Source organism: Tiliqua scincoides, chromosome 4 (assembly GCF_035046505.1).
Source record: "Tiliqua scincoides isolate rTilSci1 chromosome 4, rTilSci1.hap2, whole genome shotgun sequence".
Lineage (NCBI taxonomy): Eukaryota > Metazoa > Chordata > Lepidosauria > Squamata > Scincidae > Tiliqua > Tiliqua scincoides.
The window spans coordinates 118,699,797-118,843,975 of NC_089824.1; the positions used below are offsets into that span (position 1 = coordinate 118,699,797).

The 144,179-nt window shown below is 43.5% G+C and overlaps 1 protein-coding gene and 1 pseudogene across 2 annotated transcripts; both read left to right on the forward strand.

The window, feature by feature from the left end:
• Positions 1-33,033: 33,033 nt before the first annotated feature.
• Positions 33,034-113,397, forward strand: PLA2G4A (phospholipase A2 group IVA). 2 transcript variants are annotated; one of them, XM_066623972.1, is made up of 18 exons: positions 33,034-33,119; positions 33,670-33,813; positions 43,440-43,521; positions 53,385-53,533; positions 55,776-55,889; positions 57,966-58,003; positions 62,680-62,821; positions 63,367-63,503; positions 64,692-64,914; positions 66,275-66,389; positions 70,388-70,525; positions 71,207-71,299; positions 83,021-83,089; positions 86,070-86,312; positions 93,304-93,488; positions 97,809-98,004; positions 99,641-99,798; positions 110,832-113,397. In XM_066623972.1, the coding sequence occupies exons 2-18, from the start codon at positions 33,781-33,783 to the stop codon at positions 110,958-110,960; spliced, it is 2,244 nt and encodes a 747-aa protein (XP_066480069.1). In that variant the 5' UTR covers positions 33,034-33,119; positions 33,670-33,780; the 3' UTR covers positions 110,961-113,397. The 2 variants fall into 2 exon arrangements, with proteins under 2 accessions (XP_066480069.1, XP_066480070.1); XM_066623973.1 differs by lacking the exons at positions 97,809-98,004; positions 99,641-99,798.
• Positions 113,398-123,792: 10,395 nt separating this feature from the next.
• On the forward strand, positions 123,793-123,910 carry LOC136649916 (5S ribosomal RNA; annotated as a pseudogene).
• The last annotated feature ends 20,269 nt before the right edge of the window (positions 123,911-144,179 follow it).

The following is a 144,179-nucleotide window of genomic DNA, read 5'->3' on the forward strand; positions in this document are numbered from 1 at the left end:
CAGACCAGGCTTTGGGATGGAAACCGCCTTGGTCGCCTTGGTGGATGACCTAAGCCGGGGACTGGACGGGGGAGTGCATCCCTGTTGGTCCTGCTGGACCTCTCAGCGGCTTTCGATACCATCGACCATGGTATCCTTCTGGGCTGATTGGCCGAGTTGGAGGCACTGTTTTGCGATGGTTCCGCTTCTACTTGGAGGGTCGGTCCCAGATGGTGGTGCTGGGGGGTGCCTGTTCAACACCCTGGCTCTTGAGGTGCGGGGTGCCACAGGGTTCAATTCTGTCCCCCATGCTATTTAACATCTACATGAAACCACTGGGAGAGGTCATCCGGGGGTTTGGAGTGGGGTGTCATCAATATGCTGATGACACCCAGTTCTATCTCTCCTTTCCTCCAGACTCCAGGGTGGCAGTTGAGGGCCTGGAGCGCTGTCTGGAGGCAGTGAGGATCTGGATGGGGGCTAACAAGCTGAAATTAAATCTGGAGAAGACAGAGGCTCTCCTGGTTCGGAAATCCTCAATGCAGGTGCTGGACTATTGGCTTGCGCTGAATGGGGTTGCACTCCCCCTGAAGGAGCAGGTCTGCAGCTTGGGGGTCCACCTGGACTCGTAGCTGCTCCTGGATTCCCAGGTGGCGGCTGTGGCTGGGGGGGGGCCTTCACTCAGCTTCAGCTGGTGCGCCAGCTGCAGCCGTACTTGGATCATGCAGACCTGGCCATGGTGATCCATGCCACGGTGACATCGAGGCTAGATTATTGTAACGCACTCTATGTGGGGCAGTCCTTGAAGACGGTTCGGAAACTGCAACTAGTGCAGAATGTGGCAGCCCATGTAGTTACTGGAGGTAGGCGGTTTGACTCTGTCAGTCCGCTTCTCCAGCGGCTGCATTGGCTGCCCATTTGTTTCCGGGCCCAATTCAAGGTGCTGGTTTTGACCTTTAAAGCACTATACTGCTCTGGGCCAGGGTATCTTAGAGATCGCCTACTCCCATACAATCTGGCTCGTCCTCTTAGGTCATCAGAGAAGGCCTTTTTACAAGTGCCGCCACCTAGGGAGGTACGTGGGGCGGCGGCAAGAAATAGGGCCTTCTCAGTAGTGGCACCAACACTATGGAACTCCCTTCCCCTTGACTTAAGAATGGCTCCCTCTCTTGAGACTTTTCCGTGAGGCCTGAAGAACCTTCTGTTTAAACTAGCCTTCTGAGTTCTTGGCCTTTTTAACATCTTTTCAACATCGTTTAATATGTTTAAATACTTGGTTACAGGCCTGATTCTTTTATGACATGCTGATCTATGCTCTTTTTACCTGACTACTTTTTATCTGACTACCGTTTTTATGATATGTGTTAATATGCTTTTATCTGTTTTTTAAATTATGTTTTTAATCTATTTTAACCTGTTGTAAGCCGTCTTGAATCCCTTCTTGGAAGGGAATCCTGTCTTGAAAGGGAGAAAGTTGGGGTAAAAATAAAGTTATTATTATTGTTATTATTAAACCCCTTGAAAAATGTGTGGAAAAGCAGCATAGAAATACAATTAATAAACAACCAACCAGAAGCAGCAGCAGGACAGGGGAACATCCAGGTGCAGAGAGTTCCAAAGTTTAGGCAAAATGTTAGAAATAACCTTGTTCAGTGCTCCTTCCTGCCTAATCTGCATTAGGCAATTCCCTGCATAATTCATGGTTAGGAAAAACAGAAGTTGTTGTTAGATGGAAAGTCCATTTGCATTGGTAACAGCCTCAGTATGAGCTTAAAGGCTAACAGATGACCTGCAGTATAGCTTTTGTGGATTATGTTCCACTTTATGAGACGCATGATCCTCAGTAGGCAAGTGCATGTACATCCACACACAGACTCACACAAGGATATAATTTTTTTTGTTTGCTTTTTTAAAGGGCAGAGTGAATTTGCAAGAGGAAATGAAACAAGGCTGGTCTTGTAACAAGACTGTTGTTTTTCCAGCTACAAGCAACTGACCCTCTGGAAGCCTCATTTAGGGTGCCATTTGAGACAAATGCAGTTAACCTGAAGTACATGTTATGCCAGCCCTGTAATTCTGCAGTCCAGATCTTCCTTTTACCTCTTTGCAGCTGCCAAATGGAATGGGGTGCCAAACTGGATCTGGGATGGGGGCCACAGCCCCAAGGTAAAGGGCATTTAACCCATGGTAATTTCCTGCCAGAAATAATGCCCCAAGTGCCTAATTAACATTTAAGGTACCACTTGATACAATAGCATTTTAAGGGTTAACTACTTGCTTTGAAAAAGCTCAGAAGACAGGAAAATGGCACAGAGACTAGGGTTAGATATATTATTATTATTATTATTATTATTATTATTATTATTATTATTATTATTATTATTATTATTATTATTTATTACTAACTAGGTATTTATATACCACCTTTCTGGTCATCGGATTACTCCTCTGACTTTATTCAAGGTGGTTTACATAGACAGGCGTTTCTAAATCCCTCAAGGGGATTTTTACAATCATAGAGGTTCTCTCTTTCAAGAACCAACAACATTTCAGAATGGATCTTCCTGGTTTGGTCTCACTTCTGGCCTCCAGTTCTCCCATGCAGGCTGACAAGCAGCTCCATCTCTCACATGGAGGGCAGCCAAGACACTTCTTGCTCACACCAAGAGCAGGTGCAATCACTCAGCTTGGCTTGTCAGCTGCTTCAAGGTCTCACAATTCTCAGCCATTCAGGGAATTGCCAGTGTCCTTGAACTGGTGACCTTCTGATGTTATCTTCAAGCTAACGGAGGCTCTACTCTCTAGACCAGAACTGCCCAAGGTAGATATACTGTTCTACCTTGATGCTGTGGCCTTGATCCGAACAACAGCCCAGTGCAATGCTTCATGGAGGCGTCCTGGTAGCACTGGCCTGGCAACTCACAAAAAATCAGGTATTGATCTACTTGTGAGTCGCAACCCAGTTTGAGAACTGCTGCTGTAGTGTATATAATTATTCAGGAAATGTTACGTTTTTAGAGATTCAGCTCTCTTTCCAACTTCAAGAGCTATGTGGCCAGTGGCAGTGGCATAGCTAATGAACATGTAGCCTGGTGCAGAGCTCAAAATGACACCCCAGAAAGTGATGTCACAACCGGAAGTGATGTCACACTCGGGCTTTTTAAAAAGTGCAAATTGGGGGGAAACCTGCCTCCTCCCCCCAGAAGTTCACCACACACTTGATCTGCCACCTCTCCCCAGCCAGTGGCATAGCTAAAACATCTATATGCTACCTGGGATCCAAGAAGATTTTGTAGCCCACTCCATGACAAAATCAAATTTAAGTAAATAAATAAATAGTGTGCCCCTTATTGGTTAGAGACACTGTGTTGGGGTGAAGAGGGATGGTTATTCTTCCCCTGCTAAATATAAGAGGAGCACCACTTGAAAAAGTGCCTCTACCAGTTAGCAGGAGTAGCTGTGTTATGATACATGGAAATGAGAGCTGACTCATATTAACACCTTAGTGGTTCCATGCTGTATCATAACAACATCTCATTGGCTCTCAGAACATTCAGTCTCATGGGTCAGTTTTGAGTGAAGAAAATCCACTTTTTGTTCCATAAGGCAGTTGCGTTTGCTGGTTAATTGGCCATAACTTTTGATAGAATACAGATATTCCAATGGGGTTTGTTTCATTGCATTCCGCTTTACATTACCTTTCCAATGATATATAGCATGATGCTATTATTCATACATACCAAATTTTTTTCACAATTTTGGCCACTGGTGTCAAGCTTAGCTGGTTGCTCCCTAAAGCTTGTTGCCCGGTGCAACTGCTACTCCCTGTACCCTCTTAGCTACGCCACTGGCCAGTGGTGTAGCTAATGATCATGTAGCTCAGTGCCAAGCTCAAAATGATGACCCGGAAGTGATGTCACAGCTGGAAGTGATGTCATACCCAGGCTTTTTAAAAAGTGAAAATCACAGGAAAAACCCACCTCCTCTCCCCAACAGTTTGCCACCCACTTGCTCTACTGCCTGCCCCAGCCAGTGGCATAGCTAAGGCATCTATCTGACATTGGCATAAATTTGACAAAATCAAATTTAATGAAGTAACTAAGGGTGCAATCCTAACCCCTTATGTCAGTGTTTTCCAGCACTGGCATAGCGGTGCCAATGGGACATGTGCTGCATCCTGCAGTTGGGTGTCACTCACAGAGGCCTCCTCAAAGTAAGGGAATGTTTGTTCCCTTACCTCAGAGCTGCATTACCCTTATGTCAGTGCTGGAAAGCACTGACATAAGGGGTTAGGATTGTGCCCCAAGGGCGCAATCCTAACCAACTTTCTAGTACCAGCACAGCTGTGCTAGTGGGGCATGTGCTACATCCTATGGTTGTGGGGCAGTCATGGAGGCCTCCTCAAGGTAGGGCAATGTTCGTTCCCTTACCTCTGAGTTGCATTGCCCTTATGTCAGTGGTGGAAAATTGGTTAGGATTGCAGCCTAAATAAAAAGTGTGCCCCTTATTGGCTAGGGACAATGTGCTGGGGTGAAGAGGGACGGTTATTCTCCCTTCCTATATATAAAAGGAGCACCACTTGAAAAAGTGTCTCTTTATCCATTTAGCAGGGGTAAATGTATTATGATACATGGAAATGAGAGCTGACTTTTATCAACACCTCATTGGTTCCATGCTGTATCATAATAACATCTCATTGGGTTTCAGACCAATCAGTCTCATAGGTCAGTTCTAAGTTAAGAAAATCCATGTTTTGTTCCATAAGGAAGTTATGTTTTCATTTTCTGGTTAATTGGTCATAACTTTTGATAGAATACAGGTATTCCAATGCTGTTTGTTTCATTGCATTCTGCTTTAAATTACCTTTCCAATGATATATAACATGATGGTATTATTCATACATATCAAGGTTTTCACAATTTTGGCCACTAGTGTCAAGCTCAGCTTGTTGCCCCCCTAAAGCTTGTTGCCCAGTGCAGTTGCTATCCCCTGCCTTAACCTTTTTGCAGGAAAGTCAGTTTTGCTGGGAACAAGTTGGATCAGGCCAACCCCAACTATGTTTTCCTATCCCCCCTTGTGCTCATCTGCTTTCAACATAGGGTTGTCAACTCTGATGAAACTAATTTGTCCCCAATATACTTGTTGGCATCCTTCAGTCTCGGAAGACTATGGTGTCACGCTCTGAATGGTTCTGGAACAGAGTGTCCTCTCCAGTGCGTGAAGCCTGGGTAAAGTAGGTATGGAGGATAGGCTGTTACCCATGCAGCAAATCCCCCCTCTTCACGTCGCTGAAATGGTCCAATGGAAAGGCAGAGGCCAATACGGTTGGTTCCAGCGGCGTTGCAGGAGTTGCCAGAACGTGACTGTGGGGCCCTGGGGGCTGGGGATAAGAATAGGCCCTCAGTTTGGCTGTACTTGTCGTAAGAGGCGACTAAACAGCCACCGGGTAGATGGGACTCGTCAGCCTGGGAAGGCAGCTCATCTGAGAGAAGGAAAACTCTGATCCCAAACCTCCACTGCCTTGTGGCTACATCCAGTTATGGAAAAGGCTTCAGGAGTCAACCTCGAGGCAAAATCCGGAGCCGGAGTCCCTGAGGCAGTTCATGGCTGAACACAGTCCCCAAAATACAAAATTATTTAACCATTCCCCAACCTGTAAGTGGCACCATTTTCTGCCCTAATTGGTCACTAATCCACTTTCTACTTTTGGGAAATGAGCAGGGTCCTGCAATGAAATGTTGCTTCTTGCCAACCTGGAATTTTTCACCTCCAACTGTTAAAGGATCAAGATACCAGTTCCTTCTATTCCCTCTGTTTGGCTGTTGATCCCCCCCCCCCCATTCTGTACTCCTGGAAGCCACTGAGTATGCTCAGTCTGTAGCAGCCAATGTTGGCAATTTGACATATTTTTTTGGAGTCAGTTCCCTTGGATTCTAAGTAAGCATGCCCTGGATCACTTAAGTTGCAGCAGCTGTACAACTGTAATGCATTTTTACTCAAAAGTAAGTCCTATTCTATGGGACTTATTTCCAGATAAGCATGCATAGGATTGCAGCTTCAAAGCAAGATATTCCTCCAACCAGATCAAAATCTACAATCTCTGTTTAATTAATTCTGCCGAAATCACCGAAAACCTAACCTTCCTCACAGGATTGTAGTGGGGATAAAATAAGATCAGCAGTTCGAACTCATGTCTATTGATGACCACGAGCATATCTGTGAAATTCTTTTTCTTCAGAAATCTAATGTGGGTGCAACCTTGTGTTCCCCCCCACCCCCCACACATTTTGGCCTTTCTGGGTTCCCTCAGTATATGTGTATAATTTCTGTGTCACTATTGCATAAATCTGGATTAAATTTCTTTCTTATGGGGACCTCATTCCATTGAATAAACTCTGCAGCCAGAAGGCCTCATGCATGCAATGGGCTGTTGTGCAATCATGCTATCCTAATAGATTTTTCCCCTAAGAAACAAAACATTCCACAAAGGAAGAAAACACAGCCTTGAGACTGTCTTCAGACTTTCTTACTAGCCTTTAACTTTTGTTTCTTAAGGCGTACATTATTGTATCCCTGAACTGACTCTGTGTATAGCTTGATCCTACACATGCTCGTAGCTTCTTCCATAAGTGCATTAACAGAACGGCAGCCCTTTCGCCCGATCCTATGCACGCTTACTCAGAAGGAAGTCCCACTGAATTCAATGGGCCTGACTCCCAAGCAAGTAGGCACAGAATTTCATCCTTGCAGTGCAATCCTGAAAGGCTAAGCTAGAGCCTATACAGGATCTCTCACAGGTTCATCCCCCTCCAAAAAAGCAGCATGTTGGGGGTCTGTGGTCAGGATGACCAGATGTCCTTTTTCCAGGACATGTCCTCTTTTTTAGCCTCATGCTCTGGAAAAGAACTTAAATGCCCTCCTTTTCCCTGTGAGCAGGGAGTGGCTGTTCACACAACAAAGGCAGTAGATTGAACTGAATGTTCACTTAATGACCTAATCGCATAACAATGGGGATAGGAGAACGTTAAGTGGCGCACACCTGTACATGTAAAAATTATAATATATAATAATATTGTAATACAGTTTAAATTTAATAATCTAGTAATAGAATGTTTAAGTTAACCATATGAAATCAATCTATATTTTTAGCTTTTATTTTGTCATGTCCTACATTTTTCTTGGATATCCTACATTTTGGGGTGCCTTGTTCCGGGGACCTGCGGTGTGGGTGTGGCAGGTGAGGCAACCACCCCACGGTAGTCCATGGAGAAGCACCGCAGCTGCCCTGCCTGCTTACCCCCAAGGAGGCTCTCCTTTACACCTGAGAAAGCTGGTGTAAGGAGAGCCTCTTCGGGTGCAAGCAGGCAGGGCAGCTGCGGTGCTTCTCCATGGACTGAGACGCGATGGTTGTGTCTCACCTGCCACACTGCCTTGTCCTCTTGTGCACTGCCCGATCTTATGCAGGTCTACTCAGAGGTAAGTCCCATTCTAGTCAGTGGGGCTTACTCCCAGGAAAGCGTGCCTAGGCTTGCACCGCAGTGGTGACATCTGGTCACCCTGTGGCCGCGATCCTGCTGGTTGCCAAAGCCAAAGCGTCCGTATCTGCAAGGCTGGAGGCAGTGGGGTGGTTTACTTGTGAGTAAGCGGGCGAGGAGAGCTCCCGGTTGCCCAGCCGCCTGCCTCGCCACGTGGCTGTGGAGTCCCGAGCTCCCCGGCCCGCAGCAGGATGCGGGGAGCCTTCCTCCGCCAGCCTTCCGCGTGGGGGGAATCCCCGGGCAGCGGCTGTGCAGCGCCACCTTAAAAGCAAACGTGCAGCGGAGCAGAGCCGCCGGCTGGCCGCCCGCCCGGATCCACCCACCGCACTGGTGCGCCCCGGCGAGGCACTCGCAGCCAGAGAGCGCGCAGACAGCCCGGGCTCCACCGAGCAGCGCGGAGAGGGTAAGCGCTGCTGCTGCCGCCGGCAGCGGAGGGAGGGCTGTGGCTGCTTCGCCCCAAGGCGCTGGGGACTGGGGGGTCCCTTAGCGGGCGTGCGGAGGGTGAAGGGGGGAGAGAGAAAGACGCTGTTTTGCAACGCTGCAGCCCATGCGTTGGAACTCAGAAGTAAGTTCCATTAGAGTCAATGGGGCTTACTCCCAAGTAAGTGTGGCTAGACTTGGGCTGCAAGTGCGGTGCTATGTGCCTCCCGGGCGGTGCTGGGTGAAGGGTCCATCCATAGAAGGTGCATTTTAGACATGGGATGGTGGGAAAAAGCTGCAGCTAGCCCTGCTCATGGGCCAGGGTGACCAGGCGCCCTCTTTTTCCAGGACATGCCTTCTTTTTTTTAGCCCCCTGCCCTGGAAAAGAGCATAATCCTAACCAGGTCTCCTCAGAAGTAAGTCTTATTGTGTTCAATGTGGCTTATTCTCAGGAAAGTGTAGTTTGGATTGCAGCCTCAGTGTCCTCCTTTTCCTTGTGTGGGGCCCCCTGCAGGCAGTGCGTAGCCTTCTTGCAGTTAATGCAGTCTGTAGTAAATTCTATGTAATGTAGTTTAAAATTTGATAATAAGTAATATAGTGTTTAAACTGACCCCATGAAATCAATAGACAAGTGTTTTTAGCTTTTATTTAGTCATGTCCTGCATTTTTCCTGGATGTCCTACATTTTGGGGGCCTTGTCCTCATAGGCAGCTGGCCAACTCACTGCTTGCAGCTGTTTCCATGTACTACTTCAGTGGTTCTCAGATGTTTAGCACTGGGATGCACTCTTTCAGAATGAGAATCTGTCAGGACCCACTGGAAGTGACATCATCCAGCAGGAAAATTTTTAACCTCCGTAGGCTGCAATTCTACCCACACTTACCCAGGAGTAAGTCCCATTGACTATCATTGTTAAAAGAATATGCATAGTAGCTTGTTAAAAGTAAGGTCTGTAACTTTTCCCCAAATGCATATCATGGAAGCATCAAGTCTAATATATTAAAAATAAAATATTGAAATGAATAGGGACCCACCTGAAATTGCCTCACGACCCACCTAGTGGGTCCTGACCCACAGTTTGAGAAACACTACACTACTTGAATCTAATTGGGAACCTCTTGCAGTCAAGTGTTCCTCAAGAGTTCATCGCCTGCCTGTCGGGTATTCGGAGAGCTGGAATGCAAGTCTTTGTGCTCAGGGAAGAAGAAACTATTGCAGGAGGCTTGGAAGTATACTCAGGCAGGCAGTAGGCTCAAAGGATTGCTGAGGTGGTGCCAGCTTGGTTTTGGGAGCAGGAGGAGAAAAATGTCCTATTGGATCACAGTAGTTGTAGATATGCGTTGCATGGGATCAAATGAAGTAGTATGCTGCTCAGTCTCAGCTTCAAAATGCACAAATGCAAACCACAGTTTTAAGCCATTGGTTAGAAGGATCCTGTGCAAAGATGTATTTGTGGCCCTCATGCAATCTGCACATGTTGGTGTGTATCAACCGACATCTATTCAAGCATCAACATAATCTGTAGATTGCTTGTGGGTTTTTCTTCTCACAGTTACCTGTGCCTCACTTGGTTGATTGCCCCTTCTACTACTTGATAAAAGAACAGTGTGTAATCTGAATTAATATTTGCATTTCTGGGTACTGAATGGAACATTTAGCTTGTACATTAGGAATAATAAACACATTGAGGTGCATACCAAAAGCCTCAAGGTTGAAAAAGGCTAGTGACACATGTTCAGGACTTCATGACCTAGGGTGCAGTCCCAGGACCTGGTGTCTCTGCTAGGTCCAGAACATGTGAAATAAGATACTGATACATTCACAGTAGCGTTTGTTGCTACCAAACAAACAACCTTTAATTTCCACTAGTGCTTATTGTGGAGATACTGGAATAGCAAATAGAATTAATATGATGTGTTCTTATTTTTCCCCAATTTTTAACTGCTTCTCTATTTTTGTACAAATATTAGAGCACCATGCTTGCCCGCTTGATCTCAGAGGTTGGTAACACAGTAGTAAGGGCACTCTGTATGTGCTCGGGGGAGTTTTCCTATGGAGCAAAAACTGTCCTAATTAATGCAGTGCTGATGACAACAAGCTTAGATGGCTTTAAAAAAAAAAAAGGGAAAGGTTACATTTGTGCAGAATGGGGCAGCAAACCTCTCCAAAGCAGATGGTAGCCAGAAATGGAGGAAGGCTGTTGTCTACATCAGGGGTGCTCACACTTTTTTTTGGCTCGAGAGCTACTTTGAAACCCAGCAATGCCCGGAGATCTACCAGAGTTTTTTTTACAGTTTGCGCCATCATAACATATAACATTTATGTGTACAATGTATGTTGGTGTACCTTGAGCCCCACTGAGTATAACAGGACTTACTCCTGAGTAGACATGCCTAGGATTAGGCTGTGAGGCTGCAATCCTAGCCACACTTACCTGGGAGTAAGCCCCATTGAGTTTCCTCCCAGAGACACCTGAAGGGGGGGGTTGGCACTCCGCGATCTACTCATTTTGCCTCGCGATCTACCGGTAGATCACGATCCACCTATTGAGCACCCCTGGTCTACATGCTTGTGGGTTTCCTGGAGACAATCTGGGTGATCAGTGTTGCAAAGAGTATACTGGATTAGATGGCTCCTTGGATCCAGCAGTGCTCTTTTTTTCTTCTAATTAGCTGTATGGCAAAACCAAGGTCTGTATTGCATGGTATGGCAAAGTCAAGGTTGGAACCAGCTTATACAACAGGTAGTATTGGGGTTGGCCCAATGTTTCTTTGTGCCAAATGCTGCCTGCCTTACCTGGTCATATGCCAGCCTTGGCTCCCAACACTTCCTGGATTGGAGGAGGAGGTCAGCACTCTCTTCTACCCAATCCTTCTCTCCTTTTTCCAATCTTTGGAGTGGAAGTAGCAGCACTGAAGGCAAGTGGGTGACCAGAACCAATCTGCTGCCTGAGACAATTGCCTCATGCAGTGACTGGCCCTGGATACTGAAGTTTGATGTGGTAAATACTGGGCAAGGTTAGCATGAACATGTGGTTCTGATCAGTTATAACAATGACCAGATGGCATAAACACTAGTATATAGTATATGATGAGCATGGAGGAAAACAACCTGAAGGATTGGTGGATTCTGAGAACAGAAGCTGCAGATGGATCATACCTTATTTCAGAGAGTTAAAGATGTTATAATAAAGATATCATTTCCTATGGTGTTCAAGCTCATCCCACTGTTCTTGTTTGTGAGTTTTTTTTTCCAGGGCTTCCAAAAGATACATACCTGTTTCTCCAAAGAGGAGAGCAGGAGAAATGAGAGTGTACGGCTTGGACAATGATGCATCTATTCCCTTCCAATATTGGAGAGTTTGAAGATCCCAACTTCATTTGTCTCTTGTCATGCTTATATGGGGTGAAAGCAACAGAGAAGGGAGAGCTTAAGCCTTCCCCTTACCTGCATATTATCTCATGCAGTAGTGCACCAGTGTCTATTCTTAACATTTCTTCCCCTACCTGCTTTCTGAAATCAGGAGAGAAAATGACAGGGCAAGAGAGGAAGAACAGGAGTGCCAAGTGGAGGGCACTAGCAGGGCAAAATTTGAGAATTTAACTCCCTTTCCTCCTTGCAAGCAGTTTGCTTTCTGCACTTTGTCTATTGCAGGTCATTCTATATATTGGTAATAGAAAGGATCTGGGTCTTCAGGGAGGTAGCGCAAGTAGGACTATAGCATTCTTGTAAGCAAGCATGAACAAAACAACATTCCTGATCAGCAGAGGAAGTGATGGCACCAGTCTCATTGCTTTGTGATTAAAATCTGGTTGAATGTGCAAGGTTCCAGTTAAATGTATCCCTTTCTGGATATCCCTTAAACTGGATTAAAAATCTGGGACTGACAGAACCAGACTGGTCAAATGATACAAGGCAATTTCTTAATACTGTAAAAGACTCTTAAGGGCAAAATCCACAAAGCTTGACTAGAAACTGTTGATTGGGAAATGTAAAGAGAATAGCTAGCAGATTCTGTTAAGCAAGACTCTTACAAAATTTCCTGTTGTGGAAATTATTCCTGGGGAAAAAAAACTGCAAGGAGGGCAAGAACTCTGTCAGTAACAACTACTGGTGGTTTCTTGTGTACACTGAGTAGTATACAGTAATCTTTCAAAATATGAATTCTCTCCACCGAACTACACTGCCTTGTGGAACTTCCAATCACTGGTTTTGCATGGCTGTGTATGAGACAGCATATCTACATTATCAAATCTTACCAGTTTAACTATGATTGCATTCTTTTTTACCTAGGAAAAATACAGAAGTGACATTTCCAGCATGCTGCTAGCATGCTTCCAGCATGGTTATTTAAAAAAAAAAAAAGACAAAATGGCATCTCCTCATTGAAATCAATTGTATGAAAGTCACGTTGTTTCCATACACTGTGGGGGTCATCATGTTTTTGACAGTTTCATCTGTTCTTTAGATAGAAATAGGTGGAAGTGACATGTGCATGGACATGTCCATCTTTTCAAGCTCTGGGCTCACTTGGAGAAATTCTCTTGTGGCTAGCATGCTGGAACTTCAAAAAAGAACGTGACCCAAGCATGCTGGAACTTAAAAAGAAAAACTGTCTATCGATAGAAGCTGGAAAAAAAAACACAGCCGTCTTCTGTGTTCCTAGGGAATCCTGGGAGCTGTAGCTCTGTAAGAGGACCTAGGTATCTCTAATGCAGGGGCGTCCAAAGTTTTTGGCAGGAGGTCCACATTGTCTCTCTGACACTGTGTCGGGGGCCGGGGGGGAAGAATTAATTTACATTTAAAATTTGAATAAATTTACACAAGTTTACATAAATGAATATATTAAAGATGAATGAATGAAGGTCTTGCAATAGCTCAAGGCCTACAAAAGGCCTTGTGCAAAGCAAGGCTGGCCTTTCCTTTGCTGCTGCTACTGCATCACAGATGTGAAACAACAGGCAGTGGAAGGAGTCCTCATTCCACAGCTCACGCGAGTGGTCAAACAGTCGCCCTCATGCTGAGAGCAGTTGCGTCAGGCCAGTGTGGGCTCCAACAAATCTCTGGAGGGCCAGAGGTTCATTGGAGACTGGGGGCTCCCTGAGGGCCACATTGAGAAGCTTTGAGGGCCGCAAGTGGCCTCAGGGCCGGGGTTTGGGCACCCCTGCTCTAATGGATAATTCTTGCCACACTTCTGACTACAGGAAGACTTTGGGGAAAGCCATAGCTAAAATTGGTTAAAAGTTGATTGAAGTTAGTCATGTACGTACGTGAACCCAAAACCTCCTGTAATGACAAGCATATCATCTGAATGGGTCCATTGTTAAGAGCTGGATGTAAAGAACTGGGCCCTTATTGACTTGATCACACTGAGGACTTGGACTAGATTTAGAACTTCTGGAAATACGCCTGACAAGTAGCCGTGTATTTGGCTCCTGTAAGGTAGAAACATCTCTGCTATTATGGCTTTTATCCCTACTCATATTGCTAGATAGAAGCAGTGTTGTACCTAGTGTGCTTGACACATGCAAGTTGATAATTTTTAATGCCCCCTCCTCCCCGCCCTCAAACTCTCCCCCCACTTGCTTTCTCAACTAAGGGTGCATTCCTAAACCCTTATGTCAGTGCTTTCCAGCACTGGCATAGCAGTGCCAATGGGACGTGTGTTGCAGCCTGCAGTTGAGTGTCACTCACGGAGGCCTCCTCAAAGTAAGGGAATGTTTGTTCCCTTACCTCAGAGCTGCATTTCCCTTATGTCCGTTTATGTCGGTAGGATTACACCCTGACTTATCTTCCATATGGCTCTAACTGCTTGCCCAGCGTGCCTGGAGCAAATGACCGGGTTGCAAAGATACTACTGTTTGCTGAGCATGTTGTGGCTAGAAGTGGTGGGTCCATATGAGGGAGACAGGATCCAACTGCTAGAATCTACTGTATCTGAATATTTTACTCCAGTGAAGGAAGGACCAACAGGCAAGTGATGCCGGCAGCCCCTCTCCCTTTTTGCTGGCACCTTGGAAAGCACCAATTGGGTGCAACAATTTTCTTGCTAGCTAGCAGGGCACAAAACAAGCACACAGCCCTGTCACTCCCTTCATGGCTTCCCCCTCCCCCTTGGTATGCTACTGGAGAGAAGTCCACCTTCAGAAGTTGCCACTTATTTGATCATTTGTAGGACCACAGGAAGCTGCCTTTTACTAAATCCGATAAATGGTCCATGTTGGTCAATATCCTCCATGCAGACTGGCACCAGCTCTTCAGAGTTTTGAGAATGTTTCTCTACCATACCTGGAGATGACACCTTGTACCTTGGACCTTTGTCATGCAAAACAAGTTCTCTACAGCTGTGCCACAGTTCTTTTCCTGTAACATACTGTGGAATGAATGCTTTTGCCTCATTGTAGGTTACAAGAACTTGCTTGAACAGAGCTGTCTTATCTTCCTTAAAGTATCTGATCCTCCTCTGTCCCTGTCGACATTCATATTGTTGTATTGTTTAAAGAAATATTTGTATCCAAAGATAACTGTTAAGACTGCAATGCTCTCTACTCAGCCTGAGGAGCTAAATGCATCAGCTTAAGAAAGGGAGGTGTGGTAGACCAGTTCATGCCTGACATTTATCAAAATAACAGAGGTGAACTTGGTTACAGGAAAAACAAGGGTGAAAATGGTTCCCCTTGCTACAAATGCAGCTATGATTGGGTTTCCTCTCTTATATCTCCAAGCCTCATGAGGGAAATGTTTGTTTCCAAGAGGAGTGAAAGGGCACGTGCATAGTCTTTGTTCTTCCTCAGGCCACATTTACAAAGTTGCTTCATAAACTCCCATACAACCATTGTAGAGTTATGTTTTCTGATACAGCTGCAATTTTCACCTAGCCACTTATTTTAGAGAGAGTTTCTTCCATCCTGCAATAAATTTTCTGGCTGCAGTTTAAAGGCATCCGGAAAGAGAGGGGGAAACTTCAGATTCAGTCTGTGGTGGCTTCTCCTGAGAGGACAAAAAAGATTCTTGTCTGAAACTTTGAAGAGCTGGGGACCGGTCATTGTTGACAATAATGAGTGAGATGGACCAATGGTATAAGGCAGCTTTCTATGCTCCTTTGCATGTACATCCTATCCAACTTTCCAGCACTGGTGCAGCCACAGTGCGGTCCTGAGGTAAGGGAACAGATGTCCTCCCTCAGTGGAATTAAAGAGAACTCTGATGTTCTACCAAAGTTTTTATGTATACACATATACACATAAGATACACACTTTAGATCACAGCCCCTGAAGCATTTTGACTGTATCATTTATACAAATTAGAAATATTCATTTAAAAGATGAACTCTCCCAATATCCTTGGAAAAGCAGCTCTGACCTTTGTCCTTTGGGCTTCCTCTTAGCGTCTTTTTTCTGCAGTGCTCTCATCCTGCTCTTGCCATATTCATAAGTTTAGGAATGATGGTGAAGTACAGAACTGAGCAGTTAAAAATGAAAATCCTCCTAATTTTACCCTATCCTCAAAGTTTAAGGGTTGAGCAAAAGTTGCCTGACTCTATAAAGTCTGAATGGTATTCCTTGGGCCAGGAGCCCCTATCCTGAAGGAAAGGGAGCACGCACATTCTGCTTTGTTTCTGACGCTAAACAAGTTCATGAAGTAGATCGGTGGTTCTCACACTTTTAGCACCAGGACCCACTTTTTAGAATGAGAATCTGTCAGGACCTTACAGAAGTGATGCTATGACCGGAAGTGACATCATCAGGCAGGAACATTTTTCACAATCCTAGGCTGCAATCCTACCCACACTTACCCAGGAGTAAGTCCCATTTTACTATCTTTGTTAAAAGCATACACAGACTAGCCTGTTCAAAGTCCAGGTCTGTAACAGATCCCCAAATGCAGTCACATACAATGGTAGCATCAAGTCTAATATATTAAGTATTAAAATGAATGGGGACCCACCTGAAATTGGCTTGCGACCCACCGTGTGAGTCCTGACCCACAGTTTGAGAAACACTGAAGTAGGTGATAAACACTTTTATAGGCAATCCTTGACTGCTCTGAAGATCCAATTCCCTTCTAACCCTGTAGGAAAGCGTGGACCTACTTTTTGTGTTTTTAAAAAATTACATTTTCAAAAGCAGCTCATTTCTTTCATTCATATAGTGAAGTGATGAAGCCATTGCAACACCTTTTCAAAATTTCTCCAGTTCTGTTATAATACTTGACCTATGTCTTTGAGATCCAGTGTGCTCAGATGAATTGTATGTTTGACTCAGGCCTGGGTTCAGGTTTTGCTTGTAGATAATTTCAACATAGCTTTGTTGCTCTGCATGTGCTGAACAGGGAGCTGTCACCGCTGCAAAGAAACTGGGTTGCTTTGCCTCTGTCACTGAGCTGGAAGTATGTGTCAAGGTCTTTGTTCACTGTTTGCAAATGTTTATATTCCACATGCAAAGTCAGTAGCTCTCGCTTATCAAAGATCTTACCATTTTCTTAATGGGAACTCTGTTTCATCCAGAGTGTAGGTTCTTTTTAGAAAGAAAATAAGCAATTACAGTGGTTCATTTTAATACTGTGTACTGGACAGCCTAGTGTTATGGTTGTAAAGAAGACCACGGTCAACAAATAGAAGTGGGTGAGCTCTCTACATCTGTTTTGCGTGAATTGCGTAGTATTTGCATAGTGAGATTGTGCTGTAACCACAAATATGAACATACTGAGGGCATGATAAGGCTCTTTCTGTGTGATAATGCTTGATATGTGACTCTCTTCTGTAACTAATGGCATGAGTCCTAGATAAGGGGTGGTTTTGCAAGGGACCTTTTCTTGTTTCGTGGCTTATCTGGGAGAGGGGGAGTGATGCATGCCAAGCTTTAGGAAGGGATACTGGTTATACTGTATTTGTCTTAAACAGAAAGCAGTGACTTGGTTCAATTATTGTTTCTTTTTTAAAAGATGCTTTAAAAAAAATCTTTTAAAAAGCATTCTTAATTGGCTTCCTAGTCAGCAACTGGGAGGTTGCTTTTTAGTTTCAGGTCCATTCCCCTGCCCCCAAGTTCTTGAGATACAGCAACAGATGTAACTTTACTAAACTTGACAATACCACTCATACAAGTGATAACTGAAACAGCAGTATGCACATGTAACAGCTAACCATGGATGACCTTTCCTCACAGAAATAGCCCCACACATTTGAAGAGGTTTGCTATCATGGTATGTACATGTCCTGGCCCCATTCCTTGTGAGAAGCTCCCCCACCCCCACATGTGATGATAAATGCATTTTAACCTATATAATTAGGATTCCAGCGTAAGTACGACTTGGTTTCACTCAGAAGAAGGGTCAGGGCTTGCATGCTCTGTATCTTGAAACATGTGAGGGGCAGTCAAGCAAAGTATCATTGGAATCAGACCATAGACAAAATATAGCAGATTATCAAGGAAGTAGGCAAAGCAGCTTCATTTGGGTATCAGTAAGTATATTAGGTGAATGGTTATATAATGAAATTGACCCAAGTCTGGGTGGACATTCACAAAGCACTTTAAATTGCCTCCTCAGCCTCAAAGCATTATGAAATAGTTTCTTAAATTTTTTTTGCTTGTAGAACATTTATGAATTTGAAGCAATCGGTAATCTCCCTTATCTCAATTTTCAAAGGCTGGCAGGTATTGGTACTGCCAGAGTGTGTGTGTAAAAAAGAAATTCAAGTCTGTAAAATCTCACTTTCTTGCCAAAATGCTGCAGGCTGGTCCTGGGATTTACTAACAAGTCTGGACCTATAATGGCATTGGATGTTTTGCCCTTTGGCTCCTTCATTCCTATTGCTGGAGTCAGCAATAAAGGCTTGATACTGCTGAGGGTACAGCAGCCATCAGCAAGTTTGGGCCAGCCCTTCTGTACTTTTTTGGAGGCAATATTAAGTGCTTTTTAATTTGTTTTTTCCCCAAATGAATGAAATTTTGGGCTGAAGGTGCCAGCCCTAATCCAGTCTCCTGGTGAGTGTCCTTCTGACCTGCTGGATGGATGACTGGTTTGGGTGCCTGGGTGTGTCATTTGGTTGGGGGATTACACAGTATAAACCCTTTCCCTGCAAAGTGTCATCATGAATCAACTGTGAGGTGGAGGGTGGGGAAATCCCTCTTCACTATTTCAGAATTGTTTTTCCATGCAGAATGTTTCTGAGCAGTGCGATTACTACGATGAATAACTAAAACCACACTAAATTATAGGTTTTTTAAAATCTGGTAGCAGATGACATCCTTTTATATTTATCTTAAAAATGAATAATTTCTCCTACTAGGGGTCTCAAGACTGCTTACAAAAATGATTAAACCATTTAAACAATCCAAGGAAAAAATGAAATCTAGTAGCAGCAACACACCTGTATAAAAGAGCACACAAATATCATCAAAAATAATCAGAAGAGATAAAGGAGATTTAAACTGAAGTCAGGAGAACCCAAAAATGCCTGTTGAAATAGCCAGGTCTTCAGTTTTTGGTAAAACACGGACATGGAGGGAAACAGTCTCACATTTAGTAGCAGGGAGTTCCACAGCATAGAAATCAGTACCCTCTTATCCATCCATGCTCACCTCACTGGGCAGTGAGATATTCAAGAGATCCCTTCTCCCACATCTTAACAGGTAGGTTGATTTTTCTGATGTCTTTGAGCTAAGCTGTGTGTGGCTTTAAAAGTAATAACCAGCTCTGTGAATAGCACTTCAGAACAGCTCAGCATTCCACATGACAGGGTGGAACTCTCCTTTAGCACAGTGTTCATCACTGTAGTCAAACAACTGGTGGGGGGTCGGGGAGAATTTAAAATCATGTTGATGCAACTATTCAAGCATGCTTTTGTGGATGCTGTACTTCGGTACAGGCTGGCAGGTTGCTACCCCCTGCCTCCCTTCTGGAGGCCCATGGAGGCGGTGCACACCTTCCACAACTCTTCAAAGGCCTTGGAGGGCCAAAAAACATCACTTCTGGTTTCATGGAGGAAACCAGAAGTGACAATTTACAGCTCTTAGAAGGGATTCTGAGAGCTGGGCCCTCAGAATGCCTTCTGAGGGCTTTAAAATACTACTTTTCGACCCTTAGAGGCTTTTACAAGGCATTTGGAGGGTCGGGGAGGCAGCACATTGCTTTCCCCGCCCTCAAAATGCCTCTGGGCTCTGAAAGCCTGAGTGGCGTGGGAGGGGAGTGCCATGCAGAAGTGGATGGCAGCACAGTGCTGCCCCCCCCATCTGGCTCCCGGGGGCATTTGTCCCCCTTGCCCCCCAGACATGCCACTGCAGGCAGCCATCACAGCATGTTTGACGTCTCCCAAAATGAGCAGCATGGGGAACTTTATCACCATGTCCACTCTGGCCAGCTCAGGCAGGGAGACTCTTGACCCGCAGGGTAGGCAGTACACCAACAGAATCTCAAACTCAACATCACGATTGTTTGGCTTTTCAAAAAATGAATCATTTAAATACTTTCTCTTGTGTTCTTTTAGAGAACTGTGATGGGGATCTGACTCAGTTTTTTTGTATGCTTCCTAGGGTTGATGATTGTGCTATTAAGAAAACAGAACTTGTCCAGTCACCGTGAGTGGCATATCTTATCTGGGGTTCTATATTTCAACGACCAACCTCTGATGTGTTGGAGAAGAGAACTTTAAAACCCCCAGGAAATACTCAGTTGGGCAACCTTCTGTCCAGCAGGATGTGAGAAATGTGGGCTTCTTCTTTGACCCTTCAACTTGTTATCATGCTCTTAAGTCATCAGTTGTGACTGTGTGAGCTGGTCAAGTTGGTTAGCTTACATTCCTGAAGGACAAGGAAGGTAGCCGTTTAGATAACCAGTATTTGTCTCTTACAAAGATGTAAACAGGCTTGTACAACTTGTGCCTCCCCAAACCAGTTGCAGCCCACTCTGTATTAATGGCCTGCCACTTCAACTGCCTTTGCAGTTCTGGGCAAACACAGCAGGTTGACTGAGCTTTGGTGGGCAGTATTTGGTTTGTTGGGCCACAGTTTGCTCAGGAACGTCACATACTGAGGAAAACTGAGAAGCCTGGAGTTCTCCGAACTGGGGCCCTTGAGAGCAATTAAAAGAAGTGCTATGTAAATATTAAAGAGTTGGAGTTCATGTTGCCCGCCCTAGATGCTGACTGAGTGGCAGTGTTGCTCTTTTGCAACAAGAAAAGTCACCAAGCCTGGATGTCCTCTTTCATGTGTAATTTTGGAGCATGGTTGCTATTGTCTCCATGGTTGCTCATATGCTGGTGCCAGACATGTCACATCTAGTGGCCATGTGGTCACCTCTGATATGATTAGCATGCGTGCAAGCAAGATGTCATCCTTTAGGAGGTGCATTGCATGCCCAAGAGTTAACCACAACATTTGAGGGCAATGTGTCAAGAGGTAATTGGAACCATATCTTTCAAGGTATGTGTAAAGGGAACTTAAACATCCACCTTTAGGGTGGAAATCTACCAAAACCCTTATGTTTGATCACTGCTCAATCAGGCATGGAGGCCACACCAGCTTTCTCTTATTTGGAATATGCTATGAATTTTGAAACATTCAGCTCTCTTTATTTAATCCTGAACTTTATTATTTAAAATGTTCAATATTACTTTTTGTTTAAAAAAAGTGCAAAACAGCTTTAAGGTAAAAAGTTTAATATACACAAGACTAATTAAAATAAATAAAAATAACACACGCTTTCTCTCTCTCACAGGGTTAGTCAGTCTCAGAGGCTTGTTGGAAAATAAGAGGTCTTACCTTTGAAAAGATAACCAGGAGAGGACCCTATGTATACCTTGGGAGGGCTTTTGAGAGAGCTTGGGCAACAATAGATGAGGCCTTGATTATTGTGGAGGCCAATGTGGCCTCCACGTGAAATGGTAATTCCCAGCAAGGCTTTGTTTGCAAACCTTACCTGCTCAAGAAGGCTTCTATATGATGACCTTCTCTAAGAGCCCATTCTCTCTAACTTGCTAGCACCAATGCAGGTCTGAGCCCTCTATGACTGCGCCTCCACTGCAGGATGCAGCGCACACCCTTTCGGCACAGCTGCATCTGTGCTGGAAAGTTGGATAGGATTGGACCCTAAGGGAATCTAAGCCCAGGCCCTTTAGGGTTTTAAATACCAAACCCAATATTTTGAATTAGCCCTGGAAACAAATTGGCAGCCAGTGCAGGTCTTTCTATATGTCTACAGCTGCTGTATGAGTGTGCTGACTTGAACCTGTCAATCGAGAAGCAGCATTTTGCATTATTTGGCTTTCTGAACTGTTTTTGAAGGCAGCCCTGCATAGAGCACGTTGTGGTAATCCAGCCTAGAAATCTCCACAGAGTGAATGTCAGCAATCAAATTTGTTCGAGAAGAGGAGTGGAACAAACAGATCAGTAAAAGCTCAATTCAATTCAATTTCAATGAGTAAAAGCTCATAAAAGAGACTCTGGCCAAAGTTACCACTTGGAATCCTGAGCAGTTCCCCATGCTGCAAGCTAATCAGAATGACAGAGATTACATCAAGATACCCTCACTGTTAAATCCAGCTCTCCAGTACCCAATAGTTGTCTTGGGGTTAAACGAAAGATTTTGACTGAGGCATCTGAGAAATCTAAAATAGTCTCATGGAACATAGTAGGATGGGCCTCTAAGCAAAATGATGTTAAGGTTTTGGAATACTTAAAAGCCCATGGTGTTATTTGTATTCAAGAATCTTGGGCTATTGAAAAAATCTATTTAAATGGGTTTCTAAGAATTTGCTGAGCCACCTAAAGGAAAAGGTAGACCTAAGGGAGGTCTGGCAATATTGATATCAACAGCCCTGCTATCAATTAAACAGGTTTCTCCTTGTGGGAAAATAGCAGTGGCCAGTCACATAGATATTAGAATTAAATCATTTTTGTTGATTAATGTATATATTCTCCCCTTTTCAACTTGAAATTCTATAAAGCAAGCCTGGGATGATTTAGAAAATTATATAACAGGATTAGAATCTAGGTTCCCTAAGGCCCAATTACTTGTAATGGGTGACTTTAATGTTAGACTGATGTTCGTTTTGAAGAAGACCTTGACATCTAACGGGTTAGTTGGGGGGGGGGATGTCAAGACTTGCGTGTGAATTGGATTACAGTGAGGGAGATGTGCGCATAGTCAGCCTCACTCTCTCTTCCCAGATTGCATCTTACTCCAATGGCAGGACAAAACTCAAGATGGTTGGAGATGGGCTGGGTGCAGTGGTCTTTGTGTTTTGCCGTGCTCTTAGCGTACCACGTCGCTTGCAGAAACCGCCTTCTTGACCGTTGGTCCTATTCTAGACTAGGCCCAAATAATAAGGTGCTCTTCTGCTTTATGGGGGACAGTTGAAAATGAGATTTTTATGTCCGCTTATGATAGGATTTCTAAAGACCCCAAGATGAATTATGGAGGCATTTGTCTGACTCAAATGGTGAGTCGTCTTGGCCTTATAATTTTAAATGGAAATTCTTATTATGATAAGCAAGCAAAATTTACCTTTTTATCTGGACAGGGAAGCAGTGTGGTGGTTTTTGTACTGATTTCTCACTGCTTATTTAGATGGCTATCTGAATTTTCTGTGGGATATAGGCTTGATAGTGATCATCTCCCTCTTACTGTTACCCTTTCTTTGATGCATGCTGTCCACATAAATATCAAATCTCAATTTCAAGATAAATTTTTTTAATTTCTAAACATAAAAGGATATATTGGACTGAGAAAAACAACATTAAGGTGAAAGATTTTTTTTGGCTCTTCTGTGGGAGAAGCTCTGAAAAATTCAATTATAGTAGCAACAACTGCTTCCTCTGTTTTAAAGAACTATGCTTCTTTAATTAATGCTCTGAATATAACTTTAACTTCAAAGCAATCTGATACAGGAGTAAAACCAGGAATAATAAGCCCAAAATGCTCAGTAAGGAGTAAAACCACGAATAATTAGCCCAAAATGCCCAAAATGGTTTGATGGGAACTGCCATGCACTCAAAAACAGTTGAGAGAGATCTATAATCTCTCTTATTCAATGAAGATTCTATCAGTATATTCCATTTCTTATGAATTTCTTGTCTCTTTTTAAAAGCCATCATCTGTTTATACTTCTTTTAAACTTCATAATATTCTCGTGGTAATACATCAAAATTTCCCTTTCTGTAATGATTATGAATATATGAATGTATATGGCAATGGCCTCTTTACTGCATTTATAGATCTAAAATATATGAATGTATATGGCAATGGCCTCTTTACTGCATTTATAGATCTAAAATCTGCTTTCGATTTTATCACAAGGGACAATTTATGGTTAAAGTTGTCTCAAACATGTATAGCAAGAGACTCCTCTCATTATGCTTCTCTGCCAGGGCACCACACTTAGAGTAAGATGTGGGATAGAAGGGAATTTGACAAAATCCATTTCTGCCACCAGAGGAGTTCGTCAAGGATGCATGCTCACCGCCACATTATTCAATCTTTATCTAAACGATTTGAATGAGTGTTGCCTTGCATCAGATTTCCATACACCTAAGTTGGGAGATACTAAATGCCCATTATTTTTGTATGCAGATGCTGCTGCTTTGTTGTCATTATCTGAAATAGGCCTTAAGCGCTTAATGCGCACATTCATGACATTGTAAGAACAACCTGCTGACCATAAATAATAGTAAAACAAAAATTTTGATCTTTCGCCAGCATGGAGTTTTTAAAAAGTGGATAATTAATGGCCAGTGTTTCGACCAAGTTAAACACTTTAGATATTTGGGAATTACATTTCAAAATAATCTCTCGTGGGTTGCCCATAGAAAGTCTGCTATACAGGCAGCTCAGAATTCTACCAAGGCATTCGCCCGTTTCTTTTTTACTAAAGGAGCTCAGTTTATACCGCTGCAATTCAAGTTTTTAAGGCCAAGGTTCTCTCTCAACTTTTATATGGGTTCCCAGTTTGGATTCTGGGATTTCATTTAAGTATTGAAAGTGTTCTTACTACATTTTAAAGATCTATTCTTGGTCTACCAACATGTGTCTCGGCGGCAGGATTACGACTTGAGGCAGGTGTTTCATCATTAGAGTATATTGCCTGGCTATATGCATTTAGGTATTGGATAAAAACGTTATATGCTGATGCTTGGGCAGGATATTTATATGTGTTACAGAATGATGTTTACACCAGCTCCTGGTTTAAAACTTTCTCTGTCAAATTGCATTTTCTGGGCCTATTTGGGGATTCTACCTATGGTTATGAGTTTAACACTAAAGTCCATTATGGAAAAATGGATTAAAGATATTGATTTTCAGCATGCCATGTCAAGCGCCCGCAAGACTTGCTCACCACTGCACTTTGGTTTGAATTTTGAATTTAATCAAAGTGCTAGATATCTGGACAACTTAACTATGGGGGCCTTCGCTCAGCTTCGGCTGGTGCACCAGCTGTGGCCGTACTTGGATCATGCAGACCTGGCCACGGTGATCCATGCCACGGTGACATCGAGATTAGATTACTGTAATGAGCTCTATGTGGGGATGCCCTTGAAGACGGTTTGGAAACTGCAACTAATGCAGAATGCAGCGGCCCATGTGGTTACTGGAGGTAGGCGGTTCGACCCTGTCAGTCTGCTTCTCAAGCGGCTGCATTGGCTGCCCATTCGTTTCCGGGCCCAATTCAAGGTGCTGGTTTTGACCTTTAAAGCCCTATACTGCTCTGGGTCAGGGTATCTTAAAGATCGCCTACTCCCGTACAATCCAGCTTGTCCTCTTAGGTAATCAGAGAAGGCCTTTTTACAAGTGCCGCTGCCTAGGGAGGTATGTGGGGGCGGCGGCAAGAAATAGGGCCTTCTCAGTAGTGGCACCAACGCTATGGAACTCCCTTCCCCTTGACTTAAGAATGGCTCCCTCTCTTGAGACCTTTCGGCGAGGCCTGAAGACCCTTCTGTTTAAACAAGGCTTCTGAGTTCTCGGCCTTTTAACATCTTTTTAACATCTTTTAATATTTTTTACAGGCCTGATTCTTTTATGACTTGCTGCTGCTCTATGCTCTTTTTACCTATTTTTACTCTGACTGCTGTTTTTTTTATGATGTGTTAATATGTTTTTATTTGTTTTTTAAATTATGTTTTTAATCTGTTTTAACCTGTTGTAAGCCGTTTTGAGTCCCTTCGGGGAGAAAGGCGGGGTAAAAATAAAGTTATTATTATTATTATATATTAACCCTTATTATGTGTAATCTCCCAGGTCGGACTCTTACATGGTATTTAAAATATATCTTAGCTGATAAGAATAAGTCCATAACCGAATCAGTGGCCAGGTTTCTTATTTCAGCACAAAGAACACCAAAAAAGATTCTTGCTTCTTCTTTTTTTTTAATAAAAGTTTTGTTTAAAATGTTTTTATGAATGTTTTTAAATGTTTTAAATGTTTTTATGAATATTGGGTCTGTGACTGTAAATAAAGGATGATGATGATGATACAACCTAATCCTTGCAGGAGAGTCCATCCTGTTCAGAACATTATTTCCCCATCTAACTAGCACACTGCCTGCCCAATCCTAAGGGGCAGCCCAATACTGAGCTTCCCGGGGAGCCCCCACTCGGCAGTACCATGAGGGCTGCTGCCGGATCCAGCGCCTCCCGCACTACTGCGGGAGGCACCTCGGGAGTAGGGGTAAGGGAGGCAGCCCTGTAATGGGCGCCGCTAAAGTAAAGGCGCTTGTGTAAGGCACGCAGCCTTCACAAGCGCCTAAGATCCTGCGGAGCGGAGCTCCACTGATCCTCCTCCTGCCCGCCCCCGGGCACACCTCTGGCACGCCCCCCCTCCCCACGTCACGCCGGCCACCCCGCCCCTCCCCACGTCACACCAGCCTCCCCGCCACCTCCCCGCGTCATGCTGGCCTCCCTGCCCCCCCAGAACGCCCCCATTCCCGCCCCATTACCTGTTCTGCAGCCCAGTGGTTGCAGGCACTGCTGAGCTGTGGAACGTGGGTGCCCGCCGGGTGGTGGGTCAGCGCCAGCCAGAGCTGAGCCACTTTGGCGGGAGCCCAGTGGTGAGCCCCGCAAACGTGCCTTACAGCACATTTGCGACTGTGGTCCATGCCGCGGAGACGTAGTGCGGACCACAGGATTGGGCTCCCAGTCTTTCTATTATCAATTCTAACTAATCTAGCTAGAGCTTCAATTTGCAGGCACTCATTCATAAGTACTTTTTATAAGCACTTAATGTGGCAAAGTGTTTTAGATGTATTTTGCTCTTCTAGCTGAGAGTTCTTCATGAGCAATCACATCTTGAAGTGCACCATTTGTAAATTAAGCATGAATATCCAGGGATCATAGAGAGGTAGTGTTGAGTGCTGTCCAGATTTAAGGAGCCTTTTCTCTTCCATGTTCAATATACCTCATTGGAACTCATGTTTCAAGTGATCAAATGACCAATATATGTTGCCTTTTGCAGCGTGGATGCTGTTCCCACAAACTTCCAAAGTGACTGGCTTCTACTGTACTTTGGTAACATGTGATAAGCTGTCCGAAAGGACCAATGCGGCACCTGTCTATTGATGTAACCATGCCATATGTGTTGCCAACACTGTACTGGCACACTCACTTGTTCACCACTACATGATTACTCACACAGTCTTGTATCCAGGATTGCCAGCCCAGAATTAAAGTGAGAGAATTTATACTAAGAGAGGCCAGAACACAATGTAGGACTGTTTGGGGGCAGTTTACTGGATAATGGAGTGAACTCAACTTGCCTCTAATTAAGCAAATAGTAATCATGAAACAGTAATCATTCCAAAAAAATGTAGATTTTATTAAGAGATACAGGATGCATGTAAAACCACTTGCACAGAAGTTTAAGTGGTTGTGGGTGAAAGAATACTTGTAAATAGCTCTGTTTAGACAAGTTATTAAGTTAAATTTACGTTATTATGCAGAAAGTCATTGCTTGCAAGGGAGAGTATGCCAAGTGGGGGCCCAAATTAGCAAGTATGGTGACATATAGATGCCTTGCAGTGCTGCAGCTTTGTGTTTTGATTAATGGCCCTTTATTGACATGATTCTGATTAAAAAGATTCATGCCTCACTCCCTCCAGGGTGAAGTCCTGGCTGACACTCAGGAATGCCAGCTAAGGAACTGAGATGGAATTAGGAGAGACGGTGCCCATGTACAAAGTGAGGTCATTGGCAGTATATGGTCTCAGCATGTGGGAAGTTGGTTGAGGGAGAGAGAAAGCATGTTGGAGCAGTTTGGCAGTAGCAACTTTACTGTGAAGGTAATATGTAGATCTACTGTTGGACTTCTCTGGTGTGAGTGGGGATGGAAGAAGGGTTTGCTTTGTGGTTGCAGTATTGTTGCTAGTTCTAGCATAGTTACCAGCACTCAATCTCTAGGGAGGGAAGTTCCAAATGATTATAAACAAATATTGCCATAGTTCCAATTTCTTATTGAGAGGGTGCCAAAAACCTTAGCAATATGTGATTACAGATTTATTACTAGAAGTGTGAGTGAATTTTCTTTGTTGCTGACCTACCCACATGAGGTTCCTTTTGGAAGATGTGGAGAAATAACAGTCTTTTTTTGTTATGAACCTATGCCAAAAACTTATGATAATTCTGACTAATGCTACAACCTCAGAAATAACGTCAGTGTTGAGTCACAATGAAAGGAAGTTCCCAATGATCAATACCATACAAAATCTTCCATTATCTTTGGTCAGGCTTCGCTGAGAGGAGAACATTAATTTATGTTTGTTATGGCTGGTTATCTCCGGTATGGCACTATTAATTTGTAGAGAGTTTTGGAACCTTTGTTCTTATAGCAACCCTGTGACATGAGTCATTGCAGTTCCCATAGGAGAAAAACAGAAGGTGAGAGGAAAAGACACTGAATCAAGACTACTGTGTTAGTCCTAAATGGGGACTTGTGCTTAGGACCTGCAGGTCCAACATGATTTCAGCTGTAGTTTTTTGTTTCTGCAAAATCTTTAGTTGAGAACTGCTTAATGTGCATCAAGTTTACTACAGCTACGTGGGTATAAGTTGATCTCACAGATAAGTCGAGGGCAGGTTTTGAGCCAAAAATCATGGAACAGTCTATGACTCTTAATTAAGTAAGGGACTATTTGGGGGGGGGGGGGATCTGACTATAATTTTGCCTGATTTTTACCCAAGGCCAAGTCCTGAAAAATAACCTACCAGTAATTTACCTAAGAACTGTACAGTCTCTGATTTATTAAAAATATAGTAAAAGATCATATTTATACATATTTATTCATTCATTTATTCCTCTTTTTAAATTCTGGTCTTCACAACCTTTTTGTAAATGATAGTGTTTACAAAAAGGTTGTGAAGACCAGAATTTAATAAGGTAATGGATAGTGTACTGTAAACAACAGACCAACATAACCATTAATCAAATCCTTCTTTAAGGTGCCTGGTGTGCTAAGCCAGAGGCTCTGCATATAACATACAGCATATAACACATAACTGGGAGTGCACAATTCAATTCACAGTGGAGAGACAAGCAACAAGGACTGAGCGTGAGCAAGCACAGCTACACATAATTTGAGAGATTTATATCCTGCCTTTCCCATACTGAAGCAAATGCCCAAGGCTGCTTACAAAGCTCCATAGTGGAGTACAAATGAGTTTTTCCTATAACTGTTATACGAGCAGCTTGTAGAACCTTTTTCTTCCAGATGGAATCTTTCATGGCATGGTCATCTGGGTACGCATGCTGCGCTTCCAGCAGTTGCAGCCCAGTGTACTCAGAAGTAGACCCATTGCTTTCCATGGGTACTATTTATGGTGCACTGAAATGTAGCTTTGGACTGCCGAGGGGCATCCGGTTCAGGACTCCTCATCCCTATGGGACGAAGATGGGGAGGTTAGAGAACAACAAGGTAAAGCCAGAGTAGGAAAAGAAATTGGGAATGGTAGCATGATGGGATGTGATAGACTGTTTGGCACAATGAGAGGAGGAGGGGACAAAGGGGCTAATAAGCAGCCCATCCTTAGGGATTCCATGTACAAATGCTTTTATGCAAATGCCCGAAGTCTCTGAGCAAAGATGGAAGAACTGGAATGTCTGGTGACTGGGGAAAACATTGACATAGTGGGCATAACGGAAACCTGGTGGAATGCGGAGAATCAGTGGGATACCACAATCCTGGGCTATAAACTCTACAGGAGGGACAGGGAGGGGCGTGTTGGAGGTACGGTGGCCGTTTATGTTAAAGAAGGAATAGAATCCAGCAAAGTAGAGGCTGAAGGCGGGTCCAACTCCACTGTAGAATCTCTGTGGGTTAAATTACCAGGCCTGTGGAGTGATGTAATACTGGGGGGCGTACTATTGTCCTCCAGATCAGAAACTGGAAGGGGACCCTGAAATGAGGAAACAGATCAGGGAGGTGACAAGGAGGGACAGGGTTGTAATCATGGGGCACTTCAGTTATCCTCATATTGACTGGGTCAATTTGTGTTCTGATCACGAAAAGGAGACCAGATTTCTTGACATGTTAAATGACTGTGCCTTAGAGCAGCTAGTCATGGAGCCCAGCAGAAGACAGGTGACTCTGGATTTAATATTGTGAGGTACTCAGGACCTGGTTAGAGGTGTCAATGTTACTGAGCCATTGGGGTACAGTGATCATGCTGCGATCCGTTTTGACATGCATGTCGGAGGAAGAATACCGGGTTAATCTCTCACAAAAACCCTTGACTTCTGACGAGCGGACTTCCCTCAAATGAGGAGGCTGGTTAGAAGGAGGTTGAAAGGGAAGGTAAAAAGAATCCAATCTCTCCAGAGTGCGTGGAGGCTGCTTAAAACAACAGTAATAGAGGCCCAGCGGAAGTGTATACTGCATAGGAAGAAGGGCTCAACTAAGTCCAGGAGGGTACCCGCATGGCTAACCAGCCAAGTCAGAGAGGATGTAAAGGGCAAGGAAGCTTCCTTCCATAAATGGAAGTCTTGCCCTAATGAGGAGAATAAAAAGGAACATAAACTGTGGCAAAAGAAATGTAAGGAGGTGATATGGGAGGCCAAGAAAGACTGTGAGGAACACATGGTCAGCAACAATAAGGGGAATAGTAAAAGCTTCTTTAAATATGTTAGAAGCAGGAAACCCACCTGAGAAGTGGTTGGTCCTCTGGATGGTGAGGGAGGGAAAGGGGAGATAAAAGGAGACTTAGAGATGGCAGAGAAATTAAATGAATTCTTTGCATCTGTCTTCATGGCAGAAGACCTCGGGCGGATACAGCTGCCTGAACGGCCCCTCCTGACCAAGGAATTAAGTCAGATAGAGGTTAAAAGAGAAGATGTTTCAGACTTTATTGATAAATTAAAGATCAATAAATCACCGGGCCCTGATGGCATCCAGCTAAGAGTTATTAAAGATTTGAAGAATGAAGTTGCTGATTTCTTGACTAAAATATGCAAGTTGTCCTTCAAAACGGCCACGGTGCCAGAGGATTGGAGGATAGCAAATGTCACACCGATCTTTAAAAAGGGAAAGGGGGGGGACCCGGGATACTATAGGCCGGTCAGCCTAACATCTATATTGGGTAAGATGGTGGAATGCCTCATCAAAGATAGAATCTCAAAACACATAGACGAACAAACCTTGCTGAGAGAGAATCAGCATGGCTTCTGTAAGGGTAAGTCTTGCCTCACAAATTAGAATTTGTGAATTCTTTTAGAATTTGTTGAAAAGGCTAACAGGCATGTGGATGTGGGAGAACGTAGACATTATATATCTGGACTTTTGGAAGGCATTCGACATGGTCCCTCACCAAAGGCTACTGAAAAAACTCCACAGTCAGGGAATTAGAGGGCATGTCCTCTCCTGGATTGAGACCTGGTTGAAGACCTGGTTGAAGACCAGGAAATAGATAGTGGATGTCAATGGGCAATTTTCACAATGGAGAGAGGTGAAAAGCGGTGTGCCCCAAGGATCTGCCCTGGGACTGGTGCTTTTCAACCTCTTCATAAATGACCTGGAGACAGGGTTGAGCAGTGAGGTGGCTAAGTTTGCTGACGACACCAAACTTTTCCGAGTGATGAAGACCAGAAGTGATTGTGAGGAGGTCCAGAAGGATCTCTCCAAACTGGGAGACTGGGCAGCAAAACGGCAGATGCGTTTCAATGTAAGTAAGTGTAAAGTCATGCACATTGGGGCAAAAAATCAAAACTTCACATATAGACTAATGGGTTCTGAGCTGTCTGTGACAGATCAGGAGAGAGATCTTGGGGTTATGGTGGACAGGTCAATGAAAGTGGCAACCCAATGTGCGGCTGCAGTAAAGAAGGCCAATTCTATGCTTGAGATCATTAGAAAAGGTATTGAGAACAAAACGGCTAATATTATAATACCATTGTACAAATCTATGGTAAGGCCACACCTGGAGTATTGTGTCCAGTTCTGGTCACCGCATCTCAAAAAGGATATAGTGGAAATGGAAAAGGTGCAAAAGAGAGTGACTAAGATGATTACTGGGCTGGGGCACCTTCCTTATGAGGAAAGGCTACGGCGTTTGGACCTCTTCAGCCTAGAAAAGAGACGCCTGAGGGGGGGGGCATGATTGAGACATACAAAATTATGCATGGGTAGGATAAAGTTGATAGAGAGATGCTCTTTACACTCTCACATAACACCAGAACCAGGGGACATCCACTAAAATTGAGTGTTGGTAGAGTTAGAACAGACAAAAGAAAATATTTCTTTACTCAGCGAGTGGTTGGTCTGTAGAACTCCCTACCACAGGATGTGGTGATGGCATCTGGCCTGGATGCCTTTAAAAGGGGATTGAACAAGTTTCTGGAGGAAAAATCCATTACGGGTTACAAGCCATTATGCGTATGTGCAACCTCCTGATTTTAGAAATGGGCTGTGTCAGAATGCCAGATGCAAGGGAGGGCACCAGGATGCAGGTCTGTTGTTATTTGGTGTGCTCCCTGAGGCATTTGGTGGGCCAGTGTGAGATACAGGAAGCTGAACTAGTTGGGTCTATGGCCTGATCCAGTGGGGCTGTTCTTATGGTCTTAAGGCCATCTGAATCGCCCTGATGCAATGAACATGGAGGTCAACAAAAGCTCCAGAAAGTGTCCCCAACCATAGTAAAAAGGATACCAGCTTGAGTGTCAATAAAGTGAAACCTTTTAAAAAGTCTTTTGTAAAGTGAGGTGGTGCTGCTAGAGTGTCATTTTAAAAAAGTGGGTCCCAGTGATAAAAGGTTTGGGAACCACTACTCTAAAGTACTTTGTATGTTGGCACTGTAGAAATATTATTTTGAGAATTATTGAGACAATAACTAAGGTCTAAATCCTAACCAGCTTTCCAGTACTGACATTGCTGTGCCAAAGGGTCATGTGCTGCATCCTGTAGTTGGGTAACAGTCATGGAGACCTCCGCAAGGTAAGGGAATATTTGTTCCCTTACCTCGGAACTGCACTGCCCTTACCTCAGTGCTGGAAAGTGGGTTAGGATTGCACCCTGTTGTCCCAGAGCAATAGCATTTGTCAATGGCATCAAAGCCGGGAGGCATTGTCAATACAGAATAACTTTAGGCCACTGATTCATTCATTTGTTTCGTTTGTTCTCTCTTGTGCCTTACTTTGAGCTTTCAGTTCCCTGTTACTATGGGTGCGTGCTGCACAGTCGGGGTAGGCATGCATCCTGAGAGTGCTCATGGATCTGGTCCTATTGCTGGGTAAACGGATCACAACAGGGTCCAGGAGCAGCTGTTAACAATTGATATGTATCCTTTCCTAGGCAATGGGAAACTTGCAACAGAAGGGTGGGTTAGAAATATGTTTCAAATGAAAATAAATACTTTGAGCCAGCAGCTTGATCCTATGCTTATGTACTTGAAATGAACCCCATTAGGGCTGGTATGACCTACTTCCTAATAAACATGCTTGGGTGTGCAAAAACTGCAAACAGGCTTCCGTAAACATTGAGGAGTTTGAGAGTATGACCAAAGGGTTATTTACGGTTAAGTTTAACTGACATTTGAACAGTGCAGACCTCCTTCCCATGAAGAGACAAAAATGGGTTATCAGAACTAGAGGCTCATGATGGCTCTTGAACTAGCCAAGCCCAAAGATATCAGGCAGGGATTCAGCCTGTAACCTCTCACACAGGTTGGAACTTCAGCGAGGATACCCTCTTTTTGCAAAGAAGCCTGATCTAACCAGGTAGCACTCCCTAATTTTGAAGTACCACCTTCACCTATATGATCCTATTCTATTATTGACACTACAGGCCCTACTCGATGGACTGCCTTTAATGAAGATTGGGCTGGTGTGGAACAGGATCAAGGAAGCACTGAAATTTTTTCCCTGGAAAGAGATTTGCCAAGCCCTTTCATGCTCTTAAAATTTTTTTTAAAAATCTTTTTAGATCTGCTGCTGCTGATTTTATTTGGATTTTATTGTCACTGTGATTGATTTGATGTATTTTAAAAAATTGTTAGCCGTCTTGTGAAGACTTTGTCCTCGAAGGTGGGGTGCAAATGAATAAAATAATCTTGATAAAAGTCTCTTGGGTTAAGTTAGCTGCTCCTCTTTGCTGGCTAGGGACTACCTTTGCTTAGCTCTCCCTCTGCCTTTGCTTTCCTCTTAACCCAACAGGAGCTTGGTCTGATGAAAGGTGGTTTGAGGGTGAAGGGGCCATGATTGTGGATTTGGAGATGTGCTACAGAATTGAAGATGAGCATGTAAACGTTTTTGTGGTTTTGCTATGCAGCCCTGAAAAGAGCAATTGAAAAGTTGAAGATTCCCCAGGCTGAAATAACATTACATCAGCGATTGATACTGTCATTCATCCCCTGTTGCAAGCTCACTTGCTGAAATCACAATGTCCTGTATAGACCCCTATCAGCAAATCATGGTGAGTAGATCTGACTTTTAAATTTTTGGAGTTCAAGATATACTGCAGTCAATTATTGTAATGAGATGTGCAATATTGGCATGCTACAATGTAAACAATAGACATTTTTAATAAATGGGGGAGTAATTTTGGGGCATTAAGTTAAGAGGAGAAATGAACCTCAGCACTCTGTGTGTCATCATTGGAATAATTCTAAAGATAAGAATGAAAAACTGTTTTAATTAAGAAAGCTGATTTATTTAGAACAACAAATTCTAGACCAGATGCCATCTGGATTTAGATCTGTAATTGTCACTTGGTTAAGCAGTGTGACAACTTGCCTAAAGTTTCAATTGCAAATTAAAGTAATGGGACTTGAAAGCTATCCTGCTTTGTGAGTTGCAAGGATGTATCTCATATGTTGGAAAATGCTTTAAGTAAGGGATTAAAGCAGGGGTGTCAAATATAAGGCCCGGGGGCTGGATGCGGCCCGTGGATACTTTTGATCCGGCCCTCAGGCTTTCAGCTGCTGATCAGTGCTGAGATGTTACTGCTGAAAGGGCAGCCCAAATGAAAATTGTGCTCTCCTATCTCTTGAAATATGATCAAGATTTGTGTAATTCCTTTTCTGTCATTTGAAGCTAATGATTTCCCAAGTGAGAAAAGGTTCTTATTTTTGGTTACGATCTGTTTAATGACATCACTTCCTGCCTGATGACATCACTTCCGGCCCTCAGCAGGCATCATGAATGCTATTTGGCCCTCTGTATGAAATGAGTTTAACACCCTGGATTAAAACTTTGTGAGAGCTATCTACAATTCTTTAAACTAGGAACTGAATAAGTAACAGCTCCTTACTTGTGGGGACATATGCCCATACCTGCTATTTCACAGGTCTAGCTTGGGAGCAGTATCTGTCCCCAGACATGACCACCATGGTAGATTGCCCTGCTTACATGCTGCTTAAAAGCACGTTCCCTTGGTAAAATTTTCTACAGAATTCCTCTTTGCAAGCACCTTCTTTCTAGCCTTGTCCATAACCTTGCAGGTTCCTGTTCACTTGTAAAGTATGCTACCCAGTCCATCTTTTATTTCTTTTTCTTCCAAGGCTTGCACTTATACACTTGCTGCTGACCTCTTGCCAGGAGAGCACGCACAAAACCAATAAACGTGACTGTTTCCTGGACTGATAGCCAGAGGCCTCTGAGCCACAGGTCAAGAAAGCCACACTATCAATAAATCCCCCCCCACTCTATCAGCGCAGGGGGTCAGATGCAACCTTTCTTGTTCTAAAATGCTAATGGAGCTTTATGCCAGCTCCGAAGTTCAAATGCAAGTGGCCTGCTTCAGATGTCTTGCTGGAGCAGCAGAGTTGTATGTTGTGACCATAGTGGCTTCCTAAGACCTCCTGACTTTGGGAAAAAGACTTGATATCCTGCCTTGCTGCTTTTTGTCTTGGGAAACCTGCTGGTGCAGCGGTAAGCCACCTCTGTTCTGGCTGCCATTCAAGGACCACCACATTAACTGGCACCCAGGATCGATAACACTCTGCTCCCCCTTTCCTTCCTACCCCCCTTTCTATCTTCTTGAGTGTAGCCAAAGCTGCTGAGCCAGTGCTGGTTGGCCAGCTAACCTTTCTGGGCCACGTCTTGATGTGCCCCTACGTTCTGGGAAAGCAGCATGGCTCCCTTGCCCTGCTTCCTTCTTTGAGTAGGACTACTGTCTGCCTGCATGTTACGGCTTGCTTTGTAGCACCTGAACTGTGCATGGTATATTTCAGAGTTGCACTGAGACATCTCGAATAAACACTGTGTGAGCACTTGTATTGGTATTTGGGCAGTACTGGTAGTTGGTATCTGAATGATGACAGCTCCTTGAATGACTGCACATGTGGTGAGTGGCTGAGTTTCTGAAAGGCTTCCTGTCGTTTTATGAGGTCACTTTTAGCACCTTGGTGCAATCATTGGTAAGAAGGCTTTGCATCATTTTCATATTGCAAAAAAAAATTCATCTAGATTTCCATCCTGTATCTGGCAGCTGAACCAGAAATGAGCTCCTGTTCTCATCAGAACTATGAAAAAAAGTCAGGTTTACTCAGATTCTCTGGAAAGAGCTTGGTGGAGGGAAAGCAGCCTGCTGTTTTCGGAAGCTGTTTACTGAAGGCGTTTGTCACAATGCTGATTTAGAATGCTGCTAAAAATAGTCTCTCTCTGCTTCCTCGAAGTGATCCTCTATCAGTTTTGTGGCTTAGGGTTTTCCTTTGCATAGTCACCCTTCTAAGTGCTGCATACTGTCTCGGCAGGCACCTCTTTTCACCACTTTCAGCCTTTATTAATGGCAATGTAATGTGTTTTGGAAGGCAGGGATGGTAACATTAGCAGTTTATCAATTTATCATCTCAGGTGATTATTGTTTGCAAGATAATTCCAAGATAATTTGCAGGATGACTAAGAGGCTGAAATAAGCTCGCACTGCCACCTCCTGGATGGAATCTCTGTCTTGCAATAGCTCTGCTGTAGCTGTTCACAAATATTTTGCAATCCTTGTAAACTATCTACATGATGTTTGCAGCAGGGGCAAAACGGAAGGCTTGCCTGTACAGTTCTGTCTTCTTAAAAAAGGCGAGGCTCTTTGACCCAGGCATAAGCATTTAGGCCTGATATCCACAAATCAGCATGAGCAAGTATATACATTTGATAAATAAAAGTCTCTTTTTTCATTATTCCACTTCAGACAGGTAGGTAGGGGTTGCTTGTCTGATTGCTCCCCTAAGTAATACATGTCCTGCATGCAGAAAGCTGGATAAAGGTTTAGCCTAAGGTACTGGTTTTCTTTATTCAGGGTGGTGTGTGCGTGTGCGCGCGCCTGTGTGTGTGTGTGTGTGCGCGCGCGTGTGTGTATTTTAGAAGAGGTCCTGGATCATAATGGATCACAATTCATTGTGGATCACATATGGATCACAATTCATTATGATTCACAAATCATAATGTATCACAGTTCAAATACGTTAGAAGCCCGAAACCCGTCAGAGAAGCAGTTGGCCCTCTCGATGGTGAGGGAGGGAAAGGTGAGTTAAAAGGAGACTTAGAGATGGCAGAGAAATTGAATGAGTTCTTTGCATCTGTCTTCATGGCAGAAGACCTCAGGCAGATACCAAGGAATTAAGTCGAATAGAGGTTAAAAGAGAAGATGTTTCAGACTTAACTGACAAATTAAAGATCAGTAAGTCACTGGGCCTTGATGGCATCAACCCAAGATTTATTAAGGAACTGAAGAATGATCTCTTGACTAAAATATGCAACTTGTCCCTTGAAACGACCACGGTGCCAGAAGATTGGAGGATAGCAAATGTCACACCAATTTTTAAAAAGGGAAGGAGAGGGGACCTGGGTAATTATAGGCCAGTCAGCCTAACTTCTGTTCCAGGTAAGATGGTGGAATGCCTCATCAAAGATAAAATCAAAAGACATAGAGGAACAAGCCTTGCTGAGGGAGAATCAGCATGGCTTCTGTAAGGGTAAGTCTTGCCTCACGAACCTTTTAGAATTCTTTGACATCAGGCATGTGGATGTGGGAGAACCCATGGACGTCAACAGGCATGTGGATGTGGGAGAACCCATGGACATTATCTATATGGACTTTCAGGAGGCGTTCAACACTGTCCTTCACCAAAGGCTGCTAAGAAAACTCCACAGTCAGGGAATTAGAGGACAGGTCCTCTCATGGATTGAGAACTGGTTGGAGGCCAGGAAGCAGAGAGTGGGTGTCAATGGGCAATTTTCTCAATGGAGAGAGGTGAAAAGCGGTGTGCCCCAAGGATCTGTCCTGGGACCGGTGCTTTTCAACCTATTCATAAATGACCTGGAGGCAGGGCTAAGCATCAAGGTGGCCAAATTTGCAGATGACACCAGACTTTTCCGAGAGGTTCCTGTGAAGAGACTGTGAGGAGCTCCAGAAGGATCTCTCCAAACTGGGAGACTGGGCAGCAAAACGGCAGATACGTTTCAATGTAAGTAAGTGTAAAGTCATGCACATTGGGGAAAGAATCAAAACTTTACATATAGGCTAATGGGTTCTGAGCTGTCTGAGAGGAGAGAGCTCTTCTGATCAGGAGAGAGATCATGGGGTCCTTGTGGACAGCTCGATGAATGTGTTGACCCAATGTGCGACGGCAGTGAAGAGGGCAAATTCCATGCTTGGGATCATTAGGAAAGGCATTGAGAATAAGACTGCTAATATTGTAATGCTGTTGTACAAATTGATGGTAAGGCCACACCTGGAGTATTGCGTCCAGTTCTGGTCGCCACATCTCAAAAAGGATATAGTGGAGATGGAAAAGGTGCAAAAGAGAGCAACCAAAATGATTACTGGGCTGGGGCACCTTCCCTATGAGAAAAGGCTACAGAGTTTGGGCCTCTTCAGTCTAGAAAGGAGGCACCTGAGGGGGGACATGATTGAGACATACAAAATCATGCAGGGTATGGACAGAGTAAATAGATGCTCTTTTCCCTCTCACATATCACCAGAACCAGGGGACATCCACGAAAGTTGAGTGTTGAGAGAGTTAGGATAGACCAGGGGTCGGCAACCTTAAACACTCAAAGAGCCATTTGGACGCGTTTTCCGGAGAAAAGAAAACCTCGGGAGCCACAAAACCCTTTTGACATCTAAAATTAAGATACATAACACTGCATATATAGTTTTTTTACCTTTATGCTATGTATAAAAAAACTTTTTAAGAAAGAGTTTTAAAATATTAATGAAAAAAATATTAAATACCTGACAAACTGTTATTGAAGATATTTCCATAATGCTGTTTGATTGGCGTCCTCATTTGCACTTGCATGTCCAGTAGCCCCCCCCCCCAGTATTCCATCAATTATCCAGACACCCATGGGTGCACGTGGGACGGGGTCAGGACTGCTTAGGGGAGGGGGGTCAGGGTTGCATGGGAGAGGGGGTCAGGGCTGCTTGTGGGAAGGGGGGGTCAGGGCTACTTGGGGGTCAGGGCTGCTTGTGGGAAGGGGGTCAGGCCTGCTTGTGGGAAGAGGGTCAGGGCTGCTTGGGGGTCAGGGCTGCTTGTGGGAAGGGGGGTCAGGGCTGCTTGGGGGTCAGGGCTGCTTGTGGGAAGGGGGGTCAGGGCTGCTTGGGGGTCAGGGCTGCTTGTGGGAAGGGGGTCAGGGCTGCTTGTGGGAAGGGGGTCAGGGCTGCTTATGGGAAGGGGTCAGGGCTGCTTGGGGGTCAGGGCTGCTTGTGGGAAGGGGGTCAGGGCTGCTTGTGGGAAGGGGTCAGGGTTGCTTGTGGGAAGGGGATCAGGGCTGCTTGAGGGTCAGGGCTGCTTGTGGGAAGGGATCAGGGCTGCTTGGGGGTCAGGGCTACTTGTGGGAAGGGGGTCAGGGCTGCTTGGGGGTCAGGACTGCTTGTGGGAAGTGGTCAGGGCTGCTTGTGGGAAGGGGGTTCAGGGCTGCTTGGGGGTCAGGGCTGCTTGTGGGAAGGGGGTTCAGGGCTGCTTGTGGGAAGCGGGATCAGGGTGTAAAACCCTGCCACACGGGCAGGCGGCTGGCGCTGTGGCTCGGGCGGGAGGGGACACGCAGCGGCGAGGGGGCTCGCCCTCAGGGGCGGCAGGGGCTCTTTGGGCGGGAGCTGCTCCGGCGCCGTCCCTCTCTGTCCTGCCTGCGCCGTCCCTCTCTGTAGACAGGCAGGGGGGAGGGAGACGTTGGAAGGGGAAAGGCGGGGAGGGGCGCATGCGAGATGTCTGAAGGCAGAGGGGAGACTGAGCCAAAGCAAACGGCGGGGGGAGGCTCCTGAAGGAGCCGTTTTATGAGGAGCTGTGAAGCGTGGCGCTACCAACACACAGCATGCAGCAGCCAACACTGCAGCTCCCGTCCAAGGCACGCTGGGGAGAGCTGTGGGGGGAGCGAGAGAGGGAGGTCAGCCGGGGTGCGTGGGAAGGCGGCCATGGCAGTTCACGCAGCGCCACTTTCCCTCGTGCTGCCTCGTCGGGAGGCATCCCCCTCTCGCCCCTGCGGTGTGGAGGGGGCTTCAAAGGCTATACTGTGCAGCACACGCCACGGGCAGGACACGACTCTGAGGGGGAAAGAGGTTGACTCAGGGAGGGGAGGGGAGGGGCAGGCAGGAGGTGTCTGAGCTGCACACGCGCGCGCTCGGGCTGGTGAGCGGCAGCTGCGTCGTGGGTGCGGGGCCAACCGGTTCGGAGGGGGAAAGGGGGTCGCTCCCCGCGGGTGCTGAGGCTGCCGGGGCGGGTTGGCCCTGCACGGAGCCGCAGCAGATGGGTGAAAGAACCGCTTGCGGCTCTGGAACCACAGGTTGCCGACCCCAGGGATAGACAGAAGAAAATATTTCTTTACCCAGTGTGCACTTAGTTTGTGGAACTCTTTACTGCAGGAAGTAGTGATGGCATCTTGCCTGAATGCCTTTAAGAGGGGATTGGACAAATTTCTGGAGTTCATTACAGGTTACAAGTCATAGTAGGTATGTGCAAGCTCTTGGTTTTAGAGGTAGGCTGCCTCTGATTGCCAGATGCAGGGGAGGGCACCGGGACGCAGATTGTGTCTGTTGTCTTGTGTACTCCCAGGGGCATTTGGTGGGCCACTGTGAGATACAGGAAGCTGGACTAGATGGACCTTTGGCCTGATCTAGTGGAGCTCTTGTTATGTTCTGATCATCCTAATATGTTATCCCTGGTTTAGTGGCTGAAGTTTTACAATCCAGGAAAAGCATTACCACTGCCGCTGTAACATGCTCCTAAGTTCATAGAACTTCAGGTGTGTTGCAGAAAGCCCAAGTTATCTATCTGCATATGGAGGGGGAATTGCTTGCCCCCCTTACCTTCAACTTATTGAGATCCTGCCTCAGATTCTTACTCTGAGATCCCCCTCTGTCTATGCAGCCAGAGCGGAACTGAGCTGAGCTCATCAGACTTGATGCCTTGTAGAACTGTGAGTGAGTAGGCCAAGAGATATGGAGACAAGGGGGCATATGGGAAGCAGGGCAGGTAGTGGTACAGGAAAGAGTGATGACTCCTGCAGGAATTCCTTTGTAGTGATCCCTGTTTGGCAAATATGCAGCAGTCTCTACCTGACCTAGCTGTGGACACCTATCCCGTGCTCTAATTTAAGGTATACACCCTCCTAGCTTTGTAACTCATGCCATTTAAATTCCAAATAGAATTTAGAATATTTATATCTGAAAGCAAACTAATGATGTAGCAAAGCAGTTTCCCAGGGATTGAAGCATAGGCTCATCTCTTAAGTTTCAGGACTATTTCATAACTGGAACAGTGGAGGCCGAAATACATAATTCATGGCATGCAATACAAAATGATGAAAGCCATCGGATGAAAAGACAAGTGTGATCAACTGCAGTCCTAATAAAACCAGTCACCACAGTCAAACTGTATCAAAAGCCAGCCATTCTAGCAGCTGTCTGTAGTCCTCTTTCCATTCATTTCAGTTGCAGCTCTTTTTTATCTTTTGCTAATTGGGTTCTTCGCTTTTGCTGCACAGGAAGCAAAAAACAAATATACTAGTAATATTGCTCATGCAAACATGCTGGGGATTTCTGTGTGTATGGTTCAGTGGTAGAATCTTTTAAACATGGGTTCAAAAATGTCATCCTCCCCTCTTCACACAACAGGGGCTGGCTGCCAATAGTGCCATTTAACCATACAGTCATGCCAACCTTTAGAAAGGTAGGTTGTTCTCTCTACTTCTCACCTTACTGTGGTCCATGACTAGGACTCTGGGATGGCTTTGTGAACTGTCCACTAGAAGGCAGTCTGAAGAAAGATGGGCCCTTTTTATCTGTGAGTTTGGAACCCACAGATTTGACTCACTGTGGGTTCCAAACCTGTGGTAGAGGGCCAAATCTGACCCTCCAATGTCACTGGAAGTGCCTTCCAGTGCCAGTTGAAGTGCCTTCCAGTCACATCTGAGAGGCTTTCTGAGGCCATGGAAGGCTGTGTATGACCTTTCCGGACCTTGGAACACCCCTCAGAGGTGTCAGAAAGGCTTCTGATACCTTGGGGGGGGGCTTTCCGGGGCCTGGAGAGGTAGCATGTACCCTCTCGGAGCCTTGGAATGCCTCCTGACGTGACTAGAAGGCGCTTCTGGTCACATCTGGAGGCCCAGTGAATGCCCAGCATGCTGATTTGGTTATCTATGGGTTTCAGCATCTGTGGGGGTTCCTGGAACTAGTTGACAAGGTTAGGAGATGCCTCCCACTTTTCCTATCCATGCAGAAGGATTAAGTGTAGAGTCTTGTTGGACACAGATGAGTCTGAATAGAGATCTTGGCAACTGCTGAACAAATGAATGCAAATGACAAGAGTGGTTTTGGCATGGATGGGGCCGTGGCTTGGCCAGCTTGGCCATTGTCCATGCCCTTCAGAGGGCCCAGTTGGCTAGGTCATGTCAGTCTCTGAACCCTCAGCCCAATTTGCCTAATGTGCATGGGGTCCCGTGAAGGGCCCACTGCAGGACTTAGCCACAGGACCCCCAGCACCCTGGTGCTGGGATTTGGGTATGTCTTGTAGCTTTTACACAATACTTATACACAGCTACAATTATACCTTCCTCTTAGTGAACAGCTGTTATCTGGAAAGGCCAGTGAGAAGCTATTTTCAACATAGGCAAAGCTAAAACCTCTGTAGTTTTCCTTTTCTAATTATAGCTGCAGGTTCTGCTGTAGCAGAACCTGAATTCTCCTTTGCAGAACTGCATTTGAACCTATGGCATGCCCCGATGATCCTTAACACAGATTCACTTTAATAACTCAGAACACCGACACCCTTTCTATATTTTTCACTAAGTGAACAGGTAAAAACACCACATTTTTCTTAGGCTTTGAATTCCTGTAGATGGGTGGAGGTACAATTTTCTCTCTCTTTTTGAAACGCTATTGTTGAGTTTCCTATTAAAATAAAAGATAAACTACAGCTACAGATGTAAACAGATGGAGACCAAAAGAAGTGACTGAAACTAAACAGGCTGAGGAAAAGGAAGCCAGTGAGAGAATAAAGAGGAAAAGTGATATGATCAAATGAATACAAGCTAGGCATTGAACGAAGGAAAAAGTTTGAATGTAGGAAACGGGATGTCTGAAATGAGGAGCATTATAATCTGAGAATCAGGACATGATCTTATACTAGCATCATGAATGTGGATCCATTTGTAGAACTGCACGCCCCCATCATACTGCAGTGTACGTATATGTTTATTTAGGTATGACTGAACCCTCTCCATGGGAGGGAATGGCAAGCAGACTGTGAAGATGAGCCTCCTGTACTCCCAGCCCTTGCTGACTCATGAAAAGTCTTGGCAGTGCAGTGTTCAGAGGGGAGGAGCGTTAATTTAAAATTTAAAACGAAGGTGTACAGGAGTGATTGCAGACAGCCAACTCCATGTAGTCCACTGGGTTGAATTTTCAGCCAGGCTGAAGCTGGAGGAGGACGCCTCAGATTCACTATGCTGTGTCTTCCTGTGCGTGTTTCATTGGCATCTGAGAAAATTGGGAGAAATCTTTGACTGATGGCAAAGTGACTGGAGAGATTTCTGTGTTTTTGTTTGATAATTGCTCTGTGGCTTTTGAGTACCCCACCCTCACCAAATGCTGTTCTTGGCTTTCAGGTGGAGCACCAGTATTCACACAAATTAACTGTGACAGTTAAGCAAGCCAAGAATGTCACCAAAGGGGCTTTTGGAGATATGCGTGAGTACTGCTCTGTTATTACTGTTGTCGTGTGTTCTGCTTGGGGACCTGCGTATAACAATACATGCTGCACTCTTGCCATAAGAGCGGGTTTTAATGTTAAGAAAGAAAGTCTTGCTATTTTTCTTTGGCTTTTAAATGTGAAGAAAACCCTTGATTTCTCCCCCCCCCCCAGCTTCTGAAATGCCTCATTATTCTAAAAAGACTGCTGAAACATCTTGTTGCAGTAATCATTGTCCCAGGATGCTTCCCTGAAGCCCTTTGAACCATGGCAGAAAGTCTGCAGGAGGTCAAGCAGACAGGTGGTTCTGTAGATTTGCTGGCTTCTCCTCTACTTTCTCAATGCAGGTGGGTGCATTGGTACCCGTGGAAATTCACAGGGTTCCCCAGGCCTCAGAAATTCTTATATGGCATAAAAACATCACTTCCAGTTTCCAAAGGGAAACCGAAACTTACGTTCTTTTGACCAAAATGGCCACTCTGAAGCCCACAGAGGCAGTGGATGAACGTGCGCTGCCTTTGTGGGCTTCAGATAGCCCTTGTAGGTGATCTGAGTGCAGCTCTGGTCACCTCCCGAGTGCTTATGTGGGGTTGAGTCTGGCTCCATGCGGGTCCGGGGAACCTGTTTTGAACCAGATCCCTAGATGCAGAATCCACAGATATGGAGGCCCCACCTATAAGAGATTCTATCCAGCCTATATGTTGGGAATTAGTCATCCAAGCCACCTGACCAGGTCAAAAGACAGGTAGGAATGGTCTCCATCTCATCAGAGAAACCATCTCATCAGATGAACCTATGGCCAGTGTTCCTGCTAAGCTGCATGGCTGCGCAGTTCTTGGTTGAGCTCCATGCAGTTTAAGGCTCCGTTGGAGCCAAAAATGGTGATAATGTCATCGCTGGATACTGGGAAGACACCACAGCATAGCCATGCGAGGTCTCTGTGCTGTGGCACCGCTTTTTCTGCCTGTGGCCCTTGTCAACCCTTGTTTTTTTAAGAACACATACAAGCAGGCTTCTTGCTCAGGGGTATGACCTGCTTAAAGTAGCTGTTTCTTTGCAGCAAACACCTCTGTTCCCATGTGAGTCCTAGCACCAGACCCTGGAACAACATGAGTAATTAGGACAGGAAAAGTACTCAGTTACCTGTATTACGGATTTGTTTTATTTTCAGCTCACCTTTTAACCTCTTGCCAGAGCTCCCCTTCACCTTTCGCCACATGATCAATGTCAGACTTTCCTTCCTTGCCTATTCCCATCCATTGCGTGGATTTCTCAACCTTTTAATAGATGTCTTGTATCTTTATTATTTTACCTTTCTGGTCCAAATTCTCTCTGGATGGAGTGAATTTGCCACACCTCTCAGATCATCACATTCTCCTACTTGCTAGTTTTAAAGGGGCTGCCCTTGATTTGGAGACTATCTTTGTCAATCAGGGAGAAGGACTTTCCCAAGGCAACCTCGTTCTGTGTGGGCTCTCTAGTCTTGGGTGTTGGCAGTGGAGAGACTGTCATTTTCCCAAACAGTCGCCATCTCCCTAGTAGAAGGGAGAGCAGAGCTAGCTGCTAACCTCTAGAAGCTGTGCTTGTTTTGCCCTCCATCGCTTTTTCTTCCCCTAAGCTGTAGCCAACCACTGAGGAATTACGTGTTTTCAGGGGTGGGAACTCAACTTGTAAAGACTTGACTCAAGTTGTGGAATCATGTGTGTTTTCATGATTCATGTTTAGTCATGGACATCACTGACTCAGACCCAACTCATGACTTGGGCCAATGACTTGGAAGATAGTCATGACTCTAATTGACTTGAGTCCCAACTCACTTTTGTGAGTACTTGTGATTTGTTTTGTGGGTGTGTGTGCATGCTTGCTTACATTTTTTTTGACTGAGCCTGACTTGTGCAGAGACTCATTTCTAGTAATGACTTGAACTTGAGTAAAAAGCAGCAGCTCTACAGCAGCTCAGGAGGAATCGCGAAGGCTGTCTGTTACAAATTGCAAGTCAACTCAAGTCGGGGTCAGACTCACAACCCAGCATGTGACTGGGCACTCTGGCACATCCCTGCCTGTTTTGTTCTTGGACTTCTTTTTTTTTGGGGGGGGGGAGCAGTTCAGCAATGGCAGGCTTTCCTTTGCTGCCACTTGAAAGGGGTGACTGAGTGTGTTTGCGACTGTTGGCTCCTAGTGTTAGTCAGCCCTCCTCTTAGGGGTCTAGCTCTTGGCCACTGAGAGTCTGTTTGGTTTTGGTTTAGCAAGAAGAAAATACAGACGTTCTGTTCAGTCAAGACAGCAGAGAGTAAATACCAGATAGAAAGTAAATACAGAGACCAAGTATGTAAAAACCATATGATAAGAGCCTTCTAATAGCCATGAACGATATTCCAGTACAGTGTTTCTCGAAGTGTGGTCTTAGGAGCCCTGAGACTCCCTGAGCCCTGTTGAGAGGCTCCACGAACACACCATAAGTGGCTGCCATCTGCCATACTATTCCATGCATGTGCTGGTGTTCTGGGGCTCCCTGAGACTCTGCACATGGTGTTCTGGGGCTCTTCAAGACTTTGTTTAGGAGTGTAAAGGGCTTCAGAGACCAAAAAGTTTGAGAACCGCTGCTCTAATAAAACAGCCTGTGGCTCCTTCCTTAGCTTTCCCATTCATGTTTGGAAGTATCTGGAATTAGTATAGAGAAATATTTCAATATTGATGCTTTTCTGGCACAGAATGCTGAATGTTGCAGTGCAGTTGTAGTATTGCAACCTTTTAACCATATTTAAGAAATTGTGCCAGACTTGGGAACGTGACTGCGGAAGGGCTGTAGTTCAGCAAAGGAACCCTTCTCATATAGAGGGCTGAGGGTGTTTTATGCATCTCTGGTGCCACACTGGTCTGGTGCCGCAGACCAGTTCCATAGCCCAAAGTTATCTCAAGAGAGCTAGTCACATAGCAGTCAGCTCTTATTTGCTTGGGTTAGTCCAAGTTGCTTCCTGCTTTATGAAACACGTGAGCTTAGAGCATCCTGTGGGGGAGGGGGGAGGGAGGAAGGGATAGGGCTCTAAATAAGCAGTGGGCATGTACCTGTAAGATGCAGGCAACCACTGGTCTTTGGTCTGTGTCCGCTGTGTACTTGTGGTCATGCATCCAAAAAGACATTTGCTTCATCAGACAAGTTGCACTCATCAGACACATTTGCTTCATCAGACACAGTCATTGCTGCTGGCATGGTTTAGTTGTTTCAGGGCATTCTATTGTCAAATTAGCGAGGCACTTCCCATGACATGTATGTCCAATGTATGATTATTGAACCAATCAATGATTCAATCAGTGTGTTGTGATTACCTGAGCACTTTTCCATTTGTTCAGTTCACTCTTGTGGATAGGATAAAGGAAGTGAAATCTTTGCTTATTGTGAGCTGAATCAGATGCTGAACCCATAGTGAAATGATCCTATGGCAGCTTCATGATGAGGAAATCGTTGATAATGATCTCTTTGGAATTCATTGCTTTTCACTCCAGGGTTCTGCCTGAATTGGTTCTTGGGAGTTACGTTACTAGCTGCTTTATTTATATACTGCTTTTCAAAGAAAAAGTTCACAAAGTGGTTTACAGACTGTGGCTGCAATCCTAACCACACTTTCCTGAGAGTAAGCCCCATTGAACAAAATATGACTTACTTCTGAGTAGACCTGGTTAGGATTGTGCCCAAAGTCAAATAACTAAATGGGCTCACATTCTAAAAAGATGCAGAAGAACCCCAGCAAACAGCCATTAGAAAAGACACTGTGCTGGGATGAAGAAGGCACAGTTTCTCTCGCCCTGCTAAATATAAGAGGAACAGCACTTGAAAAGGTGTCTCTTGCCCAGTTTGTAGGGGATATTACGCATGCAGCTGTATGGATAGTGGATCATCTTGGGGTGCTTTCCTCTCCAGACAACAAGGTTACCTCCACTACCCCCTTCCCAAGAATCAGTCTGTCTCCAGGCAAATGAAGTGCAACTAACTTTGGGGCAGACAGTATGCAGACAGTATGCAATTATGGAAAATTCTCTCTTAAGGAAAAATAAGCAATGGGGGTGGCAGCTAAAAAGGGCTTGTTGCCTGTGTAAAAATACAAAAGAACACCTGGTCTTTCTTCTCTTTTCTAAATTTACATTGCTTTCTTCCTGCTTCTTTGCTGGTTATGCCTGTGTACTCAAAAGTAAGTCCTACTGTATTCAAAAGAGATTACTCTGAGTTACATGGACATACACTGCAGGCTTTGTCTTGGGATCAAGAGGGAAGGGGAAGATTACCCAGTGGTGAAAAAGTGACAAATAAAAAGAAAACACTTGGGTCTTCTTCTTGCCCTTATCCAAGTTAATTAAACCAAGCGTGAATTAAACATCAATTTCTCTCCTTCCCTCTATCCTGTCCCTGTGTTACAAACTGTAGGGTTGTCTGTTCTTCTCCAGAAGTTCCCAAAATGTTGTAAACATGTAATAGGTTTTTACTTTTATATCTAACTGGCAGTTGTCATTTCTATTTCAGTGTCTCTGAACCCATGTAGCCTGGCAGCAGAGCTATATTTCTAAAAGGACTCTTAGTGATGTTTTCTCTTCTTCCTCCTTTAACCCAACAAAACTCAGAGTTTTATTCCCCCCCCCCAAGGTATTTTGGTGCATTAACCCATTTTTGTCTGACCCACAGGTATACATATTTGGTCCCTGTTGCGTATGTGCAGCGTTGAGCAGAAATGGCTTAATCAGATCTGGAGCATGCACATTAAAAACACACAATGACTTTTGCAGAGACTGTTGCCTATTTGTCTCAGGCAGCAATTTTCAACCACTGTGCCATGGCACATTGCTGTGCTGTGAATGGAGGTGTGTCACGGTGGTTTGTGGAAGGCTCATTTATTAGTAGGGTTATTGCAGCATGTGAGTCCCTGCTGGTAGTGCGGTGTGCCTTGTTTATTGTCCAAAAACCAATGGTGTGTCTTGACTATTTTAGCTCCTTGTCAGCGTACCATGAGATGGGAAAAGGTTGAAAATAGCTGGCCTAAGGGAATGGTGATATGCATTTTTCAGTGAAAAGGAAATTAGCTGCTGCTGCTTTTCACCTCCTTGCATGCCCTCCTCCCCCTTCATAAGGAAAGAATGAGGTTAAACTAAGGAGTGGTCCAGAGACAGATTATTTTATTTTTTTTGAAGAAATTTCTCCTTATTTTTTTTCACTGCTGTAGGTAGGAGAATGGCATCCCCCTAGTTTAAACAAGAGTGTTGAAGATTTGTGTGGCTTGTGCTATATTCTTATTCTGACTCAAGAATGTACGCCGGTGTGGTTAGCAAAGTTTTTCTTGGAAATGGTTTGCATTTTTGTAAAGGAAAAATTTGTCAAGGATTCAGAAAAGGAAACATGAGCTCTATTTTTCTCTAAAGGTGTGGTTAGGGAAAGGCACTGATGAGCCTTGAATTTTCTTGCACTGCATTGAGGGCTATGCCTGGTGTGTTGCAAAACTGCGTTTAGCAGCCTGGCTTCATAGATGTATGTTTTGGGCACAACCTTCAGTACTTTGAATGGGGGTGGGGTGGGCTGCCATCTTTCTTGAGCAAAATGTCTTGGACGTTTTGGACCAACCCCATGTCTGTGTTAAGCTTGGGCTTGCTTCCCTGGAACCTGCAAAATAAGGTCTAATGCCCCGCCATTAGACTCCATGTTTCCCCAGATCCCATAACCTTGCCCTTAACATATGGAAGCTGCAGCTCTTGCACTCCTATAAACTGACCACAACAATTTTTGCATTGGGATCTTGTGCCAAACTAAGGCACAAGATCTCAGGCTTTAGTACTCTGTTGTACTTCATTAGCTATTGGAGAGACAGTGCTTGTGAAAGCTAACATTGCTAACATCGTACAATTTGAGTGTTCTGCTCTGCCTTTCCCTATTCTGACTTCTAGGGGAAAATGAAAGTGAATGAGTGGATTTGACATTTGGAATTTGTTTCCATTTTTATGCGTTTCTATAATGGCTCATGCTGTGACCTAGCTGTAGGCCTGCTCTGCCCTGCATTGCTCTGAATGTGGAGTTTAAGCAAATTCCCAAAAAGTAGATTGTGTGGGCATTTTCATTAGCTTCTTAAAAACACCAAGCTGAAAGATAGCTTCACATACTACTGTTAAGCCTTAACAGTAAGTAGAGCTATTTTTGAACTTGATGTTTTTAAGAAGCTAATGAAAATTTCCACACAATTAAGGCAAGGCACCCCAAACCCATACTGCTCAGGTAATGAATTGATTTTATCAGGGGAACTGTATGAGTAAATTCTTCTCCAGCATTTCACATTTTTAGGTCTTCATGAGTGGTTGTGTGTAGTAGTCTGTTCTCTAGCAGGATATAAAGCATGACTTGTGCCTGTTACGAGGCTGGTGGAAAAGGGCAGACCTTGCTTGTAAACTTGCCTTTATTGTAAATTTAAAGCTGAGAACGTTAGAGAAGAGGGAGGAGCAGTTGGAGACATGACAGACACTTCAGATGGTACAAATGAAGACTATTATGTATGTTTAGAGCAGTTGTTTTCAGCCCTTATCATCGCATGGCTCACTGAGAAGGCATTAAAATGGCTAAGACATACCATCAGTTTTTGGACAGCTGACAAGGCACAGCTCTGGGGAGGAGCTTGCATTTCCCAGAGGCCCTACTAATAAATGACCATCCCCCAAGCTCCCATGGTACACCTGTGGCACAGTGGTTGAAGATAATTGATTTAGAGGTTTATTTCTCCATGTTTCTGGCAGAAGGTTTATATCCGCTTTAGATGGTTTCCCCCACACCCTCCTGTACATGTGCCAGAGTGCAGTGTGAGTATGCTAACATGCTCTGCTCCACTGTGCTTCTGTAGCTCTGCACCCCTCCCCCCTCTCTTCGTCTGTGGTGACAAATACTGGACACATGCAATCCTCATGATGGCCACACTGGAGCATTGATTAGCAAACACTCTTGACTGGTTAGCATCCCTTTGAGCGAGAAATGTACACGTCCTACATTGGCCAAACCATCTTTAAATTAACAGAGTTCAAAAGTCAAAAATCCTCCTTTTCCTATAGGCCCAATGGATCCTATATGTAGGAATGCCTTATGTTCAGTGGTTTCCTGAAGTTGTCTAGTAACTTCATTGCCTGTTTCCAGGACCACATCTTTTCCAAGAGCATACAATAATCCAACATTGATTTTGTTGTCAATGTAAGGCAGATTTTGATTGCGGCAGGCAACAGGCCTTTTTGGCTTGACAGAGACTTCTAGGATCTCGTAATTCTTTAGGAAAAAAGGCTAGAAACTTCTGAAGCTCAGAAGGTTGCAGGCTTTATATGGTATGAATATACGGCAAAGGGAGACAAGCCAGACATCCGCTCATAAAGAACTACCTGCTAGCAGATTAAATTAAGATGCAACCTTATACGTTACTTTCCTAGAAGTAAGCTCTGTTGAAAACAATGGACCTTACTTCTGAGTAGACATGCCTAGAATTGAATGGTTAGAGCTGAATATTCCCTGGTAATTTGGGTGTAGTTGAAGACTTTATGATAATAAGTTGCCTTGATTTACCCCTGAAACTTGAAATACTACGCAAGCAATTGGCAAGCAGTTGGCAGAACTTGTGCCCAGACAAGTTGTACCTTGTGATACCTTTATAGACCAAGAAACTTTTGTTTCATAGAAACATTTCAGTATCCCAAGACATTCCATTATTGAGCTGAAAGACACTTCCGCAGTAGACTACAGAATGCAACTATTGAATTGGAATGGATCAAGATGTTTGGTTTTCTCCACCCATTTCCTGCCCACAAGTGTTAAGACGTGATCAGGAAGGTTAGGAAGCAGCAATTCCCATAAGGAGCTAATGCTGCTGTGTGGACCCCTTTTCTTGCTGTACGGCAGGGTGGGGTGTCTTTCAGCATTCAGCAATGATGTTGCCCATCACTGCCAACTTCTGGTTCAACAGAGCTCTGAACTGCACAGACCTTGGCTTTGAACCGCATAGCCGTGTGGCTCAGCAGGAGCAATTCTGTGAAAATCTTACTATATGGTTGTGAGTTGTGGCTGTGCTGAACTCATTTGTTGCCTTCATTATTCTTTTTAATTTTAAAATATGTAATGTGCTTGAGAGGTCTTTGTAAGAATTTTGATACAATTTTTTTCAAATAAGTGTCACAGATGATAAATTGTGTGTTTCATGGCGGCTTCACCCTCTGTAATACGGTTTTGCACGCATGTGGGAAAAGAAAAAAGAAACATACTTGTTTTTCTGTAGAATTGTTGTAATATTGTTTTAAAGAAAGGAAATGAACAATACTTAATAGCTACAGCATGGTATGAGTAAACAACAGCCCAATCCTATGCATGTCTATTCAGAAAGAAGTCCCATTAGATTCAATGGGGCTTACTCCCAGGAAAGTGTGGATAGGATTGGGCTGTGAGTCATTAACAGCACACTTCTATATGTGTTTACTTGGAAGTAAGTCCCATTGTTTTCAATGGGACTTACTACTTACTCTTACACAAGTGTTTAGGATTGCAACCTAAATCATTGTAATGGGATCTAGTTTGGAATTAAACCATTTGACCCTAACAAAGTCTTCAACATTGGAAGTATAACTGATAAGAATGAGATTTGCCTTTCAGGAAAACTTTTAGCTAATGGCTTATTATTTGCAAATGAGATTAATAGATACCAAGTGCCCATTTACAAAAAACAAAAACTTGAAGGCAATCCTATGAATGTTTACACAGAAGTCAGTCCCATTGTGTTCAGTGGAAATTAGAAAAATGTATGTAGAATTCCATCCTGAGTAGTCTTGTTTCATATAGGCACAAAGACTTGTTTTTGATACACCAGACTAATATGGCTACCCCCCCCCCCCAGACTTGCATGTTATTAGAAATTACATGAAGATTGCAGAACTCTTACTTGCTTATTAAAGGCGGAGGAATAACTTTTTCACCCTCCCAGGGATTCAAGGGATGCTAAATCAATCTGGTGGGTGTGTAGTTTAGTCAATTAAGTTTTAGATATTGAATTATAAGAGACACAAGGATCAGCATGGAGATTTTTCATTTATTTTACATCTTTAGGGCTGTAATCCTATACGCACTTTCCTGGGAGTAAGGAAAGTGAGGACAGTGTAACTTTCTTGCTCAATGTAACTCACTGAGCACAATGTAACTTTCTTCTGAGTAGATGTCTATAGGCTTGAGCTATGAGGCTAATATTGGCTTCCTGTTATATGCAGTGGATAAATTTGCTAATGTCATCACTACCTGGCTTGTCTATCCTAGGCTGAGATGGACCAGTGACCAGAGAAAGCCCTTGAAAATGTCATGGTATTTACCAGTCTTGCATTATTCTGCCCTGGGTCTTTCTAGTGAGTTGTATGAAATAGAAGTATAATGTGTGTTTCTTTTCTCACATACCCAGTAACTTTTCCTGTGGCCGTCTTGTTAATCCTGAAACGAAAGCAAAGGCATAGTTTTGATGTTGTGGACTGGGATCTGGGTGTTGGCCATTGAATGTGGTTTGAGCTAAAGGATTATGGTTAAATTCTATTTTGGGTTGCTTTTGTATGTATTCCTGTGCTGTCTATGAACTGATGATAAACAGTTTTACTTTCCTTTTTTTTAGTTCTTGCATTTGTTATTTTGTTATGGCTTTCGACTAGAGGACAGATAGCTTGCTTGATTTGTCTGCTTCACCAGATTGCTCCAGGATACCTAGGCAGGAACAAATGCCCCAAACTATGCTGTGGTTTACTGAACAGTTGAGAGCAACTAGCTGTATGCCATCCAGGGTTTTGAAGAAGCAGGCTACATTGACACCTGCATGTCTTGATTTATTTACAGTTGACACTCCTGACCCTTACGTGGAGCTATTCATCCCAACGGCTCCAGACAGCAGGAAGAGAACGAAACACATCAATAACGACGTGAACCCTGAGTGGAACGAGACCTTTGAGTTTATTTTGGACCCCAACCAGGAAAATGTTCTGGAGGTAACAAAACAGGCTCTGTTGGCGTATGGACCATATGAGAAGCTAAACTGTAGCGATTAAGATATTGTCATCCGATGCATAGTGTAGGAACATTCTAGGTTTGCACATATGTTGACTTCCCCTATTTGAAAAGCAGCAGAAACTAATTATATCTTGGTGATTCTTCTTCTTGGAAATTGGGAATAAATTATAAGGGACTTTATCTCATTGATTTTCTTCTTAGAGCCTGGGTCAGCCATTATGCGTTAGAACTGAGTGATTCATTACTTACTAAAGTTAAGGTCAAATGATGTCATTTCCCACTAAAGCAAGCAGTTTGAATATTGGAAATCTGTTTTTATTTTACTTAATTTTATGAGGTGTTCCTCACTTTTGGGGATAGGTTCATAAATTCTTGAGGAAGAACACGATGAAGTCGTTAAAAAGTATGTTAGCTATCAATGCCTTGTGGCAAAAGTCCGTTTTCGAAACCAAAGCCAAGTCCCAACATTACAGAAGTGTCTGTTCCCGTAAGGAGAATGCATAAGGATAAAATATGATTGGTAACTTCATAAATTCTAGAGAAAAAAATATTCCACATGCAGCCAATTGTGGGAAAACGTGATGAAAATTCCAAAACACTGAAGAGGCAATAATAATCTTTAGTCAAGAGAGTATATTTGAAAATAAGACAGTAAATGCTTCTCTTTATCAGATTTTTTTAAAAACATATGCAATAGTTAACATACTTTCAGTGCAGTCTTAGGCATGTTTTACTGAGAAGTAAGTTCCATTGTGTTCTCATGCCCTACTGGCACAGTCGCACCGGCCCTGGAAAACTGGATAGGATTGGGCCCTTAGAGAGGATTGCAGCCTTAAGATGTTTAATGCCTAGGAAAGTATCCTTTTGCAGGCCTGCCTTCTTGCACTTAAATTCTCCTTTGCAAGTGCATTTGTGAAACAATTTTTTCTTTTTTCAGCTATATATGATGAGAAGTGAAAGTACAACAGAAGGGATGGAGGAAGTCAGAAGCAAAGAGGGTTTGCAAGAAACAGAAGTGAACTTCTCCTTGACAGAAAATAATGTTTCTGGGCACGCCCACAGAGAAGCATGGAATGTGTAGTTTCTTTTGCTTCCTGAATCAAATTTCTGCCTTTTTTCTCTAGTGCAGTGGTTCTCACATGTTTAGCACTGGGACCCACTTTTTAGAATGAGAATCTGTCAGGACCCTTCCAGAAGTGATGTCATAACTGGAAGTGACATCATCAAGCAGGAAAATTTTTAACAATCCTAGGCTGCAATCCTACCCACACTTACCCAGGAGTAAGTCCCATTTACTATCATTGTTAAAAGCATATACAGAGTAGCTGTACGTATATCTCCATGGTTAAGTAACGCACACCTGTAATTGTGGAATATTAACTAATCAACTGACAACAAATCAAGTGGTCTACTCTAGATGTATGTGTGAACTGGTCTTGAGCTACTGTTTTGATAGTGTATCTTTCTCTGCAGCTGATGCTTGGTTCTTGCATAGGCACAGTTTGACATTACAGTGGTGTGCATTTGGTTTTTTTTTTTCTTTTGAAAAATGCATTTTCAAAATGTGGATGGGCAATATTTTGTGTCCATTTATCTACTTCCTGTGGTTTTGGTGGTGAAGCACTGGTGAGCTTGCTTTCCCCCGAAGATTTTATTTCCTTCCATATTTGATATATTGTGTACTAATGTACCCAAGGACTTGAATTTTTGCTCGAATTTCTATTTTATATTAAAGATTTTAAAAGACTCTTTGGGATGGTGAGGGCAAATCTGTAGCTGTCCTAGCAAGGTATTTTGAAAATAAGGCTGTAGTCCTACACACATATTTACCTGGAAGTTAGTCCCTTTGCTCAGTCCCAGCAAAAATTACAGGGAACATTGATCATAATATCCTTAGCTGCATCTTATTTAAACTGTTAATGCACTTGTGTTGCTGTATCTGACCAAGATGTGCTAATGCCTTCCTTGACAAAGGTGGTGGTTGTTTTGATCCTGAGTTGAAGAGATTACATGTGATTCTCAGATCTCTGATATAGCCAATTCTTAAGTGGCTGTTGAGACATGAATTTTGTGAATGAAAGTTGGATTGACCAAGAGGCTAAGCCACAAACGTTTTCTGAGTGTTTAATGCTACGTTATTTAAATTTGTCCAAGACACAGTCAAAGAGGAACTGAAGGCAGAGAGATGATTAAAAAAAAATACGTGTATGTCTTTTGTAGGTCACTCTTATGGATGCCAATTATGTGATGGATGAGACTATAGGTACAGCAACATTTCAGATCTCATCTCTGAAAGTGGGAGAGAAGAAAGAAGTCCTGTTCATCATCAGTAAAGTAAGTTCAGGATTTTGTTGGTAGAATCTGAAATCATTGATCTTGGTGGCAACTCTCCCAACTATTGTGGAGGCATGGGAGAAATTACAGTAACTCATAGATTGTAGAAGCAGCTCTCCCTGGCCATGGATCCCATGTAATCCTGTCAAACAGGAATGTCACTTGTAACCATGCTGGGGTTAAGCATGATGTGGAGAGGGCTGATGAGCAGAGCACCACATACAGATCCAAATGACTGATGCAAGGTGATGTGTTCAGAACAGGACTTGCTCATCTCCTGGCTTAATCCACATTTTGAAGGTTTTTCAAGAGGTGGTGAACTTGTGCATTGGAAAGCATATGACCAGAATCGATTTCTGCTTAGTTGCTGAAACTGTCATCTCAAAGTAGCATTTACCTCGAGGACCAATTTGCACAACTGCTCATTGCGGTGATTGCAAACCCAGCAGCTAGAGAATTTGCAGGCTTGTGTCAAAAGGTGATCCGTTTTCTTTGCTGAATAGTGCCAATCTTTACATATATGGCTTGCCATGGGCTGAATGTGACATGGTGTGTGTGTTCTCACAGTCACTATCCTTGCTTTGATCAGTCATTGGAATACTTTCACGGCAAATTCAGTTTAATCTCTACCGCTCTCCACTCTTGGCATCTTTTAAGTGTTCCCTTGTTCAGGTCATTGTGTCCTTGCTTGTCCACTATTTCCCTGACAAGATTTTATTTATTATTTAAAATATTTATATCCCACCTTTCTTTTCTCACTCGTAAAGAACTCAAGGCAGCTCACAACCTATTTATGTATAGACAGTAATGGACCTGCCCCTTGTTGCGCCCCGGGACGAAGGTCTGCGATGCCGCCCTGCTGTGTAATGCTGCCCCCATACTTACCCAGTGCAGTGGAGCCACACGCGATGCTAGGAGCGATTGGAGAAGCCTTCTGAGGCTTCCCCGCTTTCTTAGACAGTACTTCCAGGAAACTGGAAGTATTGCTTAAGATTGCGTCAGAAACCTCAGAAGGCTTCCCACATGGTCTGGAGTGCTGTGCAAATGCAGTGTTCAGGGCATTTGCCCCTGTCCCCCTCCAGGTCCCCACTTGGTATAGATTTTTAGTCCATTTTGATCCGTTTTTTAAAATCAAAATTATCTCTGGGGGATAATAATAGAAAACAACCCACGAACCCTTTAATCCTCTGGGTGATGCTTCCAGTTTCTTCTCCGGACCTGGAATAGAGGTTTTTTTTTTTCAGGCAGAGAGGTGAGCACTCTGTGGCTGTTCCATTCTCTGGCCAATGGTGAGGGCCAGGTTGATCTTTCCCCTTGCCTATGGTCCATTGTTTGCTGGCAGAACCTAAAGAAACCCCCAAGATGAAATGTACAAACAACTAATTTATGAGCTTTAGTTTGATTCCTTATAGAAAACAGGTACTGTATGTTCTGCTTGCAGCCTTCTGAAAGGCATCTGCTTTCCTGAGAGAAAACAGGATCTGTACTACATGACCCTTGATCTGATACAATGTGACTCTGCTGATGTTTTTATCAGTTCTGAAATTTTCTGTTTCTCCTCTGCTTATACAGGCTTCAATTAATCATATTGCAAAGGCAGCTAACATTGTTGCAGTCAATTCTCATTACCTGCATGGACTAGGTTCCTGGAAAACCGAGCTGATACTGAATCAGCGGATAAGGAATCATTGAACCCATTGGAGGCAAGTTAGGAGGTTAGGCAGAGGTAGCTAATCAGGTCAGGACACTCATCGGCAGATAGCTTCAGAATACCATGGACAACATCAAATGGCCAAGGATAGCTTCAGGATGGCTGTGGAAAGCCTCCAAATGTTAGCAGGTTGCCTAAAAATGGCTACTATAGATGCACCGAACATCATCAGGATGGCTGCAGATAGCTGAGAGCAGGCATTAGGTGGTGCAACGTGAGTTACATTCTTGTTCCCATGGACAAGGAAATCTGTGGAACAGAGTGTGCAGATAGTAAGAACTGACTGTATTTTACTTGTTAGTTTGTGAAGAAAGGTCATGAACTTCTTGACAAAAAAATATGATAATGTAATATTTCTTGTTTAGGTCATAGAAATTATTTTGGAGTTATCTCTTGAAGTCTGGTAAGTAATCTTAATGAAAATCTTTGAAAGTAGAAGTACAGGAAATGATTATACAGGCAGCTGGCTTTGAGATGGTTTCACTTGAGAGGTTTTGTTTTAATAATGTATAAATTTAAATATAAATTTAAATGTGAAGTTATCCCTAACTGTATCCCCTGTAGGGATAACTTAGGGTTGTAGACATCAAGGAGGAAGTGAGTACAATCCACCCAAAGTCTCATTGATTTCAAGGGGAATTGTTTAAACATGTGCTTAAATGAATGACACTTGAACACCGGTTCAAGTGGATCTTGTCCAGTATTTGCAGTGGTTTAAAAGATTGCTTCTACAAGAATCAGTACTGCAGTTCTGTTGAATGTATAACCAGAAACATTGGAAATCTACTTTATTAGAATGCAGTGGGACACAGAATATGGCATTTAATGTGGAATCCAGAAGTTTGAGCCGAATGTGTTCTTTTTGTTAAAAGGGAAAATAGGAAGTTGAGTTAGAGACCATTTGGCCATCTAACTCAGTATTTTCTGTTTTGATGGGCAACTGCTCCGGGTCTTAGACATCCCAGTCTTACCTGGAAATTGAACTTGGAACCCTCTGCATACGTAGGATGTGTTCTGCCACTGTACTGTGGCCCCTCCCCTGGTTCATTTTTAGTTCTCACAAAAAAAGAAAACTGTGCCTTTTTCCCTACACAGAGAAAGTACAATCCAACACAGAATTAAGTATGCCTGTGCCCATTTTAATGAGCTTAATATTCTGAACTCTGAACTGAATTGTGTCCAGAAAATAGTCTAAATGAAGATTCCTTGATAGGGCATAACTCAACCACCTGTTACTTGCTATTTTCCACACCCATATTTCATTGCCATTACATTCCACAAATACATACTACCTTTTTTTGGTGGGTACCAGTCGTTTGCAAAAAGTCAGTTTATTTTACAGTTTTTTGTTACTAACAGACAATTCCAAATTCAATAAAATAAATTTCCAACAGCTAAATTGAAGTCCTAGAAAAGCAACCAAGTTTGCAGAACAGAGCAATTAATTCAAAGTATAGAATCTGGGCTTTTTCTTCTTGCATCATCTCCAGCATACAACCTATAACAAATATCATAACAGAGTAAAAATGACATGATGAAGTTCCAGTTTTCATTTTTTAATCTCTTTTCATTTTTAATTTTGTGTGTGTGTGTGTGTGTGTGTGTGTGTGTGTGTGTGTGTGTGTGTGTGTGAAGCTACTGTGATCTCCTTTGCTGTTTTACTACTTGCAGGCTAGAACCTACCAGTTGTCCCTGTCATTCTCCTGACCTACATATCTAGGAAATCTTGTTGTGTTGCCAGTTGCATTATGCAGTAGATTTATTATAACCATTACACCTATAACCTTAGGCATATGTTGTCCCATCTTTCTTTTCCTATTCATACCATCGTGATTATAGTGAATAGTCATTCAGAGTGCTTTTTTTCATTTTGTAATTTTTATTCAGCACCTCAGATAAATTTTGCCAAATATGACTGATAACACAATCTCCATTTAAATTCAGCTGCACCTGACTTTACTTTCCTTCAGGGCAAGTTTCTGACTTCCTTGCTCAATCTGCTAGTTTGATGGCCTGACTGTCCAGTCTCATTTTGTATTTGATCGGTCTTTACATGATTGAAGGTCCGTCTGCTTTTCCATAAAAGATTTTTAGAAGCCCTGATAATAACTCCTCTGTCAAATTCCCAAGACCTGTTTTTCTCATCATTTGTGATTAATTCAGTCATTTGAAGCAATAAAGGGCAAGGTTTTCTTTTTGCAAGAGCTGAGATCCATTGAAAAGCCATAGTACCGATTTGACAAGTTGCCTAACTGGTTCATTGAGCTTTTCAACATCCTTAACAAAGAGCCTCACATTTTTATTGCTTCCATGAATCTAAGTGTTCTGAAACTGTGTTATAATGAGACTTGTTAAGTCAAATGAAACTCTTCAAGAATAATTAAGATTGTGCAAAATCAGGTACCTTAGCTAAGTGTTCTTGTTCTTGGCCAGGGCTGGAGTGTGGATGGAAGGTAAGCAGAGTAGAAGGAAGAGTGGTGAATGATGTAGCCCATCATTATGGGCTACAGTGATGTAGAGGATGTGTTTTTAGGCTGTCAAGTAAAGGACTCCAAAGAAGCAAATATCTGTGAAGAGGTCTGGAGACCAAGTCCTTAGAGGAACAGATAAAAGTGCTTGGCATGTTTAGTCTATCTTTAGTTACCTGAAGAGCTGTCACCCAAAAGGAGGGGAGGACTTGCTTTCTGTGATCCTAAGGGCAGGACTAGAACCATTGTGTTGAGATTAGAGGTAAGTAGATTTAGGCTAGACATGAGGAAGCATTTCCTAACCTAGGAGTTCCCAATCTGTATTGTGACTCCCTGAGCATAGTGGACTGCCCGTGACTAGCAGCAAGACTGTGATGCAATGCTGCAAGGGACAGTAAGAGGCTTTGCCTGGCCAGCCGAGCTCCTGTGCATGGTTTTTGTGTGTTGGGAAAGGTCCTGCCCACCCTGAACCTCTTACTGTCCTTTGCAGCATTTCATCGAGGTGTTCAAATCCTGAACTAATGGGCAATGACATCATCACCAGTCACTTCCAAGAGTCATGCATGCATTTGCAGTGTGTGGGGGGGGGGGGCATCGTGGGCCCCGGAAGATTGGGAAGCTTTGTCCTAATCATACGAACTATCCAGCACTGAAACAGTGTGCCTGATGCAGTTGTGGGCTTCCCTTGTTGGAGGTTTTCAAGCAGAGGCTGGATCCCTAAAGACCTGTTAGGGATCTTTACCAGTTTCCTGCACTGAGCAGGGGTTTGGAGAAAAGAACCTCCATATGATAAATAGCACAGGTTTTTGACAACTTTCTAACTGCCAAGGAGTCAAGCACTTAGCCTTCCATTGGGAGGGAATGCCAAATGTATCCATGAAGGCACCAGATACTTCTGCCTTTGTGTGCACAGTGGAATGAAATCACGCAGTGCAATGTCTGCTTTGCAGATTGAAGAACTCGTGAAGGAACGTATGGGATGATGTGCTCCTTGAAATCACCTGAACCTGGCTCTTATTCACAATTAGCGTAAAAAAGTAAAAACAGCAGTTTGAATTGGCTTTGGAAACAACCTGGCAACTAGTGTAACTCGTCAAAGATAGATCCCTTTAGCTGTTCTCAGCAAAGAGTTTAGCTGCGGTGTTCTAGATCAGCTGTAGTAATACCATTAACACCTGTAATTATGCTTTTGAGTTTTAAAGCACTCACATATAATCTTGTAATCTGCACAACTACCACCTAACAAGTTCATGTCAGAGATGAGATTCAAATCAGGGTCTTTCTGCTTTGCATCTCCAGCCCTTAGGCATTGCATTGCATCAGCTGTAATTTCTGAGTACTCTTCAAAGCCATCTCACGTAGTTAGTATGCCTCCCATGTTAAAAATCGAGTCACAGTGCATATTTTAATTATCTTTTATCCAAGTCTAACCTTAATAAGTGTGAAAAATGAGGCTTGTGGCATCACTAGATTGTTCTCATGGTTATTGTTCTGTTTTGTTTGAGTGGGGTTTGATCAGTTGATCGATGAACTGCAACAGAGGCATTGAAATACAAAGGTTGTTATAGAATTGGCCTGTAGTTCTGTGTTGGTATGTTGCACCTAAACAAATAACTGTGGATTCTAACCAGAATTCTGTAGTTCTGCTCCAGACAAGGAGACTTTGTTTTTGTCTCTAGCCTAGGTGTGTCAACATAAGGCACATGGGCCAAATACTGCCCGTGGAAGCTCTTTATCCAGTCCACATGATAGTTGGGCTCTCCCTGAGCTGCCCTTTCAGCAGTGCTACTTCTGCCAAGGTGCTAGGAGGGAGAAATGGAAGGAGGCCGTAGATGGCAAGGAACGGTATGGGGGGAAAAGGCAGACCAAGAAGGATGAGAACTGGAGAAGCTGCAGGTGTGCAGGGAGAGCCGAATTATCATGTAGGCCACCCTTTCAACAGTGCTGCTGCTGCTGAAGTTTTACTTTGCAAATGATCTTTTAGCTGCTGAGCAGCAAAGTGACGCCTTGGCAGAAGGGCAGCCTTTGTGGTGATTGGGATATCTTGAAAGTAATATCAAGCTTTGCATATTATCTGTTCTGTCATTTTCAGCTAATGAGTTCCTGAGTGAGGAAAAAGTGCTTATTTCTGGTCATCACCTGCTTAATGACATCACTTTTGACCCTCAGTAGGTGCCATGAATGCTATTCGGCCCACTGTATGAGTTTGAGACCTCTTCTCTAGCCATAAGAAATGGTGTAGTGCAGTCCTTCAAAAATTTATCCTCCATAATCCTTATTAAAATGAGAGAGCATTGCATAGGAGCACCAGGTACCGCTCCTGTTCATTTCAGTGGGGTACTCACAGAAGAATTTTCCAGTGTGTGATGCCCAGCATAATTAAAATTGTATCACAGCAGCATCTATGTTTGAGCATCACACGTGGGAAATGTGTTGCAGATAAATTCTTCTGGTTTTTGAATCATGGCACATACAAATATTGTAGGATTTTGCCTATTCAGAGAGAGAATAATGATACATTTTGTGCGTATCAACATACAACATGGATGATACGCGTTGTTTGAACATCTGCTATTTCTTTTGAGGTGTAAAATTGCTTTTTGCTCCGCAGCTCTTCAACAGACCTTCGTTTCAGCATGGCTCTGTGTGATGAAGAAAAGGATTTCCGACAACAGCGGAAACATAGAATAATGCACCACCTGAACAATTTCCTGGGGTCCAACAAGGCTAACCATTTGACTGCCACTCGTGATGTAAGTTTCCTAAAATATACTTCTCAGTCAGGGTCAAACTTGGCATGACATTAAATATGTGATTGTTATTCTGTCTTTTAAATAGCAGCCGTGAGGGATCCTAATTAAGATCAGGACTGTGTTGATGGGGAGGGGGTGTTTAATCCTTTGTACCATTTTCCTGATGAACAACCTCCCCACCAATTGCAGCTTCCCTCTTGAGGTAAATGGGTGTTTTAGGGGAGGCATTTTGTAAAGACCATGGCATGCAGAGAAAGGGTTAAATCCCCCTTTCCCCACACAAAATGGTCCCAGTCTGGATCAGGGTCAGAGTCTCAAAGGCTGCTTTTAAGAAAACACGGATGATGACCTGTTTTAACATGATGTTTAAGTTGATCCTTAGTTGCCACTTTTTCTGCAGTCGACAGAATTTCAATCCTATCTTTCTGATCAAATAATATTAATTTCTGTTTTTGTTGTTCTTAGGGTGATATGCTATATTTCATACAGGGGTATGACACAATACTGACTATTTTAAAATTCGTCCTCTTTGCATGTTTGTCCAGGTCCCAGTGATTGCAATATTGGGATCTGGTGGGGGATTCCGTGCCATGGTGGGGTTTGCTGGAGTGATGAAAGCACTGTATGAATCTGGAATTTTTGACTGTGCAACGTATATTGCTGGCTTGTCTGGATCCACATGGTATGTCTACTTTTTTTAACTTTCTCACATTAATGGCCTAGAAAATAACACTTCTCAAATACATCTTTTTTATAGGTGTGCTTGTAGTTAAAAAAAAACCACAGGAATTTTTAAAAATGAAAACACTCTGACTTCCTTGTTTGTTGATTATATTATTTGAAACTTGGGTTGCAGGTATCTATACAAATGCATTTTTGGGTGAACGAAGCAAATCAACTTCCATTTAAGGGTTCACAGAGTTCACATGATGGCCCTGGCTGCTTCCAGTTTGTTCATTCTATGACTCTGACATGCTTCTGAACATTAATTATATCTTAACAGCATAGCACATTTTGATTATACCTTTTGATGAGAGGAATGAAAATCAGTTTTCCCCCTAAAGCATATGTGTTACAGCGTTGGCTTGGTTTGCTAGCTTGAATCATCCACAGTTAAGATATTATCTTTGCTCTGAAATGCCATAAGCCCATGTTGATGATGCTGTCTCGGTCTTCTCCGAAGCTGTAAATGTAATTGCAGTGCATGGAGATGATGTGAAGGATATGAACTATGTTTGCTCAGCCATTACAGAGAAGATTACAGGAGGCACTGGGGGGAATGGGGGTTAAAACATGTATCTATATAAATGTGCATCTCGCTTTTATAATCAAGAGATATGGCAGCCCATCCACTAAACAATCTAGCCCAGAAAGTGTTCGGAAGAATTATAGAGATGAGACTCCCCCTCCTCAATTACATGGTTCTTTAGATTTGTTCCTTGGATGGTCATGGTCCACGTTAGTGTGGAGAGAGATGGGGCTCTGTTTTCAGCAGCTGTGTTTCCAGTAAGACCTGCCCTGGTGATAGTCAGCAAAAAATAAAGCAATGGTCACCTGATTCAGACTTGTCTGACAGTCTTTGTTCCTCAGTAACGTCTGCTGATTGCAGACTTCTCTGTTATACCCATTGAATTTTCTCACTCCCTGAGTCATCTGGTGGGCTACTGTGTGATACAGGAAACTAGACTAGATGGGGCCTTTGGCCTGATCCAGCAGGACTCTTCTTATGACTTCAACAAGCTTCACCATGAAGTTTTGATACATTATCTGTTGTCCTTTCAGTCCCATCCTCCCCATATTGAGTGTCCTGTGAAAACTACTGCAATTCCTTGAGGTCTACTAGGAGGCTTCATGTTTGTTTCTTTTGTAGGTACATGTCAACATTGTACTCCCACCCAGATTTCCCGGTGAAAGGACCAAAGGAGATAAATGAAGAGCTGATGAACAGTGTCAGTCACAATCCACTGAAACTGCTTACTCCGCAGAAAGTCAAGCGATACATTGAAGCACTGTGGAAAAAGAAGAATTCTGGGCAACCTGTTACATTTACAGATATCTTTGGAATGTTGATTGGAGAAACACTGCTTCAGAATGTGAGTTCATATGACTGTCAGACTGATGTGTATCTTTAAAAGGCGGATGAGTAGTAATATTTTCTTCATCTCAGAGACCCCGTAGTACAGGGGTGCTCAGACTTTCAACCTTAGAGATCCTGGACCTTTAAAATTGTGTAGGAGAGATAATTTCAGCAGGTGCAGCTTGTCATCTGTGGGATGACAAGTTGCACATGCTGAAGTTCTCTCTTCTATACACTTGTTAAAGGTCCAGCATCCCTAAGAAAGTTTGAGCACCCCTGCCGTAGTATGACAGACCAGGTAGCTTTTGCTGTACACCAGTGAATCCATGCTTATAGATTTATGAATTCAGGTCACAGTGCCCATTTTTGTTTTTTTGTGTTCTTTCACATGAATGTGGATTGTGTAATGGGGTTTATCGGTGCTCATAAACTCATTCCAGCCATGTCAAGTGCACCTTCAGTTGTGCTAAATTAAGTGAACTTATTCTAGTTGAGGCAACTAGACTTAAAATAAGCTGAAACCCAAGTACTCTTGTCTAGGTGGCTTACCTATAATAGACTGTTTCATGTATGTAATGTAATTCACTGTCTTTTGTGAGTAGGGTTTTGAAATGTATGTATATTTTGAAGGTCACATTTCATAAGGAGAGCCATATAAATATCTTCAGATAAGGCCTTTTTCATTTGACAGGAAATAAATATTTATTAGGAAGCAGTGAGGTTGAGGTGTTGCATTTTTAAAATACAGTCTTTACTGGCCATCTTGTGCCTGCTTTTTAACAAGCAAAGGTAGGATAAAAATCATTAAAATAAATTAATACCTGGGGGGAGGGGAGAGAAGGAGAATTACTTGTAAACCTTTCCCTGATGTGTGTAGGGAATTTGATTGGCAACCTTCAGTCTCGAAAGACTATGGTATAAGCCTACGGCACCCAGTATTCCCAGGCAGTCTCCCATCCAAGTACTAACCAGGCCTGACCCTGCTTAGCTTCTGAGATCAGATGAGATCGGGCATGTGCAGGGTAACAGTTGCTGCGTAGGGAACGATGGTGTGAAAGAAAGTGTAATGTTTTGCACGTAAGGACAGTTTGCATAGCTTCACCTTTGCTTGAGGTGATCAGTTTTAACCCATTGTAAGCCGCCTTGGGTCCCTTTGGGGAGAAGGGAGGGGTATAAATAAAGTTATTATTATTATTATTATTATTATTATTATTATTATTATTATTATTATTATTATTATTTTCTCAGTTCACATTTTTCTATAAGTGCTGCTCTTAGTCTTTTGCTACTTTGGATGCTTTCATAAAAGCTACCTGGTACTAGCTGGAACTTCAACTCTGGTATTTTAAGTGCTTTCTGTTTCCTCTTTCTGGTAGAGGATGGACACTACACTGAATAATATGAAGGAAAAAGTCAACAAGGCACAGTCTGCTCTGCCACTCTTCACATGCCTCCATGTTAAACCTGATGTATCAGAACTTATGTTTGCAGGTAGGTAATCTACTTTAATTAGTAGAGACATTTTATGTATTATGGGCAGGAGGTCTGGTCTAGAGGGTAGAGCCTCTGTTTGCCTGAAGATAACATCCGAAGGTCCCCAGTTCAAGGCCACCAGCACCATGAATGGCAAGACCTTGGAGCAGCTGACAAGCCTAGCTGAGTTATGCCGAGTTATTCCACCTGCTCTTTGGCCGCTGTCAGCCTGTGTGGGAGGAAACTGAATGTGATACCAGATCATAAAAGACCCATCTGAAATGTTGTGGTTCTTGAAAGACAGAACCTTCTTCAATTGTAAAAATACCTACGGGGGTTTAGAACAGCCTGCCTATGTAAACCGCCTTGAATTAAAGTTTGAGGAGAAATCTAACGACCAAGAAAGGCCGTATATAAATAATAAATACCTGTATTATTATTATTATTATTTTCAATTCTGTTATGTTAAGCAGGCATGTTAGTATTCAAAGTTGCCTGGAAGCAGCTGGATACCCGGGGTGTGTATATGTGTTTTCTTTTGTATATCTTGGATCAAGTGAACCCACATGAATAGATTATCTAATACTATACTTGGATTACAAAAGTGCTTTTACACAGTTGGGATGCTTAATAAATTCTCCCACCTGAATTTTTGTCAGAGTTTGGGGATTTATGTTACTCAGCCACGCTTCTGCTCTCATTTTTGAACTTTGTTTAGATCACTGCACATGTGCAGTATGCCACGATTGACCAGTTTTTTTAAATGTGTACCAGCACTTATGTGCATTGTTATGTGAGATCAACACAGAAAGAAATCTTGATGTGGTGGTTGATGGTGGTCAGTTTTACTTCCACAGCTCTGTTGTTCCCCACTATAGTGCTTCATTTTCCTTCATATAATATGAATGAAGATCAGCCGTACAGTTTTATGGGACGAAGTAAAAAAGTGAACCTGAACATCTTCACATGGAGACTGAAGCTGACTTTAGTCTGAGTTTTTCTCTCCTGTACTGAAGGTTGCATCTAGTTTATTTTCTTCTGTAGAATTCCAGAGGAGTCATTAAGCCTACCCATCCCTGCTCTGCGTTTCATTTCTTGAAACGATTCTGTATGGAATTCACTTCTAAATGACTTTAGCATTGCATTTCAGATTTGTATTTAACATCATTCTGAGTTTTTATTTTTTTGAATTAATTCCTTCGTATGTCGTCGTGGCATATGATGCCATGAAATAATTTTGCAATTGGATATAGGCCATTTGAAGTACTAAATTGGATTCAATTCGGCTTTTTGCACCTTGGTTAGTTCTTTCCAAATGTCCTGTTGGAATGTTCAGTGTAACTGTTCCCTCTGTCCCTGTTAAACTAAATAGCTTGTCTTGAAAAGGAACAACTAGCTTTCTTTTCACACTCTGTGGATTCGCAGGAAAAGTCCGTTCTTATTGGTTTCATCAATGAGTTCAAGGAATGTTCCTTTGAAAAGCAGTGGTTTAAGATTTCAGCCAGCTGCTTAAGAGTGTTCACAGCTGAGACTCTTTTGAGTTCACGTATCTATTGTAATTTGTTTTTATTCAAGTGGGTGCCAGATATGCCTGCAACTGTAAGTAATTAGTATGTTCCAAACATAATTTAAGTGATTTATTTCTGTACGGCTTTTGAGTCACAGTATTTACAAAGAAACACATGAACTATTGTCTTGGATGAATTGTTCAGGGGCATCTGTTACACATCATGGGGATGCAGGCTAGAGCATGATTTAACTAGCATCCAGCCTGCCACTCTTTACAATGATTTGTAAATACCCTTTTCATTTCTTCTTGTGTAGGTGGCATGTTTTGGCATATACAGTTTGCTGCAGGGTTTCCCATAAAAGAAGCCTACAAAAAGGATGAAACAGGAGATGCAAGGGGGTGGGAACAGCCTGAGAAATTAGCAATACCTTTTTGTGTTGTGTAAGCAAAAACCAGTTTGAAAGTAGTAAAGAAAGAGGCACAGAGAGCAACAGTGGCATTGGTCATTCAAACATAAAATGTAAAACTTTGGTTTGTTTTCTTTAGCTATCTTTAAGCATTGCACTGAATACCTAAAACATGGATAAGGATTGGCTGCAAAGTCATGGTGTCAGTTGATTTGCCAACCATGTTCATTTTAACCATGGTTAAGTATTACATTTGTGCCAAGCAAACCATGGATAGGGCAGTTTCCCCACTCCTCCAGGTTTTACTATTATTATATTACAGGTGTCTCAAGTTAGGAGGGCCTAACTAACTAATATTACAGGTGTCTAGGTTAAGAGGGCCTAACTTAGAATACTAAATTATGGTTTTACTGTACATTTGGGATCTTAACCAGGATTAAGGCAACACTCTGTGTCTTTGTTGACTGTGGGACATGATGTTTGCTCCATAATTAGAAATAATTCACATTTTTATAGCCATTTAGTCCTACTATTTACCCCCCCCCCCAACCATGTGTATGAATAGATCTGTCTGTTCTGGATAATACTTTATGTAGCTGACACAGGGCCCAATCCTATCCAATTTTCCAGTACCGGTGCTACTGTTCCTATGGGGTATTCACTGCTTCCTGTGCTGAGGAGGCAGTCACAGAGGCCTTCTTAAGGTATGGGAACATTTGTCCCCTTACCTCAGGACTGCAATGAGGCTGCACTGGTGCTGGAAAGTTGGATAGGACTGGGCCCACAATTGGTTCTACAAAAACTTAAACCACAGTAAATCTGTTTATTTTTAAGATGCCACAAGACTTTTGGGTAACCTTTGCTTTGGCCCTCAGAGCTGTTAGAAAGTGACTACAGGCAACAGAATGTTGGCCAGAAAGTTGTTTTGTGCAAACATAACAATGAGAAAACACAGGGCCCAATCCTATCCAACTTTCCAGTGCCGGTGCAGCTGCAATGCAGTCCTGAGGAAAACGAACAAATGTTCCCTTACCTGGATGAGACCTCTGTGACTACTCCCCTACTACCCCAGCATGCCTCATTGGCATGGTTGCACCAGCACTGGAAAATTGGATAGGATTGGACCCATAATCATGTGACAATGCCATTAATTCCTTATCAAGAAAGCATTTCCTTCAGTCAACAGTTTTCTTAAGTTGGATTTTCTTTAACAGATGTCTCCTGAGCATCTTAATTGCAAGGGCATGATGTCCAGTCTTTTATTATTATATTATGTCACACGGCCTAGATGCCTTTAAAAGAGGATTGGACAAATTTCTGGAGGAAAAATCAATTACGGGTTACAAGACATGATGTTTATGTGCAACCTCCTGAGTTTAGAAACGGGCTATGTCAGATGCAAGGGAGGGCACCAGGATGCAGGTCTCTTGTTATCTGGTGTGCTCCCTGGGACATTTGGTGGGCCAGTATGAGATACAGGACCAGATGGGCCTGTGGCCTGATCCAGCTGGGCTGTTCTTATGTTATTATTATTGTTTATGGGTTTTTATATTGTTTGATATGCAACTGTACTTCTGAAAGTATGTGTGTTTCCCCCTTCTGCCCTCTTCTATGAAGATCCAGTTTATCTTTGTGAATGCTTTCTCATCAAGGGCACAGTGCAGTCCACTATAGGTGCAGCATCCATGCATGGAAAATTTCTATATACATCAGAGAACTCTGTTATTCCCACTGACCTTCTTTACCTGTGTATGTGCACAAGCACTGCAGGGAAAGGTATTGGGGAAATGTGTGTGTGTTGCTCCTATATTTCTATCCAGCCCTCCTTCTCTGTTTAGTGCACGTTACTTGTTACTGAAGCATGAGTAATTTGCATTGAAATGAAAAAGGAGGACAGATGTGGGAAGCCCACATAAACCTTTTATTTCCCCATTGGCCCCCTTCTGTTACCTGTGTAATTACCTGTGTATGTGGTTGGGCATGGGAAGAATGGTTCTGTTGAGCTTTGGATAACACTTCATGTGTGGACCCTGTGCCTGTGGCAATCATATTCAATGTTTTTCATTCTTTGTTAACCAGTATAATTGTGCTTTTTTCAGATTGGGTGGAATTCAGCCCCTATGAAATTGGAATGGCTAAATATGGAACCTTCATGACACCCAGTTTGTTTGGCAGCAAATTTTTTATGGGAACTGTAGTGAAACAATATAAAGAGAATCCCTTGCATTTCTTAATGGGTAAGTAATTCAGTATTGGAATGTGAATAATATCTGAGCATGGAAAGTGATATTTTCCACCCTTTGCTGTTCATGATTTAGGGCTGATTCCCTCCTCCCCCAGAAATGTTGTGGCAAAATGATATGGAATATCCATACTAACACTTAGAATTTATATGGTCCTTTCTATAAGTGCTGTAGCTTAATGACCCCCATAATAAATCCTGCAAATGAAATCGGTATTATTCCTGGTGGTGATGATGATGGTGGTAGTTTAGAGCCACCCAGTATGTCTTATTGCTATGACTTCAGTTGTAACTTTTTTTATAGACTGTCCAAACATATTGGAATTATTCTGCATGACCAGAAGTAGTTCCTCCTGGTGGGGATCTTGTATGGACAGTAGAGTCGTTTGAACAACTTTGTTAAGGCCCCACTTTCTATGTCTTATGCAATGTGTGAATTGCCTTTTGGCTGCCCTGATCCAATGGATCAAATCCTGCTTGATCAACAAGAAGTCTGTTCAGTGTAAGGCTTGAACTCGAATACTTCAAGAACACAGTCAAACTGCCTAGCTTCATGTCCATTGCTTCTCTTAGTCATACCATTGCTGAGATATGGTCTAGTGCAATTCTAGTTAGTTTAAATTCATAACTATTAATACCAATATAAAAACTGAATAGTTCTACATTTTTTTTCCAGGTATCTGGGGAAGTGCATTTGCTATATTATTCAACAGAGTACTTGGAGTTTCCAATTCTCAGAATAAAGGACCCACAATGGAAGAAGAACTAGGTATTGTAATAAAAGTAAATACAATCTCTCAAGAAATGCTGCTAATTCTTGAGAAAGCTACATTTTCGGTTTTGCTTTTTACTGTACAAGTTCATCCTCATCTGTGGATTTGGGATCCATGGATTTAATTCACTGTGAGTTCTGAACCTGCGGTGGAGGGTTGATCCTGAGCTCCTGGATGTGACTGGAATTGTTCTCCAGTTGCATCCAGGAGTGTTTCTGAGGCCTGCAGAGGCTGCGTGTGGCTTCTGAGGGCCACAAAAAGGTCTCTGGAGATGCTAGAAAAGTGCTTCCAGTTTTTACCTGTAAGCTATGGAGTTACAGAGCTCGGCAGCCCAAATGCTTGCCACATGTAATGTCTTCACAGAGTGCCCAGGGATGACATTGGGAAGCAGTCATGACACCACACAGAAGGGGTCCCCTTGATATATATCAAACTCAAACAGATCTTTATTGGCATATAATACAGATACAACAACAGCAGTTACAGACCTAAGGTAATTAATATTAATACAAAGGCTACATGATGATCAAGGATGTTCAGGGTGCTTACCTCCTAAAGATAAGTGTCTTTAGGAGTCAGTTAAGTGTAATCTCTTAACTCTTTTAACCACAATTTGCTGCAAATAAACCACCACCCTCTCAGTTACATTGCTGGAAACATCATTCAACAAATACTGTATTTTAATGTCATCAGGATATTCCTTCTTGTCTGCTAAAATCAGGTTTAAGTATTTGGCTCTGATATCATCATATATAGGGCATTGCAGTAGCATATGTTGGAGAGTTTTAATGTAGCCCTGATTACACGAGCAGCATCTAGTGGAGTAAGACCTCCCACTAAATCTACCAAACAGGACTTCTGATGGTAAAACTTTAAATGCAGTGAGTGAAAAAACATGATGTTCCTCGGAACTAGTTAGGAATGAGAAATATGCAGCCATCTTTCCAGGTTTCACCGTCACCATCAGTTTCAAGGGGGAGCAAACCTTATTTGCCATAGAGTATAGATTTTGATTTTTGATATCTAAAAATCTTTGTTTGATCTTCTGGAATGCTTTTATTTGAGATAGCAAGTGCAAGGAATCTAATCTATACCCATGGTTCTGATCTTATGTTCCACAATAGTCAGCCACTTCAGGACACTGCTTTCTACGAGCATTTGATGGAGAAGGCTCCGTAGATCCGAACAATAATGTACTCGGAGCCAATACTTAACTGTCCTCAGCCATGCTTTGTTTCAACTAACATTTGTCCAGTTTCCAGACGGATTGCAGCGTATGGCACACAGTTAGGAAGACCCAATATTTTCCTGAGGAATTTAGCCTGTACTCTCTCCAATAAATGATTAACAGCTCCGATCCAAATAGGAACACCAAATAATAGTTGGGAAACAAACTTGGCATTAAATATCCTTACTGCCACAGGGACAAAACAGTTTCCCTGGTTATATTAAAAGTGCGTGATAGAATGTGCAGTAAAGTTGGCTAGATTGATTGCTCTATCAAGTTGAGTAGTCCGTGCAGTGTTATGCTGAAAATGGACACCCAAATACTTGAAGCTGTTAACTTGTTCTATTATTTCCCCCTTAATTATCCAATTCTGAGGCTTCCATGTTTTAGAGAACACTAAAATTTTTGATTTTTCAAAGTTTAGTTTCAATTTATTAATAGCCAAATACTCAAGAATTCTATTCAGTGCTCGTCTTAGCCCAATACGGGAGTGAGAAAGCAGTACTGCATCATCTGCATACAAAAGTATTGGTAGACGTAAATAACCCAATCTGGGGTAATGTCCCTGTTTGGCTTACAAAAGGAGCAAGATCGTTTAAGAAAAGAGTAAACAAAGATGGGGCCAGGATACATCCTTGCTTAACACCTATATTGTTTGGTATTTTGGGAGTCAATTCACCAGATGACGTACATCTGATTTGGCATTTTGTCCCAGTATACAAATTGCTTGAGGCATAATAGCCTGGTATCAATGTTCATTTAATTAATTTGTTCCAAAGTAGATTCCTATCGATGGAGTCAAAAGCCCCTTTGAGGTCCAAGAATGCTGTATAGAATTTCCGAATTGGCTTGGCAGTATTTCTTAATCATGTGAACTAACACTAAAAAGTGATCTATGATAGACGCTTCCTGGCAGAAACCAATTTGTTCTGGTCCTAGAATCCTCTGCTCCTCCATCCAAACAGTAAGTTTGGACAGAAGATGTTTTGAATAAAGTTTACCCGGGATTGAGAGAAGACTTATTGGTCGATAATTCACCTTGTTTGATTGGTCTCCTTTTTTTATGCATTGGTACCACTGATGCTTTTTCCAATCTTCCGGGATTAGGCCTGTCTTATCAATTATTGTAAACAAGGAGGCAAATAAGGGGACCCACCGTTCTATATCAAATTTTAATACCTCTGCTGGAATCACATCCAGTACAGGGGCCTTCCCAGGCTTAAGAGAAGAAATCAGCTCTTTGATTTGATTTTCAACCTCTTCATAAATGACCTGGAGACAGGGTTGAGCAGTGAAGTGGCTAAGTTTGCAGACGACACCAAACTTTTCCGAGTGGTAAAGACCAGAAATGATTGTGAGGAGCTCCAGAAGGATCTCTCCAGACTGGCAGAATGGGCAGCAAAATGGCAGATGCGCTTCAATGTCAGTAAGTGTAAAGTCATGCACATTGGGGCAAAAAATCAAAACTTTAGATATAGGCTGATGGTTTCTGAGCTGTCTGTGACAGATCAGGAGAGAGATCTTGGGGTGGTGGTGGACAGGTCGATGAAAGTGTCGACCCAATGTGCGGCGGCAGTGAAGAAGGCCAATTCTATGCTTGGGATCATTAGGAAGGGTATTGAGAACAAAATGGCTAGTATTATAATGCCGTTGTACAAATCGATGGTAAGGCCACACCTGGAGTATTGTGTCCAGTTCTGGTCGCCGCATCTCAAAAAAGACATAGTGGAAATGGAAAAGGTGCAAAAGAGAGCGACTAAGATGATTATGGGGCTGGGGCACCTTCCTTATGAGGAAAGGCTATGGCGTTTGGGCCTCTTCAGCCTAGAAAAGAGACGCCTGAGGGGGGACATGATTGAGACATACAAAATTATGCAGGGAATGGACAGAGTGGATAGGGAGATGCTCTTTACACTCTCACATAATACCAGAACCAGGGGACATCCACTAAAATTGAGTGTTGGGTGGGTTAGGACAGACAAAAGAAAATATTTCTTTACTCAGCGCGTGGTCGGTCTGTGGAACTCCTTGCCACAGGATGTGGTGCTGGCGTCTAGCCTAGACGCCTTTAAAAGGGGATTGGACGAGTTTCTGGAGGAAAAATCCATTATGGGGTACAAGCCATGATGAGTATGCGCAACCTCCTGATTTTAGGAATGGGTTAAGTCAGAATGCCAGATGTAGGGGAGGGCACCAGGATGAGGTCTCTTGTTATCTGGTGTGCTCCCTGGGGCATTTGGTGGGCCGCTGTGAGATACAGGAAGCTGGACTAGATGGGCCTATGGCCTGATCCAGTGGGGCTGTTCTTATGTTCTTATGTTCTTATGAACATCTCTTTTGAAGAGACACTTTGCCAACAGTCTGAGGCTAAGAGGCAAAGAAGGAAGGCCCATAGCCAGGGAGACAGACCAGGGACAGACTGCACTTGCTCCCGGTGTGGAAGGGATTGTCACTCCCGGATTGGCCTTTTCAGCCACACTAGACGCTGTGCCAGAACCACCTTTCAGAGCGCGATACCATAGTCTTTCGAGACTGAAGGTTGCCAATACCAATGTTCTTATGATTTCTTCTGTATTTATAGGGGGCCAATTTGGGACATCGATCAAACCTATATCAGAGGTTCCTGTGCTAAGTTGGTCACCCTGATAAAATAGGTTTGAAAAATGTTGCTGCCACATCTGAGGAGGGATTACAGATGGATCCATCTCTGAGAGAATGCAAAGCAATAGCCCAAAATAATTTGCTATCATTATGAGTTACCACCACTAAAAGTCTCCTCCATTGAACCATGGCAAATTCCTGTCTTTTCCTTTTCAGGAGTAATTGGAAATGTTTTTTAGATCAAAGTAGCTAGCGGGGATGGATACTACTCCAGAATCTCTATATTGGCGGTAAATCTCACGAATACGCATTGTCATCTCTACACACTCCTCATCAAACCAGGGGTCATTAATGTAATTCTTTGTATTCCTAGTAATTCTGGGCTTGTGACTAAATTCAGCTATCAAATGGGTTATTAGTGCTTCATATGCTTTAAGCACTTCCATCGGTTCCCTCACTTTACTTATCGAAGATCTGTAATTGAGATACAACTCAGCGTAAAGTGTCTTGTGTAACTGCTGCCTAAGATCTGTGTTCCAGTTTATCCTTTCCAATTGGAAAAGTTCCCAATTTGTCAGTTCTTTCAAATGGAGGGTAGGATAAAGATCTTCCGCAGTCAGTCTCTAGCATTAGCGGAAAATTATCACTTAAAATATAGTCATCGACTCTGAAATCAACTACACAGGGTTGGAAAGATGTTGGGATCAATATGTAGTCCACTACACTAGACCCTCTGGAAGAGGCAAATGTGACTTCCCCTGCATTGTCAAACACAGTCAGGCCATTTAGCCAATATCTATTGGACTGCGTGCAGAACTTTGCCAGACATACGCCAGCCGTGTTTACATGTTTGTCTTTAGAAAATCTCCCTAGGGTTAAAAGGGGAGGGAGGGCAGCGTCTGAATCAATTCCCATTGCTTGATAAAATATCTGATAGTCACTGCCCATCTAGAATTAAAGTCACCAAAAAGAAGTATGTGTGCAGATGGATATCTACTCTCTGACTCTTCTATTAAACCAGTAAGTGAGCCTCAGTGACTAAACAGCTCTGATTTATTCATACCCAGGGGCATATATATATTGAGCATAATTACAATAGTTGCCTTAAGATCAAACTTAATTGCCTGTATTTTATTATTAGTTTTATTATTAGTTACCAAGTTGCTTATTAATTCAGCCTTAATATGTGGGGCCACTAATGTGGCTAGTCTCACTTAAGGACGACCTCTAGGATTAGTCTTATAGGCTGGGCAAGAGAATACCTGGAATCCTTGAACATGCAAAGGTTGTTGTGACCATGTTTCTTGTAAGAGAATGAGCTCAAAGTTGGCAAAGTATTTCAGTAGGTTCCTACCCTTAGCCTTATCCCGCCACCCTGCAATGTTCCATGATAAAATTTTAATTCCTCCCATATCTGTTGGGTGCAGGGATGGGCGTGAGGGGGGCACCATCAGTCATTCTCCTGGGGTGGTTTGTTCTATGACAGGATCAATCTCGTTGATATCACAGAGTGTAGGCTCCCTTGGAACAGAACTTGTGTCTAGAGCTGTCACCGTGGTTCCTGTGTTGTAGTCCAGTTCCTCTTCATTATGTTCAGGTGGGTGATAGTTGACTATGGCTTTTGATGTAACTCTTTTCGGCCTTGAAGGCTCATCCGATGGGGCTGGTGTAAGGGGAGCTGCTCTGTGGTGATCTCCTTGTTGTATCTCCTTATTGTAAGGTTTGTCTACAGATGGCTAGAGTCCAACCCTCCTGCTCATAAACTAAGAGTCATTTTGAGATGACCTTGAAGCTGGTACAGCAGGCTGCTGGCTGCTTCAGTTGTTGTTTTGCAGGGAGCAACGCCTTTAAACCGGTGTCGACAAAAACTCTTCTAGCTGTTATTTTAAAGGAGTTTAGAAAATTCTTGATCTGTAGTAGCATCAGTGGGATTGTTGAGCTGGCAAACTTGATAAGTAGCCTTGTGAGAAAAGGAGGGCCAGGGATTCATTCCAAATATTTCACATCTGATGATTTAACTTCTGAGCATAGCAGCGAGCTTGAAGAGATAAGCATGCTTTTTCGATCATGCCAGCATGCTCTGTTAAAGGGGAGGTTCCCAACCTCGAGAATAATTTGGTTTGAAAAGACCTTAAAACTGGTAAAGGTTTATGTGTTGCTTTATTCATCCTGTATTTTGGGTCCTTGGGCTCAGCCATGGCTCTCGCATGCATTTGTTTTGAGGTACTTTTTAATTATGTTGGCAATCAGCAGGACCGTCAGTGGTTCTTTTAATTAACTGCTCCTGGAGATCTTAAATTTGTTGAGAAGATATGTTTAAGTTTTTGGAAGATAGCCAGCACAGTTTTTGCACTAGTAATGCAATGCTCACCCATAAGATTTAACGTCTGCTCATTAGTTGATTCCATAATCTTATGAGCTTCTGGGTCTTTATCTTTATATGTAATTGTTCCTTCAGTTACAGGGGGCTGTTGAGAAAGAAGTTTAATTGTTTGAGCACAGCTTCCCTCAGAAATGGGGGAGCGCTTCTGTGATACACAGGTATCTGCATCTCTTTTTCCAACTCTATTTCATTCTACAAAAGGCTAAACTTATTAGAGGAAGCAAAATTAGTTTCACTCACAAGTCCAAGTTGTTAGTTGCTCTAATCGAAGTTGTTTGGCAGCTTTAACAGGAGAGCCGTGGCTTGAGGGAGTTCTCATTCTCTTCTTTTTTCCCCCCCCATGGTCTTAATCCAGATCAATCCTCCAAAATGTTCAGTCTCAAAATATTGTTAAAAGCAGTAAAATCTATCACTCATCACATCCAGCTGCTAGGCAAAGAATAAAACCCCCTAAAGCAGATATTCCAAAGATTATCTACATGCAGAGAGCTGCATGTAGAGCTGCTAACAGGCAACCATTTTCCCCAGCCACACCAACTAGGAAGTGCTTCGCACCTACTTTTTTCAAAGATCTAAGTAGATCTAAGTGTGCTTTATATCTTGGGCTGTGTTGGTGCTTGGAGAAATCCTGACATTTGAGCCCATTCATTCATTCATTCATCCAAGTTCCATCTCTAATGTATTTATTTACATTGTATATTTAATTTTTTTTTCCGGCCCTCAACACCATGCCAGATATTTGATGCGGCCCTTTGGCTGAAAAGTCTAGAGACCCCTGTCCGAGAGCCAGGGTGGGTAATGTAATTGATGGTACTGCTTTGGTTTGCTGGTTTGAAATGGCCCATTTCTACTTGATCCCAGTACCGTTTACCAGTAAACTTCAACATGGTTCTTTGGTTTGGTTGGTAATAGTTGTCCTGCTTAGATACTAGAAAACAATGGTAAAACAACTGTTTTAATCATGTGTCTGCATATGGGGTTTTATCCATCAAAGCCAGATTAAGTACGAGTAGCACTGTAGTGTAAAATGAAGATATGTAGGGCAGGAGGTCTGGTCTAGAGGGTAGAGCTTCCATTTGCCTGAAGATTAACATCCACAAGGTCGCCAGTTCGAGGCCACCGGCACCGTGCGACCTTGAAGCAGCTGGCAAGCTGCAGCTGAGCTGTTCCATCTGCTCGGAGCGTGGGAGGATGGAGGCCAGAATGTTAAACCAGATCGGAGTGTAACATCTTGAATGTGGTGGTTCTTGAAAGAGAGAACCTTCTTTCAATTTGTAAAAATCCCTGCGTGGATTTAATAAGCCTGCCTGTGTAAACCGCCTTGAATAAAGTCTTGAATAAAGACCAAGAAAGGCGGTATATAAATACTGTATATTATTATATTATTATATTATTATATTATTATTATATGTACCTAGATCCACCGAAGCTACTAGTACAGCCATTTTCAACACTGTGCCATGGCACACTAGTGTGCCACAAGTGGTCCACAGGTGTGCCACAGGAATTTGGGGGAAGATCATTTATTAGTGGGGCCAATGGGGATGTGAGTCCCCCACTGGCAGCATGGTGTACCATGTCAATTGCCAAAAACCTGATGGTGGGCCTTGACAATTTTAGTGCTTTGTCAGTGTGCCACGAGATGAGAAAAAGATTGAAAATCACTGTACTAGTATATAAAGAACATGAGATTGGCTCTTGCATAGGTAAAACCAGTTTCAAAAGCAGCCAAGCACACTGGTTTCAGAGGATTTAGGTGTGGTTGCCTTGGCTATAATCCAACACATTTAAACCTTGGACCTGTGACTTTGATTCCTTTTTAGGTTGTTCCTTTTGTCCTGTCTCGTACTCTGTCATCCTCCATAAATAACTGCTACTTTGTCTTTAGTTCATGCTGTTAGCATTTACAGCAGCTTGAGTAGTGTCTGAGTAACTGCAGAGTTGGGAAGATCACACAAAAAATCTGTAAAGTTGCCATGACATAGTCCTGATACCGATCTGCATAGTCGTGCATGCAGATGTATCTTGCATGAGGACATGACACTCATAAAAGTCATCAAGCCAAAGATGTTGTTGGGAAATGTTCATCTGTTAATTTTTTCTGAATGCAAATGTTTTCAAAGTAAACATTTATTGGTGAAATAGAAGAATTGTTGAAAAATCACACTGACCTGCACTGACCTAGTCTGAGACTCTTTCATAGTGAACTTTCATATTGAAAGTTCTGAATAATGAGTCATTGGGATGACTCTAGGCAACTTTCGCAAGGAAATAGGTTCCCGGTCATTGACTGTCATACAGCTCCTCTCAAATTAACTATGAAACACAAGTTCCTATTCACATTCTGTAATTTCAGATCCCCTCCCTTCAACAACATTTTTAACCAGTCTCTACTTCCAGATTCATTTTAAAGAGTCAAAATTTTGAATTGGCTGGAAAACTTGTGTCCTTCAAAATAAGATATGAGCCTTTGAGTCTATGGATAGAATGGAGACAAACGGAGTTGGTTCTGGTGTGAGTTGAAAGCGTGGTCTCAAAAGTCTCCAGGACACTTTATGATATAGCTTGGTTTTTGCTGGCTCACGGGGAACGAAAGCCTATGTACCCTTAATTATATATAGTACAGATTACTATCAGAATGATATAGTATAAATATACTATAGCTGTTGGAATATGGAGCATTGATGTATTGTTGTGCATGTACCAGCAGAGGACAATAAGGCTAGGTAGTGGTAGGGGGACAAGATGCTCTCTCTTCTCTGATAGTGCATGCTCTCTGGTTAACTCAGAGTGCTTGTGCCTTACTCTTGTGCTGTCCTTCCTTCTCTCTCACTACCCTTCCTCTTGAAGAACAGAAATGTAGCTAGACAGACTACCTGGAGGACCCACTTCCATCCTTTCCTACTTATGTATTAATTAAACTTTTCAGCACAAGCATCAAGCAAAGCTGCCTCTCTGAACTTTGTCGCACAAAATGCCTTTTAGTGTTTTATTTCTTCGAATAAAGGCCTGGAAGGTCAGTGCAGTGATCAGTATTTCAGTACTGATCCTCAGAGCATGCAGATAGTGAAGTCCTTCTTGCATTGGGTTTAATCACCCAGGATTTCTGTGGCACAAGAGGAAGAGAAAGGGATTAAGTAATAGTAAGAATTGATCTGCAGAATGAATTCAGAAGGGGAATTCCCCATTCAATTACAGTGTTTGAAAACTCAGAATGGAAATCCTTTTGGAGGAGGAAGGAAAATGCCCTGAAAGAGCCTTGAAAAATACCTTTCAAAGAGGCAGCAATTGCAGCTTGGGAGCAATAGGATCACAAAGGCAAGGCTCCGATCATTTTTGATGCTGATACATTGCATATTAAAAACGAAAGTACTGTTCAAAGAATAAGGAGACACCATAAATAAATATACTCTATCTTCCTCTATCAGTGATTACTGAGAAGTGCAAAGCTGTTGTTGGGAGGAAGGGACTCATGTGATGTGGCTTACCCACATATGAGGATGTTTTGACACGTTACCATGGCAATGTGGGAATGATTTCAGTGGCAGTAGCCACACCAGTGAAGTAACACAGAACTGGGCATTGATGTGGTTCGGGGGGGGGGGCTTTGTGGAGTTCAGCAAGACTGGGGAATCCTATCTCAGCCCAGTCTTGAACTCTTTAGTGCTGGCGGTACGAGTGCCCCGCTGGTGCTGGGTGTTGCAAATGTACTGTAAAGCACGCCTACGGCACCCCGCACTGAGTTAGAGCCAGCGCCAGTGATGCTGAGCTTGGCACTGGCTGGATGCTGCCCAGAGCTAGGTAAGAGGGGGAGGAGGGGGTGGGAGCTGTGGAGCCCTGCTCCACTGCATCCTGAACTCTGTGTCAGGCCGGAAGTCTCCTTGTCTGACACAGAGTCTCTCAAGTTTGTGCTGGCAAAACAGCCTGCACAGACTTGAGAAACCCCATTGTGGGACTTGGGGCTTTCCCCAACAGTAGGGGACAAAAGTTCCCTTCCCCTGAGGAGACCTCTTGCATCTGCTGTGTGGCTGTAAGACACAGCAGTGGTTGCTTCGATGCTGCTGCACCCGTCAGCACTGCCACCTTTAGGACTGAGCTGTCAGTCTCTTCCTTAGACTGAGATGGGAGTCTAAGGATGTAAAGTCCTTTGTAACTGCTGTGTCCATGGCTGTGTGGCTGGCAGTACAATGTTGAGACAGGATGGATCAGTAACTGCTTATCTTCCTACTGCCAAGTCTGCAAATGGAAAGTCCTCTGTGTGACAGGAGACCACAAACAGATGTTCCCCTTCACCCTGGAAGCATACAAATCAGTGTGATCTCAAGTTACCAAATTATTTGGATTAGCCTGGAAAGACAAAAGATGAAGGATTGAGTTGAATTGCTATGTTTTAAATTACAGTGGGTCTGCCATATCCGTAGGTCCCACATCCAAGGATTTAACCAACCACAGATCGGAAATGTATTTGGGGAAAAAAAATATTCCACGTACCCTGCAAATTTCACATACTGCTGTAACCTTCTGCCATTTTGTAGATAACTCTCCAGCATTTGTATCTCATTTGTGAGACAATTCACACTATTTATGCAATTTTACACCATTTTATCTGCAGACTTGAGCATCTGTAATTTTTGGTATCCACACAAGGTCTCGGAACCGACACCCCCTGCAGTTATGGCAGGCCCACTATATATTGGTAGCTGCCCTCGAGGTCCCCATGGGAATAGGAGGGTGGGATATAAATGTTTTAAATAAATAAAGGAATACTTGTTGGAATAAATAAAGGAATACTTGTTGGTTATGCTCTTCTGCAGATTAGAAAAAGATTACTGCTCTCATCTCATCTAGCATATTCCCTATAATAACTGCTTGAGGGCCCAATCCTATCCCATTTTCCAGTGTCAGTTTCCACAGTGTCATTTCCACAGTGCAGTTGTGCCAATGGGTAATGCACTGCCTCTTGTGATGGTGCAGCAGTCACAGAAGCCCCCTTAAGGTACAGGAACATTTGTTCCCTTACCCTGGGGCTGCATTGAGGCTGCACCAGTGCTGGAAAATTGGATAGGATTGGGTCCTAAGCCAATTAACTTAAGAACAGCTGAAACATTAAAAAAAACAAAAACTTTACAACTGAGTTTTCTTTGGTTTTGATAAACATAGTGTGGCTATTTAAACATTGTGGAACGAGAAAAAGGAAGCTGTTGAACAGAAAACAGCTTTATAACAGTAGTTATCTGTTTTATGATCTTTTGTCAGACAACATAATGTATTCAATATTTACAATTTCTTTAAGCTACTTAAGCTTTTATTTAGTGATCCGTTAAGTTTCATGGATATGGGAAATCCCTCAGAGTAAAATAATGAAAAATTTGACACTAACTTTCTGATAACATGGTTGTGACCGTGTTGTATCCTCTTCTCAAGCACTCTCCTCAACTTGCTGTTGTCTCCCTGGGTTTGTTCCTAAGTTCCCTACCAGAGAATTTCTTTCTCTTCTTCCTACAGAAAATATCAGGCTGCGGCATCTGGTGAGCAACGATTCGGACAGTGATGATGAGTCACAGGGACCAAAAGGTAATGATCAAACACAACGGTTTCCATATTACTACTTACTGCAAATGTTTTATTGGTTTGTCACGCCAGAGCAAGTCATAGCAGAAAGGAAGGAAAGGTCGCATGTTAATTGGAAAAAAGTAGAAAATGTTGGGAGTTTCCTGAGAGCTTATCAAGAATTAAAAAATAAAATAAAGGACCCAATCCTATCCCCTGTCATCCTATAGCATGTATTATGTGCCAAAAAGGTAAGCAGTATGTGCTATGGTGAGGGGGCAGCGGGAAGGCAAATGGGAGGTAAATTTAAAAAAAACTCATCCGCAAAAGTCTACAGGCTGCTTATAGATCTTCTAGGGCATACGCCAGCCTTTTTGATGGCATATCTCAGAGGAGAGAGAAGGCTGGGGAGGTAAGATCCAGCATGCTCAATAGCTGGCTTATCCACCCTTCCCTATCCTGAACGTGTCTCCTGGTTTCTCCCCTAATGTGCCTCAACACTTCCCCTTCGCCAACGAACCCCTTGCTTATACCGCCACCACTTTGCTCTATACAGGTTGTGTCTTGGCATCCTCGGAGGTTCTGTTACCAGAACCCTTGCGGGTGCTGAAAATCATGTTAAATGAAATCATTTTTTTTTAAAAAAAGTCCCTTTACTCAGAGGTTTAAAAATAGCCTTACCTACCATTGTAATGAGGGAGAGTGGCAGCAGGCAGGCAATCAACAGCTTAGTTTCAGTTCACTCCAGCGACCCCTCCCTTCCCCCTGGAGTGTGTGGAAAGAATGTAAAGCAGAAGTGACTATCACCTCTACTTTGCATTCTTTTGCATGCTCCAGGGGAAACTGAGAGGTCCGAGTGAACTGAATCTAAGCCCCTGGAAAGAGTTTGTTTGCACTCTCCCGCATTACAGTAGCAAGCAAGGCTGAGTAAAGGGATGGTTTTTCTTTAATTTAAAGGGCCCTTATCAAGTTGAGATAAAACCATGGGTGAAAAATTCATGAATAATTAGGTTATATCGGCACACTGTTGGCAACCAGTTTATGGCAACAGGACATTGTTGGCCGTAAATCCGATGTTAGAGTTGGACTGAAAAAGTATCTTAAATGTCCTGTTTTACATGAAATAAACCATATTTGTAGATGTGAATGAAAAATGCTATTGAGAAACATAACCATAATATCTTGGCTCACCTGGGCAGATATCTCCATTCTCAGAAAAATTGTCATTGTGCTTTTGCACTCATGCAAGTAACTTCCACTTCCCAAACCAGTTCTTGTGATGGAATATTTTGCTTCCTGCAAATTAGTAAAGCAAAGAGAAGGCAACTGTTCCATCTTCAGTCTATCATTTTTGAAAAAGAGAGGATTCCTTGATATGTATAATATGTTCAAATTGGTATTTTTCTCATTAAATTCCAAGTAACTTTTTTTCTTCATAGGTTACAGGCAGTGATCTTGTAGGGCTGCAAATATTTCATCTCTAGTAGTCATCTCTAGTTGGTAATCTACTAGATTACCAACTCTCACTTTAATTGATTAATTGGTGTGGCTCAGTTTTTATCAGTGGCCTGAAAACTCAAAGCTTGTTTGAGTTTTGTATTGTGGTTCTGGTGTCTTTGATGGGATAAAAAACAGTGAAGAAAATAAGAATGATTGCCTTTTCCTTCTAACAGAGTGTTAATTTGGTGTTTGGTTAACAAAAGCTATTTTACACTTTAGTCATTATGTCAGAATTTAAGGCTACTTTTTAGTAATATGCAAATTAATTTGCAGCAATGAATGACTTAAAAGCAGACAACAAAACATTCAGTTGGGATATATGCTTTTTTACAGCATGTGATTTCTGGTGTTTGGTTTGAAACTTGCAAACCACTCCAACACGTAGTATGCTTTTTAATGGGATAAGCTCAACCCTTTAAAGTGAACATTGGCTGAATCTGTATTTCTCATAGCAGAAATTACAGCATCAGATTTACCCCCAAATATTTTTTACACTGAAGAATTCATGAAAGCTTATGAGAATTTTATGAGTCTGAAGGTAGAGTCCTGTGCTTTAGAAATTATGGCTGGCTTTTTTTCCCCCCAAGGATTTGGCAAGTCTCTCCTTATGCTGGTATATCTATACACCTCTGCTATGACCAGTACTACTATTGCTACTACAAGTTTTCTACTCCAAATGGCGACCCTCCCCCCAAGGATAAGCATGTATTTGGAATCCCTGTTGGAAACATCTGGGGGAACATTTGGAGCTACAGAAGAGCTAGTGGAGACCTAGTTAAACATCCTTTCTCTTCTTAAAACAGCAGCCCTCAGAAGTGACTTTTCTTAATAAAAAAAAGTCTGATGAAACATCATTCCCTATGCTTCTGTGTCAGTTGAAGTTTGTCCATAAGATATTGCCTGAGTTTAGTGGCATTCATTCATTCTCTGTGATGGTGGAAGTCCTCATAAAACATAAATGGAAGAAGTGTTGTTTTAATATTGACAGCCTCTGGTGCATCTTGGAATATTTGTATTTAATTATATTTTATTTACAAATTTATACCCTGCTTAATCTCCCAAATGGGCATTCTAAGTGGCTTACAATAATACCAATATAAAGACAAATACAGTACAAATATAAAATATAAACATTAAATCAATACCAGTATAAAAATATAAGCATTAAAATTACCTAAAATCAATATGCAACCTAAAAATCTCATTAAAAACCAACAGCAGTCAGTAAAAATACAGCCCATAAAAACAATCAGCATAAAACTTTAACCATCAATATTAAAAGTCCAGACTCAGAAGGTGGGTATTAAAAGAAAAACCTTTTCTTTAAACAAATTTTTACGAAGGTGAATGAAACAGGGTTTTGTCATGTTGCACGTGCAAAGTGGTCTATCTCGCACTCAATGGTTTTAAATGGTTTGTCCCTGTATAAAATAAGCCAACAACTTTTAAAGTTATTTTTGCATGTTATACATTCTGACCGTTCCTGCTCATCCTTTGCATCTAGGCACAGAAAACCCTGATGTTGAAAAAGAGCATCTACAGAGCAGCCAGGAAAGCTGGGTGCAGCGCATGCTTATGGCCCTTGTGGGTGACAGCGCCCTTTTCACCACCAGAGAAGGGCGGGCAGGCAAAGTGCACAACTTCATGCTGGGTTTGAATCTCAGCACAAGCTATCCACTTTCGCCTCTGGCCGGTCTTTGTACTCAAGAATCTTTGGAGGAAGATGAAATGGATACTGCTGTGGCAGGTCAGTCCCCATGTACCTTCTTTATCCAGCTGCTCTTGTGAGGGGAGGGGAACCAAATGTGGGAACAGCAAATGTTCAAAGTAAGCAAATGTCCCACTGAGTTCACTGAGACTTGCTACTGAATAAGTGTGCTTTAGTCTGCTGGGCTGCCTGTAGCTGTATAGGTTTATTAACTTTACAGCCCTACATGGCTGTGGGTTCTGGATAACTGAAGGATCATACCCTCCGCATATTTCTGCACTGCCTTAGTCATCAGCCCGGACCTTGTTTTGTGATCTCAGTGAGGTTCTGTGCTCTCAGTGATTGGTGGGGTCATGCCTTTTCAGTAGTAGCACTCTGCTTGAGGAATTTCTTCAAGTCCAAATGACAGACATTGGGATGTCTTAAATGCCTAGTACATGCCTTTTTATTTTGACAGGTGCTTGATATATATTAGGTAGCTGTTCTTTTAGCTTTCATGGCCTGCTAAGGTTAGCCTCATCAATTTAAACTGTGTTTATTGCAGTGCTCTTTTAAATGGTTACTGTTTTAACATCTCATCTTAAACATGTCTTTTGTTTTAAGTTGCATTATGATTTAAACTCTTATGCCCTGGTAGCCTCTGCGGGGTTGGAGGGGCAGGATGAAAGTATCTTAAGGTTTCTATATCAGAACAGTACAGCAATACCTTGCTCTTGATCTTGTTGGGGACCAGAGCATGGATGAAAGTAAAAAAAATGGATAAATGTCAAAGCATAACCTTATTTAGTGTGCAAATTTATTTGCCACTGAAAAACAAATAATACATGTGAATGTGTGAAAACCTAAATAAGCAAAAATAAAAGAAAAATAAACATAAGAACATCAACAAACACTTTGGAAGTTTGGATGAAAATGAACAAAAGAGTAAAGCACCTGGATGAAATTTGCAGTGTTTTACTATTGCAACTGAAAATTGCTAAAAGAGCAAAACGATGAAAGTCAAGGTATTAATGTATATACTTGCTTTGGGTGCAAGAAATCCTGGGTTCAAATCCCATACATCACAATCAGCATGAGAAAGGAAGCTGCACCATTCTATCAGTAGGTACTAACTGTTGTAGAGAAATGAAACTTGCATGTATATAGAAAGACATGAGACCTCTGAATAAGAAGTACCAAGCAATCTGCAGGGGAAGCAATCTGCCCAGGGGTTGAATTATTGGGGAGGGAGCACTTGATGAAATCCCTGGCTCCGCCTCTTAATTCACATCAGTTTTAGACAAATCATGACCCCTGTTGCCTTCTAATGCTAGCTAGAGGGACCAGTGCAAAAGATAAAGAGAATGGACCCTTGTTTGACCCTCTTAACATCTGAGCATTACTCATTATATGGAGCTTCCTAGGTGCTTCTGGTTGACTGGGTTGGAAATATAAGGCTGAACCACATAGATCCTAATCCTGCAAGGCAGTTCTTAACATTCTTAGGACGCAATCCTACTCTGCGCTGGAATAAAACCAGGAGGCTTGCGCGGTATCCGGTGCAGGATATGAGCCAAAAGCAGCTCAGCCAGAGACAAGGGGAAACCTTTGCCCTTACCTCTGGGCAAGGCACTCTTGCCCCTATGGGTCTCCTCGGACTTGCACCAGCTCTTGAGGTGACGCAAGTCCAAGGAGAGCAGAGTGACTTTAAGCCGCTTTGATCCCCCTGGGAACGGGGGTTGGGATCGAGCATAACTGCCGGATTCCAGCCCTGCCTCCCACTCGTCGCCCACCCGCTTTTGGGGTCGCCCACCGCTCGCCCTCCCCCCGCTCGCCCTCCCCCTGCCCAGGAACACCTCCCTCCCACCCACCAAAGAGCCTTGTGTCGGCCCAGCCAGGCTGATGCAAGGCTCAGTGCCTCCTTGTTTCAGCCTCCGCAGGCCGGCCTAGCTGACTCTTGAGGAGCCGCAAACGTGCCTTATGGCACATTTGCAACCCTCCTGGGCTGATGCGCTGGCCCAAGTGAAGGGCAGGATTATGTCCTTAAGGATTTATTTTGTATAGTTACAGTCACAATCCCACACTTTGAAATCTTACAAAATAGAATATTTCTCTGCTTATGCCCTGTAGGCGTACTGAATTCCCAAGACTATTTTTCTCCATGAAGGTTGGGAAAGGATTATATATTTCTGGAAAAGAGACATTATGAGCTTACAGTTGAGGGACAAAATGTGTGTGTTAAAATTACAAAATTTTCAAAATGGTGATAATTTTTTTTCCCAAGAGGTCAATTCAGTATTGGATAACATAATAATAATAATGGTATTTATATACTGCCTTTCTGGTCATCGGATTACTCCTCTGACTTTATTCAAGGTGGTTTGCATAGGCAGTCTATCTCTAAACCCCCGAGGGGATTTTTATAATAACAGAAAGGCTCGGTCTTTCAAGAACCGCACAACATTTCAGATGCATCTTTCTGGTCTGGTATCACTTCTGGCCCCCAGTTGCCTCCCACGCTGGCTGACAAGCAGCTCCTTCATTTCTCACTTGAAGGGCAGCCAAGATGCTGCTTTGCTCACACCAAAGAGCAGGTGGAATAACTCAGCTCAGCTTGGCAGCTGCTTCAAGGTCTCGCTGTTCACTGAGCTGCCAGTTGTCTCGAACTGACAACCTGCAGATGTTATCTTTGGGCTAACGGAGGCTCTACCCTCTAGACCAGACCTCCTGCCCTCAATAAAATAAAATAAGATTTTTATCTGAAAGAACATTTCTGAATCACCTTAATTTGTATTCTAGAAGATCAGGATCCCAATATAATTATGTTGGCAAACATTTTTCTTATGTAAGAGAGAAGGTTATGTAAGATTACAATTTTTTAAAATTAAACACAAGTTTCACATTCTCAGACATTGAACAAATGTCTACAAATGATGAGAAATTGCATTCTTATATATGGGTTTCCTCAGACAGGGATTCCTCAGACAGTCTCCATAATCAACATTCATAGCTATCTGCTAATTTTATGTATACATTTTATTATCTGCAATGAAGATAGCATAGACCTCCTACACTGACCTATTAACAATCTGAACAATTGGTGAAAAGCTACCATTTTGAACATGGCGTTAAAACAAAAACAAAACCCATGTGCTTGCTCTGGTGTGGCGAATGGTGGATTTTGCCATGTTAAAAATTAACATAACACTGTTTTCAAATAAATGTTTAGGAGCCCTTTATCAGTGATTTGCATTTGCTGCATTACAGTTGTTGGAGGCTAGAATTTGAGTTTCTGTCAAACATGGGAATCCCAATTCACCAGTTTTTACTCCAGGCCTTTGTGCACCAAAACCACTGAAGTCTGAACAAAGGCAGAAGTTCAAATGTAGGTGTACAATTTATGAACTTACATGATGATGAACCTTGACATTATCCCATTAATGCTCAGAGCTGTGGCACTGAAAGGTTTCCTCATAATAACAATTATCCTTTTTGGGGGGAAAAGTGATTAGGGAAGATGGAACTACTTGTCATTGTGGAATTGTAAATTGCTCTTAAATGTTTAAAAGCTCAAATAACACCGGAACAACTAGAAGCACATTTGTTAATACAAAAACCTCTTGTAAGTAGCCATGTCATCATTTCCACCTGTCCTCTGCTAAATAGCTATAAACATATATGAGTAGAATAGTTTTTTTTTAAATTCTATCTACTCCTAACATTTACAATTAGTGTAAAGCTGGATGTTGAAAGATGCTTTTGAAGTTGGTAGGGAGAAGTCATTGGATGCCTATTTTAGGTGGGTCTTCCCAAAGCCTTTTTTCCTAACTACATATGATGTTCTTCAAGGAGGATGGATGCATTGGTGGGCCACTGATGGTTCAGTGCCAATCCATCACACACCTAGGCCTTATTCCTTTTTGTCCCCCTTCATCTTTATCTTTAAACCAGAATTAGCACATTAAGTAGGACAGGGAATTTAGACAAATAACTTTATTGGTGGTATCTCTTTGCCCATCTCTCTTATAAGACTACTTAACGCATGAGTGTATGTGACAGATGGATCTGTCATATCCCTTCTCATGACCTTGGTGCTGATGCTTTTTAATGGGGTCAGTTCACTCATCCAGTTGCCAGAACATCAAGAATCTCGTCATCAAGTATAGAGAAACTGAAAAATGTGCACACATGCATTTGAGGTGACAGTGTACTATACACAGGTTTTCTCTGGGAGGGTCAATGAAAGTCACTGTTTAATGTTGCAGTTGTCAAGTGATGGAACTCTGTTGTGAACTCTGGAAGAAGCCAAACTCCTTTCTCTTTGACAGCGTGGTTATAGAATATCTGGTTCAGAATAAGCTGTTCCCACTTTTCAAAGCTTGATCTCACTGGACTCTATTTCACTGGCACAACCCCGCATTAGTTTTTAATCCCTTGCTGCATAAAGTTTTCAAAAACATTTATTATTTAAACTTTGTTTGCTGAAAATGATGAAAGCCTTGTTCTGGAGTTAAGTGGGAGGGGAAAAATTTTCTCCTGAAACATTTTCTCCACAGCATTCAAACTTCTGCCATGTCTTCACTTAGTTGTTTTTTTATAAAGAAATCTCAGGTGCTTTAGCATTTCCTCACACAGCCATCCCAGTAGAGAGGTGAAGTTTACCTTTTTGAGATTTACTCCTCCATAGCTTGAAATTTGCCTTTGGTAGTTGTCATGCCCAGTTGAGGTTTTCAGTGAGCTGTACACACCACCCCACCATCTTTCCTGGATGGCCACAGACAATTTCGACTCTGTGAGTGCAAATGTGAAGCTAGAATTTTTTTTAACCCCAATGTTCATCACTGGACACTCCCCAACATCTCTGACAAGTACTTTAAAACAAAATTGGTTAAGACGCTTCTGAGAAGAAAGTCATGAGAAGAACAGTTCTCTCATAATCTTTGTTTCCATGGTTCAGTAGCCTTGGAAAATATTTGAAGGTAAAGAACGTTTTATTTATTTATTTCAGATATTTCCAGCCCTAAGGACCACTCAGAGTGGTTTACAACAAAAACATACAATTATACAACAGAACAAGGTTTTTTTCTTTATCAGTATGTTTTATCAGTATATTTTTCTACCCAAATATTCCACTCTTATGTGTGGTCCAGGAAGTGTTTCCTAGAGGCAACGCTTTACCAGTTTGATAGGAACCTCAGAGCTTGTTTTTGCCCTAAACCAGGAAAAGGACATTAAGCCTGAGAGAAGGAGCTTCATTTAATGGAGCTTTTCTGTCAAACAAAATGTTTCTTCTCTTTTTAACTGCTCTATGAAATATACCCTGTTTTGCTCTAGGGAGCTTTATGCTACCTGTTTGTGTATCCCATCTGTTGGAAATGAGTCTAAAACATGCATTTGGATGATAAAATATACAGTATGTAAATTGTTTAGCACACATTGTTTAGCACACATTAACTGCCAAATTCTATGGTTTCCAGCACACATGGCTTGGAAGTCTCCTAGTGTTTGCTCCCTTACTCAGGGTAGACACCAGCCAGCGGCAGTAGGTCTCTTCAACTCTGCACCTGCATTTTGAGCAGGTACAGAGGGAAGGAGACCTGTCTCAGGCTATCTGGGCAGGGAGAGAAGGTAGGATATGGTGACAGAGCCTGCCGCTGTCTCTCCCTCGCTCCCAGGCCTAATCCTTGCCTCCAGAGAGGGTGTGTGCAGGGGAGGCTCTGATCCATAGATAAGTCAATCTGTGGATATGGGGCCTCCCCCTGTACTTCAAAGTTCGGATTGCATAAAGAAATGCAGTTGCTCAAAGCAATATTTTTTTTAACCTTTTAAAAATTATCCATCATATTTTTATGCCACTCTTGTCCTGCCCCCATGGGAATTGAACCATTCTGGTAAGTGAGGCTGAGGGATAGAGGTTGGCCCAAGATTACTCAGCATGCTTCATGGCTGAGTGGGAATTAGAAGCCAGGTCTCCTTGGTCAAAGTTCAGCATTCTAAGTATTCTAGGCCTCCATGTGCACCTCACTGAAGCAAACATATCTTCCATGTTCTGTTTTGGTGAATTAAGATTCTATACATTGGGAAAAAAAAACCCAAGGGGAATGAAATTCATTGATCTTCCTTGAACCCAGTCTTATGTTGTGTAGTTTGGATAAATGGAGAAAATTGTTTTCAGTATGGGTATTGCTGCAAGTTTGGGATTTGATCTTATGAACATGTTTGGCACCAGAGCCATACACAGGTGTCGTGTTTAGCCACTTTGCCTGGAATGGACAAAAGAGGCTTAAAAAATGTTGATGACCCAAGAAACTCCTGGACTGGGGGTCTTCATCAGGACCCTCAATTAAGCCTACATGAGAAGAGGGGCCTAGGTGTACTAAGATAAAGAGGCAGCATGGGCTGAAAGAGCCAGTGAGGGTAAGCTGGGATTTGATCTGGCAGAGATTGCAGAGGAAACCAAGAAGAGCAGGCAGCTTCTGATTTGCTCACAGGAAAAATGTAGCTAATGATGTGTGCAGAATCATGCTACGTCCTCCATCCAGTGCTCAAACACGTTTTTAAATAAATATTACAGAGAGGCTATAAGCTTTCAGTAATTTAGGGCACAATCCTAACCCCTGACATAAGGGCTGACATAAGGGCAAAGCAGCTCTGAGGTAAGGGAACAAACATTCCTTTACTTTGAGGAGGCCTCCTACAGGAAGCAGCACACGTCCCATTGGCACCGCTCTACCAGTGCTGGAAAGCACTGACATAAGGAGTTAGGATTGCACCCTTAGCCTCTTAAGCATGATTGAACCCAGGTTGTACGGTAGCTCCTGGAACTTCTTGCAATTCAGGGGAGTGGGGCATATGTACATAATATCTAATGAATGTAGAGAGAATACATAGATAAACCATGTTGGGCTTATGGTAAATACACGAAAATTTGTTGTAATTGCTTAATACTAGGGTCTTTGCATTTCAGTTAGCTAAATTGGTTTTTCTAGCTTGTGAATCTGCTTTGAATACGTTCATTGGCAACTGACCCTATTTGTTTCGCTGCTACCAGATCCTGATGAATTTGAAAGGATCTACGAGCCACTGGATGTGAAAAGCAAAAAGATTCACGTTGTGGATAGTGGACTCACATTTAACCTGCCATACCCACTCATTTTAAGACCGCAGCGTGGGGTTGACCTTATCATCTCATTTGACTTTTCTGCACGTCCCAGTGATTCCAGTCCTCCTTTTAAGGTAAGTAATTCTGGCCAATGTGATGCAGAAACCTAAATTTAAGTAAACATAATTTCAGTTTCAAAGATACCTTTTGTGAGCATTAGAGATATCTATCAAACAAAATACATTCTGCCATATAAGAAGATGGTGAGGAATGATCACCTGCAAATGTTAAGTGGACATCTTTACCATGAATTGAACAGAAAATAGCTCTTAATGTACACATGTTCAGATGCTTTAGGTTTGTACTCTTGTAAATGCTATAGGTTTACTCATATATTAGACATGCTTCTAGCACAGTGGTCCCCAAACTTACCAGCATTGCAGCACCCTCTGTGCTGCCGACACAGAGCTTGTCACAGAACTCAGATATAATTGGTGATGATGCGGGACACAAGAATATAATGATGTCACCGCCACTTACTTCTGGGTTGCAAGACCTTGAAAACTGGTTAGAGCTTGGGGTGGGTGGGTGGACTTTTCATGCAGCAAAAACCTCTCACATGGAGCTCTGCCTACCGAGCCTCACCTCACCTCTGCTTCACCATCTTTGGTGTTATGGCAGAGAGACTATGGGCACAATCCTAACTCCTTCTGTCAGTGTTTTCCAGCACTTACATAAGCACTTTCCAGCACTGACATAAGGGCAATGCAGCTCTGAGCTAAGGGACCAAAACATTCCCTTATTTTGAGGAGGCCTCCATGAGTGACACCCAACTGCAGGATGCAGCACATGTCACATGGGCACTGCTATGCCAGTGCTGGAAAACACTGACATAAGGGGTTATTGCACCGTATGACACTTGGCTCAGGCAATGTGCCCTGGGATGCCCCTGAGCATTAACCGTAATGCCCCATGGAGCCAGGTCTCACAGTCTGGGAACCGCTGCTCTAGTAAATACCTCACAAGCGCATAAAGGTAAGGTGCATATGTCATTTGTTCAAACAGTAAAGCTTATTTCTCACCCAGCCTTTTGCTTGAGCTAGAGAAATTCTTTTAGGTATCTGTTATGTATTCCCTTCACCTTGAGTACTCATCTGTCATCTAAGGTACAAGGATGGTGTAATGAAAACAAAATGTAGGCCCAGTGCAAACATAATATTACTGACCATGACTAGGAGATCAGAGTTGTCTTCTCCCTTCTTGCACTCACATTCCCTCTTCCTTTTCTTTTCCTTCCTTCCTTCTGCACCAATGGTAATATCGGCAATTATTTTTACACCACAGAGCAAAAATTATGTCCGTTGATATTTGCTTCCTTTGTTCCTTCTACCCCCATATTGTTGAATCTCAACTGACTCTCTTCTTTACCATGGTTTGTATCCTTGTGCAAGAGGGACAGAGGAAGGTATTGGGTCATAGTGTTGTACAGTTCCTTCGTTTGTGGCAACTGAGATCATTCACTGAGTTCATGGTGCAGTGGAATCTTCAGCATCACCAGAGACGGCATTGGAAAGATCTAAGTTTATTGTTTTAAGATGGAGGTTGACACAAAGATGATACAACAGATTCTTGGGACTAAGCCAAAGCACTAAGTGGACATGGAAAGAATTTAAAAACTGGGACGCAAGCCGCAAACGCCAATGTAATTTCCAGAACTACAGAACAACTATTTTGATATAGGGGAGTTTCTCTTTTTGTTTTATAGAGATTCACTCGCCTTCAATTAATGACCCTCTCAGTTGCTTATCTTGGCAGTGAAATAAGTCTTTCAGAACTGCAGTCAAGCCAAGATCTCTAGTGGGCTCATACTAAATAAAGAGCAGGAGTTGTGGAATTCAAAGATAGCCCAGCTAATACTGCTAAATTTCAGGAGTCAGTCACTCCCCGTTTTGAAGCTACCTTGGGAATAGACTCAACCATTATTGCACCTCAAACTTTTTTATCCCTCCACCTATATAAGGACCATGGAAAATGAGGTATATTAGAACAAGTAAGAATTTGTCCAATAAGAATGTCATTGGACAAAAATCAAGTTTCTGTAGTAGCTGTTCAAGAGGGGGGAATGCAGAACATTACGATGAACAAGATGTTGCAGAATATGCTGCACCGGGATAGGCAACCTAGAGCCCATGGGCCGGATCTGGCCTGCTGCCCAAAATAATCTGACCCATAGTCGCAAAAAAGATATACTCACCCATCCAGTGGTGGTAAAAAATAATTCAAGCTTGTAATTCTATCTCTGGCTTACAGTGAAGAGAGACCAAGGGCAGAAGCTTGCTTCTAGTGTCATTCTCTGTCTGGGTATAGATCTCTCCATGCTGTGTCCATCACTTTTTTCTTAGCTTTATGGCTTAATTAGGAGGTCCACACATATGTATCAAATATGCATGTGTTCTTCCTATTGATGGACTCAATACCTGGAACCTATGCAGAAGAAGGTTGCTGACCCCTGTGCCCGACCCTGGGCTAATGTCTTTACCCTTCTTCATCCCTGTCTTTAGCCTTGGTTTTGCCTTGAGAAAACGTCCAGTTGACAGACAGCTTTAATTTCTGTGCTGCAGTAAAAAGCGATATTTGGGTGACAGACACGAAACAACTGGGGACATTTGCTCTGTTCCAGAACTCTTGTTCCTTAGTCATTACCCAAAAAGTCATGTTCCATTTGAACCCAGAAGTGTAAATCAAATGGCATTGCGCTTGGGCTCCTTGCCCAAGTATTGGCAAACATAATTTATCGCTGACATAAAATACAATACACATGCAATATAGCTCATTTAAACATCCTGAGAATTGTTTGCAGTTTGAAATGAAAAAAAAACTGCTTTTTTTTCTAGAGACTGAGAACAGCAGACAGTAACTGCCTTAATTCTCCATTATCTCACACCCTTTGCTTTTTGATCTTTTAGTCATCAGACTTGCAAAACATGAAGCTCCTGTCTCATAATGTTATGTAAATAATAGACTCCTACTGATAACCTGACCTTCTGTACTCTCCCACACAGAAGCCCTTGAGTTGTAAGCACTGGTGGGTTGTTCTGTTTATTAAGCTGTTGTCCAAGAGAATTGTTGTTTTGCTTTGCAATAGCAAGCGTGGCGAGTGTGAGATGTTGTTTTTCAACTCACAGGCTTTGCTCTTGCAAGTCAAAAGGTATTCCTTAGATTCCCCACATGAGCACACTTATGAACTTGGAGTTGCACGGAACTAGAGTTCCTCCCATGCATTTATGTGCCACAAATAGAAGGTGCCTGCAGGCACAATGAATTAAGGGCCTGATTATATGTAGTGTGGCAGATCTGTGATTAAAATGTTAATAGCAGCCATACCCATTTTGGATGAAGTGAGTAAGGTGAGGGGGTCCAGCACTCCCCTGGCAATGTTGGTATAAAAGGGGGTATCACATGTCCCTTGGTTGTGTTATCTTGGAATGGGAATTCAGCCCTTGGTTGGCATAGTTGGTGTCCTTTTATTTCCCACTCCCTTTTTTTCCTTTACATAGATACCAAGGATGAGTCAAATTTTCTCCAAGCTTGATTCTTACCTCAGAAATAGTGATTTTTGGGGACCCCAAAATCCTAAACTTTTTTGTTTTTATGAACCACCACTCTTTTCTACTTTGCTGCTGCTTGGGTGGCTTTTTTCTTTGTTTCATTCCCCCTTGAGTGATTGCTGCAAATCAGGATTCATGTACTTGCTGTGCTGTGGTTGGCTCCTCATAATACTGTGGAGACAACAAGTCAGTCTTGGCAATGAACTGATATGACCAAGGGTAAACCCAAACCATTGCAGTGAAGGCAGTGCTTCCTGACCTTGTCACAAGATTGATTCTAGCTAATCAGGGATTATTTTATGAATCAAACAATGCCTCAATTCTTCTGTAATGTTCTCCCAAAAAATGATCAAAGGGGGACATTTTAAATCCTAATAAAGTTTTAGATGAAACAAGTCCCCACAGTCTGGCTAAGCGTGACCACTAACCCTGTTCCTCTGTGCCTCTTTCTAGGTATCTTGGATCTTCATGAACCATTTGGCATTATTTCCTTCCAACACTATCATTGCTTTATCCGCTTGTGCAGTCAAACCCCTACTCTTTCCTATTAGAGGAACCATGGGGACCCATTTCCTTCCACCAAGAACACAAGAGAACTTGTGATATCTCCATTTGGAGGCCTGTAAACCTGAATGCATAGTGTTTTACCCATGATCCTGACAGGTTAGACTGTGGACTGGCCCATTATCTTGCTACAAGCATGTTCAATAGATTGTCATCTGTTGTTTTGCCTCCAACATGCAGAAACCAAGATGACCATATTTAATGCTATCTCTGTTCATCCCAAACATCCCTTTTCCTTACACCTGTTTTCTTTGAAAGTACAAACTTTTGCTTTCTTCCTAGGAAATTTTGCTTGCTGAAAAATGGGCCAAAATGAACAACCTTCCTTTCCCCAAAATAGACCCATACGTATTTGATCGTGAGGGCTTAAAAGAGTGTTATGTCTTCAGGCCCAAGAATCCTGCTTCAGATATAGATTGTCCAACAATTATCCACTTTGTTCTGGCCAATATCAACTTCAGAGATTACAAAAAGCCAGGTTAGTAGGCAAAAAAATACCACAAAAGAAATATAATTCTGCATTATCTGCATATTTTAATTGCATATAGTTAGACTTTTTTCTGTGTGTCTGTTTAATTATGGTTATACTTTTTGTCCAGTGCAGTGTACCCTTGTGGATTGTTTTGTCCTTTGGAGGATTGGGGGCGAGGGACTTCTTTGTAGCAACTGCTTTATTTGAAACATGTTGAAAAAACCTTTTGAATGGACAGTGAATTTTTGTTCTTCCATCTCTTTATGAATTTAAATTTCTAGCCTGTCTTGAAGTCATGAGGCAGATAGCAAATCTAAAACACGTATCAAAACAACATTTCAGCAAGTTCAGTGAAATTTCCCTGCTCTCATTTTGAATCCCAATGACTGGTCCAAGCACAAAGGCTTTGCTGTGCTTTTGAAAGAGACCAGACATGGACTGCATTTTATCTGCAGTAGGATTCAATCAATCAATCAATCAATCAATCAACAGTATTTATATACCGCTTTTCAACTAAAAGTTCACAAAGCGGTTTACAGAGAAAAATCAAATAACGTAAATGGCTCCCTGTCCCAAAAGGGCTCACAATCTAAAAAGATGCAAATGAATACCAGCAGACTGCCACTAGTCTTGTGTGTGTGTGAGAGTGTGTGTGAGAGTGTGTGTGTGTGTGTGAGAGAGAGAGAGAGAGAGAGAGAGAGAGCTTCTCTTTGCACCTGTTTATGTATTTAGTTGTAATCTTTCAGCTTGCCTTTGCACTTCCAAACGGAAGAGCTGAATTAATTATAACAATGGAAACTTTAGCAATATACAACGATAACATCCTATAGAATAATATATAAGATAACCAATCAGGAGCCAGAGCAACCAAAGAGAGTAGGCAGACTGACTGAAGAACATAAGAACAGCCCCACTGGATCAGGCCATAGGCCCATCTAGTCCAGCTTCCTGTATCTCACAGCGGCCGACCAAATGCCCCAGGGAGCACACCAGATAACAAGAGACCTCATCCTGGTGCCCTCCCTTGGTGCCCTCCCTTTGCTTGTCTTTTGTTGACAACTGAACTTCAGAAGGTGGCAGGGCACTCAAAAGGGTCTCAACAGATTATTTTAGCAAATGGGCTAAGAGACTGGGCATAATGATTGAAATGCAGGGAGGGCAGTCTGTCAGGTATTCTGATCTTAAACTATTGAGAACATAATCTCCACTTTGAGATGCACTTAGAAATGGACAAATATCCAGTGCATTTGATACAACTTATCCTGTGGAGTAATGTGTTCTAAGAAACCTGCACTTGTCAGAAGTGATGCAGCAGGGTTTTGTACCAGCTGGAGTTTCTGAACAGTCTTCAGAAGCAGCCACCATGTTAAAATGTGTTACAGAAGTTCAGTCTATATGCAACAATTGGCGTCATTTATTTATTCTTTCATTATTTCAAGCATTTATATCCTCTCTTTCTCATGTCAAAGCAAATGCCCAAGGAGGCTATCGGTACACATGAATTAAAAGCAAAAACAGATCCCTTTCTCCAATTCAATTTTCTGCTAAATTCAAATGACTGCTGCTAAATAGATACTAAGAACAAATATTTTTCTTCCAGCTACTAGACTGTTTTTGTCTTTAAACTTCTTTGGGCTTGTAGGTGTTCCAAGAGAAACTCAAGAAGAAAAGGACTTTGCTGACTTTGACATTTTTGATGATCCCAATACGCCATTCTCCACCTTCAACTTCCAATATTCAAATGAGGCTTTCAAGAGGCTGCATGATCTGATGGAGTTCAATACCCTGAACAACTTAGATGTAGGTATAATAGGCAACTTGCTTTGATTAACTCAAAAGGGCTTTAGATGCTTTGTCCTGGTGAAAGAGATCTTGAGGGGTATGGTATCTCAACTCCGAAACAAACAATAATGGATTTCAAAAGCTCCGCTTTTCATTTGTGGTTCACAAAGGAAATAGAATTAGTATAATGTCCAAATAGAAATGTCTCATTCAGTAATCCTGTTTTGTTAGGTTTAGTAAAAGTTGGTTATTAACTTGGAAAGTATTTGGCTACAGCTCTAAATTATACCTCTCAGGATGGTCTGGGGGACAGAAACATTAGTTTGTGAAACCGAAGCCACAGGGGAAGGCTAGAGGTCAAAACATGGTGGGCAGTGATTAAGCTTCTAAACTTCTCAGCTTTATTAATTATTTTCTGTTGTTGAACCGCCATCATTCAGCACTTGAAGCTGTTTATATGCCAGCCTAAAAATAGTGATGCATATAAACTGGGGCTTTGTCTTTGAGTGATATGTGTACTTCTGTTCAGTGCTGTGTCAGGTTGATGGGGACCCTGGAGCTCCACACTTCACTGGGTCACCTGTGGTGTTCCCTCATGTGCTCCCTGAAGATGCATTGGTACTACCACTGCCACCAGTACTGATAGTTCAGGAGTTAGCTTGGCCTTGTGTGACCTGCTGATGGTTGTGGCCTCTTGGCCAGTACCCTAACTGGTCTTCCTCTGTCGCCATCCCTGTTTATGAGAATGTTTGATTTAAGTCTTATATCCATGTTTTAGGTTTTGAAATACATCTTGTATTGTTCACTGTTTTATCTTGATCATTCTGTAGCTCAGTCATACATTTGAATCAAAGGTATTCTCTTTTTGTTGGTTTCTTTGGTTGTCAGGCTCAGGAATTGAGAGCTTCAGCAACTATGTTCATGTGTATTTCTTCCTGAATAAACTCCAGATAAACTGTTGAACATTATATTTGTTTTTCAAAGAAAAGGGAACTTTGCAGAGTGTTTTTGGAGCCACACAGATTAAGCAAATACATTTTTGCTCTCTTGCCAAAGGAAAACTATTTAGGCTCAAATGTCTTTGCTGTTGATTGCTTTTCAAGAGCTTCCTTCTAAAAAGGCTTTTAACATTTTTCCCCCCTACATCCATCATCCCAAAGTGTGAATGCCTTCCATCGGCTAGAGCAGAATCTGTATGAGGGACATTTGCACTGGGTGTTAGGAAATATAGGGCATAATCCATCCCTACATAAATCGACAGATATAAGTATATTGAATTTCTGCCCAACCTTGCGTATGTGCAACAGGGATCAAATGGGCTGGGCAACAGTGGGTTAAAGTTGTATCCCTCCTGTTTTCAGGCTTCAGGGTTGAAACAGTAGGATTAGGGTAAGACAAGTTTGTTTTTATGTTGTGGCTGGGTTAGTTGAATCATTAGAGCATCCTAGAGAGACCTAGCTTTCTCATACAGGTCTCTTGTGCTGTACTTGCACTGTTGCCTCTTTAGTTCACCATTGCTTCTGGCTCCTTGGGAAACCTTTTTGCTGAGCTCAGGATGTGAAGAAAAAATGCATTATACTTTAGGCCAGATAGACTAGGCCTTGATTTTCAAACTGGGTGCCCTGGGATCAGTGATGGGATTGAGCCGGTTTGCGGCAGTTCTATAGTACCGCTTCCTAGTTCACCTCTTGGTTCGGAGAACCGGTTGTTGGCTGGGGAGCGCACGCGCAGCTATGACCCTCCTGCGACTGCGCGGAGAATGCAGGAGAGGGTGCGAACGGCCAGCGTGCAGCCTCGCTGATGAGGAGCAGTTCAACTGCTCGCCACGTGCCTCTCCTCCCCGGCTAGGCTCAGCACTCCCGGTGAGTCGGGGGCACGGGAGGAAGAGGAGGGCACTGGAGCCCAAAGAGCCCCTGCTGCCCCCGAGGGCGAGCCCCCCCCCGCTGCCATGTGTCCCCACCCGCTAACGAGGGAAACAGGAGCAGCTGCCCGCCCCGCGCCTGTCCTCCCTGGCTGAGCTAGCTGGCTCAGCTTTCCCGGTGGGTCGGGGGCGCGGGAGGAAGAGGGGGCGCTGGAGCCGCTCCCGCTCAAAGAGCCCCCGCTGCCCCTGAGGGCGAGCCCCCCCTGCCGCCATGTGTCCCCTCCCGCTAACGAGGGCAACAGGAGCAGTCAGCATGCAGCCTTGCTGAGGAGGACTTCAGTTCAGTGCCAGCATGCTGCCTCGCTGACGAGGAGCAGTTCAGCTGCCCGTCCAGCGCCCTGAGGATTGCAGCCTCAGTGACGAAAATGAGATGCTTCCTTCTTCACATTCTGATTGACAGTGGCTGCAATCCTAACCACACTTTACTGAGAGTAAGCCCCATTGAACAAAATAGGAGTTACTTCTGAGTAGACCTGGTTAGGATTTTGCTCAGTGCCTACATAGAGGTAAGTTCCATTGTGTTCAATGGGGCTTACTCCCAGGAAAGTGTGGCAAACTCTGCCACACTTTCCTGGGAGTAAGCCCCATTGAATACAGTGGGACTTACCTCTGAGTAGACACTGTCAGTCAGAAGGCGAAGAAGGAAGCATCTCATCTTCGTCACTGAGGCTGTGATCCTATCCACACTTTCCTGGGAGTAGGCCCCATTGAACACAATGGGGCTTACTTCTGAGTAGACATGCCTAGCATTGCATTGTCAGTCTGGAGGAGAATGAAACGCAGCCCCAGGACCTCCAAGGGGCACCTCCTCCTTCCAGCTCCAGACTGCAGAAGTTTTTGGAGCTCCTCCTCCACCTTTGATCCAGGCAAGAGGGTCAGTCTCCCAGTGGCCTCCCAGTCTCTCTCACCCCACCAGTGGCTCTCCCCAGAAGACTTTTTGCCCCTAAGAGACATCAAACCCCCCCCCCCCCATCTCTCACACAGGAAGGGACTGAAGATCGCTTATGTCTCCCCGGCACACTTCTCCAACTTGGATGGGCTCAAGGTCCCCAGTGAGAGGAGCCAAGGGAAGACTTGCCTTCCCCTGTGAAGTGCAGGTGCAGCTCTGCAGCTGCGCGCCTCCTGCTGCTGCTGCCCAGAGCAGATGGGTTGCCAACTCCTGGACTAAGCTAATTACTGGGCTGGGGCACCTTCCTTATGAGGAAAGGCTAGGCATTTGGGCCTCTTCAGCCTAGAAAAGAGACGCCTGAGGGGGGACATGATTGAGACATACAAAATTACGCAGGGGATGGACAGAGTGGATAGAGAGATGCTCTTTACACTTGCACAAAACACCAGAACCAGGGGACATCCACTAAAATTGAGTGTTGGGAGAGTTAGAACCGACAAAAGAAAATATTTCTTTACTCAGAGTGTGGTTGGTCTGTGGAACTCCTTGCCACAGGATGTGGTGATGACGTCTGGTCTGGATGCCTTTAAAAGGGGATTGGACAAGTTTCTGGAGGAAAAATCCATTACGGGTTACAAGCCATGAGGTGTATGTGCAACCTCCTGATTTTAGAAATGGGCTATGTCAGAATGCCAGATGCAAGGGAGGGCACCAGGATGAGGTCTCTTGTTATCTGGTGTGCTCCCTGGGGCATTTGGTGGGCCGCTGTGAGATACAGGAACCTGGACTAGATGGGCCTATGGCCTGATCCAGTGGGGCTGCCTCACCTGCCTCCCCACCCACTGCAGGCCCCTGCTTTGCACTCCCTGGTCAGTAGCAGCCCTCAAACTTGTGGGAGAATCGCCACTAGAGTAGACCAAAGTGATGGGTATCTGCTGTTGCCTGTTGGAAAGCAACCTAGAAGAACAGTCTCCTCATAGTACTTTTTTGCTCATTAGTGAAACTGTCCTTCAAGGCTGCTTTTCTCTCTCAAACCCTGGAAGTCAACAACTCCCCTTGAACTTGTTGGGCTTCTGAGTAGATGTGCATTGGATTGCAGAGTTGGAAGTTAGAGGGGGAAGCTTTAGAGTTCACTGGAAGTCTTTTTGGGGCTGGGTGGTAAAAGCAATAGAGCAGCATTTCTCAACCAGTAGTACTCATACCACCAGTGGTACTTGAGGTGGTGCCCAGTGGTACTCATGGCAGGCCCCCCCCCCCAGACCTCCACTGCCTGGCAGTGAGACCAGCAATACGATGCAACAAACAGTGGTAGGAGGCTCAGTTCTGCTTTTCTTGCACTCAAAAAAGCCCTCCCATCTACCCTGGGAGCCCAATCCTATGCATGTCTACTCCGAAGTAAGTTCCATTATAGTCAATGGGACTTACTACCAGGAAAAAGTGGATAGGATTGTAGCCTGAGCCTCTTACCGTGGTTTTTTGCATCATGTCTGGCCTCTTAGTATGGAAATAACTGGTGATAGAGTCATTCCAGTTACTTCCAGTTGTACTTCCCAGAGGTGGGCCATGCAAAATGGTACAGCTGGCGAGAGGCAGATGCTGAGGAATGCTGTAATAGAACAAAAAAGAAGGGGAGATGTAAAGATGTTACTATGCTGTTGTTGCTTTTGGTTGATGATGAGGTGTCAGACTATGTGCTCAGTGCACTTTTGCTGACCAGATGTTCACCACTAAAAGTGAACCAGTTGACTGCATTGACTGCTGAGAGCATTGACTGCTCTGGTAAAAACCACCAAGTTCCCACTGAGAAGGAAGGTGGCCCAGCTCAAAGCCCAGTGCAGGGAGTTGGTTGTGCAGATGTGAAGGTGCTATGCTGCTGTGGTGTCTCCAGAGGTTGGTAACCTGGAGCCCTGGCAGTTCCCACCTCCTCTTCTTGATGCCTTCCTGATTTCATTATACAACTGCCTTGAGAATTCAAGAAAAAAATGTCCATTTCAGCTGCATGTTTATCCTCCTTGGAAACTAGTGGCCAGAGGCCTGTAAGTATGACTATAGAGGACAGAATTGCAGCCTTGCAATTTGGATTTAGACATTGGGTGCGTGTTAAAGTTACAGTGCAATCCTATCACTGTCTACTCAGAAGTACTCCCAGGAAAGTGTGCACTGTACAGTATAGGAGTGTAGCTGTAGTCTTTCAACTTCCTTTGCGGCAAACAATTGAAGCGGAGTTGCTCATTAGGACATAGAACCTGTTGTTAATTTATTTGAATCCCACCACTGCCTGGGATGTCACAGTGAACTCAAAGGGGTGTTACAGAAGAGTTTCAAGGTGCCACACAATATTTAAAGAGAAACGCAATGAGGGAAACTTGGAAAAGAGAAAGTTTGGAAACCACAAGACCGGTCTAATAAATCCAGTGATCAAACCAATATCCATAAAATCCTTTCCTGCCATGTGTAACTATTAGCTAATGAACGTTGGACAAAAAAATAAGGGGTCAATTGCCCCTGTAGAATGTGGAAATTAATTTGTTTAGGGAAAATTGCAATCGTATTAATTATAGTTCAGCAAAGAGAAGGGGTATATCCAATTGGTTATACTGTATTACTGATATACTGTAACCTCTTGAGTATTAATTGAACAGATTTATGGAAGAAAAGTCCATCACAGGTTACAAATCATGATATTGTATGCAACCTCCAGGTAGTAGAGGTAGGCCATCTCTGAAGTTCAGATGTAAGATATTGGCAACAGGATGCAGGTATCTTGTGGTCTGTGTGCTCCCAGAGGCAACTGGTGGGCCACTGTGAGATACAAGAAGATGGAATAGGTGGGTTCTTAGCCTAATCTAGCAGGGTAGTTCTTCTGTTTTTATTAATTATATTTCTGATATTATATCAAAGGGTCTGATTCCAGTGCATAGATTTTCAGTGCTATAGATCTGAGTGATATTATATTAAGAATGAATATGCAAATATGAGAACTAGTTATTAGATATTTGTTTTTGCTACCTATTTCCATAAAAATAGTGTTTTTCTGCTGGAATGACTTGGTGGCTGGTTAAATGTGATCCAGATATGCCACCTGCTGGCTTATTTTCTTTTTCCACTTTTAATTTTCAGTGTACGAAACAGAATAGAAATACAAATGCACATTAAATACCAAAAATAACAAGAGCTCTATTGCAAGTCTGTCAATTGGTAATATTTTTGAAAGAAAAGGTAAAGTTTGCCAGCTGGTGCCATTGTTAGAATGGAATCTACATCCTGTTGTTGGCATCCTTAAGTCTCGAAAGACTATGGTGTCACGCTCTGAATGGTGGTTCTGGAACAGTGTCCTCTCCAGAGCGCGAAGCCTGGGTAAAGTAGGCATGGAGGATAGGCTGTTACCCATGCAGCAAATCCCCCCTCTCCACGTTGCTGAAATGGTCCACTGGAAAGGCAGAGGCCAATACGGTTGGTTCTAGCGGCGTCGCAGGAGTTGCCAGAACGTGACTGTGTTCAGCCATGAACTGCCTCAGGGACTCCGGCTCTGGATTTTGCCTCGAGGTTGACTCCTGAAGCCTTTTCCATAACTGGATGTAGCCACAAGGCAGTGGAGGTTTGGGATCAGAGTTTTCCTTCTCTCAGATGAGCTGCCTTCCCAGGCTGACGAGTCCCATCTACCCGGTGGCTGTTTAGTCGCCTCTTACGACAAGTACAGCCAAACTGAGGGCCTATTCTTATCCCCAGCCCCCAGGGGTACATCTACATCCACCACCCCACATTTAAGAAAGGGCACCAATTTCTAAAAAGCAACTTCTTTGTATAACACCTTCTCGTTAATGAGAGCAGATTTCATAATCTATGATTAACAGATTCCAGAAGTTGTTAAGCCATGCGCCATTTGTGAGATTTCCTCCACCTTTCAAATGGCCAATAACAGGATAAATTTAGCACCAGTGCAGTGTATCTTATTTAAATCCCTTTAGTTACATTATCTCCATTGGTGATGACAATGTATTTGGTGCCTGGTTTTTAAATCCTCCTAACAGCTCTCACTATGACTTTCCTTCACATAGTAGGGATGACTATGCCAGGAGCCGCAGTGGGGGATATCATCTGTGAGTGAGGAATCTGTATGTGGATCACAGTAATCAAACCAAATTTAGAAGTGGATAGCCTCACAGTGGAGAGTCTCTGCAGAGACTGAAAGCGTCTGACTGCTGAGCATAAGCTTGGAAGACTATTTCAGCTGGAAGGGAGATAGTTCCCTGCGGTAATTTCTGCAGACCTAGTGAGGCAGCAACACCAACGAGAGGAATGGGAAGAGGTTTTATTCATCGCTGCCCCCCCCCAATGCTGTCAGAGCCATTGCCTCTGAGAATTTGAAGGGCAAGAGGCCACTGATTAACATCTGCTCTGAGCAGTAATAGCAGCAAAACCACCTGGGTGGGCTGGGGAGAGGATTCTGAAGAACATCTGTCCCCCTTTCTGGGAAGCCAGACTAGGAGCCATGTGATACCACAGTTGGATATCATCAACAAACATCTAGCATTCCAGATTTGCCATTGTGAGGATATTAACTTCTAAATCTGATTTTATTATTGTAACTCATTTAAAGAATCAGTATGATTGAAGCATAGTATATTAATATGGTGAGATAAATACACCCACCAAAGATTCTACTGCAAGAAAAAAAAAAAAAACGGGGGGGGGGGAGGCAGAACTTTTCACATTGCTACTGCTAGATGCAACTGATCATGGATAATCTTAGCAACCAGTGAGGATGGGTCAGTCGATACATGTTTCCCTTTGCATATAGCCAGGCAACTGCCAAAATAATCCTGATGTGGGCATGCATGGAATGGGTGCAGGAGGAGCCCAAGATCTTCCCATTGCTGAGGCAGGGTGTCAAATGCTGCCATTGCCTTTACCCCATAGTGCACTAGCAGAAATAAATGGCCACTGCTACTCCTCTTATTCCTTCCAGACTTCCTGGATTTGAAAAGGAAGAGATGAATGGAATGCAGGAAAAAAGAATGTTGGGCAAGATAATCTATTATAAGTCATATACCTTTGTTTAAATAAACACTGAAGGGGTAGAAATATTAGTTGGTACAACTGAAGCCATTGAAGAAGATGAGAAACATTTTGGCAGTGATTAAGCTTCAAACATAAGCCATTCTTAGTGGTTTGTTCATTAATTATTTACAGTTGTGTTACCTTTGTAGCGCCTCCATCCTAGCATTCAATGCTGTTTTTTTGATTCTACAACAGCCTAATAATGGTGCTGCATTTAAATTTCAACTATCAACCTCTGATGCATTTTGTGTGATATTTTGTAAACTGCAGCTTTGTTTTTCTATTCCTGCTTCATTTTAAGTGTGCAGAGCTTTGTAGTTGCGTCATCCATTTGCATTGATGAATGTTTGACTTGCGTTTGCAAATTATATTTTAGGTTAAAGAATAAATGATATACCTTTGATATATAGACTGTGATCATTATAGGTTTTAGTTTGATCCTCTGCTTTGTTTCTGGGGTCGGTTTGTGAATCAAAACACAATTCTGGCTCCTCCAGACTGGAGAAGCAATACAAAAATACAGATGTTGATCGTATCTGCCATAGGACAAGTTTTTGCGGTTAGCATTAAAGACTTGATAAGATGACTTTGTGGAACCTATTTAAAGGGTTGTAATAATATCAACAGTACTATATGAACATAAGAACAGCCCCACTGGATCAGACCATAGGCCCATCTAGTCCAGCTTCTTGTATCTCACAGCGGCCCACCAAATGCCCCAGGGAGCACACCTGATAACAAGAGACCTCATCCTGGTGCCCTCCATGACATAGCCCATCTGTAACCCGTAATGGATTTTTCCTCCAGAAACTTCTCCAATCCCCTTTTAAAGGCGTCCAGGCCAGATGCCATCACCACATCCTGTGGCAAGGAGTTCCACAGACCAACCACGTGCTGAGTAAAGAAATATTTTCTTTTGTCTGTCCTAACTCTCCCAACACTCAATTTTAGTTGATGTCCCCTGGTTCTGGTGTTATGTGAGAGTGTAAAGAGCATCTCTCTATCCACTCTGTCCATCCCCTGCATAACTGTATGTCTCAATCATGTCCCCCCCTCAGGCGCCTCTTTTCTAGGCTGAAGAGGCCCAAACACCATAGCCTTTCCTCATAAGGAAGGTGCCCCAGCCCAGAAATCATCTTAGTTGCCCTCTTTTGCACCTTTTCCATTTCTTTTTTGAGATGCAGTGACCAGAACTGGACACAATACTCCAGGTGTGGCCTTACCATCGATTTGTACAATGGCATTATAATATTAGCTGATTTGTTCTCAATACCTTTTCTAATGATCCCAAGCATAGAATTGGCCTTCTTCACTGCCGCCGCACATTGGGTCGACACTTTCATCGACCTGTCCACCACCACCCCATGATCTCTCTCCTGATCTGTCACAGACAGCTCAGAACCCATTAGCCTATATGTGAAGTTTTGATTTTTTGCCCCAACGTGCATGACTTTACACTGACTTAATTCCTTGGTCAGGAGGGGCCGTTCAGGCAGCGGTATCTGCCCGAGGTCTTCTGCCATGAAGACAGATGCAAAGAACTCATTTAATTTCTTTGCCCTCTCTAAGTCTTTTATTTCCCCTTTCCCTCCCTCACCATCCAGAGGGCCAACCGCTTCTCTCCCTGGTTTCCTGCTTCTAACATATTTGAAGAAGCTTTTATTATTCCCCTTAATGCTGCTGGCCATGTGTTCCTCATTGTCTCTCTTTGCCTCCCGTATCACCTTCTTACATTTCTTTTGCCACAGTTTATGTTCCTTTTAATTCTCCTCATTAGGGCAAGACTTCCATTTATGGAAGGAAGCTTTCTTGCCCTTTACGGCCTCTCTAACTTGGCTGGTTAGCCATGTGGGCACCCTCCTGGACTTAGTTGAGCTGTTCTTCCTTTGCGGTATACACTTTGGCTGGGCCTCTGTTAATGTTGATTTGAGCAACCTCCCTGCTCTCTGTGGAGACTGGACTCTTTTTACCTTCCCTTTCAACCTCCTTCTAACCAGCCTCCTCATTTGAGGGAAGTTCACTCGTCGGAAGTCAAGGGTTTTTGTGAGAGATTTGCCCGGTGTTCCTGATGTGCACGTCGAAACGGATCGCAGCATGATCACTGTTCCCCAATGGCTCAGTAACATTGACATCTCTAACCACGTCCTGAGTACTGCACAATATTAAATCCAGAGTCACCTGTCCTCTGGTGGGCTCCATGACTAGCTGCTCTAAGGCACAGTCATTTAGCATGTCAAGGAATTCGGTCTCCTTTTCGTGACCAGAACACAAATTGACCCAGTCAGTATGAGGATAATTGAAGTCCACCATGATTACAACCCTGTCCCTCCTTGTCATCTCCCTGATCTGTTTCCTCATTTCAAGGTCCCCTTCTGGTTTCTGGTCTGGAGGATGATAGTACGCCCCCAGTATTACATCGCTCCCCAGGTCCTTTAATTTAACCCACAGAGATTCTGTGGTGGAGTCTGACCCCCCTTCAATTTCTACCTTGCTGGATTCTATCCCTTCCTTAACATAAGTGGCCACCCCACCTCCAACACACCCCTCCCTGTCCCTCCTTTAGAGTTTATAGCCCGGGATTGTGGTATCCCACTGATTCTCCACATTCCACCAGGTTTCCATTATGCCCACTATGTCAATGTTTTCCCTAGTCACCAGACATTCCAGTTCTCCCATCTTTGCTCAGAGACTTTGGGCATTTGCATAAAAGCATTTGTACATGGAATGCCCCAGGATGGGCTGCTTATTAGCTCCTTTATCCCTGAATCCTCTCATTGTGCCAAACCGTCTATCACATCCCATCACGCTACCATTCCTAATTCCTTCTCTTACTCTGCCTTTACCTTGTTGTTCTCTAACCTCCCCATCCTCTTCCCATAGGAAATATAGTAACCCAGCTGTCATTTGAAGTAATTGAGAGTTCATGTTTACTATCCGATTTTCATGATAGTCTTAAAGAAACACCAAGCAATCGGATCTGCTCCTGAGGTCCTTCACCAGTTGTTTATTCTGCAATATATTTACAAGCTTGGGGAAATAGTCTTGAAACAGGCCATAAACAATCACTTAATATCCACTTAAAATGTAATGCCTACTGGAAGAAGGAACAGCTGGAGATGCATCTTCACTGATGTTCAATGTTAGTACTGAAGTCTACATTGTTTTGCTTCTGTTTTGCAGATTATCAAGCAAGCAATAATGGACAGTATTGAATACAGAAGGCAGAACCCATCTCGCTGCTCTGTATCCCTCAGCAGTGTTGAGGCAAGGAGATACTTCAACAAGCCTCAAAGCAACAACCATACATAGAGACCTCACAATTAAAGCTTCGTTCCACAGAGCAGAGTGCAACCGGATTGGTCAAACAGACTTTATTGTGAAGAAAAACACGTTTTAGGAACAGAATGTTGGTTATCTGTACTTCACTTAAAAAAAAAAAATCTACCATAGTTTGCAATAATACAACAATTGGGCAACTCTCCAAACAAACACCCATGCATTGTGTGCTAAGAATGTTGCAATTCATAAGACTGCATTTTCCCTAGACTGAAATCCTATTCACATTTACCTGTGACTCACAGCCCAATCCTATCCCTTGTGGTGCCACCGGGTGCAGTTTGCCAAAATGGCTGTCACTGCATCCAGCGGCGCCACTGGGGGTCTCTTTGGGGAATGCTACTTTTGTCCTTTTTCCCAGGGAAAACCCCAAGCCCCACAATGGGGTTTCTCAAGTCTGTGCCAACTATTTTGCTGGTGCAGACTTGAGAGCCTCCATGTCAGGCTTTGCAGCTCAACACAGAGGATAGGATATGGCAGATCAGGGCTCCACCAGTCCCACCCCAGCTGCTACTCTGGTTCTTCCCCCACCCTCTCCCCAAGGCCCTCACTGCTGCCTGGAGTTCTTATTGTATTCTGAGTGGTGTCCGCCTGGTTCTGGGCTCAGTGTCAACTTGCTCTGCTCCAGCGCTGGCTCTCACTCCTCTCTGGGTGTTGCAGACGTGCCTTATGGCACCTTTGCAATACCCAGCGCCAAAACCCATACCTTTGGATGGGGCCCTAAGGTCCACTGAACTCAATGTGGAGCTTACTTCTGAGTAGATGTACATCAGATTATGCTGTAGGGGGAGGCCTCATATTTTATAAGTACTTTCTAATAAAAGCATTTTATTTCTGCAGCCCCATTTTCCACTTTCTAGTTTTGTTGTCTTTTTAAATGTATGATAAATCCTTATGCCTATATATTGTAGATATAACTTAAATAATGTTGAGTTGTCTTACATTCATGACAATGTTACAACCCACTCTCCCCTGCCTTTCAATATGGGTGTGTGGGTGTGTATATGTATAGTGTGTCTCCATTCAATGTTAAAAAGCAGTAATGCCATTGCCCAATTGTGGATTCAGGGCTTATACTCAAAGCTCTGATCCACTCTGACATCATGGAGAATAAAATCAGCTTGTTCAATTGTTTTTTTCAATCACAGAGTTTAAAATCTATGACATCACATAATTAATATATAAACAAATGTGCAATTTGACTGTTCAGATGTTTACTACAATATATTCCTCTCTTATTCTGAACATTACAGCTCTTAAACTTGGAAGTTTTAACTGAGGTCATAATAGTGATTTTGCAAAGATACAGATACTATTCCCATTCTTTCTAGAAGTCTTCCACCTTTGCCCTTCCCTCCTCCTTAAAGAGAAGATTCTACATTATTATAGGTAGTTTTAGAATATCCCACATTTTGTCTATATGGGTAATTCAATATTTTGTCCAGCAGATCTTTAAACAATTCAGCCCTCCACTCATGTGGTGCATGAATTCCCACTACTAAAGTTCTAATTCCAGATAAAATCACTTGCACTGCTATCGACCTACCTTCCGCATCTGTGAAAATTAATTCAGGTTTCAAATGGGCCTTATGCACAACATTATACCATATTTCCAAGACCTAGTTAGCAGTATTTTTCCTATGGCTAGTAATTAGAAAATAAACTTCAGCTTTGTAGTGATCTCTAATAAGCTGTCATCAACTCTTTAGGTTAATCTTCCTTTTGGACCTCATTTTTCTTAAAAACACTTCTGTGCTGTTAGGTATCCCTGAGGATTTCTTCCTTAGATTTGCTCTATCAGAATCTTTAAAGTATCCAGTCTCTGAGATGTTTAGTTGTGGTCCTGTCTTACTTATCATGGGGTGCAACTTGGAATCGGGGGAAGGGGGAATGCCCTGTCTGTGGAAGAGGCAATCAGTTGCTCAGAGTCAGCCACCTACACTACAGACAAGGTTGCATATGATGCCTTTCTTGCTGCAGGTCTTCCCCTCCTTGTAACCACCTATTAATAAAAGTGGCCCGTTTCACCCATGTTACTGTCTCACAAGTGCATTGGGGAGTACATAGGCAATGAATGGTAGCACAATTTTAAGATGAAAAACCTATGGGAGAACTTTCTTAGTAGGTATTCCATCAGCCATCATTAAAATTTTTGTTCAATACCAGCAAATTAGCAAAAGCCCCATCTTATTTATTAATTAGATTTATCTTGGTTTGAGTTGGTACGAGATGAAACCAGGAGAGGAAAATAACTTGCCTTTATGTTAGAGAGAGAGAGAGAGAGAGAGAGAGAGAAAATATTTAGTATAATATTAATATAGTATACTATTAATTAATAATATTTAGTATACATTATATATATATAATATATATAGTAAAATTATTTGTTGAAAATGGGAATATAGGCTTCGGGTTTTTTAAAGCAACACAATCATTTTGCTTTTGGTTAATGTAGTTATTTTGTACATAAATAGATATATCTAATCTAGTTTTTGTATTGAATGAAATACAGTACAAAAAATGAAATGACTGCTTAGTTTTTGTATTGAATGAAATTTTATATACCCTTTTCTGATATTTGCAGTGTCTTATGGAGCTGTATTGTATTATCATATGCCAACATTTGTAACAGTAATATCTTACTACTACATACTTTAAAAGAATAAAATATGAAATACAATGTATTTCAATTTCTCTCATAATATCTCCACTTTATGGCTTGGTGCAGACATAATAAGTTGTTAAATGAGCTTAACAAACTCACAAAAAAACTCACAAAACAACTCATCTGTTCCACAAAAACTTCTTGTAAGGCACACTCTTTTTAGCAAAAAATGTTTTTCTCATAGGGTCCCATGTTATAATTTCCAATTAGTGAACCCCAAAATTCAACCTGAAAATTCAGATATCGTACAGTACAGAATAACGGAAATACAATTCCTGCTCTACTCTTTATCTGATTACCTAGTTAATGCTCACCAAACAATGAATACCTTGGTTGTCTATGAAGGTGTTGTGTCTGGTATTGGTGTCCAGCAATGTTGTGAAGACAATGGTGGTGATGGCCTTAGTGAGTCAGCTGGGTATCTTTCATCATCAAATAGGCAAATCAACCTCAGTACCGATTTCCATAGCTGCGGATTGAGAAGTGGACTGTTGATATCTGAGAATCTGCCAGAAGTTGATATCTGAGAATCTGAGGGAGATGTCTGTATACATTCCTTGAGACTGTGTGATGACGACGGACTTGTCTACTGTTTGTTTTGTTGATTTTTTTAAAAAATCCTCATTCTTGGTAATAGCCAAGAACATTGTGCAACATTGTGAATGTTGAGCTTCAAGTTACAATCCAATGTCTGAATTGCTGTCTTCCGCTCTCTTGTGCATCTGATTAGCCAGTGAACAATTCTGACAGTTTCTGTGTCAAATTACTTGGTTTCTGTGACATCCTCCTCCTCAAAATTTTCTTGCACGAATTCTTCGTTAATTCATTTCTGGGTGAAGCCAAAACCTCCTGAACATGGTTATTATCAAGCTCTTTGTAGCCTGCTTGGTTTGCAAGCTGTAGAATCATATTTTGAATGTCTGCAAGCACAGTGGTTCCGAAACTGTGGGTCAGGACCCACTCGTGGGTCGCAACCTGATTTTTGGAGGATTGCCCAAAGGTGATGACAAGATTAAAATGCCGCAAGCCCTGAACCTATTCAAAAATCAGATAGTGTAGCTGCTAACTGCCCTGCAAGGAGCTGTGCTCCTGCAGTTTGCAAGCATGTGTAAATACAGGGAGATAAATATTTGTGGGTCACTTTTTCTGGTTGTTATTATAAATAAATTGCATGTAATAGGCCTTGAGAGTAGTGAGGACGCCATAATACTATTGGGAGGCAGAGAAAACAACTCTTATGTTTGGTACTACATCTTCAATAATCCTAGGATGACCAGAGGATTATCCAAAGCCAAAATTTTCTTGTCATCGAGGTAGTACAGTGTTCAGCAATGAATGGTGAGATATTCTCTGATGTAATGTTGGAAATTCTGTGGTGAACCTTCTTGTTCCAATAGCAAAGGACAGGTATTTTTGGTTTCAAAAAGGTTTTGCAAAGGGTTGTATGAACAGTACATCAAGAGAAGTTTAAGCTTCCAGTCACCCTTGAGATTGGAGAGAGTGAGAAGGGAGATGTGTTCCATCAGTACTTTAACTCAGTTGTTCCCACACATTTAGCACCAAGACCCACTTTTTAGAATGAGAATCTGGACCCACCGGAAGTGATGTCACGACTGAAAGTTACATCATCAAGCAGGAACATTTTTAACAATCCTAGGCTGCAGTCCTACTCACACGTACCCAGGAGTAAGTTCCATTTACTATCATTGTTAAAAGAATATACATAGTAGTTTGTTAAAAGTAAAGATCTGTAACATTTTCTCAAATGAAGTCATATACCATGGTAGTATCAAGTCTAATATATTAAAAATAAAATATTGAAATGAATGGGGAGCCACCTGAAATTGGATCACGAACCACCTAGTGGGTCCTGACCCACAGTTTGAGAAACACTGCTTTAACCTATTTTTGCCCAGCCCACAAGATCTACACATTTGGTCCCTGTTGCATATATGCAATGTTGGCAGAAATGGCTTTAAACCCAAGAGCCTGTTTTTCATCACAAGAAGTAAAGTACAAACAAAGTCTGCTTTGGTGAATAATCTCGTTCACTGATAATTGTTTAAAGCACAGCAGGGAAAGGTGGTCACTGCTGTAGTATGGGCACCATCTTCTTTTCCACTTGACCAAATTTTCACTTAAGCTCTGACAAATTGGTGACATGCATGGAGGACCATGCAGTTCTAGAATAAAGAACTAGAATTTATTTGGGGTCTGGTACTTCTGAATGGAGACAATTTATAGCGGTTTGGGTTGAAATACAGCCATGTTTCACAAGGAGGGTGAGGTAGGACAACTTTCAATTGTCTTGGTCTGACCCATTAAGGAAGGAGCCATATTCAGTCCACCTGAAGACCATAAAATGAACACTGGCGGAATTAAAATACAATGCCAAACCATGGCTTGTTTAGCTCAGACATGGTTTTTGTTATGTCTGGAGGAGCATTTTTTTTATATGACTCCCCATCTACAGTCTGAAATGGTACAGCCCTGCTTCTAGTCGACCATTTCTGTAAGTAAGAACTGGACATTTATTACAAGAAAGAAAGGTCAGACGAAGACCTTGTTTGGGCAGATGTACAAGAACACATGATTTTCTACAGCTGTGCATTTCAGACAGATTTTTGTTTCCATTCCACATGGCCCTCTTTGATGCCCCCCCCCTCGCAGGGATTAATGAAAAAACTATTGCACTGGCCTGACTGAACATTAATATTTCTTCCCTGAGGCAGGACTTTGAGAGAAGAAAAAAACAAATCTGGGATTGATTCCTGTAAGTGTAGCCACACACTGGCTTCTGAAGAGTATGTCCTGCCTCCCTCCTCTAAGGAAACTAAGAGCCCAATCCTATGGGTTAACTCAGAAGTCCCATTATATTCAATGGGGCTGACTCCCAGGAATGTGTGGATAGGATTATAGCCTAAGGTCATACATTTCTTTTTTCTCCCTTCCTCTGCTGCCATAAGTATCAAACCATCTTTAGTAGTACTTGTGGCTCTCTTTCTTTCATACATACATGCATTTATTTTGATTCCTCTTATTATCAATAAATTGTGTATTGAAATTGTGTATTAAATTGAAAGAGCCTATTCCGTGGCGGTGGTAGCAGCGAAGAGATCGTTCTTCTCTGCTACCATTGCGTCTGGTGACAACCGTCCGGCAGAGCTGTTCCGTGTGGTGCGGGGCCTCCTCCATCAGGCCCCCCCAGTAGACCAGGAGGAATACACGGTCAGCCGCTGTGACGTGTTTGCGCAACATTTTGCAGATAAAATCGATCGTATTCGTCACAACTTGGATGCCACATTGACAGTGTCTGACGATGTCCCCTTGGCAACTGCTTGTCCTGTGTTGTGGGATTCTTTTCAGCTTGTACAGCCTGAGGATGTGGACAGACTCCTTTGGAGTGTGAGGCCATCTACCTGCCTGCTCGACCCTTGCCCAGCTTGGTTGATAAGAGCTGCCCGGGGTGGGCTGGCTGAGTGGACAGGGAGGGTGGTCAACTCTTCCTTGATGGAGGGGACGTTACCACTCACTTTGAAACGGGCAGTGGTTCGCCCCCTCCTGAAGAAGCCCTCCCTGGATTCCACTGTGTTGGATAACTACCGGCCAGTCTCCAACATCCCGTTTCTGGGCAAGGTAATTGAGCGGGTGGTGGCGTCCCAACTCCAGAGGGTCTTGGATGAAGCGGATTATCTGGATCCTCTTCAATCTGGCTTCTGGCCGGGCTTTGGGACGGAAACCGCCTTGGTGGATGACCTACGCCGGGGACTGGACAGGGGGAGTGCGTCCCTGTTGGTCCTGCTGGACCTCTCAGCGGCTTTCGATACCATCGACCATGGTATCCTACTGGGCCGATTGGCCGAGTTGGGAGCTGGAGGCACTGTTTTGCGGTGGTTCCACTTCTACTTGGAGGGTCGGTCCCAGATGGTGGTGCTGGGGGATGCCTGTTTGACACCCTGGCCCTTGAGATGCGGGGTGCCACAGGGCTCAATTCTGTCCCCCATGCTATTTAACATCTACATGAAACCGCTGGGAGAGGTCATCCGGGGGTTTGGAGTGGGGTGCCATCAATATGCCGATGACACCCAGCTCTCTCTCTCCTCCAGACTCCAGGGTGGCGGTTGAGGGCCTGGAGCGCTGTCTGGAGGCAGTGAGGATCTGGATGGGGGCTAACAAGCTGAAATTAAATCTGGAGAAGACAGAGGCTCTCCTGGTTCGGAAATCCTCGATGCAGGTGCTGGACTATCGGCTTGCGCTGAATGGGGTTGCACTCCCTCTGAAGGAGCAGGTCTGCAGCTTGGGGGTCCACCTGAACTCACAGCTGCTCCTGGATTCCCAGGTGGCGGCTGTGGCTAGGGGGGCCTTCACTCAGCTTCGGCTGGTGCGCCAGCTGTGGCCGTACTTGGATCGTGCAGACCTGGCCATGGTGATCCATGCCTCTGTGACATCGAGATTAGATTACTGTAACGCGCTTTATGTGGGGCTGCCCTTGAAGACGGTTCGGAAACTGCAACTAGTGCAGAATGCAGCGGCCCGTGTGGTTACTGGAGGTAGGCAGTTCGACTCTGTCAGTCCGCTTCTCCAGCGGCTGCATTGGCTGCCTATTCGTTTCCGTGCCCAATTCAAGGTGCTGGTATTGCCCTTTAAAGCCCTATACTGCTCTGGACCAGGGTATCTTAGAGATCGCCTGCTCCCGTACAATCCGGCTCGTCCTCTTAGGTCATCAGAGAAGGCCTTTTTACAAGTGCCGCCGCCTAGGGAGGTACGTGGGGCGGCTGCAAGAAATAGGGCCTTCTCAGTAGTGGCACTAACGCTATGGAACTCCCTTCCCCCTGACTTAAGAATGGCTCCCTCTCTTGAGACCTTTCGGCGAGGCCTGAAGACCCTTCTGTTTAAACAGGCCTTCTGAGTTCTCGGCCTTTTAACATCTTTTTAACATCTTTTAATATTTTTTACAGGCCTGATTCTTTTATGACTTGCTGCTACTCTATGCTCTTTTTACCTATTTTTTACTCTGACTGCTGTTTTTTATGATGTGTTAATATGTTTTTATTTGTTTTTAAATTATGTTTTTAATATGTTGTAAGCCGCCTTGAGTCCCTTTGGGGAGAAAGGCGGGATAAAAATAAAGTTTTATTATTATTATTATTATTATTATTATTATTATTATTATTATTATTATTATTAAATTCAAACTATGTTCTCTCTTTTCCTTGAATTCTCAGCTAATTGTGCCATGACCAATGGGCAAAGATCCTTTGGCTGCAATCCTAACCACACTTTCCTGAGAGTCTGCCCCATTGAACAAAATAGGAGTTACTTCTGAGTAGACCTGGTTAGGATTGTGCTGTGTGTGTGTTTGTTTTAGTACACATGTAGGTACCTTTCTATGTGTGCCCAAGAAAATGTGTCAACACAATGATCATACAATTGTAGTCCCTAAACACAAACCTCTTGAGACAATAATAATCATGTCTGAGTGGACCAAAGAGATGACAGCAGATGCTAATGCACCTATGGAGATAAAGTACTGTTCAGGCCAATAGCATACAGATATAGCAAAGTATATACACTCAGTGCCAGAGAAGAAGGTCCAGGTTATGTTGCATTATCTGCCAGACAGAACAACCAAGCTTCAGAAAATTAAGGAGTTGACTGAAAAAAGCATACAAAGTCAGTCAAGGAAGCAATAGTAAAAGGATGGCCTAGGGATGCACAAAATACATGCGTCACACTGGAGTGTCAACAGCAGCTTTAGGCAGGTTAGCTGTGTGTTGACTGGCCAAGAACAAACTCACAACTTTGATCCTTGTTAGAAAGATTATACTTGCCAGTCAAATGAGACGGTCAGCCAATGAGAATCGACAGAAAGCAATTCTTTTCCTACATGAGTCCTACACTCAGGGGCAGCCACCTGTGTGTGGCCCCCCCCCCCAAACTGTCTGCCAGCCCAGCAGGGAAGGGTGCCCGCTGGGCTGGGGAGCAAAATCAGGTGCCAGGAGAACACCCAGTAGGTGGGGTGCCAACGAGATCGGCTGGAATGGGAACCCAGGCCTATCCAGCTGGTAGATCTGGGCTCCAAATCCAGGTGGACCTGGGTTCCCATTCCACCCAGTGGCTCACAGTCCAGGCAGGAGCCCAGGTCTACCTGCCTGGTTGACCTGGGCTATGTAGTTGGTAGTGATCATGGCCTCCTCCATACATTGGATCCGCCCCTGCCTACACCAGGCCATGGGAAATGATTACCCATGATTACCATTTGGGCCATTACCTCACATGCACTTTTTAAGTACATAGTGTCTTCCATTCTACCATAGAGATAAAACCCTTTCAGTTGGGCCCCACAGCTCCTAAAGTGGACCCTGATGTGTTGAGGTTACTTCCAATGCCAATGTTACTGGTTCTCAGGACATCACATGAATCATGCCTTAGGAGAGTCTAATCTTCACCCACTACTGGTCCATTGGTACATGTTTAACTTTAATAGTGTGTGTGTGTGTGTGTGTGTGTGTGTGTGTGTGTTTTGCTTAATGTGGCCTGTTTAGCTTCTGGGAACTTTCTCATGTTAACTTGAGGCCCTCTCTATCATAATGAAGAAAAATTCCTAAATTGCCATGGCACTTGTAACAAAGCTGTGGGAAAGGAAGAGCAATTGGTATATAATGCAATTTCCCCTACCCCCCCAGGTCAAGAATCCTCATGTATATCTACTAAATCTCATGTGTCATAATTTGTATCTTTGCCACAATTCAATCCTAAGATTTGCAGGGTGACATCAAAGCAGCTGTGAAAACAGGGCTCTTGACGCTATGTTTGCCATGATGGAGGGAAATGGGATGTTAACTGTTTTTATTAAATGACTTGACAGACTTTTAAATACAGAGCAAGGACTTAAAGTGGTGAATCACAAAGAAGGAAAGTCAAAAAAGAAAGTAGTTTAGATGTTGATATTAAGTTGCGTGGTGATGAGGGCTTGGATCATTCCAAGTCAAGGGGTCACAGACTTGGAATGAATCCTGAAGGATATATCGCACAGTTCTACACTGCTATTGTGTTACAATAATATTTGCTTTATTCTTCTTCTCCCAACATCTCAGTTTTTTGAACTTTACAGAAAAATAATTAAGACTAAGAAGTAATGTGGGTGTCGGAATAAGATTGTATTTTTGCATGCCTGTGCATTTGTGCACATTTGGGGGGGGGGGTAAAGAGAAGGGATTGCAGGAACTAACTAAATAAATAAATTCCAAGACAGAATGGATCAGGCAGGGCCAGCCCATCCAAGAAACCAAGTGAAGGGGTTGCCTTAGGAAGCAGATTGGTGGTGAGGCACTCATCTCTGTTTGCCTGCTTGCCTCCACTATTCTTCCTTCCACTTCCTGGACTGGAAAAGGAAGAAGGGGACAGAGAGGAAGAGGAAACGGAGAGGACAGTGGTCAGCTAAAACATTGGAGAGTGGAAGGAACAGAGGATGGCATATCATCCAATAAGGGGACAGCATTTGGCATGGTGCTTCAGGCATCAGGAAGCCTTGGGCTAGCCCTTGGGATGAATGTGCAAAATCAGTTGATCTTATGCTGTGCCTGTTTTGGGAAGATAGAACAGTCACATAAGATGTGCAAATGTGGTGGTATCTAGGGAAAATTCAACCTCTTCAACCTCTCCAGACTGAGAGCAAAGTCCAAAGTCCAGCTGAAATGTCTGCATGACTTCCTCTTTGCCGACGATGCAGCTGTCACTACCCACTCTGCCAAAGAGCTCCAGCAGCTCATGGATCGTTTTAGCAAGGCCTGCCAAGATTTTGGACTGACGATCAGCCTGAAGAAAACACAGGTCATGGTTCAGGATGTGAACTCGCCTCCCTGCATTACAATCTCTGAGCATGAACTGGAGGTTGTCCATGACTTTGTGTACCTTGGCTCAATGATCTCCGACACTCTTTTTCTCGATACCGAGCTAAACAAACGCATCGGTAAAGCAGCTACCATGTTTTCCAGACTCACAAAGAGAGTCTGGTCCAACAAGAAGCTGATGGAACATACCAAGATCCAGGTCTACAGAGCTTGCGTCCTGAGTACACTTCTGTACTGCAGTGAGTCATGGACTCTTCACTCACAACAGGAGAGGAAACTGAGCGCTTTCCACATGCGCTGCCTCCAACGCATTCTCGGCATCACCTGGCAGGACAAAGTTCCAAACAACACAGTCCTGGAATGTGCTGGAATCCCTAGCATGTATGCACTGCTGAAACAGAGAAGCCTGCGTTGGCTCGGTCATGTTGTGAGAATGGATGATGGCCAGATCCCAAAGGATCTCCTCTATGGAGAACTCGTGCAAGGAAAGCGCCCTACAGGTAGACCACAGCTGTAATACAAGGACATCTGCAAGAGGGATCTGAAGGCCTTAGGGATGGACTTCAACAAGTGGGAAACCCTGGCCTCTGAGCGGCCTGCTTGGAGGCAGGCTGTGCAGCATGGCCTTTCCCACTTTGAAGAGACACTTGGCCAACAGACTGAGGCAAAGAGGCAAAGAAGGAAGGCCCATAGCCAGGGAGACAGACCAGGGACAGACTGCACTTGCTCCCGGTGTGGAAGGGATTGTCACTCCCGGATTGGCCTTTTCAGCCACACTAGACGCTGTGCCAGAACCACCATTCAGAGCGCGATACCATATCTTTCGAGACTGAAGGTTGCCAACTATTAGGGAAAACTGAACCCATGACAAGCACTAAAATTGCACTTCTGTCCAAAAAAAGAAGGGGTGAGTATGGGGTGGGAAGCCAGCACTGTTCATCCCATCAAATGAATGTATTTAGCAGGCTACAAAGAGAAGAGGAGATGGTGAAGAAGCCAGTTCCACAAAGGGATTTATGCAAAAAATCAGTTGATGCTAAGGCCCCTTAAAAAAGAAATGAAAAATAGTGTTCCGACGTGTGGTTGGCCTGTTGCAGTGCTGTGCGACAATGGCCAGTCCCGGAAGCTCCATCTTGCCTTTTTGGAGGTCCCCTGAAACTGGTGCAAAAATGCACCTTCATTAGAATACATAAGTTTGTGCCTGCTGCCCCCCAGGACAGATGTCCCTGCTTGCCACACCCTAGGTACACCACTGAGGAAAGGGCACCTTTCCATATCCTTTTGGTTCATTCAGCTAGGTGTTTCCTTAGTAGGGTTGTCAGGTCTCCTCTGGCTCATGTCCCAAGAATTAGGATTGGAGCCTAGGAGCACCTGGCAGGGGATGCCTGGTGGGGCACAGGAAAGAGGCTGATGATGTTCGGTGATTAAAGAGTAGAGGCTGAGAGACACAGGGAGAGAAATAGTGCTCATAAGCAGAAAAAAGCCCAACTCCCTTCATTTGGGCCTTTCACCCTAAAATTGCACCTCTTTTCCTGGAAATTAATCTGGAACAGGAAATGGAGCCCCTAAAAATTCCATCAAACTCAGACCTGGCAAAGATGTTCTACCACCTCAATGCAGTCATAGGTGAACAGAGCCCTGGCATGATTTTCTCCTGCAGTTTAAAATTCCAGTACAATTTCTGACTTTCCTAGACAAAGCAGAGAACTACAGGCATGTTTGTTTTGCCTCACACCAGAGACCACTTGTGGTCGTCTATGTTTAAATTCAAACAAACAAATTGGACAAACCTTCTAATGTAGTAATGCATGGGGCATTTGACCTTTTAAATAAGGCAACATTTGTTCATTAAGTAAAGAAGGCTTATAATTTCTCCTATCAGTCAATTGCTCACCAGTGCACAGTTTTTGTTTTTAGGAACCTGTGCTCAGCAGCAACAATTATCTCCACAATACCCTTCTCTGACTATTACATTCTGACTGGCAAATATCAACATTTTGCCTGGGTTCAGGGTACCTCAGCATCAAAGTGTGGGCAGATCAAATACTATCTGAGGGCCCGCAATGATCAGAGGCCTGCCTTGCTATGCCAGTCTCTGAGTCCTCCCCACAGTATTGGTGGCAGAAAGGGTGTCCCTTCTACAAATGGAAGAGTCCCCTATTAGCTCCTTTGTCACAATGCAACTTCCAGGGGATGCTCTCAATGTCCAAAGGAGAGGGTGGGAATTGTTATTGTCAATTGCTAGTAAGCTAGTGAAGAGCAGTGGGTCTGAGTCTCATCCGAATGTGCCTTCTAATACCTACCCTGCACATGCCTGATCTCATCTGATCTCAGAAGCTAAGCAGGGTCAGGCCTGGTTAGTACTTGGATGGGAGACCGCCTGGCAATACTGGGTGCTGTAGGCTTATACCATAGTCTTTTGAGACTGAAGGTTGCCAACCATTTTGGTTAGTTAACACCCTCCTTTTCCAAGAAAAACAGCTGTGGTGTGCAAAGAAATGAACATAACTCCTTATCAGTTGAGCAATTAACAAGAATTTATTGCTACCAACACAGACACTCCCTGCAAGTCCTCTTGTCCAGAGGCTTTACCTCCCCAAAACTCCACTTAACTCAGTGGGTAAAGGTGTGAAGCCTCCAGTCCAAGTCCAATCCAATCTCCAAAGCACAGTCCAGTCTTCCCAGTCCAGTCTTCTGCAGCAGTGTCCCTCCTCTCCAGCAGTGTCCTCTCCAGCAGGGTCCTGGCAGTCCTCTCTTCTGTGTCCGCCAGCCGAGTCCTGGCAGTCCCCTTCTCTCATAAGGTCTGGGTCAGGTAGCTTTGCTCCTTCTGAAGCTGCCTTTTATCCTTGTATGTCCCATTAAGTCCAAATTAGGCTCAGGTGAGCCATCTCTTCAGTCCCTGTCCATTCAAAGTCCCATCAAGGTCAAATGAAGCTCTGGTGTTCATCAGAGTCTCCATTGGCCTTGATTGATTACAGCTGTGGAGCCAGCCCTGCCCTTCCCAGAGCTGTCAAAATAGAATACAGCTGTCAACACCACATCATCCACCTGATGATCTTCTGATCTTCCATTACAGTCTGTAGTTGTCATTTTAACAATTCTGCCTCTGCCTGTTGTGCTAATTGCTCCTGAAGTTGTTTATTGTTCTCAGTGGGAGCTTCTGTTGTCTCCAACCCTATGGCATAAGCCAGCCTTAAGAAGGAACTGGGAGCTGCTTCTCTGAGAATCCATACTGGTCACAATATAACAGTGCTTTTTCTATGTCTGAAAGAGACGTATGTCCCAAATACACACAAATTCCATTTGTGCAGTGTGCTTTTCGGCAGTTGCAAATGGCAATGTGACATTCAACACATTGTGACATTCAACACAGCTGGGCCACTGCTGCATGCAGCACGTGATCACAGTGATGTCCCAGCAATTCATCCATGTCCCCTGATGCAGGTAAGTCAGTGTGTGTGGGGGGGGGAGAATTCCACTTCAGGGTCCTCCAAGGTGGCTTCCAACAAAGTTTAAAAATGATTTACAGTAAAACCAGAAACTCAAGTCTTGTGAGCAAGTCACACCAAATTGCATGGGACTTACTTCTAAATGAAACTACCTGATGAGATCATGTTGTTAGCTAGCTACCGGATGGCCCTTCACAATCCGCATCTTGCTTCTCTAATCAGCACTGTGCAGCTGATTAGACACTCCCTGATCCCAGCAATTGTGATTTTCCCAATAATAAACAAGTTCTCACCTCCCCAAAGCAAAAAGACTAAGGAGTGCTCCCACAGAAGTCCAGAACAAATAGACAGGTAGTTCTGACAAGCAAGTCTTTCTTAGTGGCTGTCAACAGGCAAACAAAGACAGCCAAACAAATCCTTGAGGCAATGGAAAACTCAGGTTTCCCTGACATTAGAGCAAGAACACAGGACGTGTTGTAAATAGAGGTGACAGCAATTCCCTGGCAGTAGCATAGGGGGGTGCAGGGGGTAGCAGGTGCACCGGGCTACAGGCTGGGTGGGGGCAACAACGTGGCTGAGGGGGTAACAACTTTTAGGCAACAGCACCTGTGCACAACAATTGGGCTGCTGCCGGCAACCCTGCCAGTGCCAGGCACTCCGGAGGGAGGAGGGGCAACAGTCACGAGAGGGGCAAAACTGCATGCTGCCCCTCCCTGCTGCCAAGATGGAAGGTAGGTCGCAGCAGGCAGGAGGAGCTGTCCCCCTCCCCCTCCAGCAGCTGAGATGCTGGCAACGGGCACAGACCTCCTCAGAGTCTTCCTTTTATGCACCTGCCAGTCCTCATTTCCTCCACCTGTCCTGCTCAACATGCTGGCCCCTGAAGCCCTATTTGGCTTAAATGGCAAGAGAGGCCCGTGGGGAGCGGAGCAGAGGGTGTCAGTGCTTGTTTGTGTTTAGAGAGGGAGGAAGAAGTGTGGTGGTGGGGGAGGGAGGACTGTTGGATGCTGACCAGGACACTGGGTGTGTGTGTGTGAGAGAGAGAGAGAGAGAGAGAGAGAGAGAGATGGAGCCCCGCATAGGCAGGCATAGCCCCCAGAGACTCTTGTGGAGCCCAGCCTGGACTGAGGAGGGGATTCCCCTTGTGCAGCGGGACCAGTTGCTCACCACTCCCCCACCACTCTCCTCTGCTGGTCACAGTCCTCTCTCTACTTGCCTGCCCCCTTATCCTCCTCTCTCCTCCTGGCAAGGCTGCAGCAGCCCAATTGTCTCAGCAATCTAAGCCAGTAGGGCTTGCTCCTGAGTAGACATGCAGGAGATTGGGCTCTGAGGCTGCAACCCTATCCACACTATCCTGGGAGTAAGCCCCATTGACTAGACTGGGCTTGCTTCCAGTAGACAGGCAGAGGATTGGGCTCCAAGGTTGCAATCCTCTCCCCACTTTCCTGGGAGTAAACCCCATTGACTAGACTGGGTTTGCTTCCAAGTAGACATGCAGAGGATTGAGATCCTAGTTGGCTGACTGTGAGAGGTTACCTGTGCATGTGCAGGAACCTGAAGAGGGTAGCAAGCAAGGCACAGCAACCTGGGAGGCAAGTTGCGGCAGGAGCCCTGAGCAGCAGGTGGTTTGGCCTCATCATTTATTCACATAATTCCACTTCCTGAAGGTCGGCTGCTGGCTCTTAGGATTCTCTCCAGTGCCCTCCTGCACTTCTCAAACTGTGTAAAGCTGCAATCCTACCTTACTTCACTTACCAGGGAGTAAGCCCCATTGAACACAATGGGACTTACTTTTAGGCAGACATGAGTAGATTGCACTGTAAAAGTGCAATAAGTACTTTCAACAAGTGTTTGCTATTTTAAAATATTAGCTAACATTTCTCACTCACTTTAACAAATAAAAAAACACAATGTAAATTTGATGTCATTGCTGGGAGGGGGGCTACAGAATTTTTTTTGCACTGGGCAGCAACTTGGTTAGCCACGCCACTGTTCCCTGGTGATACAGAATGAATAGTTAACTACAGTTTGTAATACTCTTTGACTTCTTTATAAATTTCAGTGCTGCTTCAGTACAGGGGTGCCCCTCTTATTGAACAAAATGGGATATTTGCTTCAGATGCCACCATCAGAAGTGATATGCAGCTGAATGCCTTCCTTGACCACCTCCATAAGTCCCTATTGGAGAAGATCTCTGGGGGTCATTATACTCCTCAGCTTGGAAGGAAGCATAACAAATCACCCAAGTTTTTATTCCAAGCCAGAGACTTATGAATGTTGACAACAGCACTATATTTCAGCTCCCAAGTCCCCTGGCACCTCTTTGCAATTGCCTGTGGAAATAGCACTTCAGACTGGCTTTAGGCATCCTCTAATGTGAGGAGGAGGAAGCAGCTGGCTTTGAAGAATTGCAACATGGGCAATCAAGAAGTGAGGGAAAGGAAAGGGCAATGGAATGGGAGGTCTCAGGGTGAAGCAATTCTGGTTTAGTAGCTAAAAGAAGAACTCAGCATAGCCTCTATTCTTGGGACTACACCTTCTTTTTAAAGATATTCAGAGATGAATTGGAGGGTGGAAAGTTATGGCTCAGGCTGCTGGCTCTGACTGAAGCTATTGCTGGAGATTTGATTCCCCCCCTCCCAAATACTGGAAATTCTTGAAAGCCCTGTAAAATCTCCAGGATTGCTTCCAGTAGTCCCCTGGACTTTGAAGCTGATTTCTAGTTTGAAATCCTAGTGATGACCCTCCCACAGAATCTGCTGCAAAAACCTTGCATCTTGTCATTAGTGAGATAGTGGTCAAGAGACGCTTGGCAATAGGCTTTCTAGCTCTCAGTGTATTCAGGAAGGAAGGGCCACAACTAAAGCGGGGGCAATTTCTGCTTGGTTTGAGAGCTTTTGCTTCTGTCCCTGAGGAAACAAATACAGCCAGGCTCTTGCCACGTCACACCAGGTGTTATCCGCTGCCCCCTCCCCATCACTAACCATCACTAACCTTTAGTTCTCAGGCTCTGTGTCTGGGAAGGTATTCGGAGATGGCTGCCTTCTATGCACCAAGGACTTCCTTTCAATGCTGACTAATTCAATTCCCTGTGAGGGAAGATGAAATTATTTTCCTTGTTGCTGGATTTTGTGCTTGATGCAAATGTTGTGGCCAAGCAGTTCAATTTAGCTTCCAAAGTTTTAAAACAGCTATAACAGGTGCAGGCGCTAAGCAATTGGCAAGTCTGGAAAGTGTGATGGGTGAAAAGGCTTTCAGGTAGGCCAGGTGATCAAATCTTGATTCTCTTGAGGCCAAAGATGGCGAAACCACAGTTCAAGGAAAGAGCAATGTCCAGTTCTTCCCAACAGGCTGTGAGTCGACAAGGGGTTTAGTCTCCTAACCTCCTTAAGGTCTCATTGTTTGACCCAATGAGTGACTGCTGAAGGATTGTCTAAAAAATTTCCAGTGTAATAATATAATAATAATAATATACAGTATTTATATACCGCCTTTCTTGGTCTTTATTCAAGATTTTATTCAAGGCGGTTTACATAGGCAGGCTTATTAAATCCACGCAGGGATTTTTACAAATTGAAAGAAGGTTCTTTCTTTCAAGAACCACTACATTCAAGGTGTTACACTCCGATCTGGTTTAACATTCTGGCCTCCATCCTCCCACACTCCGAGCAGATGGAACAGCTCAGCTGCAGCTTGCCAGCTGCTTCAAGGTCGCACGGTGCCGGTGGCCTCGAACTGGCGACCTTGTGGATGTTAATCTTCAGGCAAATGGAGGCTCTACCCTCTAGACCAGACCTCCTGCCCAACTACAAAACTACATCCCCTGAAGCAACCAGTGTGGTGAAGCAACAGGTGCAGCATGGCCAGAACTAGGCAGTGAGGTTCTTCAAACCACCCCACAACTCAGTGCTGGGTGGGCCCTTTTCCTCATCTTTTCTGTTTTCTTTTCTGTCCATCTAAGAGAATTATAGCACCTTCATAGGCTGCAAGGGATGACCAGTCCAAAACCCTATAATAAGCCTTATGATAGTGTCACCTGGGCCCAGCCCTGGTGGTGTGGGTCTCCTCAGGAGTAGAAGTCTCATCAGGAGCAAGCAGCACGTACCTCCTGGACCCAGCCCCCATGCCCAGGGCCTCTTCAAGAGTATGGCCCAAGATCTTGAAGGACCTCAAGCTGGTCACATGGAAGAGGTTGGGCCAGCTGCTGGGCTCATAAGAACATAAGAACAGCCCCACTGGATCAGGCCATAGGCCCATCTAGTCCAGCTTCCTGTATCTCACAGCGGCCCCACCAAATGCCCCAGGGAGCACACCAGACAACAAGAGACCTGCATCCTGGTGCCCTCCCTTTTATCTGGCATTCTGACATAACCCATTTCTAAAATCAGGAGGTTGCACATATACATCATGGCTTGTAACCCATAATGGATTTTTCCTTCAGAAACTTGTCCAATCCCCTTTTAAAGGCATCTAGACTAGACGCCAGCACCACATCCTGTGGCAAGGAGTTCCACAGACCAACCAAACGCTGAGTAAAGAAATATTTTCTTTTGTCTGTTCTAACTCTCCCAACACTCAATTTTAGTGGATGTCCTCTGGTTCTGGTGTTATGTGAGAGTGTAAAGAGCATCTCTCTATCCACTCTATTCATCCCCTGAATAATTGTGTATGTCTCAATCATGTCCCCCCTCAGGTGCCTCTTTTCTAGGCTGAAGAGGCCCAAACGCCTTTCCTCATAAGGAAGGTGCCTTAGCCCAGTAATCATTTTAGTCGCTCTCTTTTGCACCTTTTCCATTTCCACTATGTCGTTTTTGAGATGTGGCGACCAGAACTGAACACAATACTCCAGGTGTGGCCTTACCATCGATTTGTACAATGGCCCATGGCCAGGGAGACGGGCCAGGGACAGACTGCACTTGCTCCCAGTGTGGAAGGGATTGTCACTCCCGAATCGGCCTTTTCAGCCACACTGGACGCTGTTCCAGAACCACCTTTCAGAGCTCGATACCATAGTCTTTCGAGACTGAAGGTTGCCAACTAGCCATTATAATATTAGCCGTTTTGTTCTCAATACCTTTTCTAATGATCCCAAGCATAGAATTGACCTTCTTTACTGCCGCTGCACATTGGGTCGACACTTTCATCGACTTGTCCACCCCCCCAAGATCTCTCTCCTGATCTGTCACAGACAGCTCAGAACCCATCAGCCTATATCTAAAGTTTTGATTTTTTGCTCCAATGTGCAAGACTTTACACTTACTTACATTGAAACACATCTGCCATTTTGCTGCCCATTCTGCCAGTCTGGAGAGATCCTTCTGGAGCTCCTCACAATCACTTCTGGTCTTCACCACTCGGAAAAGTTTGGTGTCGTCTGCAAACTTAGCCACCTCACTGCTCAACCCTGTCTCCAGGTCATTTATGAAGAGGTTGAAAAGCACCGAACCCAGGACAGATCCTTGGGGCACACTGCTTTTCATTTCTCTCCATTGTGAAAATTGCCCATTGACACCCACTCTCTGTTTCCTGGTCTTCAACCAGTTCTCAATCCAGGAGAGAATCTGCCCTCTAATTCCCTGACTGTGGAGCTTTTTCAGTAGCCTTTGGTGAGGGACCGTGTCGAACACCTTCTGAAAGTCCAGATATATAATGTCCATGGGTTCTCCCGCATCCACATGCCTGTTGACCTTTTCAAAGAATTCTATAAGGTTTGTGAGGCAAAACTTACCCTTACAGAAGCCATGCTGATCCTTCCTCAGCAAGGCTTGTTCGTCTGTGTTTTGAGATTCTATCTTTGATGAGGCATTCCACCATCTTACCCGGTGTAGATGTTAGGCTGACCGGCCTATAGTTTCCCAGGTCCTCCCTCTTTCCCTTTTTAAAGATCGGTGTGACATTTGCTATCCTCCAATCTTCTGGCACCGTGGCCGTTTTGAGGGACAAGTTGCACATTTTAGTCAAGAGATCAGCAACTTCATTCTTCAATTCCTTAATAACTCTTGGGTAGATGCCATCTGAAAGGTTTGAAACATCTTCTCTTCTAACTTCTATCTGACTTAATTCCTTGGTCAGGAGGGGCCATTCAGGCAGCAGTATCTGCCCGAGGTCTCATTTAATTTCTCTGCCATCTCTAAGTCTCCTTTTATCTCCCCTTTCCCTCCCTCACCATCCAGAGGGCCAACCGCTTCTCTGGCGGGTTTCTGCTTCTAACATATTTGAAGAAGCTTTTATTATTCCCCTTAATGTTGCTGGCCATGCGTTCCTCATAGTCTCGCTTGGCCTCCCGTATCACCTTCTTACATTTCTTTTGCCACAGTTTATGTTCCTTTTTATTCTCCTCATGAGGGCAAGACTTCCATTTATGGAAGGAAGCTTCCTTGCCCTTTACAGCCTCTCTAACTTGGCTGGTTAGCCATGCGGGCACCCTCCTGGATTTAGTGGAACCCTTCTTTCTTTGCGGTATACACCTCTGCTGGACCTCTATTACTGTTGTTTTAAGCAGCCTCCATGCACTCTGGAGAGATTGGACTCTTTTTACCTTCCCTTTCAACCTCCTTCTAACCAGCCTCCTCATTTGAGGGAAGTCCGCTAGTCGGAAGTCAAGGGTTTTTGTGAGAGATTTGCCTGGTATTCTTCCCCCGATGTGCATTATAAGTGTCATAAGGGTCCCAGCAGCCAGAGGGACAGGATGCTCATCTTCTTGTGTCCGCAGCACAGGGAGGGGGTCCATATGAGGTGGATACCTCACCTGTCCTTGGCCTGGAAGGGGTACTTGAGATTGGCAACTAGACATTTAGAAGCTGCCTTCAGGGTTTAAGACAGGTTGGACCCCGTTTGCTGGGGTAGGGAGCACCACCTACCTGAGGCCAACTCAGATGCTCTGCAGCTGCCACAAGCGCACCCAGGCAGCAGGTACTCCCCTGGGAGCATCACGATCAGGCCACCAGCACATCGCGTAGGGTTGTGAGCTCCGGCCCAAGAACCACCTCAGACCCCTATGCAACTGATTGGCCCCAGCCCAGGCCTCAACACCTTGGATTCTCAGAGGTAGGTGGGTGGGTGTGAGGAGGAACAGGAGGCATTCATGTTAGGGGCACCCTATGATGTAACAGGGACCCCATGAATGTAAAGGCATTGACTGGAGTAAACTGTTTCTGCAAAGCTGTCCATCCACAGTCTCTTCTGTCCCCCGATGATTCAGACCATCTAATACCTGATTAAGCACCCTTCCACCCAGCATGCCTCCAGGCCCCACGCTGCATTGGACGTCACAGATAGGTTTCTCCAAATAACGTCACTCTAGTGTTGCAATTTTATTTTTTGCATTTTTTAATAACTGCTCTTCCTCCAATAAGCTCAGGGTCGTGTGCATAGCTCCTTTCTTCCTTTTGTCCTCACAGCAACCCTGTGAAGTGGGTGAGGCTGTGAGATAGTAACTGGCCCTGTGTCACCCAGGAAGCTTCATGGCTGAAGTGGGGATTTGAACCTGGATGTTCCAGGTCTCCTGAAGCACACCACCCTGGCTCTTATACTAAAGGTGAAATTCTAAGCTCCCTCAACATCATCTGAGGAGGACAAGGGCCCCTCATCATGTTGAAGGGCCATGTCTCAAAAATGTGGGGGACCATGGCACTAACAGGAATAGTACCCTTGATGCGGAGTAATTTTGGAACAAATCGTGGCCCAGACAGTCTGTTACAGTGCAGCTTCTAAATGTCTAGTTGCCAATCTCTGAGTTTCAATTCCACCTGCTCCTCCGCTCCAGCCACTGTTTCTGCCTTTGCTCTCATGGGGCTTGAAATAAACAAGTACAGGGTTGAATATGTGTAGGAAAGTTCATATCACTCGGCTGGCCCAAATCTTGAAAAAATGTCCTCTCAAATTTCTGCACTCATCTCAAGTGAGGTTCCCACGGGAAGCTGGCTGAACAAAATGGCTGAGCTAGTTCAACAGTAAAATGCCAGCAAGAAATTGCTACAGAAGACAAATGAGAAACCTGGCCCTTCCCATTTCTTCTTGCAGGACACTAACATTTGGTGAAGACACGTAAAGGCTGAAGCCATAATGAATTGAGGCATGTGAAACGAAAAGTAATCAAGGAGATGTCTGGAGGAGGCGGCGATATGAACTTGTAAATCTGACAAACACATTTAAAAACTGTGAATGTTTGCATGCTGAAAATGTTGTTCTGTATAGGTCTGAACTGAACACATTTCAAGTAATACTTTTCTGCTGACAAATATAATCATTACGTAGGCGGTACTACTGTATATCAATAACATGGTGACACATGCACTCCCTATTTCCCTATGCAGTGGGAAGGTCCCTGGGGCAGCACTGATCAGATTCTGGGACAGCACTGGGGCAGATTCTGGTTTCCTTTGGAGGAGAAACAAAGCACTGGAGGCTTATGGCACTCTTGCCATATTTGCTTTATTTACAAACACTCAGGTTGAACATTGGATGGAGGAGGAGAGTGGATCCCTGAATTCCTAGTTGCAGTGCCCAGTGAACCATCAGGAGGTCAATGGGGACACCATGGGGGGGGGGGTCCAGTGCAGGACATTGTCCCAGGTCTCCCAGTAACCTGGCATTAGTACTAACATTTGGGGCACCTTCTACATAGCCCCTTTCCACCCACCCATTTCCTGTTGTTAACCAGCCAACCTGATGAAGAGTTCTATAAGATAGAAAAGCCTTGATAGTTAGTTGTTGTAACTGGGTTCTGCATGGAATATTGCAGGTAGTTTCTCTTTTTGCTTTTAATACAAATGTGTTATGTACCACATGTATTATGTGAATCTGAAGAACTCAAGCTGAAACTGTGACTGGTCAAGCAGAAAAGGAGAGGGAAATCTACATTTTTGGTAAGGACTGCAGAATTTATTTTGTATTCTGTTCATTGTTAATCTAAGCGGAAACATTAAAAAAAGAGATGGTGGTTTTAAAGAGGAAGCCAAGGGAAACTTACAACTGCTACTGAATAATCTAATAAATGAAGAGCCGGTAGAGGATGTAAATTATGAACTCACTGGGTGGATGCAGGCGACATAATGATCATGCATAGTAGACTCTGAAGCTTTATTCTGTTCCAGCAGAAAGTGTCATCCATAAGGATGTGCTTCGAGGAGAATCCCAGGGCAAAAGCCTGTCCACCATTGCAAGCTACAAAATTTGTCCATGAGAATGATGATGATGATTCAAAATGGTGCAGTTCTTGGGCATTTTAAATTATCATGTTGCAGGCTGTCTATTCCATTCCTAAGCCACAAGAGTCTAACACAGAGATCCTTTAGCGAGCCATTTGCGCTTAATGGAGAGTGCATTGGAGATGCATCTTTCCATTTACAAATGTACAGGTGAATCAGGTATCATAGATTTGCATAGCAAGTGCAAGCTGTTAGACACAGGGTGCAATCCCAACCCACTTTTCAGCAACGACAAAAGGGCAATGCAGCTCTGAGGTGAGGGAACAAACATTGCCTTACTTTAAGGAGGTCTCCGTGAGCGCCACTCAACTGCAGAATGCAGCACACATCCCATAGGTACTGCTATGCTAGTGTTGGAAAATTGCTTAGGATTTGGGCCACAGGGTCACTGTTAGATCCAGAGAAACATCAAGCCTAAGGGTGCAATACTAACCCCTTATGTCAGTACTTTCCAGCACTGGTATAGCGGTGCCAATGGGATGTGTGCTGCTTCCTGCAGTTGGGTGTCACTCACGAAGGCCTCCTCAGAGTACGGGAATGTTTAATCCTTTACCTTGGAGTTGCACTGCCCTTATGTTAGTGCTGGAAAGTGTTAGGATTGCCTCCTAAGTGTCCAAACCAGAGGACAGGTGACTCTGGATTTAATATTGTGCGGTATGCAGGACCTGGTTAGAGATGTAAACATTACTGAGCCATTGGGGAACAGTGATCATGCTGCGATCCGTTTTGACGTGCACGTTGGGGGAAGAATACCAGGCAAATCTCTAACAAAAACCCTTGACTTCCGACGGGCAGACTTCTCCCAAATGAGGAGGCTGGTTAGGAGGAGGTTGAAAGGGAGGGTGAAAAGAGTCCAATCTCTCCAGAGTGCATGGAGGCTGCTTAAAACAACAGTAATAGAGGCCCAGCAGAGGTGTATACCGCAAAGAAAGAAGGGTTCCACTGAATCCAGGAGGGTGCCCGCATGGCTAACCAGCCAAGTTAGAGAGGCTGTGAAGGGCAAGGAAGCTTCCTTCCATAAATGGAAGTCTTACCCTAATGAGGAGAATAAAAAGGAACATAAACTGTGGCAAAAGAAATGTAAGAAGGTGATATGGGAGGCCAAGTGAGACTATGAGGAACGCATGGCCAGCAACATTAAGGGGAATAATAAAAGCTTCTTCAAATATGTTAGAAGCAGGAAACCCGCCAGAGAAGCGGTTGGCCCTCTGGATGGTGAGGGAGGGAAAGGGGAGATAAAAGGAGACTTAGAGATGGCAGAGAAATTAAATGAGTTCTTTGCATCTGTCTTCACGGCAGAAGACCTCGGGCAGATACCGCTGCCCGAATGTCCCCTCCTGACTGAGGAGTTAAGTCAGATAGAGGTTAAAAGAGAAGATGTTTCAGACCTCATTGATAAATTAAAGATCAATAAGTCACTGGGCCCTGATGGCATCTACCCAAGAGTTATTAAGGAATTGAAGAATGAAATTGCAGAACTCTTGACTAAGGTATGCAACTTGTCCCTCAAAACGGCCACGGTGCCAGAAGATTAGAGGATAGCAAATGTCACGCCTAATTTTAAAAAGTCAGGTCAGCCTAACATCCATACCGGGTAAGATGGTGGAATGCCTCATCAAAGATAGAATCTCAAAACACATAGACAAACAGGCCTTGCTGAGGGAGAGTCAGCATGGCTTCTGTAAGGGTAAGTCTTGCCTCACGAACCTTATAGAATTCTTTGAAAAGGTCAACAGGCATGTGGATGTGGGAGAACCCGTGGACATTATATATCTGGACTTTCAGAAGGCATTTGACATGGTCCCTCACCAAAGGCTACTGAAAAAACTCCAAAGTCAGGGAATTAGAGGACAGGTCCTCTCATGGATTGAGAACTGGTTGGAGGCCAGGAAGCAGAGAGTGGGTGTCAATGGGCAATTTTCACAATGGAGAGAGGTGAAAAGTGGTGTGCCCCAAGGATCTGTCCTGGGACCGATGCTTTTCAACCTCTTCATAAATGACCTGGAGACAGGGTTGAGCAGTGAAGTGGCTAAGTTTGCAGACGACACCAAACTTTTCCGAGTGGTGAAGACCAGAAGTGATTGTGAGGAGCTCCAGAAGGATCTCTCCAGACTGGCAGAATGGGCAGCAAAATGGCAGATGCGCTTCAATGTAAGTAAGTGTAAAGTCATGCACATTGGGGCAAAAAATCAAAACTTTAGATATAGGCTGATGGGTTCTGAGCTGTCTGTGACAGATCAGGAGAGAGATCTTGGGGTGGTGGTGGACAGGTCGATGAAAGTATCGACCCAATGTGTGGCAGCAGTGAAGAAGGCCAATTCTATGCTTGGAATCATTAGGAAGGGTATTGAGAACAAAACGGCTAGTATTATAATGCCATTGTACAAATCTATGGTAAGGCCACACCTGGAGTATTGTGTCCAGTTCTGGTTGCCGCATCTCAAAAAAGACATAGTGGAAATGGAAAAGGTGCAAAAGAGAGCGACTAAGATGATTACGGGGCTGGGGCACCTTCTTTATGAGGAAAGGCTAAGGCGTTTGGGCCTCTTCAGCCTAGAAAAGAGACGCCTGAGGGGGGACATGATTGAGACATACAAAATTATGCAGGGGATGGACAGAGTGGATAGGGAGATGCTCTTTACACTCTCACATAATACCAGAACCAGGGGACATCCACTAAAATTGAGTGTTGGGCGGGTTAGGACAGGCAAAAGAAAATATTTCTTTACTCAGCGTGTGGTTGGTCTGTGGAACTCCTTGCCACAGGATGTGGTGATGGCATCTAGCCTAGATGCCTTTAAAGGGGGATTGGACATGTTTCTGGAGGAAAAATCCATTATGGGGTACAAGCCATGATGTGTATGCACAACCTCCTGATTTTAGAAATGGGTTATGTCAGAATGCCAGATGCAAGGGAGGGCACCAGGATGAGGTCTATTGTTATCTGGTGTGCTCCCTGGGGCATTTGGTGGGCCGCTGTGAGATATAGGAAGCTGGACTAGATGGGCCTACGGCCTGATCCAGTGGGGCTGTTCTTATGTTCTAAACCACACATTTCAGAACAAGCCCAAACCCCTCTGCCAAATCTCTCTTGACAACCTGTTGGGTCAAAAGAAGTACATGCTCTAAGTCAGGGATGTCAAGCTTGTTTCATACAGAGGGTTGAATAGCATTCATGGTGCCTGTGATGGGTCAGGAATGTCATTAAGCAGGAAATGATGCCATTAAGCAGGTGATGACCAGAAATGAGCACTTTTTCTCATTTAGGAACACATTCACTGCAAATGACAGAAGAGAAAATATTGCAAATCTTGATCATATTTTCCAGATATTGGAGAGCCCAACTATCACTGAGAGGCTCTGTAAAGTACACCTCAGCAGAAGCAGTGATGCTGAAAGTGTGGCCCGTGTGATCATTGGGCTCTCCCAGTGCCTTGGCATCTTCTTCCTTTCTCATTCTTAGGCTGTCTTTTCTCCCATATCGTTCTTCCCCTTCCATCTCTCCCTTCCAGTGTCTCTGCAGAAACAGTGCTGCTGCAAGGGCAGTGCTGGGAGAACCCAATTATTATGCAGGCCATCCTTTCAGCAGTGATATCTCAGCAGAGGTGGCACTGCTGAAAGAGTGGCACACATAATAATTGGGCTGTCCCAGCTCCACCCTTTCAGCAGTGCTGCTTCTGCTGATGTGTCACTTCATAGTTCAGCAGGTGATGGTTATACTAGGAGAACTCAGTTACCATGTGGGCCATATAAAGAGCTCCCACAGGCCATATTTGGCCCACGGGGCTTATGTTTGACATCCTAAGTAGATGTAATTTTCCATTGGTTGGACCAAATTTGCTGCTGTGCTTGTGGAAACTCTGTCCATGAACAGAAGAGCTGTGTGTGTGTGTGCAAGGACCCCTTCCATGAGCACAATTGGTCAAGGGGCCATTAGAAGGGTCCACTTGACCAAGCGGACATCTGAACCCCCATTGGCAAAGCCGATGCACCATCAGGAGGTTCTGTTCCTAGAAAGAGTTTCTGCGAATGCAGTGGTAAATTTGGATCCAACCCCATGCCTTCACTGTATTTCTCACATGTCAAGATATGAAACCATCACCCCTGTTGAGAGAAGAATCACTCTTTACTAGTAACTTGGTGGCTGAGCGACATATGGATGAGATCCAGCCTAAACCATGAGAAAACCTTTCTTGAGTGGACAAGAAGATAAGAACAGCCCCACTGGATCAGGCCATAGGCCCATCTAGTACAGCTTCCTGTATCTCACAGCGGCCCACCAAATGCCCCAAATTATGAGTACCACTTTTTCCTTGTGCCTCTTCTGCACAAGTTTGTGCCTCTGTAGAGAAAACTATCTGGTCACTCTCACTAATGGCCTCCTCCAGGGAACCCTGGGGTTTGCTGCCTTGGTGGTTCTGCTTCTGAGCAGTGACCAGTTTGATCTCAAAATCTCCAGAGTCTGACTTATCTTCTGGCCTGGATCTTGTAAAACAAGCTTGACTCTGGCACAGAATACGTCTTTTTGCCAAAGTCATTCAAACAAAGTCACAGTTGTATTTCAGCTTACACTTCCTAGCATAAATAATGGGGAGAGGGGAAAAGGTGAAAATCAAAATAGATATTGTGGTTTAAGTTTCTTTTCCCCCCCTCATTTGTCCTGGTCATTTCAAATGCAATTCAAATTCTAAATAAAGTTAAGGCAAAAGACGCTTACAGTGGATTAATGATGAAAGGAAAGGGGAAAAATCAAACTGGAGTCACATTTTAATTCTATAATTATAAAAGATGAACATTAAATGTAAAGAGTGTTCTCTGATTTAGTATTTTTCATAGTACCATTATAACTAATAGACTCACATTCATTCAAGTATGTTACGAGAAAGAGAATGCAAACTCTTCCTAGATTTAATAAACATCAATTGCTTTGGTCATCAGTGTGAGTTGCATTGTCTGGAGCAGAGAAGGGAAATGCAAAAGGGACATTAATCATCTCCATGACGCACAATCTATTCATTCAATATGTTTTAATCACTTCATTTAACATTTTGGTTCTGAACCACATGAAACAAGGGGGCTTTTGCTATCATCGTGAGGCTTTTATTTCTATGGGTCATGTAGGCCAGCTTGTCCTATGAAATTCAGGCCGCTATTGAAACTCTGTGAGCCTTGAAATGAAGGGCTGTCCAAGCAGGTACCTGGCCATGTCATCTCTGAGAAACAATGGGTTGGGTCAGAAAGCATAAGCCTTCAAGTCCTGCCATGCTGGGATTTGCTTGAGAGACATCTTGTGCCAGGTTCTGTTTCTCCTCTAGTGCTGATGTAACATTCCCAATCTCTTATGAAATCCTATGGGCCTTTTATGACAATTGGACTAGCTTTCCATTGACACAAAAGGTTGTATGATGTGCAAAGATCACACAGCTACCAGGGCATTTGATGCTACTGCCACAAGGCAGCTGCAGTGGCAGATACTCACTGCTACAGACCCCAGATGGTGCCAGGGCAGGTAGGCTGGGGTGGGGGGCTGGTTTGTGGGCAGGAAAGGTAGGACAGGAGAAGTAACTGGGCAGGAGGGGGTGTGTTTAGGGCAGGAGGGACTGGATCTGGTGGCAGCGACTTTTGTCAGTTCCTATTCCCCATTTTGCAACCTGACAAAAGCCCCTTGGATCTCCTCAGACTTGCACCAGCAAAGTAGCTGGTGCAGGCCTGAGGGAACCCATAGACAGAGCATGAGGGATAGATAATTTGTTACTACAGACAGCTGCCCTAGAAACAGTGCTGCAGAACTTGGAAGAGGATTTCATTGATTTTCAACTGCCATGTTCCAAACTGCCATGACATACCTCCAGACCATTTGTGGCACACCAATGTGCCATGGCACAGAGGTTGAAAATCACCGACCTAGACTGTCCCTCCTTATTTTATATATGTAACTGCACTTGTTTTTATTTTGCAAGGTGTTTGATCATGTTTGTAAAAGTCATACTTGGAATCTTTATGACTGCTCCTATTAATGCAGCTGTAGTCTTTGTTGTTAGTATTGTTATTGACCTGTTTCTGTTTCTTTCGCTTTCCCAGTCCACTAGCATTCCAGAGTCCAAACACATTTGTTTAGTTTATTCCCAGTTATCTGTGGTGAGCAAGTATATTATATCAAAATGACAGTTGGTCTGTCTCTTGAGTCTAACATGCTGGCATAGTTGATTTTTGTTTGTGAAAGCCATTTCTAGTTTGTTCCCCATGGTAAAATCTTTGCAGAAATTTTAATGAGGTTTCTTCTTATCTTTAGGAAATATGTGTGTGTGTTCACTTTCCATGACAAATGTCACCAGAACACTGAAAATGAATGTTGGAAATTGGGGTGAAAAAATCTATAATACCATTTTTCCTTCCTGGGCTTTAAATGCCTGAGTTCTGGATGGTTTTTGAATGAGGAAAAATAGACACTTGGAGTGCAGATCAATAGCAAAATGAACTGCCCAAATATTATCTAAGAGTTTTTTACCTCAGAATTTTGGGTCAAGCCATGAAGCAAATGAAAAAAAGAGAGTGCATCAGCTACAAAATTTGCAAAGAGTTATATAGGATGGAATTTTAAGTAGTCAAACCTAAGCAAATTTCAGCAAATCTGATTTGGGGGATTACAACTCATTGAACTGCATTTTGCATTTTATATTTTTTGGTGTGCACTGCCTTTTGGTAGAAAGGTGATATAAAAATATTTCAATAAATAAAAACCAGTTTTTGTAATCAGCAGAATGAAGTACAAGGTTCTCCTGGTCATCGTTGAGTGTGGCTGCGTTGAATACACATTAAACTTCCTGTGCATAGGAAAGTAGCATGTCAAGAAGAAGAGTTCAGCTTTTTCTTCTCCCTGACTTGCTAGTCTTCTATGTGCAGGAAATTCCCAACTCTTCCTCTCTTGTTGTTACATGCAATCCTTAGTTTTTGCTTCTGAAGGGCAAGTAGTAGTTTGTGCTGCGGCAGCTAAGAGCGGTATTAGAAAAAGATTGTTGTGGTGATGCTCTTACTAGACTGCAGGTGTGGAATTGCATCTTGGAATGCTTTCCCCACATAAAACTTTCTGGGTCCTGGAAAATAGCATGTCAAGGTTTTAGTGTAGCCTTTTTCCTGTCATGGTGGTTGTCTGCATCAAGGGGGCATTCTACATAGGACTGCACTCACACATGAACCCCAGCTCTGGAAGAGCTGTACCCCATGATTTTGCTGTTTGTGTAGCTGGGCAAGCTCTGTGTGGCATGTGGGGCAGAACACATCCCCCTCTGGGCCTATTGTCATAATGCTTTGTCATTGGTCAGGGTGATTTCCAGTTTGCATGGTCTCTCTGTCTGACCCCTATAAATGTTTTATAGGATGGCCTATGAAGCGCATGAGTGCTGTCACTGAATCCTTAACTCACCACTTCTAGAGTATTGCTCTGCCAGGGGAACGGTGATAGCATAGTGGAGCTGGTCATGGCCATTCTTGGCACCAGCACCTAGCCCGGTATTAGAACTTTCTTAGGGGTATAGATGTGGCCATTGGCTCTAGTAACCTACTAAGGGATTTGGAGTTTTTAAATTGAGTATTATTTCTGCTTTCCAAAGCATGTTTGTTCATTGTTGTTCCAATCTTCTTGTCCTAACAGCATCTTTATTAATTGAAAGAAGAGTCCTTAAACCCTAACATGGGATATTCTCTGTATTCTTTCCAGAGATGAATCCTACACCGCAGCTGGGTTATTACCAGAAGCCTCCTATTAACAGCATGATTTGATTCTGCAGAAATGATAAAGTTCAGCACCAATGTTGTGGGACACATGACTCAAAGGGAGAGGGCGTAGAACTGTATCTGTGAGAGGGATTTTTCATTCTTGGTTCTTGTGAAGTTGTCCTCCTTTTCCCATCCATGCCATGCACAAGAAACAGCAATGTTTCAACTGCATGCCGTGCAGAGGAATGTGCCCTAAGAGGACATGGAGTCTACACAGTATCTTGAAAAATTAAATCACTAAAGGAAGTTTGTGCGTCCACCATTGCATGCCATGCCTGCTAACTGGCGGAAAGAGAAAATATGTGTGAGAAATGTGAGGAGTGTCTCAAATTTTAATCCATTCGTTTTTGCCAGGGGTGTCAGCATTGCTTGTGAAAGACTGTAGGAGGATGTTCTGAGGGGTTTCTATCTCCTCTGAAGTCAACAAGAATGTCTGTAAAACGGCATTTCAAATGCTGGTTTTTATTTTGATTAAATGATGGTTACAGTTGGGATTATGTTATTAAAAAGAAGTGCTGAGGTGGTAAAGAGAGTTTTAAGAAGCCCTGTTCCATTCCAGTTCTTCTTTTTAATGAGATGGTTGTTGACACAGGGGACTGTAATGGAAGTGCTTAAGAGAGCCACTAGGGGTCACTCTAGTCATGTAGAAATCCTTTTCTGTGGCATTACAATGTTCTGCTTTTAACTTTATGTGAAGATGACGGTTTGTCTCTACATCAAATTTGTCCGCCCACGACAACTTCAAAAATAGTATTGCATTTGCTTTTGCATTGTTGTTGCCTTGCCTAGAGTTTACAAGATTGTAGCTCTTTAAAAGGGAATAAGGAACAATGAAAGACAAGTTCCCTATAATCCCAAACAATCCAGAAAACATCATCTATATCCTGTTTTGGTCACCTTCAAGTATGTAGATGCCACTTTGAGGCACTGATCAAGGGACCCACATTCCATAAACAGTTCATACTCCAATATTCTGTCTTTCAGCCAATAAGTCTGCACAGAGCACACATCTGATGGTGGGGGGGGGGGGTAGATAATCACATGAGGGAATGGCTACTACTAGCTTGAGGGGCTGAAATGTCCCTTGGGGTCAAGCATCTCCATTTGTAATTTCCAGGCTGCATTTCAAAACCCTGAGCTCCAAATCTCACCTCACACATGTTCAATTCAGATGGAATTCAGTAGTCCATTCAACTTCAATGGCAGATTCTCCTTATAGAGACTGAAGTTGGCCTGCCCAGTACTGGAATGATAAAGGAAAGGGAGAAGGTATAAGGAAATCCACAAGTCCTACCCACTGACTTCTCTAGTGTTAGCCAAAATATTGATTATGTTTACAGTATAGTAAAACTTCTGTGTATATATTTTTTTTTAAACACTAGCTATAAGAACATAAGAAGATCCCTGCTGGATCAGGTCAAAGACCCATCAAGCCCAGCTTCCTGTGTCTCACAGTGGCTCACCAGATGCCTCTGGGAGCACATAATATAACAAATTACCTGTTTCCTGTGGCCACTCTGTTGCATCTGGCAGTCAGAGATGAGCTATCTCTAAAACCTAGAGGTTGCATACAACAATCATGAAACCTACGTGGTTACAGATCAGAAAAAGAATGGGCCCCTCTCCACTCCCCATCATTCAAGCACTGTTTTGCTTCATTTGACGGGGAGCAACATGGGATCATGCTGTCTAACAAATTGTGTTCTGCTTCACTCAGTCTTTGGAATGGAAGAAAAAAGGTCCAGAAATCAGTGCTGTTTCAGGGCCAGAATCATATTACATTGAAGCCTATGGCTGGGGCTGACATGCTTGATGTTTACAAGCAGCCATGTGGAATGAGAAGTCAGGATCAGAGTGGGAGGGGAGAGAGCCTTTAATCCTTTTTTTTCTCCATGGTACACATCCAGATCAGGACCTGTGTGGCTGCAATTTCCCCTGGATGGAAAGCTCCCACTGGAGCCACTGCACTGACCCTGCAGCTGTGTAACCCAGTACTACATGTATTTGTTCAGCTGCAAGATCCACTGAATTCAGTGGGGCAGTTTTCCAATTAGGAGTACACAGAAGTATAGCCATAATTACACATTTTGTGCTAGTGTCCTAAATAGCACAGGTCCAGATATCTGAAAACAAAACACAAAGCACAAAACAAAACAAAAAAATGTATTTCCTTTGTAATGGCCCAGTAATGCAAATGACTGAAATCTTCTCTCGCCAAGCTCTTAGGGAACAATAAGAAGAGA

Bases quoted from the DNA above. Each gene is read 5' to 3' on its own strand.
- PLA2G4A (XM_066623972.1), top strand. From the start codon at position 33,781: ATGTCCTGTATAGACCCCTATCAGCAAATCATG. The intron at 64,915-66,274 runs GTGAGTTCATAT...TCTTTCTGGTAG, and splicing joins GAGAAACACTGCTTCAGAAT to AGGATGGACACTACACTGAA. The intron at 83,090-86,069 runs GTAATGATCAAA...CTTTGCATCTAG, and splicing joins TGAGTCACAGGGACCAAAAG to GCACAGAAAACCCTGATGTT.